A 140,203-nucleotide genomic window follows, 5' to 3' on the forward strand; every position below is an offset into this window, starting at 1 on the left:
ACAGGGATCACAGCCGATGCCTTTTAAAACATGAGCTTGGATGGATTTACTCCTTCTAAGGACCTCAGTCAAGCCCCAGAATAAATCACCAGCTCCAAAATTCTCCAATATTCAATTATTTCCCCCCAGACCATGCAAGCAGCCAAAATCCCTTATTTACTACCTTGGCAGCTTCTCATTATTTCAGATTTAAGCCCCCTCAGCTGATTGCCAGTGAATACAGAGCAATATCCCACACTTGGATCCATGTTGCTGTGGGAGCATCTGAGAGCTGTTAGGGAGCTCTGGGAAGCAGATGGGAAGCAGAGGCTCTGGAAAAGCCTCTCCTTGTTCTTGACCTGTGTCTCTTTCTCACGATCTCATCCCCTGTGTGGGGTGTTTTGGTTGTTCTGAAAATCCCCAAATTTTGAGATCCTGCCCAGGATCTGACTGCCTCGGGTCGATGGTGATTCAGACAAGACACAAGAAGAAAACACAATTATTGCCTGAGCTGTGACCCTGCACAGCTCAGGGGATCAGGCAGGATTAGGATCAGGTTTTCATTACAGACCCAAACCTGCAGTGCTCAGAAGTCCCTGGCCCTGCTCACAGCTGCTCCTCTGGCTCTGAGCCCACAGCTGCTCTCAGGCCCTCGCTGTGGATGTGGTGAGTTTTTGCTGTTTTAATTCCCATCCACTCCACCACGGGCCACATGCAAGTTCAGGGAGGTGCTGGGGTGTGCCCATGTCCCCAAAGCCAGGAGCAGCTCCCCTGGTGGCTGCAGACACCTGAGGCTGCTGGGTACCCTCAGCCTGGTGTTCCCAGCTCCCAACCCTTCCCAGGCACCACTGCTGCTCCGGGGTTAAACCTGGAATTTGAGCTCATTAAAGGGCTGGGGATGAGGGGAGATGGTGACCAGCCAAGTGACACTCAGCTCCTTCATCCACACACAGGAGGACGTGGAAGTCTCAGCTCAGAGCAGGGACAGGCGGGAAACACAGGAAGAATCACAGAACAGGCAGGAATCATGGGAATAGGCAGGAAGCTGTGGCTCTGCCCCACAAATCCAGGAATTCCATGTGTCTGCATGGTGGGAGCGATGGGGTGAGAGCTGGGAGTTCCGGAAGGCATTTGCAGGGTTGCCCACGACAAAGACTCTGGGTCTTGCCATCACCTGGATTCTGAAATTAATTATCCTTTGGAAAGAAATCAATCAATTAGAGAGGAATTCCTGGCTGTGAGGGTGTGGAGGGGCTGGGATGGAATTCCCAGAGAAGCAGTGGCTGCCCCTGGATCCCTGGAACTGTCCAAGGCCAGGTTGGATGGGGCTTGGAGCAGCCTGGGACAGTGGGAGGTGTCCCTGCCCATGGCAGGGGTGGAACTGGATGAGCCTTAGGGTCCCTTCCCACCCAAACCATTCCAGGATCCTCTAATTGCATGATTTTCCAGGAAAGGAACTGTGACACACACTGCCACACTGCATCTATGCCCGCATTTATTTATACTGAACAGCTTTAAAAATACAGAATAAAATAGCTTTATCTACTATTATTCACAACATCTGGTCCAAATATTACATTTTTAAATATTTAGTTGTTTAATGAAGCAATGTTAGGAAAAAAAAAAGGAATAGTAATTAAAAAAAAACTCCGTAAAAGAATTACACATCTTGAAACAAGAACAACAAAAAAATCAAACAAAACACCCCCCCCCAAATAAACTTTTGCTGTTGAACAAAAACGTTTTACAGCCAAAGTCAGTCACGAAAAGTCATGGAAAAACCAAAATTTATCCCCACCGCCTAAGAACAGTCAATAGTTTGTTATGCCAGAGGTTGTTCTGAACAGACAAATACAGGAATTATTTGGACTGGCAGCACGAGGATTGCCTGGGAAGGGCAGAGGCCACTTGAGCTCTCCCTGCCATCCTGGATGTCACTGCACAGCAACAGCCCAGCAGGAATTCCAGGCAGGAATGCTCAGGGTGGCTCCAACACTGATCCCAACTCTCACCCAGCCCTGGGATCTCGTGTCTTCCCCAGGGCCCCAGCACAGCCCCAAGCCTTGCAGGCTCCCTGAAAAACAGAGAAACTGCACCAAGAGGGACTTTGCTGCAAAAAATGAGTGACCCCTCCCACTGCCCCCGCTTCAAAAAGTGAAAGGAAAAGGGAAAAAAAAGCCACTCTTGGTTGAAGAAGGCCACAAAGAAGCAAGGTGAAGGTGGTGCTGGTCTCACACAGGCGTTTCACACGTCAACCCAGTGATTCTGGCAAGCACAGGCTGCTGAGGTGGGGTGGAGGCATCCAAGGGCTCAGCAGACACTGGGAGTCTGCCACCACGAGTGCCTGGAGTGCTGTTTGTACTCAAAATGACAGGATTTCCACACCTTTGGGGTGTAAATGATGGGTCACACTCACTGGTGCTCCTCAGGGCGCCACTGAGGGTTTTTCTCCAATTCTGCCCCAGGAGCCCTGAGGACTCAGCAGAGAGGAAACAACAAAACCCTCCAGTTTTGGATAGGAACACAAACATGGGTAAATAAAGTATACACAACCACTATAGATTCGTCAATGAAGAAATTCTACCATCACATGACATTGTCATGACACTCATACCACTCCCTCCCAGGAAAACCGCTGCCGTTATCCTGAGTGGAAATGTTATTTTCTTAATATATGGAAATAAAATACTGCAATATTCATGTACAAACCAAGTTGTCATATTTCAAGTCAGTATTAAAAGGCAATAAAAGCAAATTTGGGGTTGAAAAGGTTGAGCTTTCTGAGTGAGGTACATAGTGAAGTCCCTCCAATATGACAATGTTAATCAGTCATAGCTGTCAGCTATGAAACCTAAATTTCTATAGGCATAATTTGCAAGTATTTGCTTTAGAAAACATGTTTCAACATGTCAGCCAGAACCCTTAATTTAACCCCCCCCAAAAAATACAAGAGAATATCAATTACAAAAATTTCAAGTTACTATCTTTGTATACACTGATACCATCTCTGATATGACAAAATGAGATTTCTACCATGAATATTTGCCCTTCCCTCTCAAAATTTGGTTGAAACTTTTCATCACCTCTTCACTCAACTCTCAGCTGCCGACTTCCCTGGGTGGTTGGAGTTTGGCTGTTGGAAAGGCAGGGAAGGACAGAGAGGAAAATCCAGAACTGCGTTGGCAGTCAGGTTACACCTGGACGTCCCCAGCACACACAACTCATGTTTAATGCTCCCCAAACCTGCAGCGTCATCCTCTACCACCCCTGCCAGCAGCTTGGCACAGGCACCCAGCTCCCTGAAATTTCACAGCAGCCACTTGAGAAAGTGACCAGGAAAAGGGAAGGTGGGAGAAGGATTTAAGATCCAAAATCCCCCCTGCACTGCACAAACCCGGTGTGAATGCAGACATTACCCCCCCCCAAAGGAAAGCACCGCTCTCCTTCCCCTGGGAGGGCTCCAAGGAGCCCCAGGAAGGGACAGGGAAGCTCCTCTTTCCATGGCTCCTATGCCCAACTCAGCCCAGCCCTTCCTGCACACCCAGGTGTCCTTCCTGAGCCTGGGGCTCACATTTAACCATTCATCCTGTCCCACTGACCAACTGGGATTCAAACTGACCCTAACCTGAGCTGCTTCCCAAGGCCAGGGGCAGCTGGGCGGGGCTGCTCTGCTCTCGGTCAGGGGGAATGGGCAGAAATCACAAAAAGAATTAAATCCAATGGATAATTGGACTGCACATGCTCAGAGAATGCTGCAAGGAAGGAGGGGAGTTCTGCTCCTCGGAGGAAAATAATGCTGGGATTTGCTGCCCTGGGACTCAGAGTGTCTTGGGAATCACCACTGAGAACTCATCCGGGTTTCCCTCAACAGGGTGAGAGACAAACTCTGCTCTCATGCTTTCCTCTCTCTGGAGTCAGCTGGAAATTGAAAACTTTTTCCTTCCTTCCTTAACAGGATAACCAACTTTGGCATTTGACATTATCACAACCCCACAGGTTGTACAGCCACCAGAGGTGGCCTTTGTTTTCCTTTTGAATGGATATTTTTAACCCCACCACATCTGCCACACATCTTTGGCTGCACAGAAAGTTGGGGAATTTGGATGCTTTGTGCCACTGATTCAGAAGTTCCTGCACCCAAACTGTGTGCAGGCAGGCATGGGAATCCAACACCTCGCTACCTGGAGAGGAAACACTGAAAAATGAGCAAAAATTATTTTGTTTCACAGGCAAACCAACCTCATCTACTACACAACGACTCTTCCAACCAGCTCTCGAGTCCAACTGACACCAAGACTGCAAACTACTGAAAGTTCCCCAAAGGAAGCAGGAACAAAGGCATGCTTGGACATGGGAAAAGCGGGATAAAACAGTTTCTGGAAACAGCCATGGCATGCTGAGAACGATATCCACGGAATCATTCCGACTCTACACTACTCGGTACTGATCTGTCAAGCTCTGTCCTTGCCCTCCCCACCCCAACCCATCCATGCTTCAATAACCCAGAACAAATTCCCCTGGGAGTAGACTCAGAGAAAACAGAGTTCCTGTGCTCCTGTCCAGTAGTCAAACTTGGATAAATATGTCAGGGGGTTACAGGAGCTACTGTTATGGTTTTCCAGGAATACAAAACGCAAGCACCGTAGAGCATTACTGGCCTTGAAATTACATTACATGACATTTCCCTGATGAACTCCACAGCTGAAAATGCTTTTGGGGCCACACTGAAGTCTAAAACTAACTTGCAATAGTAAGAACATTAAACAGGAATAAAACTGTTAATCATGAATGCATGATGAGCGTGAACACCCACATAACAGCAGAGCTGAGACTTCCAGGAAAAGAAAAAGATATCTGAGTGGTGCCCTGATTGGACCCAATACCCGTGAACCCACCCAGTGGGTGAGGCTGGCAGGTGCAGTGTCTCTGCTGTCCCAAACCCCCTTCCCAGTGGGAATCAGCCTCTGGAGAAGCCCCACAAGAGGAGAAGAAAGAGCCTTGTGCAGCATCAACAAAACCCCCCCTGCTCAGACCCAAGCCAGGAGTGCTGGCAGCATTTGGAGCACGTGGCTTTCCCTGCAGGGAGCAACTGTTAATTGCTTGGAGCTGCTCAGCTAATTAGCATTTCTGGCCAGGAAAGTGTGTTGGACACAGGCACTGAACCGAAACACTGCCTCCAGACCCTGTCTGAGTTCAGGTTTCCCATCCCTGGAACATCCCAGCCTTGTGTATGCCCATAAGGAAATCCTGGACACTGTGGTGAGCTGGGAGAATCCCAGGTGGGGAAAGCAAATGTTCAAAAATGACAAATGCTGTGAATAAAATAAGTGGCTGCTGCAGCACTGCGCCAGCAAAGCCTGTCATGGTTTTCAAGGGCAAAGTTATTCCAGAAACTTCCTGTGTGAGCACTGGATGTGTCACTGAAATTACAGATAATTCAGAATTAAACTCTCATGATTTGCAGGCATCAGCTGAGCCCCATTTCCAGGATGCTGAGAACATGGAATGTGCAAGTCACTGAGTAGCAGAACAGCATCTATGGGATTTGACATGATCAAAAGGAACTGTTTTTCCTTTTCTCCCCCCCACCCCGCCTTTTTCAAGGTTCAGCTTTCCTGGCGTAACCAACACTGAGGGCTTCAATAAAATCACCGTAAAAACCAAAAGGTTTGCAGCAGCACCTCCACATCTCCACCTAAACCCATTTTAAACCAACAGACTTAGGTACACAGCTCTTTACAACTTCCCAAAATCAGCGGGATCTGTCCCAGAGACACTAGACCTGGCTCCCATCACCCACAGCAGGAAAAGCTTTTTTTTTTTTTTTTTTTTTTTTTTTTTTTTTTTTTTTTTTTTTTTGTTGGTTTTTAATCAGTCTCAGCTCTGGTTCCAGAATTTAAATGCAGATATACAAAACATATATTTTAATGCTTCTCAATCAGCAAGAAACTGCAAATACATCTTTAACTACAACTAGATAATATAATTTCAGCTAAGGCTATACTGTAGCTTCTGAGTCTTCGTCTGAACTCCTGCAGTTACCGCTTTTCCTGAAGCCCTTCCATGTGTATCCCATGAAGGTGGGGCTGATGGGCAGGAAGCTGAAACACCTGTATTTTTTAATGAAGTTCATGCCAAAAGGCAGATCATATGTTTCCATGCCCTCCAGGGATTTGCTTCCCTTACCAACCCCTTTCTTCCATTTCCGTATTCCCCTTTCTTCAGGGCTTCCTAGAAGTCAAAATAAAAGGAGAAGAATATATATATATATATTCACGGCTATCTTTATATGAATACACAGGCCTAAAGCAGAACCTGAAAGAAAAAAAAACCACCAAGGCTCAGCCACCAAGTTCTGGAAAGATCTGGAAAAGATCTTTCAGACTCCTCAAAAAGGGGAAAAACACATTATCTGTTTTATTTTGTAACTGGAAGACAAGGCTAATTTTTCCTTATGAATGGAAACAGGTTTGGATCTCAAACCCAGTTTTAGTCTGTCTCCTGGTGACTGGTTTTGCTTCTATCAGCTCTTTTAGGTGTTTAACAGGATGGAATTTTAACCTGGGAAGGATTCCAGGTGTTCTCAGGGGAAGGGAGGGCAGGTGTAAAGACTCTGCTCCTGGTGTGAAAACAGCCAGCCACAAAAGCAGGAGGGACCTCCTGCTCCTGCTCTGCTGCAAGGAATGCTGCTGTTACCCAGGGAATGCTGCTTTTATCCAGGGAAAGGACAGCTCAGGGCTCACCTGGGATGGTGTTATCCAGGATGAAGGCGACGCAGCCCCCGACAAACATGGCTGTGGTGAGCAGGACATTCAACACCTGATCAATGCCTGCTATTCCTGCAGCAACAGGGAAAAAACCTGCTGGGATTTTTTATCATCCATATCCTGCTGATTTACACCCAGGCCAAGCAGGAACACTTGTTCCTGAGTTCAGTGCGGGATTTGCTCCAAAATGGCTCTGGAAGTCATGTGAGGATTGATGCAAAAGAACCTTCCCCCAGTGCATCACCACGGGACATTGTTCCCCAAAATGCAACTTCAGGAACTCTCAGTTGCTCATAAAAATGTCACAAAACACCATTTTAATTCCTACTGCAGACACAACTAATCTGAACTAAGCAGAAAACCATGAAATAGAAAAGAGAAATGTTTAGATTGTAAAACTGTGGGGACTGAAATAATTCTTTTTATAAATCTTCACTTTTTAAAGGGGCAAGAATTCACAGCCCCAGTTATGGAAGAACATTACATTAACCACATAAAGCTTGAAGGATTTGCTTTTCTAACCACTTACAGCAGGATAGATATGCCCTTAAATCCCGGTCTGAAGGCACAGTGGAAAGAAAAGTCAGTTAATATTTTGCTTAAAAAAACCCCCAAACAAACCCAAAGCAGTGAAATATTTCCTTTGAGTCCATCTCTGGTGTCACACACTGACATGACCACTGCTGAGGGTAACATTTAAACAGAAAACCTTCCCTGTGAACTCCTCAAAGCTACAATTCAATTAAAACAATCTGCAAAGGAATTCACTAAAATCAAAATTCACGCTCAGAACACATCTGAGTCACAAAAAGTTTCAACCCCCAGACAATTCCCCACCTTCCAAACTCTTAACTTGGTGTTTCCCCTTAATCTTTTTAACATCATTTACAGCTCACATTCACCCTTGCAGTTTTTCTTTCGGCCCAGTTGGTAAGTGCCTGCTTCCATTGCTCCACAATGCACCCAGAGAAACAGGACAGTTTCAGCTGTATCCCACTGGAACATTCCCCTGCAGGTCTCAACCTCCCAATGATTTCTCCTCTGAACATACAGAGCTTGTCTGGACCTACAGACTTTACTGTTTGCATCATTTGGGGTTTTTCTCCATAATTTGGGTTTCCTCTTACTGACCCTCTGCATTACTCCGTACCTAGATGAACTTTCCATGTGAGCACAAGGCACGAATGTTGATGTCAAGGAGCAGGAACACGTACCTGTGACCAGGGGGTTCTGTTTGAGATAGCTCGGGAGGACTAGCCCAAAGAAAATGGAAAATCCAAGAACAAAGAGATTCCGAGAAGAATTCAGATCAATGAACTGGAGGTTCGACAGACCCACGGCCGTGATCATCCCTGAACACAAAAAACCCGAAGACCAGCTTTTAGACAAGTCTTTTTCTTCAAAAAAACCCACAGCAAAATCCTTAGAAACAGCAAAGAGGAGCACAAAGCCCCCTTACCAAAGAGGGTGCAGAAGAGAGCCCCCAACACGGGGTCGGGCAGTGATGCGAAGAGAGCGCTGAACTTGCCCACCATGCCCAGCAGCAGCATGAAGGCTGCTCCATACTGAATCACCCTGCGGCTCCCAACCTGCAGGGAAAACAGGACAGGACACTGGGTAAGGTCTGCACTCAGCCCAGCCTCACACCTGGTGTTTTCTTTTGTTTTTCAGTTTTAATTTGAGCTCACTCCTGCACAGGTTTCATTTTGGTGCTAGAGGGCTCAGCAGAGCTCTGCAGCCAAGCTCAGCTTACCTGCCTTGGGGCTGGGGATAGCACCAGGGCAGCCCTAAAACCATCTGGAACTGCCACGATCACCAGGAAATGTGGTGAAACCCAGCCACGAGAGAGAAAGGAAAACAGGCAAACCAAACCAAGGAGAGATGGCAAATGGAAAAAAAAAAATCTGTGTGTTGCTGCCCTTGGACATGGGAATAAATAAACAGTTACCAGGTCACAGGAAGGAGGTACAGGATTTTTAGACTTTAGAATTTAGCAGCTGGTTTTGTGACATTCTCAGAGACCAGGGCTGAATGCAAATCAGGGCTGTGCTAGCACTGAAACCAAGGGCCTGCACTTCCTTCCCAGTTTTATTTTAAGCATTCAAAATTCAAGCAGTCAGTGGTTCTCTGTGGTGCAGGGGTACTGGATAAACCTGAACAGTTGGTACTTTAACACTTTTCTACTGACAGAAGATGTGCTTCAGGGACAACAAAAACTCTTTTACATTAAGATGGTTTCTAGAAAAGCCTTTTGCAGGTCCCCTGGTACAGAGCATCAGGGTTCAAAAAGGAAATATTCATTTGTTCATCATATGTGACTGAGATAAATGAGTGAAATGAGAAACAGCAGATCCAACAGGCCTGAGAGTGGGAAAAGTCCTTTTTTCCCCTACATTCCTCATTGCTGAGCTCCAGGTGAGCTCCTTCCCCTGCAAATAGAACCCCCACACCATGATCTGGAATTACAACAAAATTTAGCTGGCACCTTTCTCTACTTTTTATAAAGATATTCATTTCTGCAGGGCCACTGAGATCTTGCTCTACAATTCTCTTCCTGCCAGAAACAGGCAAATTCTTTGAAAACCTGCTTGATAGTGACATTTATTTATGCAAACAAATTAAGCTCCTCTGGAAAGCTACTGAAAACATCCCAGGCAGCATTTAGCTCAGGCTCTGCATTTATTCCCAGCACACACACTTTCAGTAATTATTTTGGAGTGCATCACATGGTACTTGGTGCCTCCATTTCAGCACCACCATTACGGCAAGAGATGCTTTAGCCCCAGCTAATCGGAGTTAATTGATCTTCCTCTCATCAAGTAAAACACACACTGGCCCAAAGACTTTGCAGCACCTATATCCAGCTGAGTTTAAATTCTGAATGTAATTATGCACCCATTTCAAGGGAGGGAAATGCCCTGGGATTAGCAGGGCCATGCAATACTAAAGATTTCCCCTCCCAAATCAACAGCAGAGCATCTCTGTGCAAATTCTATCTGAAGCTGAAAACCTCTTGAGTTTTGGGGAATGAATGTGCAGGAAAAGGAACAAGAGCAAAGCCTGTTGCAGAGCCACCCAGCTGTGCCACTCTGGGCAGCTCCACTCCCTGCCACAGCTGCCACTTCACCTTTCCACTGTTCCAGCATGAAATGCACTCTCATTTCTGTGGGCTGCTCATAAAAAAAGCACTGTTAATTCATCTCAACCCCCATGAAGTAACAACAGAAAGGGAGCAGAACAGAATAAACCTTTCTTTAAGGAATTTTTCTGACCAAAACTTCTCCTAGGAGATTTCCATCGGCAGCTGGATGGTGACTGGTACAGACAGCAGATGGTGCTGTTAGTGTTGAATTGCAGCCTGAACCCAGCAGAATCATCCTTTGTGCACCAGAAGGAAAGGCTGAGGACAAATATATCATTTATTTGGGATCAGGCCAGGGGGATGAGTTACTGCAAGTGGAGGACAGACATTTTCTATCCTTGTATGAAGGATCTATGGTTCCCACGTTAAACATCCAACAAGATGGAGCTATTTACAACATAAATCACTCTTACCAATGCTACTGCTATTTTTACCAAGGTTAAATGAACAATATGAGGCAGATCTCTCCGCAGCCCAAGGCCTCTCAGCTCATCCAGGCACAAATCCAGCCCCACATGTCAGCAACAAAGAATTCCTCATGCATTCACGCGTTTTGTTGAGCAACTTCACAAGAAATACATTAAACCCCTAAACCCTGAACCCAAACATTTAGGGCACATTTAACTCTGAAATGACCTCGACTGCAGCCCCTGTGCCAATGCAATGTCCCAGTACAGATGTAGATAAAGCCCAAGCACCTCACACTGCATTTTACTGTTTAAGTGAGGCACTAAAAAGTCACTTCCTACTGATGCTTTCAGAGCCAAGACATCCAAAAAGCACCAATTTCTACACAGTTTATGCCTCAGTTTACAGTGTTTATGGCTCAACTCAAACCACTCCAGAGCACTGGAATGCTGCCTGGGTTTTCCAAGAGACAGTTTATGCAGCAGCATCTGCTTTATGTGGATTCTAACTGCCTTTTACTCTGAATAAAAGGATTTTTGAGGTCTTGATGTACAGTAATGCATTTCTCTTACACAAGAGCTAGTACAGACAGTCAGGTACACTCAGAATGATCTGCGAAGTTTTGTCTGCACAGGAATGGAGCAGAATGGTCTCCGGGAAGAAGATTATGAACATAAGGAACACTCAAGCCTCTGAGGGCTCACAGCAAAGCACTTCACCTTTGTGATGCCCAGGACCCCAATGTTAGGGCTGGAAGAGGTGGATCCATTTCCTGTCCCAAACACTCCATCCAGAACACAGGAGAGACCCTCGATGAAAATGCCCCTGTAAATCCCAAACAGAACACAAGAGTCACGCTGGTACAGGCACAAATTCACTGGGAGGGTGTTTCATGGCTGAATGCCACAGGGGCATCTATTCCATCATGGAATTACTGTAATTCATACTTCAAGCTCCAACACACCTGGAAATCACACTGGAGTTTTGTTTCCTGATTCTTAGACCCCACATTCCTAAACTGAGGAAATTACATAAAAAATTCAAACAAAACTTCAGAGCTGCTCTTTGTTTCTAAATTGCATTCCAGGCGATTTTGACAACCCAAATTCCAGAACTAGTTTACAGTTCTATCCTTATGGAAATGGTGCTATTAACTTCCACAGACTCTAGCAGGAATAGGACTGGGATTCAAATGCTCGATCTGTAAAAAAAAAAATAATCCAAGGATCTGGATTTCAGATCCTTGGCCCTTGTGTTTGACCAGGCTGTAACATTTCACTTCAGAGCACTTTCCTGTCTTATCCCAACAGGAAAAAGGGTAAAAACCCAAATAGCCTGAGACACTGGAAGTACTTTTGTTTTGGACAAACCTGTTTATGGCATGGATGGGTGGAGGAGGAGCACAGGACAGCCTGGCACAGGCATAGTAATCCCCGATGGACTCGATGATGCTGGCAACGACAGCACTCAGCATCCCGATCACCCCTGCGGCAGAGATGGTCGGCAGCCCCCACTGGACTGTGAAGAGAAGAAAACTGAAATCTCTCCTGCCCCAGGAAAGAGTCTGGGTATCAAAACAAACAGAAATCTGAAGGAATTGTGGAATGGTTTGAGTTGGGAAGGACTTTTACGATCATTGAGTCCAGCTGTTCCTTTAGCACTGCCCATGCCACCACTGGCCACGTCCCCAAGTGCCACATCCACACTGCTGCTAAACCCCCCCAGGGATGGGGACACCACCCCTGTGCAGGGCTGGGCTGGGCAGCCCTTCAGGGGAAGAAATACTCGCCAATATCCAACCTGAGCCTCCCCTGGCACAGCCTGGGAGGCTGTTCCCTCCCTCCTGCCTCTCCTCCTGTCCCTGTTCTCTGGGATAAGATCCCAAATCCTACCTGGCTGTCCCCTCATGTCAGGGAGTTGTACAGAGACAGAAGGTCCCCCATGGGCTTCCTTTTCTCCAGGCTGAGCCCCTTTTCCAGCTCCCTCAGCCTCTCCTGGGGGCTCCAGCCCCTTCCCCAGCTCTGTTCCCTTCCCTGGGGCTTCAGCCCCTCCATGTCCTTGTCCTGAGGGGCCAGAATTGACTTTAGGATTGAGGTGGGGCCTCCCCAGTGCCCAACACTGCCCTGGGCACTGTTTATTTACCTTTGATGGAAACAACAAACTCTCTTCACTCTAACATAATCTGGCAAGTTTAAGGAGATGAAAGGAGCAAAGGAAAAACCGCCAAACCAACTGCTTTGATCACACTTGGGAAAATCCCAGAGAACCATAAAACCCCACTAAAAAAATTTTCTCCTGTTCAGGAATCAGGAATTTGAGCTACAATTTGTGAGAAAACAATTATGGCTAGTGAGGAAAATGCCACTTAATTATTATTGCTCCAAAAACTCACTTTGGTCACAAGTTTAGTCTACCAAAGAGGATGGCAACAACCAGCTCTGATCACTGCACAAACATCTCCCAGCTCCAAGTTTGTGTAGTAGAGAAAATAAGATTAATTTAAGCCTGTAGAAAAGCCTGGCAGGTTTTCCAGAGCTATTGCCTTGATGCTTTTATCTCTTTGAAATAGATGAGTCTCCTGCAACAAAGGGATCTTCAGTCACACAAGAGTGAACGAACCACACAAACACTAAAGGGCTAATCAGGGTGGAGAAGTTTTCCTCCTCTTCTTTCTCAAAAGCTTCTATTCTTCATCTGCTGCTTTAGAAGTGGTTTCTTTTAAGAACCAAAACATATGGAAAACCACACCGAAGCTGCCTCATTACAATGTGGTGGTATTGCTGATAATTCCTATGATTCTATTCTAGAAGACTATTATTCTCTAATTACCCTGTTAATTTCTGAAGGGTGAACCAGTTGTGCAATCTCATGCCATAAACCCAGCCTTTCACAGCTATAAACTCAGAGGTGGCTAACATAAAAATACATATGAAGCATCCAAAACGTTGTGTAAAGTGTTTGGTGCTGTCCTGTAAATAATTTCATTGCCCTCAGATAAGCAGGGCCTGGCATTCTCTGACTTGCCAGCTCCAGCAGTGCCTTGGCAAGTTGGGGCATTTTTCTGCCAGGAACAGTTGTGCTTGTTCAGGAATGGGTGTGTCTGGGGCACGGAGGTGCAGCAAGCTGAGAGAAACTCCTCACAAAAGTAATTCCTTAGACAATGGGAGTCAGTGACTTCAGCAGAGCTGTAAAAACCTGTCCTTGTCATTGTATAATAACAGGACTGTCAAGGACAGATAAATCAGCCAGTACTTGGATTTCCACATTAAAGGTACAGTCACTTGTTATCAGAAGAGTCATTCAGATAAACACTGCAAACGGCAGTTTCAGACCCTCAGCCTTCCCTGAGTGACACCTTAAGGTATCAACTGAAGAGGGAAAGAAAGAAAAACCATCAGCCCCACCCAGCAAGTAATGAGAGTGGTTTGTGTTAGAATTATGGAATGGTTTGGATTGGAAGGGACCCTCTAGAGTCCCATCCCTGCCATGAGCAGGGACCCCTTTCACTGTCCCAGACTGCTCCAAGCCCTGTCCAGCCTGGCCTGGGACACTCCTAGGGATGGATTATCCACCATCCAAGGGTCATGGAATGCACCACTGACAAGAGAGCAAGCAGAGCCCCTGAAAGAAGAGGAATGACACTCCTGGGTTCCTGAGGAGCAGGGACACTTACAGGGGTAGGGGACCTTGAACCAGGGGGCCACCAGCAGCACGCCCCGGCGTGCGTCTGTGCGTGCGTAGAAGCCGTACTTGGAGCTGTCCGGAGGAAACACATCCGTCACCGTGAAGATGAAGCACAGCAGCCATGACACCAGGATGGCCAGGATGATCTGGGGGAGAAGAGCAGAGAAGCTGATAAATGAACTCTCAGTTCCCATTCAGGATGTGCTGCACAGCTGTGAGTCGGACCAGGCAGCACATCCCACAGCAGATCCATAGGGCGCTTCCCCAGCCCCAAGGAAGGTGCTCTTACAAAATCCTTGGAATCAAAGCAAATCTCTTCTCTCCTTAACAAATGGGGAAGTCTCCAAATGGGCACTTTTAACAAACTGGGGAATTAGTCTTAGTTTTACCACAGGAATAAAGAGCAACTTTTCACGAGGCGCAGGGGAATTGTTTAGGTAAAAGGAGATGATAATGATCTGGTATCAGCAGTTCTGAGGGCTTGGTATAGGCTCTCCTTGTGTACACAAACATCCCTTCTTCTCTGCCCTTCCCTCCCGGGTCTCCATCACTTCAACAGCTCCTCAGCAGAGGCAGACACCAGAGTGGCCACAAAATCAGAATATTTCCTGTGGCCAACAAGCTGTTACGTTTCAAATAAATCCATTTACGCTTTTATCTCACCTTTGTGAGTATTCTATTGTTAAGAAAAATCAAAACCAAGGGAAAAAAAACCCCACTCAAAACAGAAATGATTTTTTTTTGCCTAAGGAAGAACAAGTTCAACGACTTACAGGGAACATCTTGAAAAGCTGCAGTCTGTATGCTGTCCATCCTTTCTTGGATTTATAAATGGGCAAGGGAAATTTGACATTTCTGGCATACTGAGAAAACAACAATACTAGGAAAATAGTCCTGAGAAAAAAAAGGAGGAGGAGGGTGGGACAAGAGAGAAATGTCGTTAGCACCAATATATGATAAAGTCTTCTTAGCACAAATCTCTTCGGACCCTTTGGACCCAGAACAAAACTGCAGATTTTCAATTTAAGCAGAAGACGAGGCAGCAAAATGATTAAAATTATTATTCCTCAAATAGCTAAAGAGAATTTGAATTCTGAAGTGCTGCAAAACTCAGCAGCTGCAAGCAGGTAAAATGAATCAGGAACAGGCCCAGACTGAAGGCAGATTTTCAGTTAAAATTTCTGTGCTGCTCCTTCTTTCCTCCTAAACTCCACCTGTGATCCATGTGCTCTGTAAAGCACAAAACTTGCTGCCAGCAACTGGGAAGAAACAGGAAAACTGGAGGCCTGTATACAGTAATTTTTACATTTCAAAATTTGCATAAAACTCCAAAGCACTTGAGAAATTTCTGTCAGGGAATTTTTTCTGTTTTTCAGAATCCAATTTTTAAAATATGAATTTTTCACTAAATAGCTGCAAATGAAACAGAATGCAGCCGGACCCCCAAGGCTTGCTGCAAGTGCAGTTTATCAGTATTAGATGTCTCAATTATTATGCATTTTCCCCCCCACAATGAAATTGCCAAGCTCCTCTAGATATTGAAAATTAATTTTTACAGCTAAAATAAGCCCCCCTGCACTGAAAAATCAGAAGCCAGGGCACGTTGCTCAATTCTGAATGAGCCAACCCAGCTCTGCTCTAAAAGGGCCTCCCAAAGACTGGAGCTGTCTGAAGAAGCAAAGCTCTACTGAAATCTGAGATTATGTTTTTATCAGCTGACTTGAAAAATAAAAAGAGGATTTTCAGTCTCTCTCCCTGTTCTGCCCCAGATCAGACACAAACCAGTTTTCCTCTCCCTCAGCCTCCAGGAACAAGGAGGGGCATTTACAGCCCTCACTACTCCAAGAGAAAAGCAAAAGGCACATCTTTTCCAGCCAGGAAACCCCAAATCTTCCCCAAAATCCACCACTGGAAGATGGGCTCCACTCCCTTGCACACCAGCCCTGAGGACAGGGAGCTTTGGGTTTTATTTAGTACAGAGTTGTAAAAAAAATATAGTATTCTATTATTGCAAGGAATTTTCTATTGGCTGCATGGCAGAGGGGCTGTGAAAGAGCACCAAATCCTTGAATGCCCCAGGAAAATTTGGATAAACAGGGAAAGCCCAACTCAGGAATAATTCCCCTTTTTACAAATCACAATGCAAAGTGTCTTATGGAATAAAGCACTCACGGAACAAGTCAAGTCAGGAAACTGGGAAATTGGGAATCCTGTCCAACACGGACAAGCGCCTGCAGGTCCCAGAGGCCCCCAGTTATGCCACAGCTGATTCTGCAGGGTCAGGGAGGAATTCAGGACCTTGATCTCATCAGAACAGCCAAGACAATTCCAGGAGCCACATCTCACAAAGCTGGAGTCAGTTTTGAATGCCTCCCCACAGCTATGGAGTTGTTTTCAACAACCTAGTGCACGTTTTTGCATGGCAGAAGGCAGAAATACTTTATTGACTGGGTAATATTTAAATCCCAATCCTGAATTGATTTATTTTTTTTCCATTTGCAAAAATGTCAACTTTAATTACACGTTTCCATGTCCAATTCAAAGATCTGCTTGATTCATTTAACGTTAGTCCCAACTTGCACAGAATTTGTTTTACAGGCAAATAAAACGTTTCTTTGGATCAGCTGCCTAATATAATAGAGTCACAAAAATACTCGTGATGCTAACATCCAAGATAAAAGAGAATTAAAGAGCCCTTTTAATCATAAGCTGCACTTACAGAATACTTTACATGTTCAAAGCACTGTGCAAACAGATTAGTGAGATCACAATCTGATCTCATCAAGGCATTCCTCCTGCTCCCAGAGCCAGCACAGTTGCATGCTGCACATGGAACACAGCAACTGCTTCAGCCCCTAAAATGGGCTTTCCTGCCTTATTTGGCTGCTTACCCACACGGGGAGCTTTTGTCTTCTCTTCGTCTCATTTTCTTCATTTATTCCTTTTCGTTCTTTCATTTCCCTGCTCCCTACAGCTGATGGCACACATCCCAGACCCTGAAATTCCCTCTAAAAGCTTTTTTGTCCCTTTGACAGGAATCTCTCTGCTTATGGCTCAGCCACTGATGGTAAATATTTGTGCCCTCTGTCATCACACAATTGAATTTCTCTTGGGCACAGGTAAGCAAACCAGTACCAATGGTAGAGGGACCAGCATCACCACTGGTATTTAGCTGCTGCTGCAGGAGAGGAAACAGGCAATGCCAGTCCAGAAATACAAATTGTTCACTGTATTTCATCTCTCTGGTGTGTTCCGTTAAATCATTTTTTCTACAGCACTGAACTCCACCCAGCCAATGGCTCCCAGATCAACTCCTGCTTTATAAAATTCTGTTCTCCACACCTCAGTTTTGGTAACTGCCCTTTCCCCTCTCCTCGAGTTTACATTATCATGGAATGGTTTGGGTTAGAAGGAACCTTAAAGCCCATCCAGTTCCATGGAGGAGCCATGGCCAGGGACACCTTCACTATCCCAGGCTGCTCCAAGTCCTGTCCAACCTGGCCTTGGGCACTTCCAGGGATCCAGGGGCAGCCACAGCTGCTCTGGGGCCTCCCCAACCTCCCAGGGAAGGATTTCTTCCCAGGGAAAAGCTTCTTCAGGAAACTCCTCTGAGCTGCTGCTATCCTTATTCCCACATTTCCGCAGCTCTTCCATATTCCTGTTCATGTTGTTTCTTTCTCCACATTGGCAGCACTGAGATGGCTGAGCTGCCTCTGGCTTTTCCCCAGTGCCCTCAATTGTCCCTCCCCAGCAGGAAGCCCAGGGGTACTCACAGCATGGCGATGCCCCAGTGCTTGCCAGCTCGCTCCCCAGCAGCCTGGAATCCTGAGAGGCCGATGAGGGCCACGGTGGGGGTGATGGTCAGGGGGCCGATGTAGTGCAGCAGAGCCCCAGGCAGCCCCAGCAGCCCGATCACCACCTCGATCAGTGAAGACATGATGATGGCACCTTGGATCTGAACACATAACAGAGCAGAGAGGCAGTTCAGTCCCATCTGACAGGCAAAGCCAATTTGTTTTTCTGCTCTGGATTACAAACTGCAGTTAAAAGAATTTAGTGACACAGAAGAACTCAGCAAATTTTTTTTTGTCATAAAACAGCTCATTATGTTTAAGTGACTTATTGCTTTAAGCATAACACTTATGGTTTTCTCCACAAAACTATTACACAACAGACCAGTGGGCCAGTCTGGAAGCTGTGTGGAAAGCACATCACACTGTCAGACAGGAGACCTGGGGTCCAGGCTAACCTTTAAGCTCTCAGATCGAACGGCAAGGGTTGGTGCGCCACGAGGTGATGCTCCTAGCTCCTAGGGGCAGAGTGTGTGCTGCATTGGTCACAAGTGCTCCTTAGAAGCTGGATTAGAGCAGCGTTGTGGTCTCAGGAGACTGTCAGCCCTCTTGGCTGCAGGGCTCTTGGCAGGATGTAGCTATGGTTTGAACATGGGGAAGAGAGAGGGGTTGTTTTTAATTAAGAAAAAGTTGGCAGCCCAAAGCAACGGGATGGGAGATCAATTCCATGACACACGCCTTCATTTGGACTACTCTACCTGCCACCCTGGCGTGGCACAGCCCTCAGCCTGCCCTGCAGGGTACCACGACTTTACAATGCAGTGCTGCCAGTGGAGGAGGAGTTCCAGGCATTTCTCAAGTCTCTTGGGAGAATCGACCTCTTATCACAAGAGTCTCCAACTTAAGACACTTGGGAACAAACCAGATTTCCTAACTGCAGATTCACCTTCCAGGGCCCAGCCCCACTGCACAGGGACAGCAGACAAGAGGCCTGGCAGCAGCTTAACTGCTGCCAGTGAGCACAAATCAAAGTTACAAGAAGAGTTTTCATCTCACTTGAGCATTTCACTGCACGTCTTTTGGAATGTGGTAACTAACTCCTGGTATTTGCTGTCCAGCAATGAATAGGTGGAAAAGATGAAGATTTCCATGAAATGAGTAAAGGGATATATTCAAATGGAGATTGCAGTGAAACAAGAAATTACCAACTTAAAGACAAGAACACACAGATGATCAAGTGAGAAACTTAACTGTAACTGGAGAGAGTGACAGCTAAAGGCAACTCCCACATTACCTCTCGTATCCGGGGGTACCAGATGTGCTCCGTGTGCAGCAGCTCTGCTGTTCCATTTGTAACTGTTGTATCTTGCAGAAGGGAGAAAAAACACAGGGATTTATTCCCCAGCCACTCTGCCACCATTCCACACAAAACAAATCCCTCCTCACGCTGTGTCTGACAAATGAGCCCTGATTCACACAGAGAGCAAGCTCTGCTCCAAATGAAGTGACACCATGATCACCTTCCCCAAGAGCCAACCCCTCACTTCACCCTCTGCTCCAAACTGGGAAAACACCCTGACTTCCAGACAGAAAGGTCAGTTAGGAATTCTCTCCCCACTCCAATGGAGAATAACTCAGCTGCACCCCAGAATCACAAACTCCAGTGCTTGCTGTTCTCCAGCTGAGGTCACTCACTGAGTGAGCTGACCCGTGGCAGCCTTGGAAGGTGAGAGGGTTCAGGAGGAAGATATAGCAAAGCTCTTTTGGAAAATCTGGAGTTGTGGGGAAAATTGCTTTGCCACCTGGGGTTATTGGACAGTTTCTTTCAACAAGCTGGGTATTAATCACATTTTGAATGTGAGTTAACAGGGATGTATGAACACACAAATATAAGAAATTCAATTATTAGAGAATCCAAAGGAACCCTGGGAGGAGTTTCAGTCAGGAGTGAGCAGCCTGATTCCCAGCTGCAGCTATCCACTGTCCACAGTCTTGGTACTGAATAACCACCCCCTACTGAACAGAAAACTGCCAGAGTCATTTCTACCTTCCAATCCAATCCAGTCTAAAGCAAATGTTCCCATCCCAACCAGAATCTTTTCTTTATGAAGTTCAAACCTTCCAGGATGATGACATCAGCAGAGAAAGAGTGAAAAAGAACATCCAAATCTTGTCAAAACCTGTCAGTATGACTTAAACAGGGGAAAACCCTGGTCTGGAGGTGATGCTGTACATTGCTCAAACTCCCTCCTACTCACAACTTCAAAGGATTCAGTTGGACTTGCTATTTCCAAATATTTGGAACATTACGGGAAGGAACATTAACGGAATATAAATGGAACAGAAGAATTACTTTATGCCATATTTACACTTCTTTCATCAACGTTTTTATATTCTAAAAAAATCCCCAGAAATGGAACTCCACAAGGACATTTTTAGGAGTCTTCTTCTGTGGCACAGTACTTGAACACTCTAAAAAGAGTCTTTCTCTATTCCCTGCTCATCACTCCCAGTTTTTCCATCAGAAGCTCTGGCAGCTGCACTCCACATGACCTGGGCCATTTGTCACTTAAACCTGAACAAGGATAAACAACAATTACCTGTGTTATTGCACTTCCACTTCTCCAGAGAGAGAATTGCTCTGGCAGGTGCTAAGAAAGCAAAAGCACTGGCTTGGAACAGGGGTAACCTGGTGGAAAGGGAGAGGAGAGATGGTGACATTCTGTGGGGTTACTGCAGTGGGTGAGCATTGAAACCAGCCTTTACTGAGTTATAAAACTGGGAAATAGGAGGATTTCTCACAAAAAATCCTCCACCCAGTCAGTCAGAGAAATACAAAGACTTCATAGGCCAAAGAGCTAACATCACCTGCCTGAAGTTATCAACCAAGTAACTCCAGGGGCCAGACACTGATGGCAGGCTGTTACTCTGCAGCGCAGGGACATAGATGGACATTGAGCTGGGTGCTGAATGTGCAGCTTTTACCATCCCAGCATAGGGAACAGCTCTCTGAAGGAGCAGCCTGCAGGCTCCATCCCTTCCCTCTCCATGACTCCTAGTACACTCATTTTTAAGTGCATGTGTCAATAACTGCTGGGCTGATGGGAGCAGATTAGATGTTCCAAGTGGCTGCCACCAATAAATACAAACACTACAAGAATTTCAAGATTACATTCTTAGCATTGATGCTAATACTTCCCAAAAGATTTAAAGATCTAAAGAGGATCCACCTGCACCAACTATGGATTTATTGAACTCACCATACATTGTGTAACAAATATCCCAATGTTACTTAATTACAGATACACTTTGAACTATTCTACAAATATTGACATTAATGCACTGCCATGAGATTCCCTTTAACAGGAGATCCCAAGGTGTGACATTGTGAATTGCTATGGGGCTGTTCCACAGCACCTCGAGGGTAGGGCAAACACCAGGGCAGGAAAAAATTGCTCAGGTTCAGGTAAAGATCAGAAAATGCTCAAAGGAGGAGAGATGTGGGGAAAAAATGGTGTACACGGAGCACAGAAAAGATGAAACCAGAGGCATGTTATTAATGGTAGTTGTGAAATTCACAGGCAGAACCTGGAGCAGTTTGGGCCATGGGCAATTTCAAACCCACCAAATGTTAAAAACTCCATTAGAAACTCAAACTTCATTAACTCCATGAGCCATCCAAGGATGGCTGGCTGGACTTAACTCCCACTGAGAGTTCCTTTAAGCACAAATCCCAGCTTTATCTCCGGGAAGTCAGGGCTGGTGGCTCAGGGAATGATTCACCTCATTCTGCCAGGTTCATTAAGCAAAGTTGGTGCCCATGGCAGGACTGCAATACCTGGAACAAGCTGGTACTGCTCCATCCCACCTACACAGCCCCACAGCCTCCCCAGAGGTTTGGTAAACATACACTACAAACACATTCTCCAGTGCTGAGGTCACTGCTGCCAGCTTGGGTTGTTTTGTATCCCGTTAAACACCAGCGCATGGATGGAAAATCACATGTCAGCACGTCCTGCTCAACTTTTACGTAACACAGGTAACAGAGGGAGCTCCCAAAAGGCTCAAAATAGTGTTTTGTTTTTTTTTTCCTAAGCCAGGCAAAAAAAAAGGTAATTCAATATCTTAAAATTTTTTAACAAATTGCTCAAAATCAGTCAACCAAGATCACTCTTTCTCAAGTGACAGCTGCAGTCTGGAACGTGACTTACGGATTTTAAGGCAGCCACTCATTGCTAAAGCACCAAAAGCTTGAAGTACCAAAGCTCATGAGTGGGATATCATTTAAATTTCATGTCTAAATCATCAAGTTGCTCCAGCTTGGCACTGGCCCTTGTGAAAACAAGTTTTTATGCAGTCAAAGGCATCTGGAAATGTCTCATTACATTCACATGTCTCACAGATGTGAGAAAGCTGAGCCAGTGCAGTGATGGGCACAGCACCAGCACTGCCACCCTGGTGTGGATTAAAGCTGTATTTGATGGTCTCAGTGTCACTAATTACCCACTAATGAACCCCTGCCAGAGCCGGGGCTCACTACGTAACACAATGAATAGCTGGAATTCCTAGAACTGGTCTGGGTACCAAACTGACCACAACTCCACCTCATCTAAATCCATCTTTAAGGACCCTTAAACCATGGAATTTGACCTTTCGAAACCTTTATTTGCTGAAATACTTTGCAGTTGACAGACTTGCCAATGAATACTTGCAAATCTCATTGAGAGGCCTGTGCTGCTGTATCCCATTCCCAGCCTTACATAAACCCTCCATCACATGGGGAATAGTTATAAAACATCCAAGCGTGGAAATTTCCTCCTTAAATACAAGTTATTTTAAGACCCAAACACAATTTGGCCTTCAGGGATATAAAAATATAAGTACAGTGCAAGTGGAAGCCACTGAAAAGGGAAAAATCCCAGCAGGGTGGAGGGCAGGGGTGGGATTACACAAGAAAGAACAGAGAATTTCGAAATGATGGCACCATAATTTTGGGCCCCTCCTCTCTGAATGAGCCCCAAATCCCGTTCTAGTAAGTGATAAAAAGCCAAGATTAGTTAGGAGGGAACAAAACCAAAAACAAATATGACAAACTTCCAGACAATGTACATGAGGATTTATGGTTGCAGCACGAAGAGCCAATCAGGCTGGAAATAAGATTATTTACTCTAGGGAGTCTTTACAAAAGAAAAATACATTGGAGAAAGCAAGTTTGCTTTTTCAACGGTTTTTACTCTGTTGTTTTGCCATCAGAGTGACCTTTACATACAAGACGGAGGAGTGAGCTCTTAAGTCCAGTGAGACAAAAAAATATAGGATGTTTTCTTTTTCCAAAGGAGAAAGACCAGCAAGTGAACCAAAGCTAACTCAGATAGCAACCAAAGGGTACACTGGAAAATCTGGAATATCTGGAAATGTTTTAGATGAAAAGCTGACCCACCACAGGTTTGTCTTCTGCACCCTACTGAGACACCTTTGCCACCTAAAGATTCTGGTTCTTAACTAAATCTTTAAAAATGCAGAGGATGTTCAGAATTTTCTAGTGGAAGACAAGATTTCAGCTCACATTGTTCTGAAACTGAACTGAGTGACTCAAGAATCACCTCAGTAACCACCTGAGGGTTAAACATGCACATTTCTTCTGGTTTGGATTTATTCAAGAAGATGCAGAAATAACTCTGCAGCTTTTAGTTATTCCCAAAGTTCAGGTCAGCATGTTAAACATCTGTGCAGTGGCCACTGTGGAGAACAGGTTTTTAAAGATTTATCTTAATTAAATAATATCCTATCCTTGCCAACACTAGATTTATACAAGGCTATATCTTTGTGTGTGTTCCCAACTCCAAGAACGATCATTACCTATAACTCAGAGTAGCTAACAAATAAACCCAAATTATTTCATGGATTGGGAGGAAACAGAGACTCAGTTCAGAGAGTGACAAGTTTCCCTCATCATTTTCCCCAGCCTTTTTAACTTGCCAAGCCCTTCACAAGAACAAGAATGCAATTTGTTGTAGGACTGGTCACAATCACCTAAATATTGCCAAGGATTAAATTCAAGAAATTAATAAAATACCACAGTTAGCTCCTCTTTACCAAGGTATATAAATTTTTCATCTTCTAGGAACACTCCTCCCTCCTCTGTTTTACTGGGTTTCCCTCCCCATCCTCCCCTCTCCTTGCTGTATTTTCTCACCCTTGGGATGTCTTGTGTTATTTCAGATCCACCTTTTTTTGGGAGCAGCTTTCCAAAAGCTTTCCCTAACTACCCTGTAGCTGCTGCTGTTAGTTTTGTATTTCTCCTCTGGAAACCACTCCCACTCCTGGATCCTGGGAAATCCCAAAGGATGCCCAGCCTAGGCCCAGTGTCAATAGACAGCCCCGAGCGCCCCAGGGTCTCACCTGCAGCCGAAGGTGGTCTGCAGCAGGGTGGTGATGCCCACGCAGAAGAAGATGGTCCCGATGAGCTGGCTGGTGGCCCACTGGTCAAAGCCCACGCACATGGCATCGGCCAGCAGGAAGGGCACGGCGATGGTCCCGCTGAAACACGTCAGGTAGTGCTGGGGGCACAGGGGGGGTTAGTGCTGCAGCCAGCACTCAGCAGCTCATTCATTTATTCATAACCAGCTTTTCTGGGGCATCAGCAGCTTTTCTTTCTACTTCTGAATCCCCAGCAAAGCTACCACCCCCCTGAGCTTTCCTCTCAGCATCTCCCCTGTGCTCCTGCTCGCCTGTTGCTCATGATCTCGATGTGGGGGATTTCTGATTCCTGTGGGATCCACCAGAACTGAAACATCTCCACAGCTGCTCTCCTGAGGAGGCATCCAGGTAACTGTGCTGAGAACAACCTCCAAGCCAGAAATAACTCCATTCACACTGGCTCACATCCCCTGGCTCACAAATGAACCTGGAGCACTCACAGAGGAGATCCCAAGGACCAGCAGCTGGACACTCATTAGCTCCTCCTCAACCCAAGCACATCAAAAGCAAAACAAATTTTCACCATACTCCACACACAAGTAAAAGCAGAATTCATACAGAACTGCCTGTGTCCTTGAGGAAAAGGCAGAAATAAAAAGGATGCTTTGGAATGTATTTGCTTGGAGATCTCAATGTCCCTTACAGAGATTACCAAATTCTCTGCATTCTTGTGGGACTGATGTTATTACCACTGGAGAAGGGAAGGAGATGGAACTGGAGCTGCTCTGCTGCCCATAAGAAGTGGCTGAGCTGGAGGAAGGTCCTGCTGCCCACTCCCTGCAGGAAGCACCTGCCTGTGCTCCAAGGGGCCTCCCTGGCAAGCCAGGTCCAGGGTGATATTCTCAAAACTGAAATAACTGCAGTAGCAGCTTAAATATTCAATATTTCAGGTCTAAACCATTCTCTCTCTACATTTTTAACTCCAGAGGTACCCAATATCACTTGTGAAGGCTGCCACTGGAGCCTCTGCTCACTCATTTACTAACAGTAGCCTATAACCTTAAATATTTAAAGTGAATCTCAAAAATGCACAAGCTGAAAACTCAAATCATTCTCAGAACAATGATCTGAGCATGATCAGCTTCAGAAGAAACCTCTTAATACCTTCTTCAAACATGAGAATGGAGCAGGATAAAACTCACACACACAAACACAACAAATGGAGCAGGATAAAACTCACACACACAAACACAACAAACTGGACACAAAATCCTCAACAAGCTTTGGAAGTTACAGAAGAAAAAAAAAAATCTATCTCTGTTTTGGGATATACCTGCAAGCCCAGAAATATGCAGAGGTACCAAGGAGGAACATCTTCAATGGTGTAGATCATGTCAGTCCTCTGGGCATCCAAACTGCCACTGCTGTCTAGGGTCTCTGCCAGGGAGCTCTGGAGGAACAAAGGACACCAGCAGGTTATTGCTGCACACAATAAAGTGAATTTAAACTGTCAAGCAAGTCCTAGACACTCCAAGGCTGGTTCAGCATTCCCAAGCAATGCTGATTTGTGGCAATTTCAAAGCCTTTCACATCTAGCTCCTGAATTTGTACCCAACACATTCCCTTCTGACAGCCATTCCCTGCTTACTTATTTATAATTGCTGATTTATGACAGAACTGATCTGGCAGCCAAAAGATGGCCAAAAATGGATTAATCATGACAAGACTGTTAAAAAACACCACCAACCCCCAAAACCACAAAAAACAAACAAAAAAAGGAAGCAGGAAAAAATTGGAACTAAGAAGAAGACCTAACCCTGGCTGTTTCCAAAGCAGAAGAGCTCTGTCCTTGCATTACAGACCAAAACCACTGGCAAAAATAAATCCTCATTATGATAATTGCTTCCCTGCTTTGCTCTTACCCAATTTCATCTTGGTCAACCACTTTCAGCCAAAGAATTTATAATTTTTCTTCTGCCTCCCCTTTATGCAGTCAGAAAAAACGCTAATTATTATACCCAAATTAATCCCTAACCAATTTCTATCAGTCAGGCAGAATTCCTCCAGGAATTTGAATTCCTCCAGGAATTTAAATTCCCCCAGGAATTTGGGCAAGGCCATGCTGTGCCCTGCCACATGCCCCATCCCAGTGAGCCAATGGACAACTGACCACAACCAACATTCATACATCAACATCCCTGCAGATCTTCCATTAAAACATGGGCCAGCTCTGTAATTTCTCTGTCACAAATAAGTGGAAACCTTTCCCTCCAAACCATCTGGTTTGGAAATTCCTGAGAACAAACCCACAATGCTCCAAAGCCCCAGCACAACAATAAAAGTAGGAGGAAGTATGAGATTTTGTAATTTCAGATTAAGTAACTAAAAAATTACCTTATACAACAACTGCTCTGCCCTAATCCTGCCCAAGACACAGCAAGCCCACGTGAAGCTGCCTCACACAGAGCCTGGGAACTCTGCCAGACTTGTGACTGCCTCAAACGGTCTCTACCTCTCCAAAAATCCCAACACATCCATGGATTACGCTGAGCTAATCTCCATTTGGTGTCACCTGCAAGGTCAGTGAGCCAATCTGACTCCTGGCATTCCCCTCTCACCTCAGCCTTCTTCTGGGAAAACAAATCCACTGAGATAATCCACATTCAGGGAGTGCAAGTGAGCACAGTGCTGTGGGAAGGTCGAGGGTGTTGCAGCAGAAAAGTAAAATATAGAAACCCTCATTTCAGAGAACTCTTTAAAGCACTTTGAGCACTGAGCAATCCTCTCCCCAGGACAGAGGGCCTGCACAGAGCAAGGAGGGGAACTGTCCCTGCCCAGCCCCTCCTGCAGCACCAGTGACAGCTTTTCACTGACTGAAAAAGGAACAAATTCTCTCCTAACCCAATTTTCTAAAAAAGAAGAAACCACATGGAAAAAACTCAGAAATTTGAATCATGGAATTGTTAAGGTTGGAAAAGTCCTTTCAGATCATCAGGTCTGACCACCAACACAGCAGCACCACCACAGTCATCACCAAACCACATCTCCAAGTGCCACATCCACACATTTTCTGAACACCTCTGGGGATGGAGACTCCATCACTGCCCTGGGATGCTCTTTCCAATCCCTGACCACCCCTTCCACAGAAAAAATCCTCCTGATGTCCAACCCAACCCTCCTTTGGCTGGGTTGCAAAGACCTTAAGGCCTGGTACCACCCCTGCCATGGCAGGGACACCTTCCACTGTCCCAGGCTGCTCCAAGCCCTGTCCAACCTGGCCTTGGACACTTGCAGGGATCCAGGGGCAGCCACAGCTTCTCTGGGCAATCCTGGGCCAGGGCCTCCCCACCCTGTTCATTCACTGTGAGCCACAGCAAAGCTTTAACTCAAGAAGATCTGGTTACTCAAAAGCTCACAGTCTCTTTTAGGTGAATTAATCTCCATCATCCACATTTCTGATCACTGGATCAACTGGGAGGGAGAAAAGCACATGTTTGGTAAAACCAGGAACATTTCCATGTCTAGAGATCGCTTATCTAATTGCAAAATTCCACCCAAACACCTTTTGCTCAAGGCTTTTATCAGATTGTGCCTCTCCACTCCAGCCCCAGCATGCTCCAAAAATCAGCCATCAAAGACCTTCAGGTCAACAAAAACCTTCCATTAAATATGAGTGTGATGATGATGGCTGTGGGGATGTGAGACACCTGGGCAGACTGAGCTGGGAGTGCACCAGGCCCAGCCTCCTCTGAAACCCAGCACTGACAGACCTCTGGCTGCTCAGGGGATGTTTTAAATCTGAAATTCAGGAGCGAATTTTGGTGTCTGCACTGGAAAACATTAATTGCATCCCTTGGTGTCATCCTTGCCCCAAAAGAAACAATGGCCTTGAAGGAAGGAGCATCGTGATGAACCAGGAGCTTTGTTCTTGTTTCAATCAGGACATTTGAAAAACTTGGGTCAAGTTGAGGCTTTTCAGAGACAAGGCTTTACTACAAAGCCAGTCTGACTGAACATTTCAGAAGTTCAGATTTACCACAATCCTGATCTCTATTTTACACAAAAGCTCAGATTCACACCATCTCAGCTTGCAGGATTATTACTCAACAGGCCTAGCAAATGAAGAAAAAAGCTGGAAAAATCACAGCTTCCACCATTTCCTGAGTCATGCCCCAAGTGCTGCAACCGAAGTGTGTGACCAGGAATCATGAGGGCAGAACTCCCTGGGGTGATGTGAATCTGCAAGTCAGCATCTCTGAGACAGGAAACCTCACAGTGAAGGGAAGCTGCTGTGAGCAAATAACGAGCTAGGAGAGCAAGAGAGAGTTCTCACCTAGCAGGGAAGCCCCACGTACCTTTTCTGCTATGCCATTCTCTGTAGTGTAGATGGCCATCAGCTCTGTGTCCTCTGTGTCCTGATCACCGCTGGATGTGGCTCCACCATTTATCACAACCTTAAAAACACAACACAAAGAGAAACATGAGGTCTTCTAAAATAAACATTTCCTCTGCAGTCACACCTCATCTGTCACTCAGTTTTCTCCCTTGGTACTTCACATCTGCCTCTGACATTTTGTCAGAAAATATGAGGAACATAACAAGTCATCATTTCTGTATCAGCAGGGCTAGGGACAAAAAGAGACTTGACAGACATCACATAGAGCTCCTTAAAAACATCCCACAGAACTCCTGAAAATCTGGGCAGTGTCAGCTTGGGGCAGGGGGAACCAGGAGCAGACTGACTGGAAGAGTTCTCAAGAGACAACATGTACAACAGAACGATTCAACTGAAAATGTGAGCAAGTAGAAGACAAGCAAATGACTCTCTGCTGCCTCTTACTCTCAGTTGAGCAATTCAGGTGGTCAATACAGGCTGCACAAGAGCCCAGGTGGGCAAGGAGGCTCTGCTGAGGCCCTTCAAGGGCTGTGTTCACATCTGCCCCCTCACAAGAGAGACACTGATGGGCTGGAGCATGTCCAGGGAAGGGAACAGAACTGGGGAAGGGGCTGGAGCCCCCAGGAGTGGCCGAGGGAGATGGGAAAGGGGCTCAGCCTGGAGAAAAGGAGGCTCAGGGGGGACCTTCTGGTTCTGCACAACTCCCCGACAGGAGGGGGCAGCCGGGTAAGATTTGAGATCTTATCCCAGAAAACAGGGACAGGAGGAGAGGGAACAGCCTCAGGCTGTGCCAGGGGAGGCTCAGGCTGGATATTGGAGAGTATTTCTTCACTGAAAGACTGCTGCCCAGGGCTGTGGTGGTGTCCCTGTGCCCAGAACTGTTCAGAACCAGAGCAGATGTGGCACTTCATGATTTAGTGGACGTGGTGGGGGATCAGTCACAGGCTGACAATCCTGGAGATCTTTTCCAACAGTGATTCTGTGACTCCACCCCAGGGATGGTGCCTGCTGCAGGAGGACAGCTCAGTGCTCTGACCTCACAGCGCCTGGGGTGCTGCATGTCCTGGGAACATGGAATAACCACACACAGAAGGACTGGCCGTCTTTATACACAAATATTCAGGGAAGCACAGGTTTGTCACTGACTGCTCATGGAAATGAAGGGTTTGTACAACATAACAGGAACATTATTCCCTGATTCACACTGAGCCTGATTGCAGGCCTGGAATTACTCACAGGCAGGGTGAAGAAAGTGGGGTGTTTGGACTCATCCTCATATTTGCCCTCTGTGGAGCCTCCTGTCTCCACCGATTTGGACGTGGTGTTCTTGCCAATCCCCATCGTTTCCAGCACGTCCAGGACTTGCATGCAGCACCCAGGAGGTGCTTCTGGGACAGGCCAAGAACTAAGGACAGCTCCTTATTCCAACAGCAGCAGCAGCAGCTCAGCTCCAGGAATCACACAGCTCAGTAATCCAGCTGGGACATCAGGGTGTCATTTGCATCAATGGCTCCTAGGAGTGAAGGGAGAAATTGGTATTTTTTTATTCCTTAAAATAGATTTGCAAAAGCACAAGCCCCACAGCCTGGGCTCCCTTTTTTGCTTGTGACTCAACAACTCTCATCATTCCTCCCTGATAATTATCAGTCAAGGTATTTGAAATTCTTTCATACTAGGAATACTCTGATTATTCTCTCATTCTTCTCCTGTGTTTTTCAACCATTAGTAGTAGGTACATTAAAACCTTAGGGTTTTTCCAATCTCACAACCATTTCCACAGAACTTTTTGGGACCAAACTCCAGGCACAGAGCAGGGACAGAACAACTGAACATCCACCACAAATGAGTCTTGGGCTTCTCCAAGGAGGGTAAATTTGCAGAGCCACTTCAGGGTTACCTCTGTATTGCCAAATCCTTTCTTTGCAACAAACTTACTTTGAAATAAAAAGCATCTGGGAAGCTCAGACTGGATGGACAGTGAGGCATGCCTGCCTTTCAGTGAGCCTGTTTCAGAAAGAAACAGCCCTTTCTACTGAACATCCTAACCCAAAATTATCCCCATAATCTCAGCTGTACGAAGAACTTTTACGTATTCAACTCAAGAATGCTGAAGGAACTGTTTGAGCATAAACTCTGTATTTTAATGAGTTTCACTTCTCTTTTGGCACAGGAACAGGAAAGACCAGAGATCTTAGTGGGGCTCTTTTGTTTTCCCCGATGGGTCACTACAGTACAGTTTTCCCACATTTACTCCTTAAATCAGATCAGCCAATCCATTGTCATCCCATATTTTCCATTTCCAAGACAAAAGAACAGGAATTAACATATTTGAACCTAAACTCCCCACAGGACGGCATAGAAAATCCTGCAGCAAACAAAGTTTTGCAACCTGTGCTTATTGAGCTTTAAACAGAGAATGCAGCTGCCAACACCTGCAGGTGAAACCAGGTCAGGTAGAGGTGAAAGTACAGGACAGAACCTGAAAAATGGTCTCTTGAAAGCCACAGAAAGTGGAATTTGCTGCATCCAACCAAGCAGCAGAACCATTCACACTGATGTTACTTCAAAAGCAAGCTAATGATGGGTTCAGTTGAAGCCTAAGGTGGAAACACAGCTCATGGACACTCACAAACACAGGTTTGGATTGGAAAAAAAGAGGCAGAACTTGGGTTTTTCCTTATGTCTCCCTTCCAGATACTGCTCAGGAAATGCTAGTAGCTCCTGTCTACTGTAATTGCAAAAATAACTGAACTTGAGAAAGACTCTTCTGCTGAGGGCAATTCAGGACTGTACTAATATATGAATACTAGTATTTTAGAACCTCTTAATAGCTGTTAAGTTTCCATCTGCTAGAAAATTCTGGTTCCTTGGGTTGAAAGAAATATTATATTTTCAAAGTGATGTAGGTAACTCTTGAAAAGTTACATAAAAAAGACAGTTTGGGCAGTGAGATCCCTTGAAGTATTAATCAAATCAAGATGGGATGGAAGGCACTTTCCGCAAATCAGGGTTAAGATTTGTTTATGAGAGTTAATATTAAGGTAGCATAATTAATTATTTCTAACTAGAAGAATGAAGAAGACTGGTTTGAATACTCACTGTCTTGCTCTGGAAAAAAAACTGTCATTCCCATTTTCACAAATAACCACAGAGCTCCTTTTCAAAGTGCAGCTCAGGGCAGAGAGGAGACAGGTACTGTTAAAGGTTAAAGATTTGGGGGCACTGGCAGGTCTGGACTGGGATTTTTGGAGGGGTTTTTTGTTTGCTTTCATTGTAGAGCAATGAGGGTTTTTGGTGGTTTTTTTTTTCTAGCACACAAGAACAAAGAGAAAAGAATCTGCCTTTTTCTGTCATTGCAGACGTATTTTATTGTCCAAGAAAATCAGAGATGGAGACAGGCGAGGTTTAGTCTGGCAGGTTTATCCACTGGGACTGGGAAGGGCAGCAGGACACCTCCCTAAGCCAGGGCCAATAAATCTGGAGCCAGGGAAGCTGCCAGTCACAGGATCTGCTCTAAGGTGCTCTGGCACCCTAAGCTGCTTAGCTGGCATTAACCAGCATCTCCAGAAAGAGAAGACAAGACTCAGTAATCCTGCTCTGCTGGACACTGCACAACAGCAGGGCCTGTCTTCTCCAGGCTTGGATCACTCTTTGGGAATTCCAGTGTGACAGCAGCAAAGCTTGCCTTGGATCAACTGATTGCTGAGAGCTGACACACTATAGCTAAAATAACAATTCCCAAATTGGCAACTCCCAATTCACAGGCAAAAACCCCCTCATTGCTGCTTTTCCTAAAGGGAGGGTGGGTTTGTGTCAGGAGGGGTTGGTTCAAGAAAAACCAGAACTACCTAGCAATTAAAATTGCATTTAATGGCTCAGATGATCATCAGAGATTTCTGGAATCCTTTGATTCTGCAATCAGGAGCGTCAAAGAGAAGCAGATAAACTCTGCTGCTGCCTAAAACTATCTGGGAGGGATCATTCTTTACCAGCCTCAGTGTCCCACCACATGACTCAGGCATTTTTACAGCCCTCCAGAGCAAATCCAGCTCCTCAGGAGCTGAAAAGTCCTGGAGAAAGAGATAAAAGCCATTTAGCATCAGGCAGGTACACTCAGTACAACCCATCATCTGCAGGCTGGGATCAAATAGAAAGTCTGGAAGTGAAATTTTCCTCAGGACACTGATACAAAGTTCACCTTTCCACACCGAATTACCTAATGTGTACACCTGTGTTTAACACATAAGGCCAAAAGCTGCCAGGGTTTTACAGTGCTGGAGATAAGATTAGAATTTAGACAAAGGGCAGGAGATAGCGCCCGTGCAAAATCAGGAGGAAGAGCCTCCTGGCCAGAGAAAGGCCGCTCTGAACCTTCAGCATCTGCCTCTTCTCCAGAAAAAAGCTCCCTCCAGCCTTGGAGCCATCAGGAGAGGACACAAAGAGGTGGCAGTGTCTGCTCTGACACAACATCACCTTCTCACGCTTCCAGGACCACCCACCACATCTTCCCTTTTGCCAAGGTCGCTGCTATTTCTTTTAAACAAATTAGAATGCATTTCAAAATTCATGGAAAAAAGGTAAAATCCATGAGAGATACAGAGATCTACAATGCAAGACTGTTTAAATGCTCTTTTTCTTCCTGCAAGTCTGCTCTGGAACTTCCACCACAAATAAAAACATCCACTGGAGCACAAAGGTTTTCCTACAGGAAAATCTGCCCCTGTGCCACCACACGCTGCACAAAAAGCTTCCACTTCCTGAGGTACCCAACTGCCTGTGAGTCAGTAAAAAATTGTTTCAAAGCTCACCTTTTAAATAGATCCACGGGTTAACCTGGGCAGGACAGAAGGTGCAGAAAGACATAAAGAGCTTATTGCCATGGGAGGGAAAACTGGCCACAAACCCATAAAGGAGCAGGCAATGGAATACAGACACCTCCCTTCCATGCACTGTTTCCTTTAAAAGCACTGGATATAGTTTTTGGCTGAACCACACCAAAAATATTCTGTAGATCAGATTTGCTGCTATGGCAATTCCTCCATACAGTGCTGAAGGCCTAGTGGAAGGGCCTTCAGCATTAACATTTAAATCCAGAGCTTGGCAAAGTGAAGACTAGGGAAAACAAACCCCATCTGACCTCCAGGCTGTGACATTCCTGAGGAATTGAGTTCTTGGGGCTCTTCCCTTAGTTTGGGTTGATTTGGGTTTTTTTTAAACTTCTCTTAGAAGAGTCAACACTTTGCCAGATGCTGTTGGCCTGGCAGCACCAGGACTGGGCAGCAAGCAGGTCATGCTCAAGACATGGCAATGCTGGGAAGCTCATTTGCAACAAGCAGACCTAGAGATTAACCCTCTGGAGTAAGTCAGGCTCCCCCATGACTTCCAGCCCTGAAAATTACAGTTTTTCCAAAGTGAAACGATCTCCAGCAGCTCTGTGTATTTCCTTATTTGCCAAACTCAAACCAAAAACCTTCTAAAACCACAAAGGTTGAATTCTGACTGGATCCTAAATTTCTCTCAGCTGAGCCGAGCCCACCACCCAGTGACAATCAAAATACTTCAGACTTTCCCTAGCCCTTTAGACAATCCCTGCCCTGGTCCCCTGTGGGCCCTCTCCTCTTCACCCTGTGGAAAATCAGAGACTGGCTTGAATTTGGTGGTCCTTCCCTGGTGCACAAGGGAAGTACTCGTACAGGAAGCACAAGAAGTGTGGTGATAAAAGTAGCTGGAGATGGAACATCCCACGCTTGGGCTTGTCCCATGTCACACCTCCCTGAGGAAGGAGTGGTGGCACTGCCAACCAGCACCTTTCTGGCTGTTACAGATGGCTGAAGAGCCAAAAAAAACCCCTGGCTGTTACACCCACTAAGGAGATTAGAATCAAATTAAGGTCACTGCTTAATTACCATCATCAATTTATTATTTTAATTAGCTGTCGGGCTCATGTGAACAGACCAACTTTCTCCTGCAAGCAGAGATGATGCTCAGCCAGAAGTTGTCCCACTTGAGGTGCCTCTGGAATTTCACCACCTCCCATGCACTTCCAAGTGCTTGGCACCTCTGAAACTTGGGCACGTGATGTGTTTTAACACACACCAAGGCATCCTCTAGGTCTGAGACTGTATTTTAGGCAGCAGACATACAACAGAGACGTGGAAAGGGACTTGGACTCCCTGCGTGCTATTTTCTTGTTACATGTTCCAAGTCTGAGCAGAAGATAAAACCAGTTTTAACTACACTTGCTCTTGTTTAAGGCTGGGGAGCTTACTGTGGGAAGGAAACACCAGACACTGAGGCTAAAGCAAAATTTCAGTTCCTGCAGTGTCACAGCTGTGAAGAATTGAAGCCAGTAACAAAAGCACCATATTTACTTGGTTTGGGGCAAAAAAGTGCTTTTAGGCTAAGCAACTGATCCCTGCTCTCCAGGACAAGTCACAGAAAAACCAAACCACCCCTGGGGGACAGAGCTGCCGTGGGCCAGCCAGGATTCCAATGGGGAGACCCAGAGAAGGGACAGGCAGACACAGGCTGGGATTGGCAGCCGAATACCCAGGGAGCTGCAGAAGGGACAGGACGGAAGCCAACAGATCAGGGAAGTTGTAAAAGGAATTCCCTGCTCAGAACCCTTCACCAAACTGATCAGGGACACAGAGTGCTCCAGCAGTGCAAACGATTAAGGAACATTGTAGAGGCTCCAATTAGACAAAGTTTGCTTACAGAGCACAGCTGTTCTTGGCCAGACACACGATTCCACACAAAAGCAAGGCAATTCCCAGTTAAATACGGAATAGCAGCTTTCTCCAGATCGCCACTGGCTCTAGCTACACCTCACAAAACTTCTGTACTTACTTTGTGCCATTAAGGTATTAAAAACCCAAATCTCATATTTTTGTTATTAGCCATATCAGGTCTGCTGTGCATCAGCTCCAGGCACTGGATTTATCCATGTTCCCACTTTTCTGCCATTTTTAATCCCAGAAGAACCTCAGAATACAGTTCCCCTTTTCCCCTTCCAGCCTGCACAGCTGTCCACACATATTTCACAACTCAAATAGATATTAATTAGTTATTTGTTTCTGAGAACCTGTTAGAAATGAAACAGCACATTACCAAGAGGTTTTCAAATATTAAGGACCAAATTACAAGCCACTCAAAGAGCACCAACTTTACTACTCAGAGGTGTCCAAAGGGGGCTGGATGTTTTCCTAGGAAAAAAGTTCTCTCCAGTTAGAAAATTTCCACAAATATCTCATCACTGAGGTTAAAAAAGCCCAGTAAGTACTTAAAGGATGCAATCAAAGTCCTGTCTGCAGAACCACAACTCCAATTGCTTCACGCTATTACATCCGTGATCTGTGCCTGGATACAAGCACCTCTGAGCTCCCACTCACTGTCCACATATGCAGGGAGTGTCTAAAAGTGCCTTCCAGGGCATTTTCACAATCTGAAAGATGTGAAGAAGGTGCCAAGAATGGACATTTAATTTTCTCTTGCTACTTGTAAAAACCATCCTCTCACTTCAGTCTCAGAGTGAGTTTTTTCTCAGGCTGTTGGGGCAGGCTCTTTGGTCCCAGGAAACTCGTGATTTGTCTTTAGCAGGGGCCTCCCGAGTTCCTTCCCATGAACTGAAGCTGCACTGAAATGCCACCACATCCTAAATGCTCCAGAGATTTCCCTCCTCCACCAAACCACATCCACAACTGAAGAAAAGCAGACTCCAATTTCAACCTAACACCACACAGTTTGTCTTTACCTGCAGCAGAGACAAAAAAAAATGCTGCTAAAACTCCAAATTTCCTAACATTTGAGTTTTAAAAAACTCAAGTTAGGTTTTAAAAAGAGTTGATGGACACTCTTCTCTTTACTTCAAAGCAGCTCTTCAAAGCACAAACATATTCTTTCTTTGGAGACTCTAATGAATTTTTAAGTAGTTGGTATTTTGACTGCCATCCAGAACGGTATTTTACTAACTGACCAACGTTATTAGGGCAAGTCTACACAAAGCTAAGCAGCAAAGTTATGCCGAGCTCAAACCTTCCATGTATTTAAAGCACATTAGCTAAATCTCATTAATTTCCTGTGTGAATGAGCTCGTTGAGAAGGGGACTTAAATCCAGCTGAATGAGATGTTTAATAAAGGATCACACAGCTTTCAAAAACTCCAAGTTTGGTTAGTCAAGTTATTAACTGAGAGCTTAGTTAAGCTGTGATTCTGAACTAGAATAGCTGAAATCTGAGTGTTTTCAGCATCAGTCATCCTGAAGGGTGGTTGATATAAAACACTGCTGGCCAAGCAGTTCCTACTCATCTTTCACCACATTACTCTCATTTTCTTGTTCCAAAAGGCAGCAGTTTTGCCCAAATTCTGTGCAGTGCATTTGCCACTTTCCTGGGAGACTCCACCAGTGGATGTGGATGAGAAAAGGACATGGGAGAAGCTGTGAGATTAAATTCCGAAACAGTGCAAGCAGAAGGTGGGAGATGACAATTTACAGCTCATTATCTGTACACAGAGTAGCACAGACACTGCTGGGCACTGACACCTGCAGAGCTCTCCAGACTTAGGTTAAATAAAAATTAAATCCTGTCTCACTGTTCCTTCACAGTCTGCCCTGGAGCTCAGTACACCTCACACAGTGTATGGCACACAGTAATTTGATTTATAATGCTATGGAGTCCTTACAGTCTCCCTGGAGAGAATTAATAATTTGGGCATTCTGATACCTCCCCGTTATTATGGATATTAATACACAGCTCGTTAAGCTCCTTCGTGGCCCTCAAAGAAACCTGAGCTCATACTGGGTCCTTTCTCAGCCTGCTTTGTACTTGGCCTTGGCACTTTGATGAAAGCTCCCTTCTTTCCAAGACTTTAATCACATTAAAACAAAGGTGGAGTTAGAGACTCATCAGGAAAAATTCCATTTATTAAGTAAATAGAGGTAATGTGCCAGTTTTTCAGCTCTGGATGTGAAGCTCCTTCCCGAAGGCTGAGGCATCCCTGTGGCTCCTTTGGAAAGGAAACAGCTTGAGCCTAGTAATCAATACAAACCCAGCAACTGATCCCACACTTGAAAAGTCTTACACTGAGTTATCTATTAGGCTTGCCTGGAAAGAAACAATTCACTTCCATTTAGCATAACTTATTAGGATTTGGAATTAATAAACTTTCAGAAACTAACCAAGATGCTGTACCTTTGTGCTCAAGCTTTCTTAAAATATTTTTATCACATTATTATCATATAAATTTTTCCCATTTTGAAGACTAAAAGGAGAGCGAAGTTTATGGAGAAACAGAAGAGAGCAAATACTTTTGAAACAGTAAATACCTTTCTACAGTGACAGCAATTTTAAAATGAGAAATTAAGTCCTCAAATCTTTAAGATACGGCAAGTTAGTTATTAACACCTGTAAAGTTTCTTATTTTATAATTCTGACACCAAATCAGTTGAGTTTTTGCAACCACCCCCACCGGGCTGTGAATCCCAAGGCAAACCTGCACCAACCTCTCGGAGGCAGCTCCTGCAGTGCCTCTCCAGCCGGAGCCCGGGGCGGCAGCAGCAGCCTGGAGGATGCAGACATTCATTCCCCAGGAGCACTTTCGTAGTCTTTTTATACTTCCCCATTGTGTAACTGCTCCGTGCCCAATCCCAGCCCATGGTTATACAAGGGCGGGGCAGGAGGCGGCCCTGGACACCCTGGTTTACGCCCCGGTTACTCCATGCCTCCGCCGGGCTTACGCAAAGCAGCCCGGCCCCGGGAGCTTCAGCTCGGCCACAAACTGCAGCTCCACGAGGAGAACACCCAGCCAAGAGCCCTCCGAACACAACTGGCATGAACATCTACATGCCTGGGTGCAGCAGCTGGAATCTGCATGGAGCTTTTCTCCGAGTGTTTTGCCATGAACCTCCCTTGTGCAACTTGCATGGAAATGTTTTTATCAGCAATTGGACAAATTTTTGAAAGGTCCCAGATCTCACAGCTCTTCCCTAAGACAAGGGTCAGTGATCCTCAGCCTCACTGGGAACTGAAACACACCAGGACTCGTGCTGGGCTCAACCACTTCCCCAGTGGAAACCGCTGAGCAACAATGATGGGCATAGGGCAAAGTGAGATGGAAAGGGACGCAGGAGAAGAAGTGAAAGACTCGAAACAAAAACAAAACCAACAAGAATTAAATAAAGGGAACAGGCTGCCCAAGGAAGTGGGCGAGTCCCCGTCCCTGGAGGTGTATAAAAGCCACGGAGATGTGGCATTCATGGTTTAATGGTGGACACGGCAGTGCTGGCTTAATCGTTGAACTTGATCTTAAAGGTCTTATCCAACCAAAACAATTCTAGGATTCTAGAATTGCTTCCCACGGATCTCCTCCTTGCCCCACTCCCTTTTTCTGCGGGAGCATAGCCCCGCCTAAGGCTGCCCTTACACTCCTGAACAATCACTATGTAATTTGTCATATCACAGCCCCTGTCTCAAGCTGCAACTGAGTTACTCATCCCCATCCCTATCCCCCATTTATCTTTTCAAAGGATTAACGAGACACCATCACTCTACAACTTATACTGAAGCCATAACCAGAACAGGCCACCACAGAGCAGCACCCAGTGAGCAGCTTCTGCCTGGATTTACCGGCAGCGACTCCACCCCTTGCACCCAAGGGAGAGCGCGCCCAGACTGTGGAGCTCGAGGGAACAAAGATGAGCTCACCGTACCTGAAATGTCCTTTTTGCACCCTAATGTGTGGAGGCAGAGACAAGCTGCCAGTGCTGTCCAGCCCCCTTGGCTCCATCCAGTTCCCGTGGCTGTCATCCAGCCCCCCCCCCCCCCCCCCCCCCCGCTCTGTCCAGCCCCTCCAGGACCATTCTGCCCCTCCAGGTCCATTCAGCCCCCCTCATTCTGTCCAGCCCCTCCAGGTCCATCTAGCCCCTCCAGGTCCATCCAGCCTCCCAGCTCCAGGAGCCCCGACACCCTCGCAGAGTTGGAATTCGCTGCCTGCTGCTCCGGGTTCGGCGTGTGCTCGCTCCGGCATCAAAGAGCCAAAGCCTGAGCAGGGCACGGTTAATTGAGAGCTGACGCCTGCCCCGTTGCAACGCTCCTTATTCATCCTTTGCTCAGATCCATGGAAGAGACCCAAGGATCTCCACTCCTTTGTGCAGTGTGTGTGCACACAAACCCAAAGGATACTCCAGCATTTAATCCCCACTGCAAAGAGATGTTGAAAAGCTTCCCGTTCGCTCCTTTTCCAATTATTAGATCCTTTCCTCCTTCCTTCTGAATTCCAAATGTTTTCACAAACACAATATCTTAATTTCAACGTAAAGGAATCTTAGAGCCCTTAATACAAACATCACCAAACCTTAAGACCACAAAATACCAACTGCTGTATCCAGACTGGCTAAAGATCACTGATCTGTAACACTTTTAAAGAACGTGCTGGAAGTTGTCTTAGATTCAAGGCATTTGATGTGCTCACAGGGAGATACAGGACTGAGTGATCAACAGCAAGAAGAAAACTTTATGTTTTGAGATAAGTAAGCCACTTCTTTTTCTACTCCAATGTCCAACTGTTGTTTAATCCAACTGTTTTAATAGTTGGATTAAAACAAAGCCAGGGACTCAAATACTTCTTGCCCTGAATATGACAGTTCAAAGTATAATTGAGTTCAGTGCAATTAAAATTCTTAAGTATGCAATCAGAGACTATCTATTTACCTTGCAATTAAAACTAATCGCTCCAAAATTCACCACAGTGAGTGGAGAATTTCAACATTCAAACAATTTATTTCTGATGACTCTGCATTTACACTCAATCTAAATAAACCACCTGCTAATCTGGGTACCTCCACTTCAATCCCAGCTGCCAGGATTGATGTCAGGACAGATCCAAGCATGAGTTGTTGGGTTACAATTCGCTGCAGTGAGCAGGGACTGGAATCACTGTCACACTCCACCGAATGCTAATTCAAAATGTAACTCCACTGGCTCAAGCACTGGAATATTTCAGAGTGCAGCTTCAAGTTCCAAACTGGTGTGGAAGCCAGGTGGGAATGAACAGCCAAGAGCTGTGTGTGGCTGCACTTTACTGTGGGAGGTGAATCACAGCAGAGGATTTATCTCGCTGCGCTTCAGCCCAGGGAGCTTGGTCATCATCACGACATTTGACATAGCCACTCATCATTTTTATTACCTGCTTAATATCTGAAATGCAAACTGGTGGAAGCATTTCTACTGCTTGGAAATGTTACTCCTAGGAGGAGTTCACTTTGATTATTATGAGAAAATGCAATGTTTTGCCTTCTCAGATACTCAGTGTTCAGTCTGAGGATGAACCAACACTTCCAAGTGCTCCGGCCAAATTCTGTTTGCTCTTGGACACACATTGGTAAACTACTGACAACATTCTGAGTTGGAATATTTATTCTGAGGATTTATTCTCTGCACTTCTGCAGCATTCAGGCAAGATAAAATCCTTCTCTGAAGTTCCCTATTCACCCTGCACAGGGGTGACACACAGTGGTTACGTCCCTTCACCAAAATGACAATGCAACCCAGGCACTGCAAACACCTGGTAACCAAACTTCTCCTCTGAAACTTCAGTAAGAACAAGAAAACCAGCCAAAAGCAAGAGTGATGCAGTCACTCAGTGCCAGCAGTGCTCAGGGAGAGGCACAGCTTCCCTAGACATCCTATTTCATCCGGAGGGTGAGGTGGAGGAGGCCTTGTTTCTGACAGCCCAATGAGCCCCCTCACTACATTTTTGTAGCGATCTCCTAATTTAAGTATTCTTCTTCCCAAAGCCACAGCAAATATGTGATCTTTTACATCAGCTTATTTAATCAGCAGCCTCTCATGAACATCCTCCAGAACACACTTAACATAATACAGCAAACACAGAAAATAGCATCACACACAAGCACAATAAATAGATCTACTTCCACCCACAACTGGGAACAGCAGAAAGCCTCAGCTATTAAGTTTGATCTTAGAGTGATGTTTATAAATTCATTGAATTATGAATTCCTTGAAAAAGCACTTACCAGAAGATCTGCTGTAATATGAAAACATCTACTGCTCTTCCCTAATGCTGACTCAAATCGACACTGAGAATTACTGGAATTGCTCTGGAAGCTTCCCAGGTAATTCAGGGAGTGATGCCCAGTCTTGGCCCCTACTGAGTGTCCCCCGTGTACCGGCTGAACCCACAAATCCCTCTCTCCTAGAGAAAGGACACCCTGGGGCAATCCGTGGCCAATGAATCCCACATTTCCAGCTGGACAATGCAATGCTTTGTGGCTAACTTCTGTTCTTAAATTCTTAATTCATCTACAACCTGTATTATCAAGGTGTTTATTAGAACTTTTCCTGCAACGGGGTATTTTTAAATACTTGTAAGAAGAACCCAAGATTTGAGATGTACATCAGAGCAGACACAGAGTTCTGTGTAAAAAAGAAATTTAAAATGGAAGTGCCTTAAAGAATACCTGCGGCTGATTTCTGGGCAAGAAATAAGGAATCATTGTCAAGAAAGAACAACAAAAGAAAAGTGAAGCTAAAGCCCTACACTCCACAGGCACTGATCAAAGCACTTCCAAAATTACTGGAGAAGGAATGTGCTTTTTGGGACGTGTTATTGTATTCATCCTGTCAATAAACTATGTCAGATTCCTTTCCTGGAATATTCCTCCAGATATTCCTGCAATTAAAGGTAAAGCTCAAATCCTTTGTCTTGGAAGAAGAGACAGAAACAAAGCTTGTGCAACAGAGCAGGGTAAGAGGTAGTGAACCTTATGCATCATTACCTTTGAGTACTCCAAGATCACCCTTAACACATCATTACCTTTATGTATTCCCGGAATCCCCACCCCTGAAGCGCCCAAAGCCAGAGCTTGGAGCACCCTGGGACAGTGGGAGATGTGCCTGCCCACGGCAGGGGGTGGCACTGGCCCCCCAACCCAACCCATCCCATGACATTAGAAACATGGTCAAATTCGACACACCAGTTACCAGTTAGTTTGCAACTCATATTTTAGCTTTCTCTCCCTGTTTTTATGACAGCAAATAGTTTCAATAGTTTCTAAACTCTTGAACAGAAAAATCCAGCAGGATGTGCAAAGAACATGAAAAGTCCCCCCTTTAGCTGAAGCTGCTGTTATTTTAATTTTCTAATTTTCTATTTTGCATAGAAGTGCAAAGCACTTCTATGCAAAATAATTTGTTTAGTTTTTCATTCAATATGTCATATGCTTGGACGCCTAAAAATCTCCCTGCATTACACAGTGAGCAGCCAGGCTGAAAACTCCAGCTGCAAGACTAAATGCCTTAAAAAGTGTGGGGAGGAAAAAGCAGATATCCACAGTTTTGGTCAGTGATCCTGGGATCTCGTTCACAGCTCAGTAATTCACAGCCAAACTGCTCCAGCAGCCACAACTCGTCCTCCCACCAATCCCAACCTCCTGCATCTGAAATGAAAAAGCCCTTTTAATCTTCAAAGCATGGCCACAAGTCAATCTCAACTTAGCACACTTTTTAATTTTCTTTTTAATTATCCAGTTGGGAGAGTTATGCCCTTCTTGCTCAGTGACCTTTCACTCCTTCGAGATTACTTCAAAATCTTTCCTGGGAATAATCAGCAAATTTACACCACTTACAGAGGAAACGTTCCAAGGCTCCCGAGGCTGAGGGGCAGAGCCAGTGAGTGTGCAGCAGTCTCTGCTGGGCTGCAGGACAGGATCCTCTGGCTTCAGGATTGCCTGGCCAGAGGAGGAGGAGGTTTGCAGAAGTGCAAACCTGGTATGGCTGCTCCGACCCCTTCCTAGGGTGGGCTGGCACCACACCAGGGTTTGGAGGTCCTGATCTGGAGCTAAACCCAAAGCAGCAGGAGAAGCTTCCTGCTAAAGCTGGTACAAGGCATGGCACAGGCTGAGCATGTCTCAGTGTCACAGAGCAAGAACAGATGCCATTATTCATTATATTAGCAATAATAGAGGCTGATATTCCCACCAATAACTGGTGCCCAGCTGTTTGCCCCAGGAGCTTTGGTCACCAAGCACAGCTCCGTTTCCCACAGCCACCGGGAAAAATTAAATCATTATTGCCATTAATGATATTTAAGCCAAACCAGCACTCCTTACTCCTTGCCCACACACCAAACAACTGTAAGCAGCCCTGGGTTTGATTCCCACACGTTAAGCAAACCAATTATTAATTTATTAATTTCACAAGCCTGGCAGTGTTTCTGTGTTCAGCCAGCCTTGCTGAGTGACTCCCATGCTCCTGTTTCAGGCAGGCTCAGGTGAAAGCAGCTTCTGCCCAGCCACCAGCATTGTCCCCTCAGAAATGTGCATTTCCTGGTCCTTCCACCCTCTGAATCCATGGGGACAGTCCAGGCAGCAGGAGGGGACAGGACCTGCTGGAGCCCAGCTGCCACCTCACCCCTGTGTCAAACACCATGTCACCAGGCAGAGATGGGGAATGTCATTTAGTGCAGTGGCTTTGAAGATTTTCCTCCATGTGTAAGCAGATAATTAAGAATGCATTAAATAGATATTAATGCATTAAATATCCCTGTGAGCAACAGAACTGGTAAAGGTTAAGTGGCTTCTCTAAGTGAAGGGACAGAAATGGAACAGTCAGTTTAACATCCAACTGGCTGCTTGAGAAAAGCACAGCATTATAAATTTTTTATAGTTCATACTACATAGAATAATATTTTAACCAGCTATAGGTTATTGAAGGAAAACTTCTTGGTTCTGGGAAGACTTTTAAAAAAGAACTTTGGCAAAATTTAGTAAAATAAACCTCTAGATCACCTTTAGTAAACCTCTTTGTGGTTTCTGCCAGTAAATCAGTCCTTTTTTTACCAATATACTGTGGGTTTAATACTGTGCCTTAATTGCTGCTTCATCTTCAGGGCTCTTTGGCAGATGTGTTTCAGCACTGCTTTTAATAAAATAATCACACTTATTCTTACTTAATTGGCATCAGATAAATGCAAGACTTCTTAGCTGCTGCTATTTGAAGGAACAGCACTTCAGCACACATTTTGCCCTTTGAATAATTAGGAGAAAAGACCAATGCAGACAGAGCGTACCTAAGTGAGCTCCAAAACTGGGCTAATACTGATCGCAAAACCTTTACTAACAGCCAAGGAGAAGAGCTCAGGCAGCGCTGTGGGTTCAGGCTCGTTTATACTGAGAAATTTAATAGAAGGTTTAATTGACAGCTTTGCTTGGTTCTATTGTGCCTGATTAGGCATCTCCATGAAAAGCATTAGCTGTATTTGATCCCCTCCAAAGCAGAGCAGCTCATTAGCAGGGATGTTTACAGGACCAGCAGCTCTTCCCCTGCTGCAGGAGGAGTTTTCAGATCGTGTTTTTATGAGGAGGATCACAACTCCGAAGGAGCTCAGCCTTCCATCCTTTGCCTTTCTTAGTATTTGCCAACAGGACAGATGGGCAAGGAAAACATCAGACAGGACTACAACAAACCCCCAACACTTGGGTATTAAAAGAACCCAAAATCCTCTCCCTCATCTGTCCTGTTTTGTTTTGTTGTTTTTTTTCCAAAAGCATCTATCAGGAAGCTGAAATAATTACAAGTAACAAGTGTCTAACAGGCTGAATAAATCAGCTGAGAGCCTTGTGAGATTATATTGATAATAATAACTCTGCTCAGCACAACCTCCCAGAATTCCACACACAAAATTAAATGGCACCCATGCAAATACATCCAATATCAGCAAATTACTGGTAATTGTTATTGTTCCCAGAGATGAAAGGACACAGAACAGTATGAGAACACAGCAATTATTTCCTGCACTCTGAGCCTATGAACAGGGACCTGCAGCTCCAATTTCTTTCTTGTCAGTCTCAATCCAAATTGCTCCTTAGGCTTGGTCTTAATACAACAAAATGCTCATCAGGAAACTATAATCTGTCTCCTTTTATCAAAAAACCCAATCTGTTAAAATACGACCAAGCAAATGCTGTTTGCATCAGGAAGACTTAGTTACCTTTCAGAAACAATTAATTCTGCACAAAAAAATGAAAAATGGAAAAAAAATCTGTGCTAACTTGTGAAAAGCTGGTGCTTTAGAGCCTGCAAAAACAAAGACGTGTTTCCTTTCCTTGGGTATGGTGAGGGTCTGGATACAGGATCCTCCACACAAAGGACAAGTAATAAACAGAGCAAAATTAGTTTTTCCTGTCACAAGGATTCAAAGACTTCATAAAAATTGAAGCCTCTCCACAGAAGAGTCCAGTAAGTGCTATTAGCTCTGAGACAGATTCATTTCAAGCAGCACACAAAAGAAAGGGTTGCTAACTTTGCAGTGCAGCATTTTATTTCCCTTCCAAGCTCCTAAATAAAAAGTGAAAGTCATGACACAGAGTCACGTGCCCCTTTTATGAGATCCTCTCCTTGACCTTGAATGCTGCTAAGAACATTTACACACAATTCCCTTGAAAAGCACAACATAGCAGCACGTGAGCTGAGCTTCCAGCTGAAATTCAAGATGCTCCAGGTAAGTGATAACACAAGTAAGGTCAGAAAAATAGGAAACCCTTCAGATGGTGGCTTCTGGGCTAGAAAACAGAGTGCTCAGAAAAGCTGGGCTTGGTGGTCAAAGACTTCCAGCATTTCCTTGCCATTGCTAGCAGCACATCCAGAGACTTCCAACGGGCTGAGAGCCTGAGATAAATTCACATTAACCACTCCAGCACATAAACACAGCCAAGTGCATTAGTGTTTAAGGCGCCTTCCTATTAAAGCTGCACTTTGTTCTGTTAACCTTTACAATCTCACAAGTGGGTAACACCCAGCAAACCACTAAAATCGTCATTATTGCCCTGGGCTGCCATTTCACGGCCATGCAAAACAGGAGTAAAGCCAATTAAAATGCGTCGCTCCATTGAGAGCCCAAACTGCTCAAAGCTCACACCCGAGGTTAATGCCCAGGAATGTCAGCGCACGAGCCCCCCTGGAAATTGTTTTTCACTTACTTTCCCACTACCCTGCATTCCCAAAATGCTTCAGCCAACTGCTAGAATGGCACAAGCCCTACAACAGTTTGATTTAAATATAAATTCAGACAACAAACTGGGAAACATGGAGCCCTTCAAAAATCAAATTCAAAATCAGTTTGGTGACTCACATTTCCAAAGAGTCAAAACCAAAAAATGGTGAGTCAATCCCTCCTTCATCATCGTACTCACTTGAGGCCCATTCTTCAAGTAGTTTTACTCTAAAGTGAGCATAAAGTGGGTGACAAATTTAAACAGGCCCTTTTATCAGGAATGGCACATGCTGGTTTAACCCAAACACACAGAAACCAGGTCAGTTGTTTTCAGAGCTGGGAAAGTTCAGATACTCCCAAGTATTGTGGGACAACTCAGCTTGTCCACCACAACTGGACTTCTCTGCTCCTAAAAATACAACTATCAGACAAAGCTTGTTTCCTCAGGCACTTTGCTGACGCGAGTCCAAGATCAAAACATTCCTGGTTCAGAGGACAGAGATGTTTCAGCCTTCAAAATACGCAGCTAAAATCCAGCCATGCCATCCCCCAAGATGCTTGGGTCACTCTTGGAAACACACATCGATTTATTACTGCTTAGTAACATAGGTTTTGAGGGAAGAATAAAATATTCTGGTTGCCTGAAAGTGTTAAGAAGGAACTTTGGAAACACCCTTTCAGCAAAATAGGATAATGTTTATTCTCTCTTGAAGTTGCTATTTAAAATATTAAAATTAAATAAGTAAGGGCAGACACCTGGATGTTAAGTGCATTCCCTGCCCCCGTCCCCTCCTTAACCAGCACTTGCATCTTCTGGCCTGAGAACTGAGACATGGGGAGATTCAGATAATTGAACTTCTAATTATAAACTCTTTAAAATTCTAGTTTTACAGTTACCTCGAGCCCAGACATTCCTCAGCAAACAATCAAACAGAACTGTGGGATGGGAACACGGAGCATTTCAATCCATTCCCACAACACAGGAGGGAGACACCCAAACCCGGTGCTTTGGGACTCCCTGGGCACAGCCTTGAGGCCAGTTCATCCTTCCCAAAACCATCCGGGAGCTCTCAAAGCCAAACCCTGCCCCGGGCCCACGGCAAAGTCAAGGGAAGAGTCGCAGCTCCCAGGCGAGGGTGACTCACTACTGACGGGACTGATGACAACACTGGGGACCATAAAATCACAACTCAGCTCCTCGTCCCCCTGGAGAAGGCGGTCCAAACCCAGGAGCCGTGTAGGGCATCGCCGGGCACAGGGCGCTCCCACACACGTTCCCAGAGTTCGGAAACAGAAACGGCCGAGATTAATGTGAGTGGAAGGGATGAAATTACAACAGGAGACTTCTGAGCTAAAAGTTCAGTTCTCCCTCCTCCTCTCTCTCCCCAGCAAGTGCCAGTGATGTCTCAACACCCCAACTGCCTTTCCAAGGAAGTAGCTCTGCTCCTTTCCGGGCCAAATTACCACGGCAAGAAATCCCATGTAGATTCACCTCCAATAGAAAAACATTCAGACAGTAAACATTTCCTTCCCACAACCTGAAAACAGCCAAGTATCATCAGACTTCTTTCCTGCCATCAAAGAAACCCTGTCCTGAGACAGCTCATAACAACTAAAAGCATTTGCCCATAAAGCAAATGTGCTCCCAAGTACTGACAGAAATAGACAGTGCACCCCACGAAGCTGGCTGTGTCTGAACACACTTCACCCCCAGGAAGGCTGGAGAACACAGCAAGAACTTTCATTTGTAATGATTTATTTTACTCCTGCCTTTACCACATCAGGATGCTCATCTCTTACTCATCCTGACTGTCAATATTGTCTTCCTGCAGCTTTTAAGTAAAATAACCCCCACTGTAACTGTTGTCAGGCCATGTCATGACCACTGAGGATTCATAAATAACACTTGATATAAATAGATTTTCCAGTAACATATAAACCATCGGCTCCAATGCAAGTAGAAGGGCTGTGTGCAGCCATCTCTCCTGTAAGGATAAACACATAAAGAAGTGTTCAAAAGCAAAATTAATCTATTGAAGAAATGGTCCTACAGAAACTTCTGGCACTTGAGATTTCTTACATGGTTCACACAAACACATTGACAGGAGCAGCTACAGCAGAACAAGATCTTCTCAGGAAGAAATACTTCCCTGGGAGGGTGGGAAGGCCCTGGCACAGGGTGCCCAGAGACGCTGTGGCTGCCCCTGGATCCTTGGAAGAGTCCAAGCCCAGCCTGGATGGGGCTTGGAGCACCCTGGGACAGTGGAAGGTGTCCCGGCTCATGGCAGGGGTGGCACTGGGTGGGCTTTGAGGTCCCTTCCCATCCAAAGCATTCCAGGATTCTATAACCTTCCAAACGGCACCAGTTCGTGGTGGGAACAGATCCAAGGGGTGCCAGCTGCCTTCCCCTACCCTCAGGATCGGGAGAGGTTTAATCGCTGCGGTTCAGACCAGTCAGGAAAGCAGCTTAGCAGCCACTTCTGGAGGAATCCATACCGACAATGCCTGGAGTTTCACTCATTTTCCTTTCAATGGTCCCCAATCAACTTCCACAACACGACAAAGCCATGTCACAGCCCCTCGGGGACACTCTATCAAGCTGAGGAAGCTGGCAGATTTGGCTACACCAGGAATAAACCCCCAAACATACTGACAGAATCAAAGACAAAATCTCAGTTTAATTAAAAAAACAAAACCATTAGAAATAAGAACTGCATACAAATACAGCATTTTTTACAGGTTCTTCTAAACAAATATGGGGGAAATCCACAGTAGAAGCTTTCTGTTAGGAAGAAAACCAATCCTCAAGCTTCCCCTGAAGAAGTCTCCAACTAAGTAATACCAAGAAAATTACCTCTCCACTGGAATTCAACTCCATGTTAGACGACCTCTCGAGACAGAAATTCTCATGTTAGCAAGGTTTAAATACACACAGAGACCACCTAATATGGACTTGGGGAGGTACACTCAGGTTTGCCTGGACTCAGGGAGGGCAGAGAGCACAAAAATTCCCTGAACGGATCTGGCTGCCACAGAAACGCAAGGCTTTGCTGGGCTAACCCCTGACTGAGCTGCCATCCCTCCGGGGGACACTGCCAGAGGGTGAGGGACGAGCTGCTTAAATTGCTCCTATGACCCAAGGAGAGACCCAAATCCTCCCACTGTTTGAGAAGCTGTTTTTCCTTCAATTTGTTTCCAAGCTGAAAATGCTGGGGAAGCAACAGGCCCGTGCTCTGAGAGAACCTGATTCCCATACTGCTCCTTCCATCTGCTGAGAGCCATGTGCTTCCAGAGAGTTCAGCAAAGCTAAGCCTGGCTCAAAACAGGGCTTACAGCCCAATCCCACACTGGGATAGGTCTTAAACCATTCGAATTCAGCTTGTTAAGGCACAGCAGGAGCACAACCCACTCCTGGGAACTCCAGCGAGACCTCCTCTTGTCCCCAGGGCTCTGACAAGACATTTTCAAGTCCTCTTAGCATCTTGACTAAGCCAAAGGCTTGTTTAAATCCATGATAAAAATCTCAGGGCTTGTTAAGCCTCCTTGCTAGCCCAAGGTTGAATTTGTTTCAGTGCATCTCCATGTTAACACTGGTCTAATTTCAAGCTATCTGAATCATGACTGAGAGCTAAGAGTAGGGGTGCAAGAGCTCATCAACTAATCCAATTGTTCTACATATCTACATATCTCAAGGATTATTTTCCAGTTTGCTAACCTGAGCTACTTGTTGCAATAATCCTTCATCTACACTAAAATCACCTGGCAGACCAAGGTGTGTAGTTAAGCCTGGCTCTGGCACTGTGCAGCCCATCAGCTGCTTATCACTCCAGCATTGGTTCTGCTTCTCCACTTCATTTTAGAGCCTGCATCAAACTCCACCTGCCAGGAAAAACACTACCCACTTTTTTTTTTTCTTTTTTTGTAAAGCTTAAACTGGGTAATTTAAAGCCTGCTCAAGCCTGGCAGCACTATGCTGCAGGGAGGACACACAGACATATTAAGCTCCCTGTAAATATAGAGCATTTAGTGTTGCTGAAAATTAAAGCTCAGCAACAAGGAGCCTGGCATTTACCTGCCACTGAACTCACACCCAGAGTCAGCTGCATGTGGGAAATGACAAGGCGGAAAAATTTAACAGGCCAGGTCTTTACCTTGTCTTAAACTCTGGGGATTTCCCTTCCCTGCCAGAATCTTCCACCGTCTCTGCTGCTGCCTTTGGGGTCAGCCCAGCCTGCACTCACCTGACCAGGAGAGCCCCAAACTGCCTCAAGGGCTGCTCTTCCCTGCGTACAAAATGACAACGACGGCTCCAAAATGAAGGGATGGGAATAAAACTGTAAAGCCTCTGCCTCATTCCCGGTTTTCCCGGAAAAAAGGCAAAAGCCACTAATAACAGGAATGTATGATAGCGGTTAGTCCTTATTCTAGGAAACCTAATAGGCTTGCAACAAGCTTTGTTCGGGCATTTTTCTGCGCTACCTACATCAATTCTTTCTACTCAAAATGTACCTTAAAACAAAAGAAAACCACACAAGATTTGGAACGGGGCTTGCAAGTTGAAACCAGAAAATTGTAATATTTAGCGCCTCGATGTGCACTAGAAAAGGAAAAAGAAAAAAAGAGGCCGATAAATAATTTTTAAGGGGGGGTGGAAGCTTTAAAGCGTATCACGAGAACGGGATCAGGGAAGAGCGAGGCCACCCCTTCAGGACCAGGGGAGAATCAACCTGCATTTCTCCATCCCATATGCAAGCTTACGGCTCTGCCACCCATTTTGTTTCAGATTAAAGGGGGGAAAAATTAATTTAAAAAATTACCTCAGCGGCATCGAGAGAAGACCCCTCCCCGGGGATTGATGCTCGCCGGGCAGGTGACCCCGCCGCAGGTGCCACCCTGGGCATCCCCCCGCGCCCCTTCCCCAGCCCTGGAGACGATGCTGAGCCAGAAAACGGCGGCGCGGAGCACAGGGAAGGGTTTATTTAACCCACAAATGCCAAATAAAAGGGAGAGGAGGAGCGGGGAGGTGCGGACGGCGCGGGAGCCGCGCGGCCAAGGTGAACCGCGGCCGGCTGACATGGTGGAGGGCAGCGAGGGGCGAGCCGCGGGTGTGCGGGGCCAGCAGGGAGGTGACAGCGGGCAGGAGGCTGAGGGGCGAGCACTGAGGGGAAAGCGCTGAAAGGAGAGCGCGGGGGAGAGTGCGGCGGGGAAGCGCCACGGGGCTGCTCCCTCAGGGTGGGCGGCCGCGGGAGCAGGACGGGGAGGACGGGCTCACCTGCCATGGCGGGCTGAGGGCGGCAATGGCGCTGGGGGCTGCGGCTCCGCACCCCTCGGTCTCCGCGGTGAGTGCGGCGGGGCCGGGCGGCCCCAGCAGGCAGAGCATGGGGCGGGACGGGGCTCGCTCCGCCCCCGACAAGATGGCGCGCTGGGTCCCGCTCCCTCAGTGCTCGGCCGCCATGGCGGCCTCGGCGCTCGGCGGGGGAAATAGCCTCGTGTTCCCTGAGGGAGAAGCCTCCAACTGCAGGGACGTGTAAACGTTTTATGCATGAAAGACACAAATCTCAGAGTCGCGGGATGGGGCAGGTTGAAGGGACCGCAGTGGGGCATCTGGTCCTATGTCAACGCTCAGGCAGGATCATCCCAGAGCACACGGCACAGGGTTGTGTCCAGACAGTTTTGGAATATCCCCTGTGAAGAACACTCCACAGCCTCTCTGAGCAATGGAGCACTGAACAGGCTCCCCAGGGAATGGTCATGGCCTCAGGGATGGCAGAGCTCCAGGAGTGTTGGGACAAGGCTCTCAAGAACATGGTGGGGTTGTTGGGGTGTCCTGTGCAAGGCCAGTTGGGTCAGTGGTCCTGATGGGTCCCTTCCAACACAGAACATTTTGTTACTCTGTTATTCTGGTTCTAGGAATCAGTACCTGGTCACCGGCAAAGGAAAGTTCTTCCTCATGTTCAGATGGAACTTTGTGGGCATCAGTTTCTGCCCATTGCCTCTCGTCTCATTGCTGGGCCCCAGGGAGCAGAGCCTGCTCCATCTCTGACACCTTGCTGCAGATATTGATGGGTATTGGTGGTTATTGATGAAGTCCCCAAACAAAGCCCCTTGGGACCCTCATCTGGGGGGTCCCTCTGCAGCCTCTGGGAAAATGTGCTCACCTGGTGCCTCCAGACCTGGCCCTCTTGGGGCTTTGCTTTGGGGTTTCTTTTTGGTTGTGTTTGTTTGTTTGTTTAATTACTATCTTTTAGGAAAAATCCAACTTTTACCATAGGAGAGTGAGTTTAGGGGAGAACAAAAGAATCACAGAATCATTTAAGTGGGAAAAGACCTCTGAGGTCAAGCCCAGCCTGTGCCCAGTCACCACCATCCCAACTAGACTGGAGCACTGAGTGTCATATCCAGTCGTTCCTTAAACACCTCCAGGGTTGGTAACTCCACCACCTCTCTGGGCAGCCCATTCCCATGTCTAATCACCCCTTCTGTGAAGAAACTCCTCCTGAGGGCCAACCTAAACCTCCACTATTGTACCAGAGGAGGCTAAGCTGAGTCACCCAAAAGATGACACCTCCACCACATCCGCAACCCTCCCCAGAAAACACCATTTTTCTGAGATTTCCAGTTTTCTGGTGGGGGCCAGGACAAAAGTGACACAAATATGACAAATCCCCCCCGCCCAGCCCACAGAGCTGGATGTTTTCAGGCACTGCTGACATCTGCAGCTCCAGTACCCAGCACTGGACGCTGCCTCTCTCACGTCCCTCTCGGCAACATCCGACATCCATAATGGCTTTGTGCCCTGCCCTTTCCAGAACGTGCAGTTGTCAGACACATCAGCCCGTGGCTCCTTCCCTTGCTCAGGGCTGTTCTGGGCAGCCGGGGCTGAGCCCTCACAGCTGATTCCTGCCCTTTCTCCTTATACTGGCTGTCCTTGAGGAGATATTGACCCATGCTGGGCTTTCTCCCCCAGATCTGCTGATATTTAATTAAGGTACAGCCCCGAGTTGATGAGAAAGTGTTCCCCAGACCACTGGTACTAATTGGACCTTGTTTCACCCAGACCTGCAATTCTCTGTTGATCTTTTGGGTCCTTTCTTCAAACGTTGCTGTTTGCACAGTGGCAACCAGGAATGTTGGCGGGGTGTTTCTTCACCAGCTGTCCAAGCCCTTCCCTCCCGCTCCCCCATAAAGAGCGTTTCATCCGATCCCATTAAAACCTAGGAGCTTACTTTAAGACCAGAGACCCTATGAGGCCTCTGGAACATTTGTGCTTATCCTTGAGCATATTTTTTTTTCCATGTTCACTGCAACACTCCCTTGGTTAAGCTTATAAAAGGTTTTCCAATGAGATATATGGAGAATTATATAAGGCAGGGCTAAGGCACAATACTTGATTATGGATATCAGTCCTTGGCATTGTTCAATACCTGGCCTTATCCCAAATGTAGACACAGACTTCAGTGCAGCTTTTAAACATTAAAAGCCTTTGTTTGTCAGGGTGGGGGAGTGTGGGGCCATGATGGGAGGGACATTTTAGTAATGCCAGATTGATGGAGGCTGCAGCAGTTTTGCTGTTGACAGGAATTTGTACAGGAAGATGGATCATGTGTGCTCAGTGTCTCCAGAGTGCAAGGCCTCCCTATGTTCAGGATAAGGGACAGAGATACGGCGCTGTTTATTTTATTTTTGAGTGTTAAAATTTTCCAACCTGCCCTCCCCAGGTGAAAGACAGAAATACAGAGGGAAAGGCAGAGGGAAATACAAGTAGTACAGTGAGAGAAAACTCATCAGTCAAATTGAAATGTAACAGATGACCTCAGGGTTGTGACAATCCCAAGGACAGGCCAGGGAAGGATGATAAAGGTAGATTTATTGCTCCAAGAATTGAATTTGACACAGCTAGACCCGCGCCCCCCCCCCCCCCCCCCCCCCCCCCCCCCCGCCCCAGAACCATGGGCTCAAACCCAGTAAAGCCTTTTTGAGTCCTTTTTCCTCTTAATTTGATAAATTCCCTTCCAGGTGACCTCTTGTGCTGCAAAGTTTGAGAAAATTCCCTGGCATTTCCTTGTTCAGGAAGTCAGAGCCCATTTTATGCCATCACACTGTCCTACAACAGAAGTAGGAACAATTTTGCTGGGATTGTTGGCATATATAATTTGTGTTATTAAAATGTAGTGAAGAACCCTGATATATTTATCTAAACATTCAACCACTCCCTGCCTGAATCATTCACAGGTCCATAAAAAAGCTGGAAGAATTGGAGCCATGGGATGTGTGCATTCTTCCTGACCATGCACCAGGAGAAATGAGCAGTTATCAATCATATGGTGGGCACACCTTTGAGATCCAGAAGGAGACACATTGCCTTTGTTTTCTCCTCTATCCTTGATCTACATCTTGTCTGGATTACCTGAGCTCCACAAAGCTCACTCAGGGACCTGTCTAATATCAGGGACCTTGCTGCACCCTCATCTCATAACAATCCAAGGAAGCTTTACTGAGGACATTCCTCAGCTTTATCTTGGTTGTTTCTTCATGTTTCTGTGTGGATCACAGGGGAAGGACAGGACTGCAGGTCAGGGTTTTTCCTCAGATGCAGCATGGACGTTACTGGCATAAATTTAAATGCTGAAATGTTTTTGGCTAGCATCTCTTACTCAAAATTTCCATTTTAAATCCAAGTGTTGTCTTGGCTGGGATGTGACTCATTGATCTGAGCACAGGATGTCCAAAAGACCAAATCAAAACTTCATGTCCAGGAATTCATCTAGTGAATGGTATCTTCACTCTTAGCAGGGGAGTGGAATGAAATGATCCCTTCCAATGGACCCAAATCATCCCACGATCCTATAATTGGTTTGGGTCCTGGATCCATAGCTCCTTTCCAATCTTGTTTTCTTGGTGTGTTTTGAGTTTAGTTTTTATAATGTAAAAAAAGAAAATTAAAAAAAAAAAAAAAAAAAAAAAAAAAAAAAAGCCTGCCTTGCATTAATCTTGCAGGAGATTAATACCATTCTGTATGAATCCCACAGATGGAGTCCAGCAATTAAGAATCCAGCACTCCTGGATACGGATAACAGGGATATCTTTCACTGGTTTAGACAAAATAAAAATGAAAGCCCTGCTATTTCAACAGCAGCCTAGGAGGTGAGTGGAAGCTCCACCAAATAAGCCCAAAAAAATTAACACCTCTCCAACAGTGTTTTATTTTTTTTGCTTCTCCCTCTGGAATATGGAATGGTAACTGAGGGGAGGAGCTGGGCAGACCCTGAGTTTCACTCTGTGAGATGAGGAAAGCAAGAGTGAGCAGCACTTGGTTAAAATGCCATCTACACCACTGGTGGGAAACTCCCCCAGCTCCTGACCCACAGGAATTCATCATTATGTCGGGGACACCCATGACTTGCTGTTCCCCCCAGTGTCAGGTAGAAATCAAGTCAGAAAAAATGTATTTCTTTCTCAGAATCGAGATGGGCTCTGCCAGCTGAACTCAACCCCCTGGTTTGTCATCTGCAACATGGAGGCAGGAAGAATTTTTATGAAGTTTAATTAGTGCAAAGTGCTCTCTGTAGCAAAGAGAGCTTTTGGTTCGAGGATCTTGGGCCAAGTACTCAAATTACAGAGGCTCCAGCCAGCGACCCACGCGGTAGAGCTCCTGTTGTGCCTGTGGTATCCGGGGAGGAACAGCAGCAGTCTGAATTCATGTCATCAATAAATCAAGAGGTGAGCAGGAGAAGAGATCTGTGTGGCTGCAGAACTGTTGGGTCCCTGCTGGTCCTCTCACGATGGTTTCCCCTCTGGCAGGTTTTGGAGAGAAGAGACCCTCCTTCAGCTTTGGGATTGCAAAATATTTTTTAAGTGGAGATGAGGTTGTGGGAACCAGGAGAGTACAAACAACCAGGAGAGAACAAACAACGAGAAGAGTGCAAACAACTGAGGACAGTGCAAACAACTCAGGACAGTACAAACAACCCATTTCAGGTCCTTCTGCTTCTCCCTGTAGCGTTGCTCAAGCCATGCTGCCACGAGATATTCATCCCAAGCTGTCAGGAATACAGGGCAGGGACAGTGCTACAGAGTGCTCCCGGTGACACTAACTCAGCTGGACAGCCTGTGCTCTGCAAGAGAAGGCAATTAATTTTCTTGCTGCTGTTCAATCTGGTACTTCAGGCTGTACCAAAGAAATGAGATTTCACTTGCTGAGTCAGGGGCAAAGCCTGTGTTTGACAAGAGGAGGAGGAGATGGACTGAGTCACCTCTCCGAGTTCATCTTCAGGCTGCTTCCTAAAAGCACAGCTCCTGAAATGAGCTGAGAGCCCTTAAATCCTGGGAAGAGTGAGATGAGGGGGCGAGGTAAGCATCCTGCATTTGTCCTGCCTGGTCTGTTCTCCTGCCAGGCTCTCCTTGTCAAAACGCTGAGTCTCTAGAACCACATCTGGCTCCAAGGTGTTGTGACAGCAGCAGAGGCACGGTGGGAGCCTGGGGCTGATGGCTCTCAATGGTTTTGCTCTCCTGGGCACACTCACCTCGGAGTTCTGTTCCATGAGATCTTCTGCCCATTGGATGAACCCTGAGGCATCTGCAGGGATAGTCTCCGAGGGGGAGACAAGTTGGGATATGTCACATTGTGTCACGTTCACATGTGGCCGTTCAAAGCTCTGGGAATGAAGAGCACCTGCTGTGGGCAGATGTGGATAAGCAGAACCAGAGAAGCTCATTCCCACTTTAACTACTTTCAAAATGAGGTGGACGTGGTGCACAAAATAATTTTGAAGTCCTTTAGAGGAATTTTATAGCACAGAATAAAAGAGGTTTTCTTAAGCCACCTGCACTGGGAGTTCAAGTGAAGGTCCTTCACCCTGCATTGCACAGGCATCTGGTGGCTGCTTACTCATCCCTCAGCAGAGAAGTGAGAGCAGAGACACAGTCCCTCCTTTAACCCACTTGCAAGTCATCCACCAAGAACATCCTCAGAAAGGAAAGATGGGCTTGGGTCACTTTTACTCTGTGACTCATTTAATCCCTCATGTGAGCACATAGCAACAAAACTACATGATGACATCATGGTGACACAGACACACCAGCCTCCTCCAGCAAGGGCCAGAAGGCAAAATAAACAAGTGGTGCTGAGGCACAAGTTAGACCATGAACCCTCTACAAAGCAGCTTTTGAAACTGAACTGCCCGAATCCCACTGGGCAGACACCAGGAGCGGTCACTCACACACAGGAAAAGCAGAACTTGTGGAGGCAGAGGGAGAAGTGGGCCCAAAGCAGGGCTCCATGGGCAGGTCCAGCTCTGGCACTGATTGCAGACACCCTGCAGTTCCTCCCTGCCCTGACAGCTGGAGCAAGGCTTGTCATGGGAGTGCAGAGCAGGCAATTATAAAAGCACAGATGCCACAGGGCTGGCCAGGCTCTCTATTTATAGTTCCCTCCCAGCACAGCTCTCCCTCTGTGCTCCTGCTCACAGGTGAAAGCACAGGCCATGCCCTGCAAGGCTCACAGGCCAAGTAAAAACAGAAAGAGGAAGGACTAGCAACCCCTGTTATGATGAGAACCAAGAATCAGAGATGAAAGACAAAAAAGAAATCCACAGAGAGCCTGGAACTATGAACTCCAACTTCTCCCCAGAAAATTGCCCTGTAGTTAGTTAACCCCTTCCCTGCCTGAAGTGCCACCTCTCTGCTATTCTTAATTGGTGCCAAGCAGTGTCACTGAAGTGTTCTGCAAGCTCTGCCCCCTCTTGCCACTGTTGAATGGTTTCCAGCAGAGGTGAGAGAAGGCTGTGGCCCTGCCTCCCCCTCTGCAGTTCCAGGCCTGTGGCCAGGGTGGGAGGCAGCAGCCCAGGACAGCACCCCAGACACTGTCCCCTGCCTCCAGGATGATCCACTCTGGACTGAGCCTCTGCCAGCTCCAAGGGTTTCCAATGGTTCAGGGTGGCAGACGACCATGGGGCCAAGTCAAAGAGTTGCCTTTGTTTCGTGGGGAGGATTAAACCAATGAACTGTTTGTGAGCTGAACTTTGAAGAGTCTTCTCAGTGATCTGAAATGCGGTCATGCAACAAAGAGAGACCTCTATAAATACTCTTTTTGTGCTTGAAGTTGGAGACCATCCACTGGTTTATTTTTAGGTGCACATTTGCACCGGCCCTGTTACAATCCTGCCTCTGTTCTTGTGCAATAAAAGGCAGTGAATCCTCTCTGATTGACCTCCGGTATCCAATACAGAGAAAATAAGGCATTTGTCTGGAAAAGAAACACCCAAAATAGTTGGGAAGAGGTCATGCTGTGATATGGACTGTTAATGTTGAGAGACAAGAAAAATGAGGATTATAGGAGCTGGCAGACTTATTCTAATGACACATTAATGAAAATCGCTAGAAAATTTTATGGTGATGCTAATTAGTATTTGTATGTTTAAGGACCTGAGATCTTTCTGTTTTACACTAAACCAGTGCATGAGAGTAAGAAATAATCCCTGCTGAGGTGAGTTCTCAGTATTCTTTGAGGACTTGTTCTAGATCTAGAGCACTTCCTTTACTACACATGGCTTTAGCTCAGAAACTGATGCTCCTACACCAACCAGCTCATGTTCCCTAAACTCCTCAGAGCCCCTCCTCAGGCTTTGCAACACCCTGATGTAGACAATTATCACTAAATTAATTTTCTGTCTTGCCCCTCCTTGAAGAAGCTGGGGAAAGAGCCCAGAGGACCTAACTGAATGTTTAATTTCTGTCACATCAGCAGGGCCATCTGCACCAGGCATTTCTCACTGATGAGAAGGTTAAAACCTCTCATGACAGGTTAACAGCATGATTTACAGCAACAGCTTAAATAAATGGTTGCAGGCATAAAGAGTAGCAGGCAGCTAATCCTTTAAAGACTTGAGAGCAGCTACTACTTCAGCCCAAGTAAATATTTCAAAACAAAATTAATTAGTGGTGACTAGTGGATTTGCTGCCCTTTGCTTTAACAGCCCAGTATGAAACGGTGATTCCTCCACAGAATTTTTGCTTCAGTGCCAAACCTGCTGTTTCACAGGAGCTGAAAGTCCTCTCAAAGAAGATTCATCACAGTTTTGTTCCTCTCTGTAACTGCAGAGCTGGAGAAGTTCTCATGGATCTGTGCTGCTGTGGGAGGGGATATCCCTTTGTGCTGCCCCAGGGATGTGGACTATAGCATGGCTCAGAATCCAGCCCAAGTACAGTGTGGAGGAAGGAAATGTCACTTCCTGATTCATATCAAAAGAAAGCTCTGTCCATGCTGGCCACAAAATAGAGCTCCCAATAATTCCCTTACTTCTGATTAAAAGCAGTTCCTTAACACCTTCCTAGACACAGGGAAAGCAGGAAGGAAAGGTGTCAGGGTAACAAGTCCTGAACCAGCAAACCATGGTCTGCCTAAGCCCAGATCAGCAAACCAGTCAATTCAATCAATTGGAAACAATAATTTCTAATCAACAATCGAGATTTTCTCCCCATGACCCTTGGCTCCACATCAGAAAAAAAGCCAACTCTCTTGGGAGGCTCTGTCATGGCCTTGCTGGACTGTCTGGACTATTTTTAGTCAAATCCAGCATTCCTGAAAAACCTCAAGCTGCTTTTGTACTCAGGAAGGGGAGAGGAACCACTGTGCATATGCACATCCACATTCCACAAAGGAGTGGGACACAGCGTCTGTCTTGGAGCAGGGAAGCACAGCTGGGTCAGCACAGAGCCTTGGGAAAATGGCAAAAATTGGTACTTTTTATCAGGCTGAGAAGGCTGGGAGGGGGAAACTGAAGGTGTCTGCTCTGATTGAGAGGCCAGAGAGATCCAAGGGCTGGGTGATGTCCCCTACCTGCTGAAGGGATGCAACTCCCGAGGACAGCAACGGGGAGAGGCCAGCTGGGAAGGCAGGATCAGTCACGGAGTCCTGGAGGAGCTTTCAGGGCAGAGATCTTGAGAAGAGCAGGACAAACAGCCCAAGGGAAGGGCCAGGAGAAAGCTCGAGGTGAGGTTCAGGAAGAGGCAGAAGGCGTGAGGAGCCGTTGCATGAATGGGCTGATGTTTGAGACCTTTAAAGACCAGGCACGAGGGGGAGGAGCTCATTCAGAGAAGGGCACAGCACAGATCCCCATCGAAGTTGTACTGTATCATTTCTTCCTGCCCTGAGGGGTTTTTACCAAGCTTTTATGCCACGACAAATCCCTATTTCTGTACAAAGCCTCTCTGTGAAGAGTGGTGCTGAATTTGGCGAATTGCAGGTGACAGAAAGCAAACCTAACCTGGGCTGAGTGTTCCTGCAGGAGTAGCCCCAGGGAAGCAGCAAGAGATGCTGCTGCTCATTTTGCTGTTCACTCACACACTGCACTGGGGTCGTGGCTGTATTTACAGCCCGGGGGTGGGTAGCTTCACATCCTCTCTCTCTGTGTTTCACACAACTTCTACTGAGATGTTTTCTGGACTAAGGTCAGAGCCCTGCTGCCCCGCCCAGCCTCCTCACACCTTTCCCAAACAGGACAATGCCCAGCCAGAGACTGAGAATGCGGTTACCAGTGAGAGGAAATTGAATTTACTGCTGAGCAAACATGAACAGGGAGTTACAAACTCGAGTTTCCGTGGGACCAGTGATGGGCTTTGCTCTTCTCCCCATCCCATGAACTTCCAGCAGCACAAGCACGTGGAGAATCTCAGAGAGAACGAGCAGCAATGCTGCCAGAAACATCTATGGCACAAGTCTGGAGTACTGGCACTTGCCTTCCCAGGATTGGCCTGCAGAGCCTATAGCTGCTTCCCTGCAGCGGGAATGATGTCACTTGGGAATTAATGGTTGGACTGAGTGATGTTAATTAAAGGTTTCTTAACGATTCTATGTCTCTTTCCATGGATATGTGTATGTAAATATGCAAAATCCTCAGTGTGAGAGTCATCGTTGCTGGAGAACTTCAGCCAGACAGGAAGTGAGAGCCTGGGACAGGGTTGTGGCTTCCCCTGGCCTCACAGCTCAGACACCATCTCCAGGCTGGTGAAACTCCTCCCCATTTCTTCACCACTTTGGACAACCTAAAGCACAATTTCTGCCTCTACTTTCAAGGGTTTATGGCACCATTTGCACAATACTTTGGATAATTCTGGCTTTGTTAACTCAAAAAAAAAAAAAAAAAAAAAAAAAAAAAAAAAAAAAAAAAAAAAAAAAAAGAGATTGACTAAAATCTTTGCTTTTATAACAAATACACCAGGAGGATTTCTTGGGCACTGCTTGTAGCTCAGGCCACAGGACTCCAGAATCACATTTCCAAATCTTTTCAGCAACTCCGTGGTGTTAAATTAAGCGGATGATTAATTGTGTAACTACACCCTGCAACAGTAATCGAAGAATGATGATGAGGAGACACGAATCCAAGCACTCATAAACCAAAGAAAAGCCTGGAATCTGGCTGCCTGTTCTTTCTCCAGAGCTTCTGTGCATGGTTAACACCTGTCAGGCTTTGTAAATGCTGACTGTTTTTCACTGAGACAGCTGCCTTGCCCGGAACCGAGGATGCTCCACAAAGGGAGCAGCTATTCAGTGTTAGCCTCATTCATCAGTGCCTCATTTGTTATTCCAGCCCTGCTCTAGAACCACAAACTCCTTCCCAGGCCTTTTCCTATTGCCTTCATAGCCACAGGGAGTCAAGTCAGGGCTCCCCAAAACCTGGATGTCATTTTGAAGAATGAAGTCCTCTGCATCCATGTATTTCCAGTGGTCAGAATTCCCTTTCTCTGTCCTTGAAGTATTTATTTTTTTCCCAATTAGATATTAAAAACCCTGTGGAGAGGACTTTTTCTTCTGGCCATCCCTCACACAGGCCTGCTTATTTATCCACTCTGCTGCCTGAGGACTTTGCTTCTGTCAAAGAAAAGTAAATTTATTAATTCCTTTCCTCCAGGAATGTCAGCGTGTTCTTGGAATCACAGCCATAAAATGCCCTAACTTGGAAGGAACCCACAAGGATCATCCAAGTCTAGTTTCTTCTCCTGTCCCCTGAATTTATCCCGCTTAGGTGACCCCCCTTCTTCACAACTTTCTGCATCTTCTCCCTCCCTCTTTGCTTTTTCCATCTAAACTTCCACTTCCTCTCCCTGTTCTCCAAACCCAAATAAACCCAGGTTCTTGTCCCCTAAGAGAGGCTGATTCATGGTTTGACGTCAGCAGCGCTCTCCTGGCCAGAGCCAGCTGTAATTGACACATTCCAGCTGCTGCCAGCAGCATGTGTCCCTTGATCCCTGTCCCACCCCAGACGCTGGGGCTGCCAGCAGGGAGGGAATGTGCCCAGCTGTGCCTCCAGAGGTGGAAAGGGAGATCCTGAATTCTCAGTTCTTCCTCAGAGTGCAGCGCTGGGATTCACACAGGGGAGTTGAGACAAGTGAGGAAAGAGATGCAGGTTAAAAAAAAGAGTTTGGCTCAGGGTTTGGGTCTAATCTGGAGCACTGAAGGAGGAAAAAAGGCAATTCTAGGAGTATGTTCAGAACAAGGTGTTTGTCCAGCCCTGATCTGTGGATATGTCAATGGGCCTGCTCTGCACTGTCAGTCACTCCTGCCCCTTCCTTCTGGAATGTTCAGCCCACCTGGGGCTCAGGTAACAATTGTGGAGTGCTTTGTGCAGATAGACGCTGCTGGGGCTATTCCCGAGCTGCTGCCTCCCTCACTCCAGCAGTACCTGGGAGCTGCAGGCAACAGCAGCCAAAGCCCAGGACAGTTTTTAGTGCACTCTGACACCTGTGAAGGTGGGAAAGACAAACTTATGGTTAAAAAGAATATAGAACTTTATTAATGTTAAATGCATCTACTTGCATCACTGCTCGTTCTCCAGGACACTCACTGAGACACCTCAGCTCAGGAGACAGCCTGGTTTTACCTCACAGAAGTGAAATCATCACTCTGTTTTCCCTGAATGACACATCAGCAAAGCTGGCAAAGCAATCCAGAGGGGGTTTGTTCAGCACAAACTACACAGAGAACTTCTCTTCACTGGCCTGGGTAGGTCTGCACAGCAAATGATCTACACAAGGACAAAAGGACTCCAAAAGACAGAAAGCTGGAATTCAAATGTCTCCAATACCCGTATTAGTCAAGCCCAAGAGTTCTGGTATTTAGACACTTGAGTCTGGATTCCAATCCTTCTCCCATTATCCATTTGGTTGTTTAAATAACAAGCAAAGTCCAACACCAGTCCTTGTGAAGGATAAGCTTTTGCCAAAAGCAGTGGCACAGGGAGAGCTCACTTGGGAAGGATGTGTTTGTGAGGAAATGAGCTTGGTCAGTCTGACAGGGAGCCGTGGAGCAAGTGCACTGTGTGGAAATCACTTGCAGGAAGTGCTGCTTTCTCCCTTTCATCAGACTTTATTTACTCCAGGCAAGCTCAGGAACCAGTAGTTTGGAAGCATTTCTGATGGACAGAGAGCAAAAGGAGAATTTAACTGTGGTCTGTCTGCAAAGGTAACCCAACAATAACCACAATCTCATGGAAAGCTAAAATAAACTCTAGAAACACTTAGAGAAAAAACAAGTATCTGCTGCTAAAACCAGCTCATCTATTTTTCAAAAATCACAAGGATTGCCTCACCCAGGAAGAATTTCACAGAGTGCGGAATTATGCGACCTTAAGAGGAAATAATACCATAAATCCCAAGTTCTTTGCAATTCCTTTTGGTCAACTCTGGGCTCGAGCCCCCACCCCCCAAACTGGAAAACCTGCAACACCTCAAGCCCAGGAAGCGGAGCTGTGTGAGGAACACACATCAGCTGTGCCCTGGCAGCATCCAGGGGAACTATCAGCTCTGACCAACCTAATTAGAGTGGGATTAATTAAGGGTTCAGTCATCGAAGTCAGGGATGTCATCGTAGGAGTAGCCCCGGTAGCCCTTGGAGGCGTAGTAGGCGATGCGCAGGTGGTAAAAGCCCGGCAGGAACACAAGGATGCCGATGATCAGCACGGGGATGGCCCGGTCGGTCTCCTGCAGGGACAGACAGCCTGGGGCAGTCATCTCTGCATGAGGGGCTCTCCTCCCTCTCAGACCCTGCCTGCTCTAGAGGAAGGCACCCCTGCCCAAGGCAGGGGTTGGAATGAGGTGATCTGTAAGGTCCTTTGAACCAAAACCATCCCATGGTTGTGATCCATCCCCAAGACCTGGCAAGCTGAGAAATAAAAATTCACCTTCCATCAGAAATATCTCAGCTGTCATGAGGCTGAGCCTCTAATCCTGTCCTGGCATCTCCTCCTTGCTGCAGGAAGCCCCCAAGGACCTGCAGGTACCTTGTCCTTCACCACGGACCCCCCTGGATGTGCAGCCAGGGCTGGGAGCTACGATCGTGGCCAAGAATGAGCCCAGAGATCTGTGCCTGGGGTACTGCTGATAGAGCCCAGAGGCTGCTGCTGCCACAGAGATAACACAGAGCTGCCAACCTACCATAAGCCCACAGCACAGGGAGCAGGGGAAGAAGCACCCAGAACTGCAGGAGCAGATCCCCTTCCCATGTATCACAACCAGAGCCAAATGGGGAAGGGCTGCCATGCCCCACACAGTGTCTGGCAGCTCCTCCCTGTCCCTGCACGATCTGCGCGGGCTGAAATCTCTCCAGGATGTGATGTCACCAGGATGTGACATCTCCAGAGATGTGACCTCCCCAGAGACACTCAGCCCTCCTTGGAGATGCCCAGCCCAGCTCTGAGCCTGCTCCAGCCAGACTGACTGCGGGATCCCAGGGAAAGGGGGCTGCCAGCACAGCCAGGCCGTGGTGGAAATCAATTCCCTGCTCACTTCCTGTGGCTCTGAAGTTCTACACTGAACATGATCACAGGATCCTTGAGGCCAGAAAAGAACTTCAAGGTCATCGAGTCCAACCATGACCCAGCACCACCCCCAGGGTCACCACTAACCCATGTCCTTGAGTGCCACACCCTTCATGGGGATGGGGCATGGGATGAGGACTCCACCACTGCAGGTCTGCCAGACCTTTCCCACCCTTTCCATGACAAACCTTTCCTAATTTTGAATTTAAACCTCCCATGGTGGAACTTGAGGCTGTTTCCATCAGGCTCATTGACCTGATGGCCAGTGAGGGCTCAGGGCAGCTCTGAGGACAGTGCAGGACCAGTGCCAGAAGTGTAACTAAACACTCACCCCTTTGCTGATGTACCCTGCCAGCAGCAGGGCTCCAATGATGATGAGGAAGGTCCCAATCATGAACAGCACCACAGCCAGTGCGATGGCCTTGTAGGGGATTTTGGGTGGGCTCTTCTTGAACTGGATGGAAAAACCCAAATATTGAACAGCTGAACTCAGTACAGCTCCGTTCTCATCACAGCACAGATGTGACCCCACAACTAACAGAGGTGACATGGGACAAAGTGCTGCAGCAGCTCTGCTGCCAGGCTCTGTAATGGCCCCTCCAGGAGGAATTCTGCCCATGGAGACCCTGCTGAGCCAGTCTTTACTCCCAGTCTTGTTCCCAGGAAACCTCTTTGGACTTTCCAGAGGCGAAAGGCCAAGGGTTTGGCTCCCACCCAGCTTTGTCCCTCTCTGCTGCAGCTGCTCCCCCGGAGGTGCACGAGAAGCAGCTGCCTGTGGAAGGCCAAGCTGTGGCTGCCCATCCTCGTGGTTTTACAGCTTCCTTCCCCACTTTTTACCTGCAGGTCGATGTATCCATCATCAGTGCTGGAGAGCTTGGAATATTTGACTTTGCTACTGGGAATCCCAGCAGAGAGATTGGTGCGCGACGGCATCATTCCAGGGAGGCCTGGGCATCAGCTACAGCCTGGAAAGCAGGGGGAGGGGCAAAAACGGGAGAGAAAACTGAGTGATGGGAGGCTGAGAGACACAGAACAAAAGTTTCTGAAGAGAAACTCTCGTGTCAAGGCTATGCCACCCAAAGGGCATCTCTGTTCCTTTTCATAAATTAAGACTTTTCCAACAGAGGATCTAAGCATTTCATTTGAAGCCTAAAATACAAAATGGATACAGCTGCAACAATATTTGGAATCAAGGTAGAACCTGTGCTTCAAACCAGATTGAAATTCCAGGGCAGGGCCCAGGGTACAATCCCACTCTCACTCTGCAAGGAGCTCCTGCTGCCAGCACAGAGATGTCCAAGCTCTGGCTGTTTCTGAACGGGACACCAGCAAATAAATCCAAATCAGACCTAAACAAAGCAGCTTTTCAGCCACCAGAAGATTTTGCAAGAGAGCAATTTAGAGGGGGGGAAAAATCAAAACAAAAAGCCAACCCAAACCACTGGAAACTGGAATGAAACAGAGGTGTCCTGGAGACAGCAGGAGTGACTCAGAAGGAGCAGGACAAGGGGATGGAGTGTGAATGGTGAGGTCATGAAACCCGAGGGACAGCCCAGGGTGTGCAGAGCATGGTCCCAGTGCCAGGGGAACACCCTGGGGACAGGGATCAGAGCCAGCTGCTGCCCCTCAGAGCCTTCCAGGGATCCATCCTGCCAACCTCCCCCTGCCACTGCAGAGCTGGGACTGGGCCAGGCACCTCTCCCAGCAGGACACTGACTCCCAGGGGAGAGAGGCAGGGAAGGGCTCCCCACACCTCTCAGCCTCAATAGAGCTTTTATTTTCTGAGAAAGTGTGGAACCAAGGGAACAAAAGCAGATATTCCAGCGATGCCAACAGGAAGGGATAAAAACTCATTTCCACAACACTCTTTAGTATCAGAGGTGATGCATCCACTCAATATTTTGAGTCTCCACTTGAACTGAATGAAGCCCTTTGTCTCCCCATCACTAATTGCTGGCACATTCCCCACCCATCTTCGTTCCTCCTGCTGTAAAATTGACTTTTATAAAATCCCCTGTGATGTGAAATTCCCACCACTGAACCTTTTGTTTGAACTTTGGGCTTTTGTTTTAGTAACAAAAACCAAACACAGACAAAACATTTTCAGCCCCGTGGATAATGGAAACACCTGCAGGGTGGTATTCCCTGCTCCCCACACATCCTTGTTTTTCAGGTCATGACCCAAACACCCCCAGGCTCTCCCACATGCCCGAGGGTAGATGTGCAGGAGGGGAAAGAACCGGAATAAACCAATCTTTCTGGAAGGTGCCAGATTTCCCAACAGATTACCATTTTGCTCTCTTTTCTTACCCACTGCCCCATTATTTACCAGGCTGTTCAGTGGCTTCTTCGGAATTAGTCCCATTCTACACTTGCACAAGTTGCCCTATCCTTCTCAATGGCTCATTTACCAACAACAAAGAAGCTATTGAGGACAAATGTGTATAAAATATAAATATAAAATATTCTCTCAGATCTCAAGTTTAAGGGCCAAGTTCAACTCTACTGAGCTTCACACAAAGTGAGCTCTTCACACAATGGTTCAAGAGCAAGAACCAGCACACTGCTAATACTTTTTGGGAGCCAAATAGATAATCGGGGCCTGAGCAGCTTGGCCAAAACAATTAATGCTGAAATTCAAAATTTCTAATATGGCAGTTGTGCTTTAAACCCCGTGGAGGCACCAGGGCAGCGCCGGGAAACCCAAACACGGCAGCTCCGTCCGGGATCCTGAATCCCCTCAATCACAGCCCCGCATTTCCCCTCAGGATAAATCAGGAGGGGCGGGGATGTCGCTTAGTGAGAGCCGCCACCTCCCGCGGGGACACCCGGAATGGGGTGTCCCGTCCTCGCGCCGCTCCCAAACCCACCCGAAATCCACCCAAAATCCACCCCGAAGCCCCCCGAAGCCCCCGCCCCGCCAGCCCCCGTACCTGCTGCCGGCCCGCCCCATCCCAGCCCTGCCTGTCCTTCCGCGGCCCCGGGAAGTTGATCCCGGTGACGCCGCTTCTCTTCCAGGTCACGGCCGGGGCTGTCCCAGCTTCCCTCTGCCCCGGCACCGCCCCAATCCCCGTGTCCTGCTGCATCCCAGCATCGCCTCACCAGGGGAAAAGAGCCCCCAGGTTATTTAAAGCACTCGCCCTTGGTCCGGGCAAGAGGTCAGAAATTGTTAAAAAAACTTTAGAGCGAAAGATCTTCCTTCACAGATGTTTCCTTCATCATGAAGTAACCCGCAAACCAAGGAAGCTGGAGGATAAATGGGGAAGGATCTAGAGACACGAGACAACTCAACAAGGGAGGCACCTGAACCACAGGAGCAGAAAAATCAGTGTCTAAACCCAGAATCCTGGGATAATTTATTTCGGAAGGGACCTTAAAGCCCATCCAGTGCCGCCTCTACCGTGGGCAGGGACACCTCCCACTGTCCCAGCGTGTCCCGTCGAGCTGGTCTGGGGCTCTGCCGGCCACCCCTAGGAGTGCTGGTCCCGGCGGGAGCCCAGGGCCGGGGCAATGCTGTCCCCAGCCGTGAGCAGGGATTGTCTCTCCGGGCAGCAGCAGCGGGGTTCGTTCGTGGCCAGCACTGCCACCTGGTGACATCCTCTGTCACCTGCCGGGGCTGCCCGGGACAGCTTTTCAGGCAGTTTGTCCCCAGGATTCTCGTGTCTTACCGACCCACGTAAGTACACACCCTCCCCAAAAAATCTACTGAAAATCAGGCAATCGCTTAGGTTGGAAAAAGCCTTGACAGGATCATGAATTCCAACCGTCAGGGCAGCAGCACCACCACAGTCACCACTAACCCCTGTCCCCAAGTGCCACATCCAGGGAACAGACTGGCACCTCTTTCACACCTTGGAGTGATCAAAGCTCGGAGCCTTGAGAAGGGAATCAAAGCACATCAGCACAGTTTCAAAAACATTGATCCACCAACCTACATTTAAACACGACAAAGTCCATGAAATTATATTCTTTATTTCCATTTTCCAAGTTTCAGTCAAAATATTGGCTTCAAAAATAAATGAAGTAAGATCACATAAACTTGTGGGATAATAAAACAGCAATCCTAAGCTACAGCTCCACTGGGGAAGCTCCAGGAAACATCTTGACCCATTAAATATTGCTCTTCTTCTCCAACAGCAGCTGAAAGGAGTAAGAAATTTCACCTTCAGACAGCATCCAAGAGATTGTTGGGAGTACATGAACAGAGTAGAAAAACTCAGGTTCCTATTTCCAATGATACCACGATAGCAAAATAGTGAGTTGAAAAATATTTACAGAGATATCTACAAGACACGGCTACAGTGCTCCCAGGATGCTCCAAGGCTCTGGAATTGCTGCCTCCAAACAGGAGCAGATCCCCCCCCAGTCCTGCTCCAGTTAAGAGCCATCCTGCTGGTCCTCAATCTTTGGGGCCAGGTAGTACTTCAGGTGTCCCATGTCAGCGATCTTGTACTCCACAACTGAGAAACAGAATGAAAAAAAGGGCATTCAGAAGGTTCTACATAAAATCCAGCTTTAAGTTCGAATTCCCCTCAGGCAGAGGCACTGGTACTCACCCAGAGGAACATCTGCAGACATGCTGAGTGTGACCGTGGGGGACAGGGGGGTGGCTTTGGTGAAGAAGTTCAGATACCTCAGGGCGAAGGTCAGCTGGACTGGCTCATTCATCTCTATTGTAACCTGGGGAAGCAGGTTGGGCTCAGGAAAGGCAGCTGCAGGGATTCCAGACCCCTGGGACAGCTCAGGCAAAGGCCACCAGTGCTGCTTCCAGGGTAAGGCTAAAACTGGAGGGATTCAGGGACTCCATGAACCAGAGGGAGACAGGGCCCTGTCTCTGCTCACTGCAGGGCTTGGACTCAGTGACTGCTAAAAGCCCTCTCCAACCCAAACTATTCCCTAATTCTAGGACCCCCCACAGGGCAGAGAATTGGCTTTGCAGGTGATCCCTGCAGTCGCTTCACTCACAGCCTCCTCCTCCTTGTCCACGTTGCTGGTCTGGGACAGTTTGATGTTGCCGTTGCCCAGCTCGCCGTTGGCAGAGAACTTGACGCCGTCCTTGGCGCAGGAGATGACCACGGCGTCACCGATGTGGCTCAGGTCCCGGCAGATGCGTGCAAACTCGGCCGAGGGCATCTTCACCACACAGCTGTACTCCTGCTCCTGAGGGGGACACAGGGACCCCCTGCCAGGGCTGGGCGCTCAAAGGGACACCCACAGTGACACCCTGCCAGCCCTAAGGTACCCACAGTGACACCCAACCAGCACCAGGCTTGTCCAGTGCTCCAAAGGATGTTGTGTTACAGGATCTGATGTGAACTGTGATGTACAAACAGTTGTGGTTCCCCAGAATGTGGGAACCCAGTGGCATTAGAACCTGAGTTGTTACTTACTGGGATTCCCAGCTGCTCCACATCGAGATCCATCAGCTTCATTTCATAATCAGAAACCTTTTCCTGGTCTGGAGAAGCAAAGCACAGTTATACCATGTTTACAACAAGTGACAAACATCGCTTTAACTGCTGCCACTCCCCACTCCCTCCAAGGTACCGCCTCAGTAATGACACAAAGATTTTCCTTTGTCTCCTTAGAGCTGGAACTCTGGGAATGCCCCAACTGCCTTTCACAGGCTGTAAGGGTACAGCCAAGGACATCTGTATGCAGCCTATGAGCTAGGAGTCTACCTCTTACAAAGAAAATATTTATCAAGTTGATGAAGTTTCAGTCTCCAGACTGTTCCAAGAATCAGCTGTCCCCTCCCATTCCTGCAGGATCCATTGCCACTTCCCTCCCTCCTGCATCCCTGGATTTTTGAAGCTGCTTAAACACATCCCAGTAACAAATGAGCTCCCAAATCCAACACTCACTTGGTGTCTCGAACACCAGAGCCAAGGTGTCTGCATTGTCCTCGGCCCGCAGGGTGATGATGTCCTCATTCCCTGCACATTTCAGGATTTTGGACATGCTGGAGGAGAGAAAGGCAGGTGACTCAGGGGGCTGAGAGCTGACAGAGCAGGAGGAGATGGGATATTAAAGTTAACAGGCTCTCCTTTTAACATTGTTGGAAAAGTGAGTGTATGGGAGACTCCGCAGCCTCTCTGGTCAATCTCTTCCAGTGCTTGGTCACCTACGAAGTTTTTCCACATATGTGGGAAGTTCTTCCACATCCCCGTGCATCAGTTCCTGCCTGTTCCTCTTGTCCCACGGCTAGGCCCTTCGGAGCAGAGACTACATTCATCCTCTGACCCCTCCCATGGATATTTATGCACAGGGTTGAGTTTCCCTCTCTCAGCAGCCTCTTCCCGAGGCTGAACAGCCTCAGCTCCCTCAGCCTTTCCTCATAATGGAGATGCTCCAGGCCCCTCATGTTTGTCACCCTCCGCTGGACCCGCTTCAGGAGCTTTGTGCCTCTCCCCTGAGAGCTGAGGAGCCCAGAGCTGGGCACAGCACTCCAGGAGCGCCTCACAGGGCTGAACAGAGGGGTAGGAACGATCACCTCCCTGACCTGCTGGCAGTGCTCATCCTGACGCTCCCGAGAATTCTGTAAGGACTCTCCTAGCGCCAGGACTTTAAAGCTGTCACTCGTTTCCCACAAGAAGGGCCATGGCGGCGGCTCCCCGCCAGCGCTGGCTTTTCCCGCCACTTGGCGCCGGCAGTGACGTCACGGCCGCGACGAGCCCCGCGCGCCCGCGAAAAACGGCGCGAGAGGCGTGAGGGGAACGGGGGGGAGAGAAGGGCTTAGGGAGCTCCGAGCGCCCCCGGGACCCCCCACACCTCCAACGCAACCCCTCGCCCCCAGATCTCCCCTCACACTCCTTTCCCCGGCAGCCCCCGCTCCCCTCAGCGACACAGCCTCCGGGCCTGCTCGGCGGCCCGATGCCAGCACCCGATGAGACCCCGCCGCCGGCTGACCTGGACAGGTTGACGCCCATGGCGATGTTGCGGTCGCAGCGGTACGTGTCGAAGCCCTCCGATCGCAGCGTGAGCTGCACCAGCGAGACGTGCGAGGAGTCCATGCTCTGCAGGCTGATGCCGCTCGAGCCCAGGTCCCAGCAGGCCTCGGTGATGAGGTCCTTGAGGGCCTCCAGCACTCTCTTGAGCACCGAGCCCTGCACCAGCCGCGCCTCGAACATCTTAGCACCACCAGCGGGAGCACCACACAGACAACTAAACGGCGGAATAACTGAGAAGTGAGCGAGGCGGCTCGCCTAGCCCCTTTTATGCACTTTTCTGCCCCGCCCTCCTCCGCGCAGCAGCCAATCACCAGAGCCGCTCTCCTCCTTCTGCTCAACTCTCTCCAAGCTCACATACAGGACCCCGCTGCTCTCCGGCCAATCCCAGCGCCGCTTCTCCCCTTAGTCCCGCCCCTTCGTGCGGCGGAAGCCAATCACCGAGTGGGATACACAAGGCCGCGTCCGCCTCGCTACGCAGCGATGCTTGCAGGGCCCGATCCCTGCAGCGGCGCCGGTGCCGCACACGAGTCTGAGGAAAAAACAGCCATAACACAAACTCGTTTGTCCCTTAAGACAAACTGTCAGGCTTCTCCCAGCGCCCGGGGACCTTCCCGCGCGCCCGTTCGCCCCCTCCCTCAGTGGCACACTCGCGCCACACATCATGGCGCCCCGCATCATCCGGGTACACCTGGGCGCGGCCATGCCTCGGCCCAGGCCCCGCCTCTCGCCCATCCCACACCTCCCATTGGCCGGCGGCGCCGCGCGCGCCCCACCCATCATGGCGCGCGCCCTCATCCGGGCACGCCTGGGCGTGGCCAGCCCCGCGCGAGCCCCGCCCCAACGCCCGGCCCGCGCCGCCCATTGGTCGGCGGCAGTTTTGCCGCTGCCGTGTCGCCCCCTGGCGGCGGCGGTGTGCGGCGCGGTGGGCGCGGGGCTGGCATGAGCGAGGCGCGGCTGCGGCCCGGGCGCGGCCCCGGCGGGGCGCGGGACCCCCAGGACAAGGTGCGGAGCGGCCCCGGAGGGCGTGAGGGGGCTGCGGGCACGGGGGGAACCGGGGAGCACCGCGGGGCGTGGGGCCTGTACGCCGCGGGGTCCCGCCGGCCCGCGATGAGGCCGCTCTGCGGCCCCCGGGCTGCCCCGCGCTCGGGGAATTTGCCCCTCGTTTCGTTTATTCGCTCCTGCAGGAGCACAGCGCGTCCCCGGGGGTGTTTCGAGGAGCGGCCCCGGAGCGCGGAGATCTGGGCGTGAATGCGTCTGTGGGATGGCTCAGGTGGGGGTCACGAACCTTCCCTCAGGGTTGAGTTCGGTGCCTCCCAGCCCATCCCTGGGGAATGACGCGGTGGGGGTTACAAAACCTGCCTTTAAGGAAGAGTTTGGTACCTCCTAAATCATCGCCAGGGAATGAGGTGGGAGTTCCAAACCTTCCCTTAGGGAAGACTTTGGTACCTCTAGGCCATCCTTAGGGCAGGATGTGGGGGTTTCAAACCCCTCGGGTTACCTTAGGGAAGATTTTGGTGCCTCCTAAGTCATGCCCATGGAATGCCCTCCCTGCGACGTCTCTGTAGGAGTTTCATGAGGGTTGAGTTTGCCTTTCTCCGAAGGAAAAAGTTTCCTTTTCACGGCAGAAGAGCCATGGGAAGCAAACCTGGCTGTTTTCCTGTAACGTCTCTTCTGTTCTAGCCCTGAGCCCGGCTGGATGCTCACTGTTGCTCCATGAGTCATTAGTCACCCTTGTCATCTCTGCTCCTGTGCCTCCCCAAAGAGGAAAGGACAAAGAGGAATAAACACTCGGGGAAAACTTTGTAAATAGCATTTGCAGAGTCACAGGGAGCAGAAACTGGAGGGAAGAGCGGTTCTTGCTGGGCTGGTGTTTAATGCACTTACCTTGGGACTGGTCCATCACCCCTCACCATATCATATTGATGTTTTCTCCATTAGTGCACGAAGAGAGCAGTTCAGAGCAACACAAAATCATCAGACAGAATTCTTTTGCAATTTAAATGCCATTTAAATGCAATTTTAATGACAGTTAAACACCTGCTAGAGGCTGTGTGGGCAGGTTTGAGGAAACTTCATGGTTCTGATGTGATCAGGGAGGGATCTGGAACAGAAGGAGCCAGGAGTGGTGGGAATGGGTCACCCTAGTGTGGGTCTGGAGGCTGTGCCTCTCTCACTGGAACTCTCTGACACTGAGGGAAGGAGCTCTTAGATGGCTCTGGTTTTGTGGTGAGTGTGCAGAGGGTGAGACCTTGAGTTGTGTTCATCTCAGCTGGAATTTTTACTCTGCAACAGAAAACTTTCAGGGAGTTTTATATTCCAGAGCTGTGATGGGAGTTGGAAGACTGGCAGGGCTGGTGCTGCTTAACTGGTGCACAACAAACTCACTGGGCCAAGCTGGGATTCGCTTTAGCTCCTTGTGCTGTGCCCCTAAAGAAGGTCAGAGGGCAATCCTGTTATCTCCATGCTGGCATTTTCACGTACAACGAGCCTTCTGAAGGACTCTGATATTTCCTTCGAGCTCCAGTGACCTGGAGTGTCCTCACTAGAGAGAGGGAATGTTGTGCTGCTCCTCGTAAAACAGCTCAGAATTAATTGCAGGAGGAAAAAAAAAAAGAAGTGAAATATGCCCAAGCAGTGAGGAACAGCTCCTCCGAGGTGCTGAATGTGATGTTTCATAATAGAAGGCAGTGATGGGAGCAGAGAATTTCCCAAAACTGCCAAATGCAGCTGCAAGGAGGTTACCTGGTAACTAATTCTTAGTGAAACCCTTGGTGTCTTGCTTTCCACACTCAGTGGCAGGGTTTGATTTCCTGCCCTGAGATCCAGCAGTTGTGTTTTTAGTGCTGGAAAGGCTCGGCAGCAGCAGAACCACTCGTGTGTGGTGTTCCTGGTGGTCTGGGGCTGCTCAGGCTCTGTGCAGGTGCTGCTCGGGGAGGGGACATTCCCATTCCTGCTTTGTCACACTCGGAGCTTTGCCAAAGGGAATAATTCAGCAGCTTTTATGTGACAGGAATCCTGGAGGCTTCTGGAAAGAGCTCTGTGTTGGCAGAAATGCGTTACAATGGGATGCAAACACTAAGATCATGGTGTTTTGTGCTTGTTGCCACTTTCCTGTTTTGGCAAAGGAGGGTGAGAAGCTGGTTGCACTTTCTGCTTCTCTGAGCCTTGCTCGGTGTCCCAGCTCTGATGTGTCCCCCCTGGGCTGCCTCAGGAGATGCTTGTGCCAGAACGGTTTAAAATATTTTTTTGTTAAATCTGCTGTGCAGCACAAAGTCTCTGTCTTGAGGGGAATGAGGCAACATCTGTTTGTTCTGCTCAGTGAGCTCCCTCTGATCTCTGTGGTGAAAAACCAGGGAAGCTTTTCCTGGTGTTACTGGAGCCATTAGCTGAGCCCAAGGGATGCTAATACCTGTTGGTGTCTGTTGATGTTTGAGAGTGGAAAATCATGGAATGGTTTGGGTTGGGAGAGACCTTTAAACTGATCCAGTGCTACCCCCTGCCATGGGCAGGGAAACCTCCCACCATCCCAGCCCTGTCCAGCCTGGCCTTGGACACTTCCAGGGATGGAGCACCACAGCTTTTGTGCCAGGGCCTCACCATGAAACCAGTTCCAGTTTCTTGGTGCCTTACAGGTCCCACCCTCTCCCAGAGATACCTTGGTCTTCACAGACTTGTTCTTTTGTTTGTAGCCTGGCTCATAATCCAAACCCAGAGGTCAGTGCCTTCTCTCTTGTGTTGTTTACAGCCCATGAAATCACATTTTCTCTGCAGCTACCAAAGAAAACAGATATAGCACAAAAGAAAATAGTTTTTCTGTGCCTGCTGGACCCTGAAGGCTTCTGCTGGTTTGGAGGGATTTAATGATAATTTCTCAGTAGCTGTTTGTGCTTTGTGTGACCCCACAGTGAAGACTGAAGGTTTTTTCCATTTCCATCTGCTTGCTGGGACAGTGCATGAGCAGTCTGAAATTGGAGGGGGTTCCCAGATATGTCATGACCTCCTCCAGGGAAGGGGATTCAGGCTTGTGTGGGCTGCAGGTCCCGGCTGGAGAATCCTGTCCCTGTGCAGGAGCACAAGGAGGCTGTGCTTGGCTTTGTGTCCTTCCTGTAGAGTTTTCCATTTCTGGTGGAAAAGGGGTGACAGTGGCCTGCAGGAGGCTGCTTTGCTGGTCGGAGGCCCTGAGCAGACATGGGGAGTGCCAGGGTGAGATGGCTCTGTGCCACCAAGGGTTTGAGGAGGAAAATTCTGGTTCCTTCCAGGCTGGTTTTGCAGTGGCCTGACAACGTGACCTTTATCTGGCTGCATCTGGTTTGTGGGGTACAAAGAGGGAAAGACTGGCATCCAAGCCTCGTGATATCTTATGCTTCCAGGCATTTATTTCTTGTGCTTGCAGGCATTTATTTCTTGTGCTTCCAGGCATTTTGGAAGAATTCCCTGGTGGTCTGACGTGCTCTGAAAAGGCTGAGCCAAGTGAGGGCTGTGCTGTCCCTGCTCAGGAGGGTGGAGCGTGGCTGAGGACAGTGGCCTCGGGTGAGCTGGAATGGGGGCAGCAGCTCCAGTTTTGGCTTTTAGTTTGGGAGAGGTGCTGGACACAGAAATAACAGTGCAGGCACTCTGGAGGTTCAGGCAATTTCAAATCCCATTACTTCCCAGATTCTGGGAGAGCTCCTTCTAGTTGGCAGTTGGTGTTAACATCAGGAGGCTTTTGTAGGACCAAACCCAATAAACTACTGCAGTGATGCCTCTCTTCATCTCATCCATGATAAAGGGAGGCTGAAGTCCAAGTCTGCTTCCAAACCCACTCCAAAAGATTATTTTCTTAATAGCTCTTAATATTATTTTAGGCTGGGATCCAAGCACCAGCTTCCTGATGCAGGACCCTCATTTATTGCTGGTAGAGGTTTTGATTCCCAGCTCTGCTGGCAGAGGACACTCTAGCCTTCCCTGCAGTTCGATGCTTGGCGCTGTATGTGCCTGACAGCTCCTGTGCATCATTAATTGTGGCCACAGGGACTGCGCTAGGTGTGTTCCTAGTGGAAAAGTGACTCTCAAATTTAACTCCTTTGCCAGCATTTCCTTTGGAAGGTGTTTTGGCTTTGCCACTGCTTTTTCACCTGTATTTTTGCTTGTTTGTGGGGATGCCAGGGAAGTGTGATCCCAGGAAGATTTTATCATTTTGAAGGTTGCACACCTTGCTTTCCTTCCCTGTGTGCAGTGCTTGTGTGTGACTTTCAATGCTCACGTCAAACCCCCAGGTTGCTTTTCATGTTACTCAGTCCTTGGCATAGTCCAGAGCTGCTTTCCTTTCCTATCCTTATTTAATGAGTGGGAAATTTGTTTCTGTCTGGTCTGGAGGACTGCTCTGGTTCATGTCCCCCTTTCTGTGACCATTTCCTCCAGGCTGTGTTCTCTGTGTTCCTGCTGCGTCTTGGTGGATCTGGGAGCTTCTTCCTGAGTTCCCTCTTGGTGCCCCAGCGGTTTGTCCTTGCTCCTGGTTGTTTGTTGTTATTATTTATAGTAAGATCAGGATGGCAGAAGTGGTGGATGTTCCCTGTTGCAGGCTGAGGCACTTGGACTGTTCTGTACAGGGAACAGTTCTCTGCTCCTGCTTCCAAGTGTGCTGTCAGTGGTGTCTGGGGGTGACTTCTGTGTATGGAGGGTGCTGAGAAGAGGGAATTTGGGATGATTCCAAGCAGAAAAAATCCCCAGGACCCCTGGAGGTAAAACCCTTAAAATCACTGAATCCCAGACTCGTTTGTGCTGGAAGGGACCTTAAAGCCTGCTGTGGGCATTAGACCAGGGTACTCCAAACCCCATCCAGCCTGGCCTTGCTGACACCTGAGACTTCAGTAAAGCACAGATTTGGGTTCATCAGGTTCACATCTAAACACATTGGTCCAAGTCTGTTCTTTGGTTAGTCCAAATAAACTGGACTGGCAGAGAAATGTGAACAAGATAGTGCAAGGCACCACCTTAGAGTCAGCATATTAAATACCTTGGTAAGGGTTTTTTTTCCCCCTCATTATGTTTTGGAAAAACCTGTACAAACTCCTGAAGAATCGAGGGTCAGAAGCCACTGGCCTTGGCATGATGCAGGCTCTCATTTCAGAGGACAAAAATAGCCTTTTCCTGCAGGAACCTCCCAGTGTGAACGGTTGCTGCAGAGCTGTTTGTTCTCCCCAGCTCTCCCAAACAACAGCAGATTGAAATGTCTGTGCAGGCTCCAGCAGACACATCTCCAGCCTCACTCAGGCACCCAGAGGCTCCTGGGGCTCTGCTCTCCTGTTTCTGTGTCTCTGCAGGGAGGTGCCAGCTCAGAAATGCCATGGCAGCACCAGGATGCCACTCGGACTCAGGAGAACTTCTCCCCAAAACATCTCCATCACATGCTCAGAGGGGAGGCAGGTTCCTTTCCAAACAGCAGGAAATTCTGGGGAAATGCCAGAACCACCCACCGATTTTTGTGCTCCTTTTGTACACATTAGCTGGTGCCTGGTGCCTTTTCCTCCTTGATTTCCTGGAAACAGCAGCCCCTGGAGTGGGTGTTGGGGGTCCCAGCAGAGGGAGAGCTCCTGCTGAGTCCCAGGAATGTGTGACTTCCATGAATCCTGTTTGTGCAGGCTGAGCCTGGCTCCCAGCACATCCCGTGGCTGAGCCAAACCAAGCTGGTGCTCTGGGATCAGGGGATGAATTTTCTCTGCTGTTTCAGCCACTGTGCAAACATTCCTGCTTTTTGTGATGTTGTTATCTGCTAAAGGTCTCCATTTTTAGGCATGTCCTGATTTCTGTGCGTGTTTTCAGCTGGAATATGGTTATTTTGGGATGGGGAAGGGAGTCCTATATCAACATAAATGAAACCTAAGCTTTTTGGTTTTTTCAGACAACAAACCAAGCAGCCAGGTGCCAGCTTGGTAGATGTCTTGGTGGAGGGACATGAGAAACTTGAATTTAAGTGCCCTGCAGGTAATGTCACAGCACAAGACCAGGGTAGAAAACACTTGAAGAAAGATTCCGGTGCTTTTTGGGACCTTCCTACAAACCAAGCCTGGAAGTTTATTTTTCCTTCTGGTGTTAATGATCTCCAGACTTCTCTTGTTTCACCCTCCCAAGCTGTAAACTCCTAGGAGAGAATATCCTGTAGTTTTGGAGTTATGGGATGAATTTTGGCCGTGATGTCACCCTGGTGGATTTGGGGGGCACAGCAGCTCTGGGGGGTGCTGTGGAGGTTAGAGGCAGGAGAGGAATGGAGCAGTTTCCCCAGATGTAAATTAGGGATTAAAGTCCCTTCTGGAAAACACTGAGGTTTTCATTACTGAGGCCGCTGGGTTTGTATTCATCAAATTAATTGTATTTGCTTTGATCCTGCAGATGTGCTCAGAGGTGAGAACACAGGTACAGTTGGTCCCTTTTGTTCCAGCTGTCAGCTCTGTAGCCTGAAAAAGCAACTCTATTTCCCTTTTCAGAATTTATTTTACAATAACATTTTCTGTCACCATTTTTTGTTAAAATCTGGCAGAAAGTCGGAATAAAATAGTGCCCAGCTCCGAGGAAAATACCTAAATAATGGCATTTCTTGAGCTAATCTAATCTGCCAGTGTTGAATACTTAACTGGATATCTGTATTGGGCAGAAGATTTTTGGCAGGGAGAGAGCAGGCTCGTTTCTATGGCAACTGAGATCATGTCGTGGATATTTGTGTAAAAAACCCGGTGCTCACGACTTCCTCTGTGAGAAAACCATTTCAGGGTGAGCACGAATTTCTTACCACCCTCTTGAAGGAGTCGAGTTGTTTAAAGAAAGCTCAGACGAACTCAATTCTCTCTGTATCTTTTCTTCAGGGTGATAAAATATCTGTTAACAAACGTTGCTCAGAGCTGTTGATTTCATAAATAGAAAAAACGAGCAGGTATCTGGATTTTCCCAGCTCTGGTTCAGCTGTCAGGAGAGACAGGCCTTGCAGAGATTTGGGGTTTTACTCTTTCTTCTCATCATGACTTGTGTAGAAATCAAGGAATTAGGATAATTTCCTGTCTTGGTTTTATTCCTGCATCCCTTTTCCCATTATTCTGTAAGAAGACTTCAATACTGAGATGATAAATGGAAGAAGGAGCCCTGGGTTCACCTACAGGGTTGGACAAAAATACCCTTCAGTTGAATAACCCAATATTGGTTAAAAACCCTCACTACTTGTGAGAGCAGTGCCCTGGCACGGTGATCATGGAGGAGATGTGTGGGAGGTGTCCCCAAGGCAGTGTCACAGCTGGGTTCAGTGGCCCACTCCAGGGTGCAGCAGCTCAGGCTTAAACACGTTGTTTAGCACCCACTCAGCTGCTTAAACTGATGATTTGTAGCCTGATGGGGCAATTTGCATAAAAGGTATAAAAATAGTGTCAATTACCGAGTCCTTTCTGTAGCCTATATCTGGTACAATGTCCTATAAAATCTCAGCGGATTCGGGGATCTGAGGAGGGAGAAGAGCTCATTCCCGATTCATGGGGACCTGAGGAGGGAGAAGAGCTCATTCCCCATTCAGGGGAATCTGAGGAGGGAGAAGAGCTCATTCCCGGTGCTGCTCGATTGTTTTAAAAGTGATGATGTTAAATTGTCAGTTATCCCTCGCTTTGCCTGGTGATTTCTTCTATCAGGCTTAAATTGAGCAGGAAAGACACGGCAGGAATTCCTGCATTTCGTGTTGAGCTCTAACAACGTCCCTTTATGGTGACAATAAGCCTCTTGAAGGGCTTCTTTGTGCTCTCTGGGAATAACCTGGCAGTGTTTGTGGAAGCCGTGGGTGTTGTGCTGCTCTACACCTGCTGTTGGCAGTGCCCAGGGTGAAGTGGGGAACAGCTGGCCTGACCCAGTGGAGCTCTGCTCCTGCTCTTGGAGCCTAGAGCTCTTTGCAGGTGAGGTTTGGGTTGGCCTCTCCCTGCAAGTGGTGGTGCAGATGCCCGGGGATGGGGTTTGACATCGATTTACCTGCAAAGTCTGTGGGGTGCAGTCGGTGTAAGGAATCATCGCTGGGATACGGCAGAGATTGGGCACAGCAGGGATGAGGATGTGAGTGATCAGGAAGTGAGAGGGATCAGGCTGTGGCAGGGATCAGGCTGTGGCAGGGATCAGGCTGAGCAGGGATCAGACTTTAGAATGGATCAGGACATCAGCTTGGTTGCACCATCAGATTCCTCAGTCCTTGAACTTTTCTTTCATCACCTCAGCTTTTTCTCCTCTCAGGGGTGGAAGTGAGGAAGGCACAAGTGCTCTTTCCCGTTCTTTTGGTCTCTGAGCACTTTGGGAAGCTTCTGATCCTCCTGGCCCCAAGCAGGAATTACCTGCTTTGCACTTTGGGGAGTAAAACACAGGGATGGTGCTTGAATCCTTCCAGGCTGGTGACCTGTGCGGGGTAAGGGACACCAGGACTGCATGAGAAATGTGCTTGAGGATTTGGAGTTTAGCCTGTACAGAGGAGAAGCTGATTTTGGTCTGGCTGAAGCTATTTCGATTGCTCCCAGGGGAATTTGGCAGAGAATCCTTTTATTCAAGAATGCATTGCAGTGGGAGCAGAGACTGTAGCTAAATACAGAACACAGATTGCCAAAAACCTGACCTGTGCTGTGCTAGAAGATGCCAAATCTGTTGTCTTCAGGGAGTTTTATAATTTCCAGTCTCTGCCTGCTGCCATTTGCAGCTGCCTTATGGATTTTTGTTCCCATCTAAATCGCACTACATCTCTCCGAAATCTGAGGTCCAAAAGGATTTTATGGGTCAGTTAAAGAACACCTGAAAAAACCCAGGCTGCATTTCACTGCCAGCTCCCCAAACCTGTGTGAGGGCGGCAGAGGTGTTGGGTTGAAAGCAAACCCAAACTCTTCCTTCCCAGTGGATGAATGAAAAGGAGGAGCGTGGAGGGAGGTGATGAGGAGGTGACACTGGGTGCTGCTGGTGCATGGCTGGAGATCTGCTCATCCCTGGGAATAATCTCTGACATCACCGAGGTATTTTTAGCTGCCTCCACCTGACAGTGCCTCACTGTCCTTGGCTGATTTCAGATCCTGGCCTGTAGCCATTGACAAGTTCCAGCTGGGAGGGGGGTAATTACCTTTTCCTGCTTTAAATAAGGAGCAGCTCCTGCCTTCCTGCTCTGCTGAACTGTAGATTCCCCCAGCCATGAACTGCACCCAGCAGATTTGGTTGTTTTGGAGCTGCCTGGAAGCCCCAGGGGACGAAGTCTTATTGTTTGCAGAGCTCCCAGCATTTGTCAGCTCAGCTCCCTCTGAGCTTTTTCTTTGCAGGCAAAGTCACTTTTCTGGGAGTTCTCAGAGAACCTGGGGGCTGAAGCCAAGGGCATGGACTCTGCCTTGCCTGGATGCTTTCCAGGGAGTGGTCTTTTCCTTTCTTGCTTCCAGGAGCAGGATGAAGCTGTGCTGCTGAAATGAGGGGCAAAATGTGGAGCTGTGGGTTTGTCCTCTGCTCAGGGGCTGGGCCAGAGTGAAAAGTGCCACTAGGAAGAGCCAGGACTCACCTGTAATCCCCTTCCCAGCCCTGGGCTGGAGCCTTCAGTAACCTGCCTCTCTTGGGTTTATTTACCCCTAAACACAGGACTTTGCTCAGGGTTGAGTGCTGGAGCAGTCCAAGGGGCAGAGAAAACACAGAGTACGTGTCCCTCTGCAGCACCTTGGGTTTCTCCTGTGGCCAGAGGGGATGGTTGAGCCAGGGTGATAAGCCAGGCTTTTCCTTCTCAGCTGCCTGAGGATGGGCTCAGTGTTATTTTTAGTGTCCTCAAGTAGTCAGCACTTCAGAAGTCCGTCTGGGAGCCTTGAGCCTGTTTACTTGGAGGCCTTTCTTCCTGGCTTATTTGGGCAGTGTTACATTCTTTGAGACCTGCCTGGGGATTGGGACCTTGTAAAAATTCCTGCTAACAAGCCCTGGAGCACTTGCTGCTCTTGGAGATGCACATTAATCAACCTCGAGGCATCTATAATTCTGCAGAGGAAACAGGCTCTCTTCTGTGCCTGCTGCTGAGGCTGAGGGACCCTCAAACTCCTCTTGGATGCCACCTAAGACACCTGAGAATGTTTCTCATATGTTTACCCCTGTGTAACAACCAGAATATTTTCTTCTCCTCCCTCTCTGGTGCAGAATCAGAGTGGTGGTAAGTGTTGGAGCCAGCGAGCCTGGCCCAGGTTCCTCCAGAGTGGCTGCTAAAGCTCCTTGGCTCTCTTTGTCCTGCAGGAGTCAGAGTCTGAGAACAAGCTGGATGGAGAGACAGCATCAGACAGCGAGAGCAAATCCGAGTTTGGGGGTTCCTCCCCGGTGCCAACCTCAGATGACACTCCAGAGGTGCTGAACAGGGCCCTCTCCAACCTGTCCTCGAGGTAACACAGCCTGAGCATCCTCCTGTGCCCCTTCAGGGCTCTGCACCTTTCCCGTGGTTCCCCATGGCCCTGGGGGCTGCTGGAAGCTGAAGGAGCAGCCTCTCCCTGCCCCTGAGGCCATGGGAAGCAGCAGGGTCAGGGATTTGGGTGGGAAGGGAGGGGGCAGAGTAGTGCTGGGAGGGTCTTGCTGCTTGCTGGGTCCTGGCAGGTCCAGGCCTGGGTGGAGCAGACCCACAGAGCTCGTGAGTGACTTTGACAGCAAAGGTTGGAGCTGTGGGGGTTTTCAGCCCCTGCTGTAACTGAATTCTGCCAGGATGCTTGAGGAGTTGCACTGATAAGGACAGGATTTGGGAACAAGCCAGGGATATTCTCCACAAACTGCTTGGGAGGAAATTGACTTGTTTATATCACAGGAGAAGGTGTCTTTCCCAAGTGTGCTGTGAGGGTGGGAGAGGCTCCCAGCAGGAAAGCAGTGAGGGTAGCAGTGAGATGCCAGGGGCGATCTCTCCTCATGGAGAACAGTGTAGAAAGGGGGAGTTGTCCCCATTTCATTTGAATTTATCCTGCAGCTTGTCCAAGGTGTGGGAAAGCTGCAGTAGAACAGGAGCAGAGGCTGCCCTGTCCCATCTCAGCGCCCTGCGAGGTGCTCAGCTTTCTGCATTTAGTGAGGCTGAAGTGCAGCTGCTGCAGCCTTTATCAGCACATCAAGGTCTCTCTGCACCACTGAGAGGAAACTTGGGGTTTCCAGGGCTCAGTTTCCTTCCTGTGACACACAGAGAGCAGAAGTACTGTTTGGCTGCTTTGCTGTCTTGTCTTTCTCTGATGTTTTCCTTCTCCGTGGCCCAGATGGAAGAATTGGTGGGTGAGAGGCATCCTCACACTGGCAATGATCACCTTCTTCTTTATCATCATCTACTTGGGCCCCATGGTCTTGATGACAATAGTAAGTGCTCCAGAGAGGTGTCCTGAGCTTCCCTGCAGTGGGGAGAGGTTGCTGGGTAGCTCAGGGCCTCCTGTTCTAGAGATCCTGGATTCCTCTCTCCGTGGAGGAAACCTGGGAGGAATCTGCTGGTCAGTATTTGGCTGCAGTTGGAACACACACAAGGGGTTGTTAGAAACCTTCTGCAGGGGAAGGGGGAGGGAAAAATGACACCCTGAGCATCCTATGTGGAATTGGGAGGGAAAAATGCCATCCTGAGATTCCCACGTGGGACTGGGAGGGAAAAATGCCATGTGGGACTGGGAGGCTCCTGCAGGGCTGTTGGCAGCTGCTAAAGGACCTTGTGCTCTGCACGTGCTTGGTTTTTGTCTCCTCAAGGGAAGAGGTGTTTAACCAACAGGAGTTAAAATGCCTGGATGTCCTTTCTGTGCAGGTGATGTGTGTCCAGATCAAATGTTTCCATGAGATCATCACCATTGGCTACAATGTGTACCATTCCTATGACCTGCCCTGGTTCAGGACGCTCAGCTGGTGAGTGAGGGGCTGCTCCCCATCCCCTGTGTGCACCTGAGCCCTCACCTGGGCACTCAGGGAACACAACAACAGGCCCTGGGCTGACAGTGGCCTGTGCTGGCAGCACTTGTAAAGGAAAATCACAGAATCCCAGCATGGTTTGGTTGTAAAGGACCTTAAAGCTCATGCAGTGCCACCCCTGCCATGGGCAGGGACACCTTCCACTGTCCCAGACTGCTCCAAACCCCAGTGTCCAGCCTGGCCTTTGACACTGCCAGGGATCCAGGGGCAGCCAGAGCTGCTCTGGGAATTGCATTCTAGCTCTTCCCCACCATCACAGGGAGGAATTTCTTCCCAATATCCCATCTAACCCTGCCCTCCTGCAGCTTAAGGCCATTCCCCTTTATGTCCTGTCACCTCTCCTGTTGTGGAGAGGGCAGGACTGGAGCTTTTGGGGCACAGAAACCCCAAAAGTGGGCTCCAAGAAGGGTTTTTTGTGAGGTATGTAATGGGTGGTTTGGGGAATCACAGGGTGTGGGATTTTGGGAGGCACAGGGTGGAGGATTTTGGGGAGCACAGGATGGAGGATTTTGGGAGGCACAGGGTGGGAGGCAGAGGCCAGTTGAGCAGTGCTGCCTAAATAGGCAGAGGCTTTGTCCATCACAGCCACACCCAAACCCCAGCTGTGACCCATCCCAGCATGGGGCTGAGAGCTGCAACCACTCCTGGGAATGAAGGAGACATTTCCAAACTGGAGGAGGCAGTTCTGGCTGGCAGAGGCAAAACCTGTTGGCAGCATCCCAGGGCAGCATGAAGACCTCAGGGATCAGCCACTTCAGGAGCCTTTTAGGGCTCCTGCTGACAAAGTTCCCACCCTCCTCAGGTACTTCCTGCTCTGTGTGAACTACTTCTTCTACGGCGAGACAGTGACAGATTATTTCTTCACCCTGGTGCAGAGGGAGGAGCCCCTGAGGATCCTCAGCAAATACCATCGCTTCATTTCCTTTGCTCTCTACCTAACAGGTGGGCACCACCTTGATTAATGGCTGGGCTGGAGGGAAGAAATCTTCTGCCTGGAGTGCTGTGTCCAGTGCAGGATCTGCAGCAAATCATCTCTGCTCCCCAGGGATGCTGGAAGTTGGCAATTCTTTTTGTAGTAGTGGTGGCAAATCTTTTCCATGAGGTTCTGGAGGAGAAAACTCCATGATCTTCATGGGGCAGCCAGATTGTTCATCTGCCCAAGTGCTGCTTGGTGTGACTTCCAAGCAGTGCTTTTCCCACTGCACAGCACTCCTTTATTCCAGTAAAATCCCCAGAAGCTGTGCAATATAGTGGCCCAAGAGAATTTCTGGCTGTTGAAGGCACATTCTCACCACTGACTTTCCTCCTGTCTCTCCTCAGGTTTCTGCATGTTTGTCTTGAGTCTGGTGAAGAAACACTATCGCCTCCAGTTCTATATGGTGAGGTTAAAAATCCAGGGCCTGGTGAGGTTAAAAATCCAGGGCCTGGTGAGGTTAAAAATCCAGGGCCTAGTGAGGTTAATAATCCAGGGCTAGTGAGGTTAAAATTCATGTTCTGGTGATGTTAAATTCAGGGCCTAGCGAAGTTAAAGTTCAGGGCCTGGTGAAGTTAAATTCAGGTCTTGGTGAGGTTAAATTTGGAGTTGGAAAATTAGTCAGTCAGAAATTCAGCTTAGCTGTTCAGATCTTCCTTCAAGAGTGAGATGTTTATTGGCAGCTGGGAAGTGCCAGGCCAGTGTTGGCCCCACAGTGCCAGAATAACTCAGTACAAGACAGCTTGCGCTGTTTATCTGGCTGGTTGACAAACAATAGATAATAAATGAGCTTTATGAGGGATGAGGTGCCCTGGTACCCTCCTGCTCGAGCTGTTCTGAGGAGTTCAGAGCACCTGAGGTGGGCAGTGGCTCTAGACAGGCTGGACAAGGTGCTCTCCTCTCTTGCAGTTTGGCTGGACCCACGTGACGTTGCTGATTGTTGTTACCCAGTCCCACCTCATCATCCACAACCTGTTTGAAGGAATGATCTGGTGAGTTTGCTCTGCCCCCTGAGCTGCTTTGGTTTCTGCAACCTGAAAAAAACTGTCTTTTCATAGAGTTCCAGACTGGTTTGGGATGGAAGGGGCTTTAGTGCCCATGCCATGGGCACAGACCCCTCCCACAATCCCATATTTCTTCAAGCCGTGTCCAACCTGGCCTGGGACATTTCCAAGGATGGGGAGTCCAGAACCTCTCTGGGCAGCCTGCACCAGGGCCTCACACCATTATAGTAGGAATAAATTCCTAGTATCTTTTTTTTTTAAATCTCAAAACTTGGTTTTGAGTTAAAACTGTTCTCTCACAAAAGCAAATGGCCGAGGAGGAGGTGCTTCTTGTGAGGACCAGCCTGTTCTGAACAGAAGATCAAGTGAGTCCTCAGAGACTTAGGACTTGCTTTGTGCTACTTCACCGTATAGAGAGATGTTATGAAACAGAATTCTGTAAAGTTGCTGTGAGGTGCAGGGACCTTTCAGATGTCTTTGGGGCTGAGTAGGTGCTTTCTGCCACAGCTGCCCAATGGCTGGGAAAGTGCTGCTCCTGTGGTAAAAGCAGCACTGAAAGGCAGGAGCTGCACCCCCTGCAGCTACTGTGCACAGGGGAGGCCCCTCTGGGGGTCCTGCCAGAACCAGCAGGGCCAGGAATTAATTCTGGCCACTTCAGGGTTGTGTGTTCCTCAGTGTGTCACACTAGCCCAGGGTGCTCTGGGATCCTCCTGCTTATGGCTAAAATGCAGGAAATATTTACAGGAGGTCAGGAGGGGCGTGTCCAATACCCTGCTGGGTGTGGCTAAAGAAAACCTGCTGCAAACAGGCCATTCTGGGGACACAACCTACTTTTTAGTCACTGGAGTGACCCCCAGATTCCCCTTGGAGCTTCTCGTGGTTGTTCCTTGTACTGAGCTGGAGGAGGGGATGTTGAGATGGTGGCACTGCAAAGAGCCCTGTGGTGGCAGCTGCTCCCTTAGCCTTGGAGTTGTGTGATGTTGGCAGTTGCCAATGGTTTGACGCTTGTCCCCTGCAGGTTCATTGTCCCCATCTCCTGTGTGATCTGCAATGACATCATGGCTTACATGTTCGGGTTCTTCTTCGGCCGCACGCCACTCATCAAGGTTTGGGACATTTTGAGGGATAAAACGTGAACTTCAGCTCCTTTGGGTCTTAGCCCTGTGCTCCCCCAGCTCCTGCTTTGTGGCCTCTGATGGGTCTGAAGCAAGTCTCCAAATGAAACCCAGTATGCATCCTAGTCTTTGAGGCTATGAAATTATTAAATCATTGATCCATTGAGATTGGAAAGGTGATTGAGTCCAACCATGAATGAACCATTTCATACCAAGGTGTTGGGGTCAAATTCTGACCAAAGCCCTCTTTGTGGGTTGGTGGCACCACTTTGTGTTGCCTCAGCTGTTCAAAAGTGAGGAAGGGCTACAGAGATGTATCAATTATTGTCCCCTTTGCTCTCTCTCTGACAGCTATCCCCAAAGAAGACCTGGGAGGGTTTTATTGGAGGATTTTTTTCTACCGTTCTGTTTGGATTGTTGGTAAGTGACCATCATGGTACTTCCTCCACGGAAGTTTTTCCTCTTTAGGGTCCCAGTGTTCTGTTTAAAAGATGCAGTCAGGCTTGAATCTGTCAGATATTTCACCTTTTCTTGCTGCCCAGAGTTTGAAGTGGTCCCTGGCTGTGTGCAGGCACTGCTGATGGAGCCGAGTGCTGGAGGAAGTTTTTAATCCCTGTTAGACCCTATGATGTGCTCATTACAGTAATTAACCATTTGTCCTCTGCTGCTATTGGATGGTGCTGTGCATCGTTTCAGGGGCTGTGTGGGGAATTCCACACTTCTGGAGTGCTTTGCCCTGTTTTTATGACCCTCTCTGTGGCTGCTGTTGCTGTTCCTCCACCTCAGGGTGCAGCCTCGCTCTTCCTCTGCCTTTAGCCAATTACTGCTGCTCAGGGGGGTAATCTCCTTAATGAAGCTGGGAGTGTGATTCCCTCCTCCCTTATCTCCTTGCACGGCTTTTCCCCTTGCGAAATCCCTGAGGAAAACATGAATCCTGTTTTCCTTCTCTTTTTCCTGGAGCTGTCCTACGTGATGTCCGGGTATCGCTGCTTCACCTGCCCCGTGGAGTTCAACAACGACACCAACAGCTTCACCGTGGACTGCGAGCCCTCGGAGCTGTTCCAGCTGCAGGAGTACAACATCCCCGTGGTGCTGCAGTCTGTGGTGGGCTGGGTACGACCCTCTCTGTCCCCTGGCTCTTATGTAGTGTGGTAGGATCACTAAGGAAAGAGCAGGGCCTTGTTTTGATGTGAAAGAACAAAGGTGCATCCAGAAAAAGGGGGGAGTGCAGCGCTGCCTGTTGTTGATTGAGAGCCCTAAGGAATTATCACAAGTCTGGTGAGACATTAGCTTGCCTGAAAGCCAACTGAGCTGAAGCCTGGGGGACAGAGAAGGAGGGGCAGGCACTGAAAATCCTCCTGTGCTGTTACTCCTGCAGAAGACCGTGCGGATGTACCCCTTCCAAATCCACAGCATCGCCCTCTCCACCTTTGCCTCCCTCATCGGGCCCTTCGGGGGCTTCTTTGCCAGTGGCTTTAAGAGGGCCTTCAAAATCAAGGTGAGGATGGAGAGGGTCATGGAGATTTTGGGAAAGGAAACACAAAGTGGGTGCTGCCACTTGAGGCCGTCCTGCAGCTCTGAGGGAAGGGAGGGGAAGGGAGGTTTGGTCAGTCACAGATAAAATGCTGGAACAGGATCTGGGTTTTTGACCAAAAGGGAAGAGACCTTAAGATTTTAACCGTGATATTCTAAACCCTGCTGTGGTGCAGGTAGAGGAAGGAAGACCCAAGCAGGAAATTTTACAGCCTGAAGTTTCCCTTGATGTCTTGCAGGCTGGTTTCACATATAAACAGCCTGTTCTCAATTAAGATGCCTTGAAAGGCAAGGCAAGGTGGCAGCAGATAAACATTTGCCTTCCCTGACCTTTGAGTAACAGAGCTGAGTTGAGCCTTGCTGCTCCTCAAGCACCAACAGCTTCATAAAGGAGAAACTTCTGGAACCAGGGAGACATGAAACAAAATGTTTCCTTGGTCTGACTTTGCCTTCTGGGAAGAACTGGGGCAGGGGGTGAGCATGGTGTGTGGGGGCACCAAAGCGAGCACAGATCCTGGGAAGGGCTCAGTACCATCCCTCTGCTCTGACAGGACTTTGCCAATACCATCCCGGGGCACGGGGGGATCATGGATCGCTTTGACTGCCAGTACCTGATGGCCACCTTTGTCAACGTGTACATTGCCAGCTTCATCAGGTGGGTGAGCCCTGCTGGGCTAGGGCTTCTTGTCACTTCCAGGGCATGTTGTTACTCCAGGGCTAGGATGAGAGGCACTTGTGCTATCTGACAGATTTAACAGCTGAAAATACAAAGCAGAGGAAACTGGGGCTTGAGGAGGGGAAGGATCTTCAGGAGAGCTGGAAATGCAGCCCTTGCTTCCCGTGGGCTGTTTTATTCCAGTCCCACTGAAATTCCTTCTGGGAATCCTGGACAGGTTTCTAGAGTCAAACAAGCAGGGAAATCTAATTTTGCAGCACTGACAAGCATTCTGCAGCCAAGCACAGAGGAAAGAAGCCTGTGCATAAAGGATGTGCTGAGGGAGCTGAGGAACTGTCTGTGTGTGGCTGCTTTGAATTCTGAGGGGGAGCATCTGCTGATGAGATGCACAATCCTCTTCAGATAGATTGGGTTTGGGGTGTTATTTTGTGTTTACAGTTCAGCCTTCTGTGCCTTTTGAGTCCATTTCCACATCCCAAGAGGAGTTAGGCTCCCAGGGTAGAGCTGGGGAAGGAATGGACAGCACAGCAATCAATCTCAGCCCGTTATTCTGATGGAATTCACTTGAGCCCCATTGCTGATGATGCTTTTGTGTTCCAGAGGCCCTAACCCAAGCAAACTGATCCAGCAGTTCCTGACCCTGAGGCCAGACCAGCAACTCCACATCTTCAACACACTCAAAGCACACCTGGTGGACAGGGGAATTTTGGAGAGCCTGGAGGATGCATAGACAGGAGGTGGTTGGAACAGGACTGAGAACAGACAGGCTTCCTCCACGGAATTCCTGGCTTGCCTGATTTAAGACAATAACAAGGCCTCATTTCACTGTAACTTTTCTTCCTTTCTTGGTAAATGTTTGCATTTGTGGTTTATTTTTTTTAAATAATATATTTATAGAGCTTTGGTTCGAATGGGCAAATCTTGGGTTCGTAGCTGAGAAGGAGTTAAGGCTTGGAAGGACTTGGGTGGAGCAGGAGGGTGTGACTGTCCTGGTGGATTGTTTTGAACCCTCGGGGTGTGTGGGCAGAGATGAGCTTTCCCTGGAAGTGGGTTTGGCAGGGAATGCAGAGCCTGGGGCTATGTTCTCCCCTGGCCCTCCTCTCCAGGGACAACTGGGAGTACACTGGGAATTATCCCAGCAGATCCTTCCTGTGGGAATCTCCTTGCACAAGGAAGAGGATCTTGTACTAACTCAGCCCCATTTCCTCTGCCCAACACCTGCACTGCTCTCACCTGCTGCTTCTGCAGAGCCTCTCACATTCCCTCCCTTCAGGGCTGATGTTTTGGCAAATCAAATTTCTGTAACTAATTAAACCAGAAACAGACTGGGGATGAGGAGTCAAGGAAGTGGCAGTTGTGTGTGGGAATGTGGGAGGTTCAGATTCTTCCAAAACTGATGGAAGTAAGTTTTAAAGAACGTTGAAGCTTCATTGAGCAACTCCTGCCAAGTGAGAAGAACTTTTAAATAACTTGGTTTGTCTTTTCCCCATTAAATAACCTTTAAAAACCACACTTCTTCATTTTTCCAAGGTTGGAAACCCCACACTGGGATATTTGAAGTAACCTGGGGAGCAGTTTCCAGCCAGTTTCATCGCTGGGTGGGCTCCAGCTGCAGCCGGGGGTTTTGTTTTCTTTCAGGGATCATGTCTGTTTGTTACTTGAGTTGTATAAGTCGTGCTGCTGAGTTTTCCACGGTCTGTGTTGCATTTCAGTCTGGGTTCATTTCTCTGCAGGTTTCTGTCCTGCTTCGCTCGCTGAATCTTGTCAGAAATAGTTTGTACTTTATAGCTGCAGGTTTTATCAACGTCCTTTCCTTTATTTTGTCATACTTTTTTATTATTTAAAAATGAGAGCCGTAAAGATTTGAAAACTTTCTTTTTTTTCCTATCAAAGAGTGACAATATCCCCATTTACACCTCATGCGATGTTCCCAAACATGAGATGACTCTAATTTTCCTTCTTTCCATAGTTTGTGCTTGGGAGAGAGAAACTTTACCTTATTTTAGCCTGGGGGGTGAGTGACAGGGAGAGCTCACACAGAGGTACACTGGTGTTTTCAAGCAGTTGCTGCCACAACCCTTTAGCCACAGACCCCTCATGTGAGACATGTACCTGCTGTGAGCTGGCTTGGCATCAACAGAAAATAAACTACCTGAAAATAGCCCAAATTCAGAGCTTTTACTCCATATTCTGATTATGCCACTGCTTTTATTCACCCTGAGTGTGTGTAAATACGCAGCACAGGTCCCAGCCTCTCTCCTACATTTCTGTAGGCCTGTGGTGGGCTCTGCTCTGCCTCCCTGAGCAGGAGCTGAGGTTTGTGCTCCAAATGCAGGTGTTTGATGGAAAGTACAGGGTGCAGAGAAGGCTCTGTTCTTACAAAGTATTTTCAATTGGTACTGGCAAAGTTCTGCACTGAGCCAGTTCAGGGTTGGGTTTGGTGTTCATAAAGATTTTTCCTGGTTGTGGACACTGATCCCTTCCAGCTTGATATTAGGCAGGGGTTTATTTTCTGTCGATGGAACCCATTTTGGTCCAAGCCCCTGATACAGAAACTGCAGAGGAGAATCGAGGTGCTTCCATCTGGCATTCCCCAGGGACAGTATTTGGGCTGTGTTTAATGAGGGTTTGCCTGAGTTCAGTGAGGCAAAGTGAGGCCCCTGCCAGGAACACCCATGGGAGCAGGGTGGGAGTGCCAGGATTTGCTTTGCCCTAGGGGGCTCGACCAGCTGGTGCTGTTCTGGATTTTCCCTGCCCATTGCCAAAATCCCTTGTTGTGGCTGTTGAGTCACAGGCAGAAGTGACAGTGTTGATAAATATTACAAAGCTGTGCTCTGTTCATAGTGAGAAATTTCTTCAGTGGGTCTTTAGTCTTCTGCTTGTCTGCTTTAAACCTTTTGTTCCCCTTCTGTTGTAATCAGTGGAGCAAAGCTTTGCTGCAGGCTCTGGTTTGGGGCAGGTCTGGGCCTTTTCCTGGGGTGTAAATGCTGGATGTGGGCACTGGAGGGCAAAGCAGTTCCACGGAGTAGCTGTGAGAGAAACAGCAGCAGCTCTGCCTGTGGGTGGCTTCCCTGATCAGAAATGCTCTGATCAGCTTTATTCCTCCTTCTTCCCTTCCAAACCTGGGCTGGTCCTCATGGGGGAAACTGCCTGGGAAGGGTTTCCTGCATGAAAGCTCACTAAAGTGAGTGGGAGCAGTGGATGCAGGGAGGAGGAAGGGAGGGTGGTGGGGGTTGTTTGGATTGTTTGCAAGCTGTGCAGCTGAACTCACAGGATCAGGAGTTGGATCCTGGGTTTGGATTGGAGAAGGCCTTAAAATCTTGTTTCACCTCCTTTGCCGTGGGCAGGGAACCTCTCCTCCAGGTCTGATCCTGAGCACTGCTAGGGATGGGAGTTTGTGATTCCCAGAGGAAATATGAAAAGCTGCTGTTCCTGACCTTGGCTATTTCTGAGGGTGGAACTGTTGCCCAGGGACATGCAGCAGCACATGTGGCCCTGCAGGACCCTGGTGATGCTGCAGCTCTTGGGAATTTCAGTGTGGAGGGGACAGAGTGACCCCAGGGATGGTGAGTGAGGAGAGACGGGGGAAGTTCTGCAGCTGCAGGACTCAAGCTCAGCGTAGCACAAAAAAATGGTTCACAGCGGGCTCCAGCAACAGGGAAGCTCCAAAGGGAAGAGCAAAGTAAGAAAGAGGAGGTTGTACCAGCTGGGATTTGTGTGTGTGGGCTGGGAGAAAGGAACAGGAAGGATTTGCCTAGTGTGAAGGTCATAGGCTGGTGTGGGAGCCACCTCTGCACCAGTGCCACGGACCAGGTAGCCAGGGAGGTGGGAGTGGCACTGGGAAGCTGCTGAGGTGTGCTGGGCAGGACACTGGACACCCCCAGGGTTTTTTTTTTTTAGGGGCTGATTAGATTTGGACATGGGTTTGACCCACAGCTGTGCTGGGCCTGTGGACACCTCGGTGGGAATTTGCTTTTCCTGCCTGGTTGTGGCCCAGGTGAAGGTTCCAGGTAGGAGGCAGGGCCAGCCCACGCCTGGGGAAGCACCAGACCTGGGTTCTTCAGCCATGCTGTGGGATCAGCCAGGGTTAAACGGAATTCCCTGGGCTCAGCAGTGCCCTTGAGCTGAGGGGCAGCTCTTGTGTGGCTCGTGGAGCTGGGATCCTGCAGCATCCCGCAGAGCTTGGCTGTTGAATCCCAGTGTCACATTCCAGGGAATGTCCCCTACGTCCCCTGTGTGCAGTGAGACCCCCCAAGGCTGGCTGGGGGGGATCCTGTCCTCTCTTCTTTCCCCCCCTCTGTGGTGGGAGTAGGGCAGAGCTGTGTGTGCCCATCCAGCCCCTCCTGGGGACAGCTCAGTCCCAAACAGCAGCGCATGGAAGCCCCGGGGTGGCAGCTCTGTGCTTCTGTAATCCCTGTGCAATTCCTGATCTCCAGCCCATTCCCACCAGCAGCTTCTTTCTCTGTGTATTGTTCTTTTGATTCCAGTTTTAGCTACACACGTAGAGTTGCCTTTCTTTGACCGAATGTTCAAATGTGAAATATTGTATATTTTAAAGTATTTACCCTATTTATATACTGTATGTTACTGTTAAATAAATATAAATTCCATTATCTGTGGAGGAGTTTGATTCAGTGCTGTGGGATACTCCATGTTTTCCAAACTCACATTCCCTCATTCCTGCCCTGTAGCTCTCATTGCTAAGGGATTTTCTGCAGAGCAGACCTGGCTGCGGCAAGGACACGGGTGGGCAGGACTGGACCTGAACATGTAGAGCGACACTGGCATTCCCTGTGGGATTTGTGGTGACCCTGGGCTCAGATTGTCCAGGCTTATCATGACCAATGATGAGGGAAGTGTTGGCCCTGCTCACTCCTTTTTTACCTGAAGATTTCACTGGATGTTAAAAATCATTGTGAGTTCCCTTTACCATAAGTTATTCCTTCATTTCAGCCCTTTCTCCTGACTTGCCAGGGGTCAGGAGGGCAGAATCCTCTGTTTACCTAGCAAAACGCTATTTTTAGCTCTGGTGTTATTTTGTCTGTTTTTTGACTTATCAGCTAAGCCAAAGCAGCCCCTCAGCTGCCTCTCAGGTCTTCCTGTCACTGCATGGGCACTTGCAGGCGAGTGCAGCCTCCAGCCACAGCAGAGCTCAATGAAACCCTGTGAAGTGACTCCAAACTCAATGGCCACACTCAACAGGGGATTGCTGGGCAGCAATATTTAATATTCAGCAGTATGTGAAGCAATTTGAGAGCTGACCCATCCTTTGGTGGTAAATCTGCCAGAAAAGGGACCCTGGAGTCCTCAGGCAGCCGTGGAGCTGCAGCACCGGGGCTGTGTGTGACAGTGCCAGGCAGAGGTGATGGCACAGCCCCGCCCAGTGCCAGCCCTTCAGCTGGGGCTTCCCTCTGCTTTCCCCCCAGTCTTGTGCCAATTTAATTGGTCAAACATGGAAAAACTGCGGATTCCCAGTGGGAATCCTGGTGCTCACTGTGCTCCAGTCCCAGACAGTGAGCAAGCCCAGGCTGCCTCTCTGTGACCTGCTGTGCATGAGATCCTGAAGGAAGAGGGATGTAAAAACAACTTTATGGGCTGAGATTGGCCTTTTTTATGTCCTTTTGAGGCATGGAAGGTTTGGATGGGATATTGGGATGGAATTGTTCCCTGAGAGGGTGGGGAGGGCCTGGCACAGGGTGCCCAGAGAAGCTGTGGCTGCCCCTGGATCCCTAGAAGTGTCAAAGGCCAGGCTGGACAGGGCAGGAGAGTGGAAGGTGTGGAAAAGGGTGGAGCGGGATCATTCTTCATTCCATGTTTCAGCTCAGGAATGGGGGCTGCCCTGAGGAGTGGCTAAGAAAAATTTCAATCTGGTGATGTCCTTTCCCAAGCCTGGAGGCAGCTGCCAGGTCCCTGAGCAGGAGAGGGCTGGAGCAGCTCTGGGGTGCTCACAGGTGCTGTTTTGGTGTGCCAGGGAGGGCTGAGCTCTGTGCTGTTACCACAGTCTCGGGCTGAAGCACAGTTTTGGGCTCAAACAGAGTTTCCGTTCTGGAGGAGGGGACAGGCCCTCGTGACATCCTGCCTGTGACACGGCTGGGAAAGGGCTCCAGGCTGCCAGAGACAGCCAGGCTGGGGGGGGAAAAGGAGCAAAATGTGAGAGCTCCTTCAGCTGCCTGCAGAGAGTTAAAAATGCTGCTTAATCCAGGGCTAACTCAGGGCCCTCTGCTCAGGGCACAGCAGAAATGGAGCCAATTGAGGAGTTTGGGTCCAGAGCAGGGTTTTGGGTTAATCTCGTCAGTCTGGGTGAATGTCCTGGGCTGCTCTGCTGTGAAATTCCACACTGTCATATTCTCTGGATTTTGGGCAGCAGAATCTGTGACCTGGCTCCAGTCACTGCCCAGAGCAACAAAGTCATTTTTCAGCTGTGATTAACCCAAATTAAACCTAAATTAATTAACCCCAGCAAGCTCCACCCTGACTGTGCTGTGACCAGGCACCCAGTGCAGGCTCCAGCTCCTTCCTTTTCTCAGTTTATGTTACAATACTGAAAAAAATCCCCTTTGGAGGTGGATGGGTGCCTCTTGGGCACAAAGCTGGGCTGGGAATCACAACAGGAACCATCAGCCTCGTCCTTGTTCATCCCGCTGCCGCTGTTCCTGCTTCTGCTCAGGGCAACTTCCCTCTTAACAGGGCCTGGACTTTCCCAGGGTGGGAGAAGATGGGGCTGGAGCCTCCATCAGGCCTCGGGGGGACCCTGCCATGGCTGGGAGGCCACAGCAGTTCCCATCAGTTGTGAGATTTGGTGGAATCCATTTCCTGAGCTGTCACCACTGGCTGGTCGGACACTGTGGAGATGCAAAGCTTTGGGAGAGCAAAACTGCAACTCATTGAGCTCTTCTGCTTTCATCATTGCCTGATTTTAGGGTGCTTATAAAATATGGCTTAAAATTAGTTTAGGTTAAATAAATTCAGGTTAGATATAGGGAAGGAATTGTTCCCTGGGAGAGTGGGCAGGCCCTGGCACAGAGTGCCCGGAGAAGCTGTGGCTGCCCCATGATCCTTGGAAGTGTCCAAGGCCAGGTTGGACAAGGCTTGGAGCAGCCTGGGAGAGTGGAAGGTGTCTCTGGTGCAGCAGGGGTGGCACTGAATGAGCTTTAAAGTCCCTTCCAACCCAGCCTGTTCCATGGCTGCAAGATCCCTTGGTGCTCACTGCTCTGATTTCCATGGCCTTTTCTCCCAGAGCTGCCTCATTTAATCTCAATTTGGCTTTTACCAAATGTAAAAACCTTAAATCAGCTGTGGGGAGATGTGAGCAATTAATAGGAAAAATCAAAGCCCCCGGTGCCATCAGAGGATGCCCCAGGACAAGCACAGACGTCACCCTGAGCTCTGCCCCTGAGCAGAACATTCCCTATAGCCCTGAGCTGGGCTGTTCCTCCTCGGAGTAGCTCTCAGAGCACCAGGAGGACACCCAGAGTTCCTGACACCACTTCCTCAAATGCCCCGAGCGGCGCGTGGGGAGCGGCCCTGGGCTGGGCTGTGTGTCCCTGACAGCCAGGACAGGGGACAAAGAGGGGACCAGCCCGGGCATCACATGAGAGCAGCGCTGGGGAAGCCAGAGCTGTGCAGGAAAGCAAGGCAGGAAAGGACTTTTATGGGGTTTTTCACAGCTGCTCTCAGAGGCAGGAAGCTCGTTGGCAAATCAACCCTCGCTGAGTTGCTGCTCCTTGTGGGGGGATCCCCACGGGACGACCATCAGGGCTTGGATCCAGCCCATCTCCTAAGCAAACTCACCTTGAGGAAAAAACCCAGACCTTCCTGATCTAAAATGTCCCTCAAGCTGCCACGGAACTGGGATTTCAATCTGAAGATGGATGCTACAAAAATAGGTACCGTGAATGTTCGTTTGTGTCCTTGTGTGTCTGCAGTGGTGCCTGGGGTGGATCAGGGGCTGGGGGTGGCTGTGGCCAAGCCCAGCTGAGATTTTAGCTCTGGCCTCAGTGTGGGGACCTGGCCCCCAAGTGCCACTTTTGAGAGAGATCAGATGATTTGCAAATGATTTGTAAGGCGTGATTTGCAAAGTTGTCAGTGAGGGATGCTTGCAGGAGCAGGGGGACAGGAGGACAGGGCTGCTGCCCCCCAAAATCTGGGTTTGGGAGGATTTAAACCACCCAGGCCCATTCTGGTGGCACAAAGCCTGCAGGAGGTGAGGCTCAGGCCAAGGGATGTTGACATGGCCCAGTTTGGAGGAAAGAACCCGGCCCTGGCTCAGGTGTCCCAGCTCCTCTGACATGGTTTTCTCTCAGGGGTGCTGAGGAGCGCTCAGACTCCCAGGGCTGTGGGACAGCCTTGCCCTGGGATTTCCTGACCCACCTCCCACCCCTGCCCAGGCTTTGCAGGGCTCTCAGCCACCCTGGGATCCTTCTCCAGTACAGAAACCACTGGAGAACACCTTTGGGAAGGAGTGCAGGATCCCTGTGTGGGCTCTGAGGACAAAATACCAGAGCCTGAGGGTGGGCCAAGCAGCCAGGGAGGGGATTTAGGGGTGATGATGCTGTGGCCAGGGAGGGGCTGCAGAGCCCAGCCTTGTGCATGCTCTGAGGCCCAGGCCATCCGTGGTCCTGGCACTGGTACCCAAACATGGCCAGGGCCCACACTGGTGCTGGATTTGTCCCTGGAGCAGAGGTCGGACACAGCTGGGCTCTGCCCCACTCTCCCTTCCTGTGCAGGGTTGGCCTGGCTGGACTTTCCTGCAAAGGCAACATGGATTTCTGTCCAAAGCTGCTTTTCAGAGTGGCTGAACCATTCTCTGCACACAAAACTCCAAATGAAGGAATGGAAGCCCCAAATGTAGGGTGAGATCTCGGAAGGCCCAGAAACTCGAGCTGGGCAGAGGCTCAGTGCCATCTCCCACACTCCGGGAGAGGAATCCCCACAGAATTATCACAGAAGCATCCTGGACTCTTGCACTGCTCACTCCTAGGATAATTAATACTTTTTTTGCCCAGAGGCTGTGGAGGAGTGGGTGAAGTCAATCAGCAGCTCAGAAAAAAAGGCCAGGGGAGACACCAAGAGTGCTGGAGAGCAGAGGGTGGAAATGGGACAGAGACTTGAACCTGTGTTGGTACCAGGAATTGCTGTTTTTCAACAAAATTATGTGCTTGTGATGAAATCCCTGGTGCTTTTTGCAGCTTCCAGCTGCTGGATGAGCATGGGTTTGTGCATGTAAGTTTGTGTGTTTGTGTGTGTGCACTGTCTCCAGTGCTGCTGTGACTTCATTTGCAGAAATGTAAAGTCACATTTGCAAATCTTTGCAATATTTGCAAATTGCCACTGCCCTCACTGGCTGCTCCTGGCCTGGGGACACTTCTCCCTTCTCACCCCAGCCCTGGATGTGGCACAGGCAGCATTTGGAAACCCCAGAAAACCACAAAGCTCTTTATTTCAATGAAATAGAAATTCCCTGGTGAGAGCTCTTTTACTGGCTTTTTATTGAAGTTCCCCAGGGCAGGAGCAGGGGGGAGCAAGGGGAGCTCGTGCCCAGGACAATGCTCTGGGCCAGAGGCCAGCATTGGGCACTGTGCTGGGCCCCTCTGCCCTTTCTCCTGCACTTGGGCTCCTGGTTTTGGGGAGAGGGCAACAGGACATGGGCACCTCTCCCTGCTGGAGGTCTTGCAGTGGGAGGAGTGAGGATGTTTTGGAGGAAATGCCCAACCCCAAAGGCCGTTGGTGCAGGAAACGCTTTGGGGGCACCACCAAAGCTCCTTGTGGCTCCTTCCTGCCCTGAGAGGAGCAGGGCTGACCGTGCAGGGATGTGCTGGATAAGGAGACAGTTCCAAGTTCTGCAGCCAGGGCAAAGCTTTGCCCTCATCCCAAATTCAGAGGTGGTCACCACTCCTGAGCTGGGCACAAAACAAACAGAGCTGGACAAGTGGTGAGAGAGGAGACACGGCCTCAGTGGTTCTGATTTTGAGAATGCTGAAAACTTTCCACTGCAGAGCCAAGGGCCCAGGGCAGCTCCCTCCCCTCAACTCTCACATCATGGGCAAGACAAAAATAACAAACTGTTCCTTTGGCCTTCAATGGGCCCAAAGCCCAAGGAGAGCTGCCCCATGCAGAGGAAAAATGGAGCTGTGTGTTCATAAGGGTGCTTGTGGGGGTGCAGGAACATGGCTAAGCCAGGACTAAGCAAGCCCAGGCTACGCCTCAACCCTGGAGCTGATGCTCAGGAAAGGGAACTCCAGGGGATTCCTCTGAACCCAGAGTCCTGACTGGGCTGGGAGAGGCTACAAGGAGGGAAAAAATAAACCTCATTTCCAGCAAGGATGGACAAGCCAAGCTCAAGGCTGAGAGCAGGAGGAGTCCCAGGCAGCAGTGCCCTTTCCCTCAGCAGAGCCCTGAGCTGGGCTGAGGGGCAGGTTGATATTCCCCATAAAAGGTAGCAAACAGTTGCATTTTTCCTAAAACCCCACAATTTCTCCTTGCAAGCCTCGTGCTGCTGGAATATCAGCACTGCTGGGCTGAGCTCTGTGCCCTCCAGGCTCCTCATTCCCAGGGGCTGCTCCAGCCCTGCAGGGTATCCCCCAAAAATCCTCACCCTGAGGACTCAGGGACATGACATGAAGGAATGTGATTTATGGGGTTCTGAACACTTTGCTGAGAACCAGTAATATTTACAAGAGCTGAGGAATGCAGATGCTTTGACAAACAGCAAAGAAGCTGCCAGGGCTGGAGGAGCAATTTGGAAACCCCATTTGGGTTTTCCATCAGGGTAATCCCCACCAGCAGCATTTTTCAGAGGAGCTGGCTGGGAAATCCCTCTGCAATGTCCCTGTTTCCAACCCCATCCTCTTCAGGGCCATCCTGTGGCAGCACACACTGAATATGCAGCATCCTCAGGGTGCTTTGAAGGCTCACTGGGGATTCACAATCCTTTTGGGGGTTTGGGATTCACAATCCTTTTGGGGGTTTGAGATCCACAATCCTTTTGGGGGGTTGGGATTCACAATCCTTTTGGGAAGTGATTTGCAGCCCTGTGGCAGGTTTGTAGTGGGAGATGAGCTTGGAGTGTTCCACAGGACAAAAGCAACACCCCCAGGTGCTCTGGGGGATTTTGGGAGGGGAAGTGGGGACACCCTGAACTGAACCATTGGAGTCCTGGATGCCAAGTGTTTTCCACCTCAGGAAATCACCATGTGCAGACCGCAGTGAGGCCAAATTCCCCTGCAGTCATGGCATTATTTTTGCCTTGCAGCCATAAATGCAAACTCTGCTCAGCTGGGTTGGCTCTGGGGGGCTGCAGTGCCTGGTCCAGAGGCAAAAATCCCATCTGGAAGTGATCCCTGTGAGGCATTTGCTGTTACAGAGGCATCTGGAGATGCCACAGGGCCATGGTACCAGCCCTGGCACCAGTGGGGCCATGCAAACAGGTGACAGGGACACTGCTCTGCCCAGTGCCAAATCCATGCTGCTGTTCTTTCCATCCTTGGAGACTTTCCAGCCCCATAGATGCGAGTTCTGCCTTACTGGGAACACCAGGCTGTCCCAGAGCAAAACTGTGACCTCCAAACCGTTTGGGTCACTCTGCTGTCACTGCTGCTCCGGGGAGGGTGTAAAAACCACACACTCCCATTACAAAAAAAAAAAAAAAAAAACAAAAAAAAAAAAAAAAAAAAAAAAACCGAAACAAACCCAAAAAATAGCGCTAATGATTTTGTTCTCACTTGCAAGACAATTCCTCCCACGCAGGAAAAAGGAAGAACACACTGGCAGCTACTGCAGCCACTTCCTTTGTAAACTGGGGCCAGTTCTCTCGGCAGAGAGAGCCTCTCCCCGTGTCCCTCTGTCCCCATATTGCGTCCCTCTGTTCCCACACCCGGTGTCCCTGTCCCCATATTGTATCCCTCTGTCCCTATATCTGGTGTCCCTTGTCCCTGTCCCCATATTGTGTCCCTCTGTCCCCATATTGTGTCCCTCTGTCCCCATTCCCCGTGTCCCTCTGTCCGCACTCCCCCTGTCCGTCTGTCCCCACTCCCCGTGTCCCTCTGTCCCCATATTGTGTCCGTCTGTCCCCACTCCCCGTGTCCTCCTCTGTTCCCACCCCCGGTGTCCGTCTGTCGCACACCCCGCGGTGTCCCCACGCCGTGTCCGTGTGTCCCACAGCCCGCTCCCGGAGTGTGATGAGCGGGGATCCCGCGGGGGCCGGGCCGGGCTCCCCCCGTGGCCCGGAGCGGCCGCTGAAGCTGGGCTGGCTGAGGAAGCAGCGCTCCATCGTCAAGAACTGGCAGCTGCGCTTCTTCGTGCTCAGGGGACAGCAGCTCCTCTACTACAAGGACGAGGACGACACCAAGCCACAGGTGGGGCGAGGCCGCTGCTCCCGGGCTGGGGGTTTCGGGCCGGGGGAATTGGGGGTGGCCCCCCTGCAGAGGAGAAGTCTCGGGGTGATTTCATTGTGGCCGCCCAGTGCCTGGAGAGAGCTGAAAAGAGAGATGGGGAGAGGCTTTTTACTAGGGTAGTGGCTTCAAACTGCCAGAGGACAGCGATGGGTGGGATATTTGGGAAGGAATTCCTGGCTGGGATGATGGAGAGGGGCTGGGATGGAATTCCCAGAGAAGCTGTGGCTTCTCCTGGATCCCTGGAAGTGCCCAAGGCCAGGCTGGACAGGGCTGGGAGCAGTCTGGGACAGTGGGAGGTGTCCCTGCCATGGCAGGGGTTGGAACGAGATGATCTTTTCCACCCAAACCATTCTGGAATTCTGTAATTCCATGAAATGTTTTGAGATGGGTCTGGGGTTGAGTATTAAAGGAATTTTCCACTTCTGGGCAGCAACAGAGATGAAAGGTCCTGATCAGGAACTTCATTGATGGATTTCAATTCCTCAGATCCCTGCTGTGGGCTGGGTTCCTCTGAGCCCAACAATTGGGGAGCTGGCAAAACCCAGCCGAGTCACCAGCTGGGAGCTGTTCCCATTTCCCTGGAGAAGCAAACCAGGGAGGAGAGCTCAGCTCTGTGTCCAGGACAGCAGGAGCAGCAGTGGGGGCACAGGGGTGGCAGCTCGGACAGAGGCTCTGTCCCTGCTCTCAGTGGGAAAGGCACCTGGCAGGAGGCTTTAGGGGAAATCAGCAGCATTTTCAGCACAGCCTGAGGGTAAGGGTCAGCCCAAGCTGAGGGCTGGACAGATGGCAGGAAAGGGCAGCTGCTTCCTCAGGAGAGGCAGCTGGAAGGGAAGGAAATTCCTCTCTCTCTGGCCAGTGCACTTGTCTGGAAGAAATCAGGTGATTTTCCCCACAATTTTTTTTTCTCCTACCATTTTCTCCATGCTGTAACTCACTTTTAGAGTATCCACCACCTTTTCCCCCTTTCGGAGAAATTCCAGGGAAAAGTCTCATCTGCTCGAAAAGCTGTTCCCGCTACAAAATTTAAAAAAATAAAATTAATTTTTAATAATAATATTTTGGTAACCTCTACAAAGTATTACGAACAGCAAAACTCCTCTAAAGACAAAACACTCCCAAGGGGAAGGTGGTCAGTGGATCCTCAGGGTGGGAGCACCAGGCTGAGCCTGGTGGGATCCAGCTCCCATTTCCAGGGTGATGGAGAGGAGCTGGAAATGGGATGTGGGAACAGAAATTGCTGTGAAAAGCTTTTCATGGCACTTCTGGCAGCATCCAGCCCTGAGGGTCCCAGCAGGGATCCCAGCTGAGCTCGGGGCCTTCCAGGAGGCTGAAATTGTTGAGAAATTTCATTTCTGAGGCATAACCTCATTTCCTCCCCTGAGAGGCCTCCAGGGCTGAGTCACCCCAGCCCCTCCACCAGCCCCCACAGCCTGAGGAAGGAAGGTCCATCAGAAATGGCTGTTTTCCACTTTATTTGTTAATTTCCCATCTATTCTCTCCTTTTTCCCTACTCCTCTCCTGCCAGCTTTGGGCTGGCTTTTGGGTTTAAGTGATGCTGTGTTTCCTGCCCCTGCCCAGCAGAAACAGGATGTTCTGGGGTTTTCCCAAGTCTATTCTCCTTTGTCCTCTTCTTCCACTTCCAACAAGTGTTAAAAGGACATGAGAAGTGAGAAAAAAAATAGGAAAGAGCAAAAGAACCAATTTTCTCCTGAGAATCACTTCACTGGAAAGAAAAAAGGCATTTAAGAAGTGGCCATTATTGCTTGAAAAGTCATTGTAGTGTATCTTTAGGAATATATCTGTATAAAATGATCTCCTGCAAGGTGTTTGAGGGCAGAGCTGGCACTCAGGGGGTTGCTCTGCTCTGTCCTAGGGCTGCCTGTCCCTCCAGGGGAGCACCATCAAGGTGGTGGCCTCTAACCCAGAGGAAGGAGGGAAATTCATCTTTGAAATCATCCCAGGTGAGGATGCCTTGCTTCTTCTCACATGCTTTTGGGCTGGACTGGCCACCCAAAATCACTCAGGCCAGTCTTTTCCCTGTCTTTGTGCTCCACTTCTTTCCAAGGTTCCCAGAGCGCTGTTCCATGGAAAAATTATTTTCTTGCTCTCAACATCCACACCCCAGGGCTGGGGCAGAGGCCTGTGTCCATGCCCGTGTCCCAGGGTGAGAAGAAGCTCTGCCAAGCTGCAGCTGCAGCAGTTTCTGTTCCTTCCTTGCAGATCTCAAAGTGGGAAATGTCAAAGCTCCGCTTCCCCTCCAGCCAGTGGGGCTTTAACGGGGAAATCGGAGCCAGAAGCATTTAACTAAGAAAACAACAAGAATGTGTCTTTTCTCCTTCTTAAATGTGTCATTTTTGCAGGGGTGGCTGGAGAGCAGAACCGGGCAGGGCAGGACTCCTGCTTGCTCATGGCCAGTTCCCAGGCAGAGATGGAGGAGTGGGTGAAATCCATCCAGAGGGCGCTGGGCTCAGCGTCGGGAGGTAAAAAGGGGAGCAGGGACAGCTCCTGCAGGGGGGATCTCCCACTGTCTTGGGACCTGCAGCACTTCTGGGTGAGGGTTTGGCTCAGAAATCCCTGGAAAACAGGGCTCTAACATGTCCCTTGTGACTCCCCTGGAAGCTGCTCTGGGAGCAGCCCCTGGCACTGGGGCTGTTGCAAACAGGGGCAGTGGTGAGGAGAGCCAAGCCTGGATGAACATTTCTGGGCTGGCTTTATCTTCTTCTGTCAACCTCCTGGTGGGCTTTTTGACCCTGAAAATGTTCTTGAGAACAACTCCCATTCAGGGATAAAGCCTTGAAAAAATGTTGTATTTCACCTGCCAATCTCCTGGCTTTCCTTTTCCACTGCCTTTTCTTGCTTAGCCCATCCTTTCTCACCCATTTGCTCTCCAGCCCACCTGGGTCACACCCTCACCTTCCTCACTCAAGCATGGACCTGTGCCAGGGCTTCACCACCCTCCCAGCTGAGAATTCCTTCCCAATGTCCCATCTAAATCTCTCTTCCTTCAGCTTAAAGCCATTCCCTGTGTCCTGTACCTCCACCCTTTGTCCTCAGTCCCTCTTCAGCTCTTCGGAGCCCCTTCAGGCCCTGGAAGGGGCTCCGAGCTCTCCCTAGATCCTTCCCTTCTCCAGGCTGGACACCCTCAGCTCTCCCAGCCTGTTTTTCCTCGGCATCTCTGAGTTTTTCTACCTCCAAACGGGACCAGGCTGTGCCCTGGAGGAGGCAGCATCACCCAGCTGAAACGAGCATTGAGCCAGGAATTCTCAGGGCATTGTCTCAGCTGGCTCTGATATTTAATAATGGCTCTGCCTCTGATCCTTTTTAAACTTAGGAGGCTGTTGGTCTCTTGCAGCTAAATTAAGTGACTTTATATGAAAGAAAATGTAAATTTATAGCAGCACAGAGGACAGCAGAGAGTCAGGGACTATGGAGCTGCATTTTATGTCAAAATACAGGTTAGCAGATCCCAAAACTCCCCAAACTTGAGGTTTTTTGCTTCAGTGTAAACTGGGGCAAGATGAACTCATAGAGGAAGCCCTGCATGGGGGAGGTTGAGGCCAGCTGGGAGCAGCCCCATGGCTCAGGTCCTGTGAACTTGTTGCACACCAAGAAGCAGAATAGCTGCAGAGTGTGAAGAAAACACCAAAAGCATCTCCAAAATCTTGGTGTGGTTTTGCAGGGTTGGCTGCTACTCCCACAGCCCTGGGGAGGTGTCCCCAGAGCAACAAATCTGCAGTGAAATATCAGCTACCAAAGCAGAGAGGCCAAAAAAAGAGATTTGCTCCTGGTGTGCACAGTGACAGGTTTATGGTCATTATTTAAAAGCATGAGCAAGTGACAAATGAAAAAGCCCCAGGAGCAGGCAAGTGCTGACAAACCCTGTGGTTCCAGGTGAGGTTTCCCTGTATTCCCCTGTTCTGGAGGATGCACAGGAATGATTTCAGCCTTCAGAGCATGAGGTGAATGTACCACAGGCACTGCTAGGGCAGGAATGTGGCAGAGGAGCAGGAGACCCTTTTCCCAGAGAATAAATTGGGATTTACTTGCTCTGGCCATGCCCCAGACTCCAAGGAAGAAGAGCTGGGATCCAGGCTCTGCCTTCCCCCCTTCAGGCACTGCTTCTGCTGTGAGTTCAGGAGGAAAATGCCAGTTTCAATGGCAAGGAAGGGCACCAGCCCCTGTGGAGCACAGCTGTCATTGGAACAGGAGAGTTTCAGGAGAGGGGAGGGGAAAGAAAAGCAGCTGGATCAGGAAAAATTCCAGTCAAATCCCCATAAGGATCTTGGTGCTCTCCTGTGCTTTCTACACTCTTCAGCTTTGTGGGATGAACTTCCTTCCCTCCCTGTGCTGTCCCTGTCTCCCTCTGGATCAGCATCCTGCTCCACAGGCTACAACCCCCAGGGCTTGCTTTCAGTCATTTTGAGAACTGTCAGTTATTTGGAGGAGGAACGAGGTTTTGTTTGGCCAATTTTGCCTTGGGAAAAGTTCTGCTTCCTGCAGAAATTTGTTTCTTCAGAGGGGTTTGCAGGGTTCTGGTGCCTGGCAGAGCAGCAGGTCCTGCTGGCCCCGACACCTGGGGCTGGTGAGGTGTCCTTGATGCCTTGAGAGGCCACCTGGAACAGAGGCTAGACAGTGTTAAAGGAATAAAGTGGGTGTTTATTAAAAGGCCTTTAAAGGATAGACCTTGGGCAGTACAAGAGCCCAGCTGAGGCTACATCCAAGATGGACATGACAGGTCATGAGTTTTCACACTTTTGTAAGTTTTGGTCCATTTACACATTGGGGTTAATTGTCTAATTACAGCTTCAGGTAATGAAGTCCCATCCTCCCAAATTGCTCTCCTCAATTCACTGTTGTTGGCACTTTTTGGGCCTGAAGCTGCAATGGTGTCCTTGGGCTGGAAAAGGATTGTTTTCTCTAGCTACTGTGAAAAGAACTTACTAACACTTTATATGAAGTTCAGAGTTATTTACTAATGCAGTACAGAATCTGAAAAATATGAAAGCTGAAAGTTAAGGCCTCATCCTGAGCTGAGCTCTGACCTCATGCCCTGTCCCCAGCGGTGTTCGGGCAGCACCTGGCAGAGACCATGGCCTACGAGCAGAAACTGGGGCAGCACCAGGTGCCCATCCTGGTGCAGAAGTGCACCGAGTTCATCCGGGAGCACGGCATGGATGAGGAGGGAATCTTCCGCCTGCCCGGCCAGGACAACCTGGTCAGACAGCTCCGGGACGCCTTCGACGCGGGGGAGAGGCCCTCGTTCAATAGGTAATGCTGGCTCCCCCTCTCCCACCCCCAAATTCCAGGGCAAAGCAGCTAGTCCCACCCCCCAGAGCCCAGCAGTGCCCTGCAGGAAGGCTGAACCCTCTAGAAGAGCTTGAGGAGGAGAGAGGATTCAGCAGAAACCACAAAAACAGAGTCAGAGAGTGCTGAGATGAGATTCTTGGAAATAAAAGAAAGCACATGGCAGGATTGAAGGGGAGTGTTAGAAAGCTGCTGCTGCAGTCCAGGCATCCAGGGTGCCCAGTAGAGGGTATTGATAAGTCCTACAAAAACACAGCTCTGAAAAAGTCCCTCTGTGTTTATGCATGTTTGTAAAAATAATAGTATTTTACAACCCCAACCAATCCTAAAAGTAACTGACCTGGGGGATTTTTGCTTGAAGTTTATAAGAGTTTAGTGACTTCAAGGTAGGTCAGATTAGAGGCCCTTGATCTTGACAGTGTCCCCTTGACAGGATGTAAATACAAGAGCTGCAAAGCTGCAAACATCTGTCCTGGCAGAAGATTCCCAGTAATTGCTGCTGCACTGGAATCCCGGGGAGGCTCTGCCAGCTCCATGCTGGGGAGGGTGGCTGAGCAGGGGAGGATCTGCATGTGGACCCTTGGGAGCCCAGCGTGGGCTTCGCTTGGAATGGGAGATGGGAGAAAGGTTTTGCTTGGAATGGGAGATGGGAGGAAGGTTTTGCTCTCTTTACCTTGGTTCTCCACCCATTTGAATGCAGTGATAAGAGCCAGGGTGGTGCACCAGAACTGCAGCTCCCACTCATTAAAGAAGGTGGCAGTGCAGGTGTCCAGTGGGTGAAGAAAGGGTTCACAAAGCAGAGCAGGGAGATTGAGACAATCCCTGTATTGTGCCAGGGGCAGCTGCTGTTGGCTTTGGTTCCTGCAGTGCCCAAAGCTGTGCCCAAAGCTGTGCCAGGGTGATGGAGCAGCCAGCACAGGCACTGCCTGCCAGGCTCCAGGATGTCCAAGGGAAGGGCAACTGGGTAAAGCTGAGAGTGTGACTTTGTGCTTCCTCAAAACTCAGCTTTGGGAGGAGGCAGAAGCCCTCTAAGTGGATTTCCTGCTCCCCCAGTGCTGCCCAGGTGTGGACACTGGGACCTGCCACCCTCAAAGTGGAGAAAATCTCCACCAAGCCTTCATTTTCCTGCCAGCCATTTCCTGGCTGTGGATCCCCCCAGGCTGCTTTGGCCTCCTGTTTCCACCTCTGTCTCCACAGAGAGCTCAAACAGAGACAGGACCCGCTGGGTTTGAGTTTCCCTTTGCACGTTGCAGGGACACCGATGTCCACACCGTGGCCTCCCTGTTCAAGCTGTACCTGCGGGAGCTCCCGGAGCCCGTCGTGCCCTGGCTGCAGTATGAGGATTTCCTGCTCTGTGGGCAGGCTCTGGAAGCTGATGAGACCAAGGTAGAAGTGCTTTTGTTTTCTTCCTCTTGGCCTTAAAATCAGTTTCAGTGCCAGAGCATATTCTGAGTTGGAGGTGCCAAGTGCACAGCAGTATTGGCCACTGAGCTTTGAAATCTGGGGAGGGGGAAAAAAGAAGGAAAAAAAAAAAAAAAAAAAGAAAAACTCCCCCAAGTTACTGGGCTTTCCCAACTTGGCCACATGGGTCTGTGAATTTTAAAGCTTAAATTTCTCCTTGGGGTTAAAAGTGTCCTAAATGTTTCTACACAAGACACTTGAGGAGATGAGGCAGGATCAGCTCTTTCCAGAGCTTATCCCACACGTGCTGGGCTGGAAGGGACCCTGCTCCTTCTGTGCCTCCCCCTCCTTGCTGAGCCTTGCAAAACCTCTCCATGTCTCAAAGAGAAATGTAAGTCCAAGGGGAGCAAATTCCAGGAGAATCAGAGTCATGGATTAACTAACTTTGGAAAAGATCCCCAAGATCATCTACCACAACCCAGCACCACCCCCACAGTCACCACTGACCCCATTCCCAAGTGCCACCACACATATTTGGAACACTCCAAGGATGGGAGTGTTCCACTGCCCTGGGACTGGTGGAGTGTCCAGGAGGAGACCTCACACAAGCATGACTGGAGTGACCAAGAGCTGTTCTTGATCCATATGTGCCTGCAAAGCCTCCTGGAGCTGGTTTTTTTTTTACCATTTAGGGCCACCAGGAGCTCCTGAAGCAGCTGTCCCTCCTCTCCAGAGACAACTACAACCTTCTCAGCTACATCTGCAGGTCAGTGCTCTGCTCGAGGCATGGACAGCTCAGGTTTGGTGTTGGGGAGCAGAAATGTCCTCCCAAAGGATGACTCCTCTAGGCAGAACCTTCTTAAGCTGTGCTTTGGTTCCCTTTGAAGCACCAGATCCTGACCTTTGTGGAGGGGAATTTCAGCCCCTGAGGTAAAGCCCCTCACAATGTCTGAGCATGAATCATCACCCTCAAACTCCGTTAAAAATCCCTGAGAATTAAAACCAGGTGTAGTTTTCCTGGACAAAATCCTTGTGTGCCAAAACTTCCAGGTTTCACCCACCTGGGTGGTTTTATTCTGGTTGGAGATTTGATGAGGAGATTCCCTTCCTTTCTGATTTGTTTCTAAGGGGAGCAGCTCCTCACATGGTGGTTTTTATTGTGGTGCCAGTAAGACCCAGCTCCAGTTCAGGTCTAAGGCCAAGTGTTTCTGTCCTTGTGACTGAGAGGAAGAGCTGGAGGATGAATCAGGATTTTTTCACCAGTGAGGCTTTTTGCAATCTTCCACCTCTGATGTGAAATATTTGCTCTGGAATTCTGGCAGGTTTCTCTATGAAATACAACTGAACTCCAGCGTCAACAAGATGAGTGTGGATAACCTGGCAACAGTGATTGGAGTGAACCTCATCAGACCCAGGATAGAGGACCCTGCAGTCATCATGAGAGGTAAAAGGGACTCCTGGAATAACTGGCACAGGAACATATGGCATGCTGAAATCCTGATCTGCATCAACAGCCTTGAAATTAAAGATTTTCTGTGGTAGAACTGAAAACAAGCCAGAAATATGCCTGGGCACAGTGGGTACAGCAGGGCAGAGTCAAGCCATGTCTTTGCTGGGCTGTAAAGGTGTTTATGGTGACAAAACTCCCTCAGGAATTACACTGTATGTTCCTTTCATGGAGTTCAGCAGATTCAGGAATTTGGTGCTGTCATCTCTGTGCTGCTTAGAGCAGGAAGCTGTAAAATCCTTCCTGGGGAAACAGAGGAAACTCAAAGAAATGCGGATACTCATTTACTTTTTACTCATTACATTTACTTTATTTGGCTTTATGATCCCGCTCCTTGTTTTCTGTTCCATCTTCATTTTAGACACCAGACCAAGAAAGACCAAGCAGAAAACCCAAGTGGTGTGAGGGATCCTGTGGCACTGGGTTTGCCCCTGACAATCTCTAATTCCTCCAGGCACACCCCAGGTCCAGAAGGTGATGACTGTGATGATCAGTGACCATGAAAAGCTTTTTCCCCCATCCAAGGATGTGCCTCCCTCCCCACCTGCCCAAAAAACCGAGAGAAAAGCTCCTGTCCCTCGCAGCTCTGTGGGCTGGGGAGCTGCAGAACACCCCACAGCACCCAGAGTCTCCACCCAAATGGTAAGGATGGATCCCCAGGGAAATAATCAAACCTACATGAGTTAAATATGTGGTTAATGGTGGCAGGCTCTGACAGGTCAGTGAGCCATAAAAGCACTTGCTATTTATAGGTTAAAAAGCTGTATCTGTCACCCCTGGAATATTTACATCAGGAAAACGATGTAGATAAACTTTCCACTTTCCTGTGGAAAATCTGCTGTTCTGGGGAATATGAAAGCTCTCAAAGCTTTTTGCCTGAACAGCCGAGCACACAAAACCTTTTCAGCTCAGGCTGGTGAAGGGAAAACATGGAGGACTAAAGGCTTTCCTCTGGAGGAAATTCTGCAAAAATGGTAAATGTGGTGCAGTTCAAAATGATTTTTTATGGAAAAGTGTGGCCATTCCTCCAGCACGTTCAAATGTGCCCTTTGTAAACCCTTCAGTGACAGCAGTGGCTGTGCTTTGTCTGCCCCAGGGCTCTCCCAAAGCTGTGCTCTGTTTTTCAGAGGGATCACCCAAATTCCAGCAGTGCCCCTGGCCCAGCTGCCACCTCAAGCATCCCTGGGGAGGACACTGAGTCTAAAGACATGCTGGGAACGTGGAAAACGCAGTCAAGGAAAAGAACTCAGACTTTACCGACAAAGAAATCCTTCCTGGCAGCAGCTGCTCCGGGGGAGCAGGGCAGCAAGGAGAGGAACAATGTCCTTGCCAGTGACTTTTGGAAAAGCAGCACACGCCCCGTGGGCTCTGATGGACACAAGAGAACATTGTCTCATGATCTTTTTAAGCTGCTCGACCTCCACAGGGCTTCAACCTGTGAGAGTATTCCGCCCTCCCAGGCAGAGAGTGGGGAGGGCAGCGGCTCCAGCCCCAGCCCTGCCAGCAGCATCTCCGAGAAGGAATTCCTGCCCTGCTTCAGTCCCAGCCATGAGCCAAAGGAATCAGCCAGTCTCACCAGCAGCCTTGCTGAGGACCCCAACCCTGAGAAGGAGAGCAGGGAGTTCCTGCAAAGCATGATCCTCAAGCTGGAAAAAGATAAGGAGGCACAGAGAAATGACTACGAGGAGCAAATCAAAAGGTAACTGCAGGGAGCTGCTTTCTGCAGAGTGGGAAATGTGCAGCTCATGTTGTGACAGCAAACATTGCACAGACTATTTACCAGCAATGTTATGCAGTATATTATAGCAGTGATTAATGATAAAATACAGTATTTAACAGGCTGTCTAAAAATCAATGTGCTGTACTGCATGAGCTGTGCTCTCAGCACAGTGGGTGATGTATTATTACAACATCAATACTCCACAGCTCTTATCACATCATTCAATGGCACTGCAATGTTCCTGCCTTCCTTTGCACTGTCATAATTCCTGTTGTTACCATGACATGGGACCATTAGACTCTCCAGAATTCACCAGTAGCTTTATTACACCATTGGTTGTAACCATCAGCCCTACATATTGTTATTTTATTATGATCGTTATCCCATTATCAGTACACACGTATCACATTTATTGATTTATTGCATCAGGTTATGTGACCACTGAAGGGCTCAGGACAGCACTTCTGGCTTGTTTTGCTGAATGGCTCTGAGGTCAGACTCCCTGAGAGCCAAATGATTTCCCAGCCCTTTTCCAATCCAATCCTTTCATGCTCTGTTTCCCTTCACAGTCTCCAGAAGGAAAACTATGAAGCCTGGGCCAAAGTGGTGAGGCTGAACCAGGACATGGAGCAGGAGAAGAAGAAGTGTGGGGAGCTGGAGCTGAGGCTGATGAACGCAGAGCGCTTGCAGGAGGAGCTGGAGAAGAAAACCAAGATGCTCGAGGAAGAGATAAAAAACCTAACTAAACCCATGAGTAAAACTGGTGCCAAAACCAACTAGAAGGAGACACCCAGCTTTTCACAGACACCAAATGCAGCTGTACCAATGCAAGGGAATTGCAGGCTCAGAGCCAAGGATTTGTATTGTCCAGTGTCCTGCTCCTGCCCACAGGCCGAGGGGGAGGAAGGAGACCAGAGCTTAGAGGCTGGTTCATGCTCTGAACCAGAAAATTTCAAAAATATCCTTTAGCTTTTTTGGGTTTGTTTATTTCAACTCTTCTTTCAGCTGCTTAGGTTGCCTGGAGAACAGGCCAACACTTCCTGCTGCTCAGTTAGAATTGCACTCAGAAGTTTGGGTTATGACCACATTGTGCCTTCACAAAAAGAAACCAGAAGTGTCCCTCCTCCAGCTGCCTGCCTCCTTGCTGGAGAAACCCACAGGCAAAACATCCATGGATCCTGGATCTGGGCAGGCAGAGGAGCCCCAGGACCTGGGGAGGCATAACCCTGGAGTGGTGGAGGTGCTCATCAATCCCCAAGTGGTTTGTGCTCTCCTGGGGCAGGATAAGAATCTGAGATGTCCTGCAGCATCACCTGCTGTGCTGTGCCAGCCACCCTCACCATGGCTCCAGATGGAGAATCCCAGTATCACACAAACCTCTTCAGTTCAGGGGCTGTTCAGCTGGTTTGAGTCACTTTCAGCCACAGCTGGGTGTTCCTGAATCCAGCCCGGCTGACAGAGCTTGGAGAGCACTTCCACACACCTGTACCTGGAGCTTTTTGTGCAGGGGGAGTCTATCAGCAACTCCAGCACAGAAATTTTGTGTTTTCCCTGATGGACAGACTTCAAAGGATAACAAATCTGAACTTATTTCCTGCCCCTGCTTTGGTGTTTTGTTTCTGAAGTGTAGAATAGAATTTCCTCAATCAGCTTGTGGAACCCTGGATTTGCACCCCAACGAGGACGTTGGGTCTCTCCCCATCAATGCAACGATCCCCTGGACCCCAAAGTGTCCCCATGGCTGGTTGTGGCCTTTCTGCTTGTCCCCTACCACTGCCAGAGTCCTTCCAAGCAGTACCACGGTGCTGCCACAGCTTTTGGTGGAGGAAAGAAGAAAAACAGGACTCTGGATAATAATTTTCTTCTATAGAAAAGCTTTCATTTATTTATTTGAGGAGGGGGAACAGCCCAGCCTAGAGCCTTGATGGGGACACAAAAGGGAAAACTGCAGAAATCAGTTTTCAAGCAGGACCAAGCATGTGGCTCTGTGCCAGGTGTGGTGACAGGAATCGCAACTCTGAGTTCTGGTTGAGGACTTGGCTTTGGTGAGGCAAAAGTTCAGCTCCAGACAGGCTCTAGAGCTGTGTGACAGGGAAAATGAATTGGGAGGAGAAGGGGACACAGGGGAAAATGGAAATGAGGGGAGGTGGGAGTGGGAAAATGTTACTGGAGAATAAAAGTCAGTGTTGGGTAATAAAGCACTTGCTGCTCTCAGCCTTGCTGGGGGTAGGGAGAACTGTTTTAGCTCTGAAACTGAGCCCAGACTCAGTCTCAGGTCCAGTTTGGTGCATCAAACCTACCTTTGCTCAGCTGTGGATATAAAGTCTGGGAAGGAGAAATTTGTGAAAGCTGAGCTGCATTCAAAAATCCAGCCCCCAAATGGCTCATTTGACCTACAGACCCTGACTCCAGGGGTTTTCCTTTGCACAGAATCCCCAGAGACATCACAGCTCCTCACTGTCCTGCCCACAAACCTTCACACCAAGGAATGGACTGTTCCAGAGGTCTGGTTGGGTCTCCTGCAAAATCCCAGTGCCCTCCCAAGGACCCACAGCCAAGGTCCTCTGCTCTCCCAGGGATCAAGCCTCAGCACAGTGTTTTAAATCTGATTAAAATGTTTCAGATCTCAGTCTTGGCAATGGGAAATCTCAGTGAGGACCATGGAGAAGATTGGGCAATGGGCCTGGACCTGCTGGTGTAGTTCCACAGCTTTGCAGAGGGATGGATGTCATGGAGAAGAGCCCCAAGGAGGGCAGGGTGGCCTCCACCAGGCTCAGCCATCCTCCATGACCACCCAAAGCTCCCCTTCCCACACCTGCAGGTCCCACACACCACAGGAGTTGGGTCCTGAAGTCTCTTTCAGTTTCTTTCTGCTGCAAGTCCAAGTCCCCACCGTGGCACCTGTGACTTCCTGACACAGGCTGAGAGGTTCCAAAGTGTCTGCCATCTTTCGTAGCTGCCATTCATGAGTCTTCTCTGATTTCAGATGACCTTGACAGAGCTGCTTCAGTGTTTATTTAATTTTTTACCTCTGCAAGAAGCTCCTCACCAATCTGAGCGTGAGGCCCAGGAGTCATTAGGATGAAATTTCTCCGTCGGGTTCAGGAGCAGCATCGTGAACATCTGGGCTGGAAATGCCACAGGCTCCTTTCTGCAAAGATCAAAAGTGTGAAGAGGCCAATAATTCCTTCACAGCAGACTGTAATGACGTGCAAAGGCTTGGCTGAGGCTCAGAAATCTCCATGATTAGGACAAGTGCACATTATTTAAAATAAACTGTGCATTCCTCTGCTTCCACGCAGATAGGCAAAACAACCCAACCCCCTGGCTGTGAGGACCGGAGGGACTCCTTTGAAGATATTCCACCCATTAACATTTGCAGGGTTTATAGAGGTCATCTGTGAAAGAGAGACTTTCCAATAGGGGTCAGGTGGGCTGGAAATTCCTGAGAGCCTGGAGGGGAGAGAGACACGGGCACCTTGTGAGCTGGTGCTGCCATTGGGTGCTGTAAGATAATGAAGATTTTTTTTTTTTTTTTTTTTTAATGAGCTCTTTCCAGAGACAGAGAACCATGAACTGCCCATGCCAGACCTGTGAAACTGCATCCTTTTCATCCCTGAGGGGGTGGGTGTCCTCTCTGCTCAGCCCAGAGCCTGTTCTGGATTTTCTGCACTTGCACATCTTCTGCTGGAGACCACACAACATGAGATCCCTGAAAACTGACTGATGCCCAGCCTACATTTCCTCCCTCCGTCTATTTCTGCAGGCAAGCCATGAAGCTTTTTGGGGTGGGAGCAGCAGAGAATCTCTGCTGTTCCTTGGGCAGGGGTTGCAAGGGACCTTATAAACTCGTGGTGGGGGTTTCGTGGCCTTTCAGCTCAGCAGGTTTTGGGCATTGACTCTGGATGCCATGGAGAGTGTGATGCTGCTCCTGTCATATAAAAGCACAACAGGCTGTCTACCACTGAGAAGAAAGATCCTTTCCAGCCCTGTCGTGTAGGCTTGGAAACCTCCAAGACATTTTTCACCCTTTAACCCTCCCACTGCACAGTGAGGACACAAGAGCTTTACCAAGGTGATGACCTTGAGATCAGACTGAGGATTTTCCTCTCCCTTTAAATGTGGCATTGGCTTTCCAAATCAGAGCTGTTAAACCACAGATCCCAATGCATCCAAAACTGTTAAATCATGCAGTGTGGGATGAAAGTAAGATACCTTTTAGGCTGTCCTTTCAGTCCGCTCACTGCATTCTTTGTGCTAGAGCAGGAAGTCTGTTTTGCTCTTCTCAGGTATTTGCTAAATAAATTCATTTAGGAATTCACTCTGTTGAATCCAAGGGTTTGGTAGGCATGAGAGGCAAGAAAAGAAAATTATCCTTCCCACATTATTGTGTTTGGATCCCAAGCGAGTCACGCTTATTGTGACTTTTCCCCTCATATTTATCAAAGTTGTGTTTTTGGCATGATAGGAACTTTCCTTTTTTAGCCTGGCCACTGCACAGAGGAGCACGTTGCTGTGGGAGGCGAGGTGGACGTGTGGGAAGTGTCCAGCCGTGGCTGAGGAGGCCTTGTCCAGACCCCAGGAGCAGTGAGAACATGTTGTTCTCCCTAGCAATTCCAGTGATGCAGTTCATCCATCCGTCCTTTACGTGGGAGCTGAAAGATACCCCCAAACCAGGCTGCTTTTGGGAAGAAATCAATGCCAGACTGGGTGTATGAACAAGTGTTCACCAAGGTGGGGAGGGAAATGTGTCCCAAACACTGGCAGCAGTCCCACTGTCCCACTATCCCTTTGTTTTCGTGTCACCTTGCTGCAGCACTGGGATCTACAAAGCCACAGTGGCCTGCAGGGAAAATAACCTGGAAAAAAGAAGCATCCTGATAATGCCAGAGAACGCTTGGGCAGGAGGAAGCAGCTGGGGTAGCAGGGGCTGAGTTGTCCAAATAAGCTCTTTCTGGAGAAAATCCTCATCTGTTCTAGCCCCAAACCTTGCAAGTTTAGGAAGAAGAGATGTTCAATCAGGCCCTGAGTGCTGGTGAACATGGCACAGAGGCTCCAATCCTTGGACAACCCAAGGATTTTTGCTGCCAAAATCTCCCTGCATAAGGATCCCCACCAAGAGCTCCCTTAGAGCAGGAGTTCCCCCTTTCCTCTGCAAGAGTTTCCTCAGCAGGTAATTCCCATGAACAGGAGTGCCCAGCAATTAATTGGGGATCGGGTTCCTTGATAAATAAGGTTCATAACTTCAAATACAGAGGCAGGGATTTGGGTGTGATTTTCACAGCTGTCGGGGAGAGCAGAGGCCTCAGTGGTGCTGCCACTGCAGGACTCCAGGGTGTGCTCAGCCTTTAGGAAACATCAGAGGATCCACCAAGGTGAATAGCATGCCCAGCAGAAAAGGGAATACCTCTCTCTCCCGATCCCATCATGGGAGGAAGCTTCACAAAAAGCCCTTTTCACACAGAACCCTGTCCCTAAGGCCTCCCTGCATCCTCTGTGTGGCCGAGGGCACTGACGCTCCCAGTGCCATCAGCAGCCGCTGGTGTGCCTTGTGAAAATTTGCTTTATCATGCGTAAAAACACGATGTGATATTTCAGCCCTCTTCACACAATGTCCCGATAACAGGGGCTGGGAACAGGGCAGCGTTCCTGTAATTTCAGCTGGCCCCAGCTTTTGGTGTATCCAGGGAGAAATTTCCCCCAGCCTAGGGGGCAGGGGCCAGGCTTTGACCTCTGGCTAATGACATGAGGATAAGCCTTGGTCTGGCACCTGCATTCTGAGCATGTGAGAGGTAAATCTTTCCTTTCCCTGGCAGTGCTGCCATGTTTCCTTCCTAGTCTCTCTGATAAAGGCTGGCTCAGGCTGCCATCCAGCCGGAGAGGCTCCCCTTGAGCTCCACGTGCTCTGGGTGAGATCCACACTCAACCCCTAGGGCCAGTGGGGGTTTTGAGTCTTTTCAGCAACACCTTTACCCTGTGTGTCCCTTCCTGGAGCTCCAGGGATGGATTTTTAAGAACTGTCAAGTGTTCCCTTCACATGCATCCACATTTCTGATGCCGCTAAAAGTCTGGTGCTCATCTGAAGTGCTGAGAGCTCTATGGAAATGCCTTTCCAAAAGGAGTCAGGAGGTCAGCCAAGCACCCCAAGGACACTTGTTCCCAACACAACAGCTACAGACAGCACTGAGGAGTGAAAGGTCAAAATATCCACTGGAACCTGGAGTGTTGTCACACCCTGGGAAGGGATGTTTCCACTGGGGGACTGGGAACGTGTAGCTCCCTTGCTGTATCCCTCCTATCCAGGGTAAAGAAAGCTCTGTAAAGTGGGAAATGGGGATAAATCACATTTACAGTTTGCAGGAGACATGGGACACATGTTTAGAGACTCATTATCTCCACAGAGCTGGATCTGTCCCCTTGCTGGCAGTGGAAAGGCATTGGTGTGGGGTGAGGGATAGTACAGGGAGGTATGGAAAGGCAGCAGCAGATGAAATTCTTGTCAGCCACCCTACCCATTCCTGCTCACCCAGACCTTGAGCCCCACTGGTGATGGCAAGCAGGATGGCTTTTAAAAATAAAATTGCAGCTGAGCCTTTGCTCTGTTTGTCAGCTGTTGAGAAATCAGAGGCAGGAAGAGCAGTGGGGCAAAGCTCCCTCAAATCCCACCCCAGCCTTGGAGCTTGGGTATGGTTTGCACCCACAGTGATGCCGAGCAGGGCTCAGGCTACTCTTTGCTTCCCCTGCTTGACCTCCCCATCCTTGCTGAGCTTTGGGACCAGAGCAAGGAGCCCAAGCAAGGAGCCCAAGGTCCTGCACCAGGATCCTACACCCTGCAGTGTCTGGGCCAGAGTCTGCACATGAGTGCTCAGCTCAAACCAAACTGATTCCTCTGTCTGTCCCGGTGAAGGTTGGGCCATTGAGGTCGCAGATTTTTGCTTTTCCAAAAAGCACAGAAGTGATGGAGCCTATGAAAATGTCTGCAGGGCACATGTGAAGCAGAGCCAGACCAAGACTGGGGGTCCTGAGTCCCAGCTTACAGTAAATATATTTGTGATAATAACTTGATCACCAGGTTTCACCCTTCCTTTTAGTAACTTTGAGCTGAGGGTTTGGGGCCAGAAGCGTTGACAACATCGGTGCCTGTGGTGAAGACAGTGGTTTCATCCCCTGGGAAGAATGATGGAGGAACGGGATGGTTGTTGGCAGGAGAGCAGCTGGGAGTGGGCAATTCTTAATTCCCAGACGTTTTCTTGTGTCCCAGTGGCTCCCAGTCCCTTGGAGGCTACTGTGCTCCTGTGGGTGTGACTGTAGCAGGGCCTGGCTGAGCCAGCTCTGTCCAGAGGGTGACAGAGCTGGGTTAATGCAGCTCTGGGGAGCTCACTGAGCCCTTGTCTAAATCCTCTGCCTGCCCTGAAGCTCATTAGTGCTGTGCCCTGAGCAGTGTCAGGGCTGGCAAGGGGCAGCCCGGCCAAGTGCGCCCTGCTCCGCTTCCCTGCCATTAACTTCCTGTTTATTATCTCCAACACACTAATTAGGGCCCACAGAGGAAGCACAAGACACACAGTCAATATTATTGGGCCATATTTGCAGCTGGTGTAAATTGTCAATGGGTAAAGAAGAAGAAATCCCAAGGGAAAAGAGGGAGCTTAGTGAGGGAAGTGACTGTGGATGAAAGCAGCTGCTTTCCCTGCCAGAAAATATCAAAATTGGTGCAAAGAACCAAGAAATATTTAGGATTGTAGGTGGTATTTGCATAATGTTGCTATTTTATGTCTGTATCAGCAGCAACAAACTGCTGTAAGTCAAAATGGAATCACTTCAACCCTTTTCAACCTCTGCATCAGCCCATGGGTCTCCAGTGAGTGTGGGCTCACATTCCTGTTTTAACCCATGGGGATTCAGTGCAGACCAAATGTGGAGCACAGTGAGCAAAACATGCTGAACCCAGTCCCAGGAATTGCAGAAATGGTACCAGGGCTCCCTTTCCCTACAGTTCATTTGCTCTGCTTCCAATTCAGAGGTCAGAGGGTCAGAGGTCAGCCTGGAGGCTTCTCTAGGCTGAGCTGGGCATCTAAAATCAGGGAGTAATGGACTGGTTTGTGTTGGAAGGGACTCAAAGCTCATTCAGTGCCACCTCTGCCACACCAGGGACACCTTCCACTGTCCCAGGCTGCTCCAAGCCCTGTCCAACCTGGCCTTGGACACTTCCAAAGATCCAGGGACAGCCACAGCTTCTCTGGGCACTCTGTGTCAGGGCCTCCCCAGCCTCACAAGGAACAATTCCTTCCCTATATCTAACCTAAATTTATTTACCTTAACTAATTTTAGGCCAAATTTTATAAGCACCCTAAAATCAGGCAATGATTAAAGCAGACAGAGCTCAATGAGTGTTGCAGTTTTGCTCTCTCAAAGCTTTGCATCTCCACAGTGTCCGACCAGCCAGTGGTGACAGCTCAGGAAATGGATTCCACCAAATCTCACAACAACTGATGGGAACTGCTCTAATCTCTGGCAGATAAGGAGTTGCTACAGCAAAGCCAACATAAACCTGAGCTCCCTGGCAGGCTGGGCTGTTGTTTAGCTGCTGTTGCTAGCCAGCTACTGTACCTGATTGCAGAGACCACCCTGCGTCTAAACCTTCTCACTTAACTCCACACATACATTTTCAACACCATGTGAAGCTCCCAGCCTGGACAGACTCAGTCACACAAAGCTGAAGGACATTGTTTTGGGAGCTTGAAAGCTGCAGTGAGCATCCCTCAGCCTAAAGTCACCACAGGCACAACTGGCAGTAGCTGCTGCAGAATAGTTATGTTAATATTAAATGAAAACTACTGCGGCTGCCCAGCTAAACTAAAACCAGCATGTTGTCTTCGTTGGTCATCACAGAAAATAAAATATTTGGAGATATAGAAAAAGCCAACACCTTCCTGTTCAAGAAGCATTGCTCTGTGTCACGGAAATCCATTCCTCTCGTATAATTTCCTTTATTCAGTTTTGTTGATTGCTTTTATCCCTCCTATTTCCTGTCTTTACTTAAAAAATACAATCAAAAGTCTTGCTAAGCCCGTGAAATGCTGAGCAGGAGGTGGATAAGTTTGTGCTGGGAACAGAATCACAATGAACATGTCCTCAAGGCCAAAGACACCTGGTTGATTCCTGAGCCATGCCAGGGCTTAGCCCCAAATCTTTTCACACCAGGAAAATCACACCGTTACCCTGCATGGGTCAGTACAGGGGAAAAACCCACAGAATTTCTCCTTTTAATGTCAAAGCAGAGGTTTAGAGTAAGAAAAGTGTCATATTTTGTGGCTGTTTTCTGCTTTCTGTGACACAGCACCTCCTTGGCTGCCCTGCACCCCTGACATTGCCTGGGCTGGAAACACCCAGCTGTAGCCAAAGGCCTGGTCCCAGCAATAATGCCCAACAATAATACACTCCACATCATAAATCTCTTCTTCTAAAGGGTGCTGATAAGAATTTCCATTTTTAGTCGAGGGCAAATGAACCGTTCAGCCTTTATTTTTGCTGCTGCACTTGAAGAGAGAGCAGAAGCTAATTTTTTAACTTTTCTTGTAAATAATGCATTAATGAAGACAGATGGGTCAGCAACATAAACAAAAGCTCTATCTCAAGCTGGTTTTGTTCTGGTTTTGTTTCCCAATATAGTAAGCAAACCACCACCACCCCCGTTCCCATCCTATTAACAGTGTTTGCACTCCAAATGTTGAACTGGGTTATAAGGAAGTTTAAATTAACACTGGGCTGTAGTTTTTCAAATGTTTTAAGCAGATGTTCAAGTGCCATGAAATCTTTCTGGGTTTGGTGGTTTTTTTCCTTTTCCTCCCTAAAATCCCAGTAGATTTTGCAGAGATTTGGCTCAGCGCATGTCACAGAAAATCCTAAATTGCCCCTCTCCCATCGTGGTGTGGGTAACACAGGCACCAAACTGCCTGGGGCTGTCAAAAATCACATGTTCCTTTGGTAATTCTGCACTGCTGCAGGTTCTGGTTTGCTTTGCTCTCTGAGCAGTCTCAGAAGGCCAGTGCAGTAATTTTGGGGAGGAGAAATTTGGAATAGGTTCTGGCAGCTGCTTTGGATGATTTTTCCTAAGTGAGCTCAGTTTTGGGGAGGTTCATGTCATACCTTTAGCTCCAGAGGTACTGCTCGCCTGGCAGGGCACAGAGACCTTGGAAAGAGATGTGTCCATTATACTGAGGAACACATATTTTTCCCCCAAAGATTGGCATTTGAGTACCCCCAAATGGGATGGGCATGAGCCAGCACAGACACTGCCAGGGAGAGAGGGATGCCCTGCTCTCCTGACTGAATGGTTCCTTGACCAGGCGCTCAGACCACCCCAAAGAGCCCAGAGCAAGGGCAGGGCCAGGAAAACCATACTGAGCTGTCAGGTTTGGCACCCAAAAAGTTGGGAATCTATATCCTCAATCAGCTCCATGGGACACCACAGAGGGAGCCTGGACTCCAGGGTCACAGCCCAGGAACGGAAAACGCAGGGAGGCTTTGGGGAGAAATCTATTTGAGGAATTGTAGCCCATGTGCAGAGAGCTCAGAGATATAGATCCTTTAGGGAAACCTCAGCCTTCCAAGTGCTCGGTGAAATCTGCCCTGGGTGCTGAGTGTTGGCTCAGGAGACATAGCTGTCACCGTTCTTGCACAGGCCCAAGAGTGAGGAGGATGTCTTGGAGTTCATGCTCTTCTGGATGTTCTGTGTGTGTGGATTTCAGAGCAGCAATCCAAGACCAAAGCTCTTCCCTCAGCTCCCTCGCTGACCTGCTCTCCAGGCTCTTCCTCTCTAGGATTGTTTGTTTTGCTCCCACCCCTTTGCCTGTTCCTGCCTGTTTAGCCTAAAAGCACTGCCTGGAATTTTATACAGCATCCAGCAAAAAAGGGGCTCCACAGCTGCTCAGAATTTCTTATACATGTTCAACTAGAAACAGATGAAAGCAAAAATTCTACTGATGTTGATGATTTCAGTGAGACAGGGTTGCTTTAGTTGCTTACAATAATTCAGAGATGGATGGATGGGTGGATGGAAAGCCACAATTAAGCCATACTTTCCCAAACCTTTCTTAAATTAAGAATGAATTGAAGATTTAAGTCAAACATTTGCTAATATGTTGAGATAAAATAGATCAGAAATGAAAGGAGAATCTATGCACACCAGAATTTAATGTGACAAATAAAGTCTTTTAGATACAGAAGTCACAGTACTAATGTGGATGGATAGATGGATGGAAGGAAGGAGCATAGAGACAAAGAAAACAAAAACATGCAGTGGAACATTTTTTCCAGGAACTTGGAACATTTTTTTCAGGGACTCAGAACATTTTTTTCAGGGACTCCTGGGACTCCCAGCTTGGCAGCCCTAGCTCTTGTCACACCCTCACCCTGTTATTTGTAAGTGTTGTGTCTATTTGGACAATGGCTTTAAAGCCAAGCACTTCCTATCTTGCAGAAACAGCCTTGATTTGCTACTTGGGGAAAGATCCTTAGTAAATAACTGCCACTCGTTTTTGGGGGGATTTTTTTGTTTGTTTGTTTGTTTGTTACTTTGTTTGGTTTTTATTGTCTGATCTATGTCATTGAACTGCATTAACATCCAAGAAATGCCTTTGCATGGTTATGTTGAAAGTAAGGGCAAAGGGAGGATTTTGCTCATAAAGCAGCTGTGGAGTCCTGACAGACACCCCAGATAAATGAAACACCATTCCCAGGAGTTCTGATCTCAGGTGCAGCTGAAGGATTCAAGAGATGCTCAGTTTTCTCCCAGAATAGCACAATAAGACACAGCTTTACTTCTTTCACCACAAACTCTGGCTGAAATCCTCCTCAATCAGCAGGACAGTCCTCATTTCTTTATAAAGTTACATCAACAGACTGGCTGCTCCCTAAGTCTGAAGGACTACCATCGGTATTTATTGACAATTTTACTGATCTTGTAGAAGTTCACACATGCAGCTGATAAAATGATAAAACACACATTGCCTGTGTTTTCCTATGTACCAGAACACACCACAGACTCTGCTCTGCTCCAGCAAATCTCTGACAGACAGAGACAGAGAGTGAATCTCTGACAGACACAGTGCAGGCCCTGCTCTGCTTTGCAATGTGGTTACTTGAGAATTTACAGTGAGATTTCATATATTTATGGGCGATTGCAGTGGGTTATTTATTGTTTTTAAGGTACAGCTTTCCCTGCAGCCTGTTCAGAGATATTGGTGCTGTCAGGGAAGGACGGGGAGAAAGGCAGGGAGGGCAGATCTCTGCCTCAGGACTGCCTGCAGAAATGAGATGATAAAAGCAAATGTTGGATTATCTCCCTAATGCAGGATTATCGCTCCTAACAAGGTGAATGGCTTGTCTTGGCAAATGGCTTCATAAGAATTGTGGATAGTTTTGAAAGGGTCTGTGTGGTCACACTTCAACCGTTGGCTGCTGCAGCTGATTTCAGCAGAGCAAATGTCACACCTCTCCCAAATTCCTCCAACGTGCCATGAGCCACAGGCTCTGATTGCAGAGTGGCTTGGGGGAAAGGTCTGTCAGGGATGTCAGTCACTCACAGGGTGAGGAATAAAGCAATATCACAGCCCAGTGTGCTGGCCACTATCTGGAGACTGCATAACTCTACAATAAACCACACAGCTGAGCACTTCAAGCTGTGATACCCCTGCAAGAGGAGCTGTAAACTGGACGAGACCATACTCCAGAACTCCACTGAAATCACTGCAGTGAGGGAGCAACTCTGCAAGCGAGGGGGTAACTGAGCCATGTGGAATTCACAAGGGGAGGAAAAAGAAGTCAGCAACCTCATTCTCTGTGCTACACAACTCAACAGAGAGATTCCATGTAAAGTAGGATCAGCAGAAGGTTTTATCCAAGTGGGATTACACACAAGCACAAAAATAAAGCATTCTGTATTCTACATTATATTACAAAGGCAGGCAGTCAATAAATAGGTCAATAAATTATGGGAAGCACAGAAGAGTATGTGTGAAAATGGGTGAAATTTGGTTTAGTTGGTGCATGATAAAATCTTTGGTGTTCATTCCCATGAAGTGTTGGAGAGATTCTTTCAAAGACCCTTATCACTTCCAGGGAAGATAACTTTCCCTTAAAAGTGTAAAACAGATGCAGGGACAGTACAGTAAGCTCTGGTACAGGCTAAAAGAGTCAACATCACTTACACTTTCCCAAGAATCTGACAAATTTGCAGCTTAGTATAAATAAAGTGACGGGTCTATTGTTTCTCAGCTCTGACACCTCCTTATCACCACGTTTTGTTGCAGAAGAGTGGTGGAAACATGGCATGTGACTCCATCTGTAGAGTATGGGGGGAGGAATATCCCTGTGAATTGACAATTCAGCACTTACAGAAAGGGAAGATGCTCGTGTCTCACTGGCATGAAGGTCTTTGCTGTTCTGCCTGGCACTGCTGGGTCCTTCAAATCGGATTATGCAGCTGCATCCCATGGGATTTACTGACTGGGAACAGAGACTGGTTCTCAGCTGGTAGAAATATCAAGAACAATTTTGGTACAATTCCAAGGGTTCAGGAAATTTATTGCACTTTCTTCTGCCACTTAAATCTCTGGCCCTTGAGAGCCAACGCATGGCTACTACAGCAAAGCCAGAGCTGCCTTAGAGTGATTTTGTAATAAACCTGCACAGGGGGAGTTTCTCGCCTTGGCCCAAGCCTGGCACTGCTCCTGGGCCATTTGCTTTCCTAAGAAAATGGGAAAGGGAATGGTGCCCTTCTGCTCCAGATGCCAAATCACCCCTGCTAGTTACCTTTGAATGAAACAGGGAAAGAATGAAGAAAGTATTAAGAAAAAAGGGAAAAAAACACCTTGTTTGTGCCTTAGTGATTCAGGAGCTTGAGAATTACCAGGACATAAGATCTACAGAGATAAATTAAGAAAAAAATGAGCACATAAAGACCTTTATAAAGATATTACAGAACACTGAACAATCTAGGTGTGATTGCCCATCACTCATGTATCTTTAACAGCTCTGAAAAGTCCTGGAGATGCCAATCAACATCGATAAAGTACAAAAATATGCCTTTATTTCCATGAATTTAGATGTGCCCTTTTGGCACCAAGAGCCCTCCCAAACAATCCAGTGATCAGCTCTATGCCCTGACAGGAAGAGAGACTCGGTTGTGATCTGGACAGCGAAGAGCAGCAAGAAGGAAGCAATGGAACAAAATATACAATCCCTACACGATGTGCCCATTCCCTGTGACAGGAAACATACAATTATCTGTACAGGCCTCATTAAATAACCTCATTAAATAGCAAATCCCAAATGTACAAATTTACAGACTGAATCATTAAATACTCTCCCTGTGCCCTCCCCACACGTGTGTTCCCTCCTACTATCTGCAGCCACACTCTGACACCACCATGCCCTCATACTTGAACTTGTAGGTGACCACCCCTGCATCTAAGTAGAGGATGGAGATGGGGTCGAGTTTGGTGGGCACACAGCAGGCCTTCGAGGCTTTCTGGGGGTTTTTTAGGTGCACTAAAGTCTTGACTATGGCGTGTTTGGTTGGCGTGACGTGCTCTGTCAAGGGGTAGGCGCACACCCCGTGGCACTCGTAAGCTTCGTACCCTGCTGGGGCGATGATCCAGGAGTCCCAGCCAATCTCCTTGAAGTCGATGTAGAGTGGAGTCTTTTTGCAGTAGTTGCCTTTGGCGTTCCTCCGGATCCGGGCAGTGGAGTCGTAAATGATGTTGGAGCGCATCTGGAGCAGCGCCTCCTCCCCAGGCTGGTCGTGGAAATTGCCAACCTCCAGGTTCTCCAGGTCCAGGAGCTGCTCATGGTCTATCATCTCATTCAGCTCTTCCTTCTCCTCCTTTTTGTCATTGCTTTGGTCGTCAGAGTACACAACCAACAGGGGCACGTGCTTGGCCTCGGAGTTGATGTCGATATCAAGTTTCCCTTCCCCGTTCTGCTCCTCCCCTTCCCTGCTCTCGATGTGAACTTCTAGCCGGTGCGTGGTCAGCCCTGCCCTGCGCCAGCGCCGGATGGCCTCAGTCACCTCGAAGCTCTCCCACTCACTGCTTGTGCCGTAGATGTGCCTGGAGGCCAGGGCCACCATCTTCCTCTCTTCCCCGGTCCCCACGTGGATGTTCTCCAGCACTTCGAAAATGGTGACCTTCCGGTCAAGCCCTTCATAGAGCCTCTGGTCCCGTTCCACCAGGGTGTAGAGCCTCAGCTCTGCCATGGTGATTTCCTCATGGTGAGGGATGGAAACATTGAACAGGAGCGGGTATTTCCGAGTTCCTGTAATGCCAATAGGGTGGGAATCCAAGTCTGGAAAGGACAAAAATCAAATATTTTAGAAGAATCTATACATCCAGAAACACACAAACTGAGGGTCATCCAGCATGATGGGTTTCACCTGGACAGCTCCATGAAGATGTTTTTCCAGCACTTCCCACAACTGTAGTTGGAAAAAGGGCCGAGGTTATTTTAGATGTGTAAGGGCAACAAGGTTCCAGACATGCTACAGACCTGGATTTAGTGATCCTCCTTCTGTCCCCGGGCTTTCCAGGGACTTCTTTGTCAACTGGAAGGTTTACATATAAAAAATGTGTTGTCTAATACTGACAAAAAAATCACTTCTAGGTTGCTGCACAACAACTATTGAATAAACAAGGGAAAACATTCATTAGTGCAGGAAGGCAGAAAGGCCTGGCACTGGAGCCAACATGAAATGGGCAACATATCACAATCTGCAAACACAAGAAATGTGTGTTCTGTAGTGTTCCTCTGCTCGCAGGAACTCCCTGCTGCTCAAACACCCCTCAGACATGGAAAGGGCCAAGCACTAGGAGAGCTTTGGAAGATGTTTTACATCAGGAAGAGCAGGTGTAACCTGGCAGCCACAGTAATCGCGCCACAGGCCCTGTGGGCTTTGGGTGAGCAATCAGCTGCAATCAGCCAGACCCTCTGGGCACCTTTAGTAATTGAACAGGTGAGAAGGACCATGTCTGGTGTCACCCCGCCTGCCTGTCCCATCTGCACTGCTGGTGCCTACACAGCAACATTCATTTCTTCTCACAGCACGGGATCTGCTCACGAGGTGCGTTTGCTGCCTCCTTGCAATCCAGAAGGCAGATCTGGACACAGAGGCTGTAACTATAATTAATGCAAAGGCAAACTGTTTGTAATTATTCTATTACTCCCTTCATCTCCGTGTTCCCCATTTTTTCTGTATTTGTAGAAAAATTATTCTGATAAAGCCACAAGATCTGGCCATGCTCCACCAGTGCACTTAGGCAAGTCATAAACTTCAGCACATGACTTGTACTGTTTAACTCTATTTAACTCTAGTTTGGAGCCTTTTCATTATTATTATTATTTTTAATCCCTTCACAAATAAAAAAAAAAGTGATGGGGGATTCTGCTTCCATTTCCCTGTCAGTTGGTAAAGGTGGGAGTGGGATCCACTGCGCAGAGCCAGGGTAGGAGCAGACCCTGAGCACCTCTCATACAGCCAGGATGTGACTCTGTTCTTCAGCTGGAAAGTCCATAGCATGCCAGACCTCCTGTTGCTTCCAGTACACCCCTGGGAGAGTTGGGAAGGGAGATTTGGAGTCCGTAGAAAAAGAAAAAAATTCCCTTAAAACTTTATTTCAAGTATTAAGCACTGATTACAGCCCCGATTAACAATTAAAATGTTATGGTCCATGGGTTAAAACAAAGAGCTAATTTCAGCCATGCCACCTGTTATATTTTTATAATAAAGGATTTAATGGATAGTAATGGGTTTATTCCTAGTTTTCAGCAGGCAGGTGAACAAAACAATTCCATGGTCTGTTTCTCTGTCCTTCTCATTGCAAGCATTTAATTTCTCTATCAAAAGAGCTCTTTAGAATGAAAGAGATGGCTCTAAATTATCCAAGCCTTGTGGACACACGAAAAACATGAATTGCACAGTCCTTAAACTGCATGTATTTGTGAAGCTGTGTTCCCATCAGCAGTCTTGTTTTGCATCTTGCTGATTTGGATTGGAAGAGGTGAGAGAAAATCTGAAAAGGCAGAAATTTAAGGTGAGTTTTCTCCATTTGATGCAGAATTTCTGCAATAGGCACAGCAGGACAGCACAGACCTGCCCAGACCACCTGGCAAAGGTCAGTCTGTGCCATTTCAGTGCAGCAAAACTGAATTTTTGCAGGTGGAATGATTTCAGATTTGCATCACTAAAGCACGGGGTGATTTATTCTTTACCCCACTCTACTTGGCAATCTTTGTCCCATTATTTCTTTTTCAAATAGAACAAAATGAGAATAACACCTCCCCCGTGTATGCCTTCACTCCTGCTGCTGAGCAGAGACAGGCACAGCAAGGGGAGCAACTTGCCACCACTGCCTGCGACTGGTTTGCTACCAAGCCACACTGGAGAAAAGGAGAGGTAAGGAAATTTTAAACCACAGTGCAGAGTCTCTTCATTCCAGAAACCCACTGCTGGTAAAGGGTGCCTGGGCCTGGCAGGAGATGGGAGCAGAACAGAGCTTTGGGATTCTCTCCTGGCATCTCATTGCCGTGCAAAACTCAAGTGACTTCCACTCAGCCTCTCCTCACAGTTCATCATTTTCAAACTGCAAATGTTGAGGAAAAAGCAATAATGTCTTTAACTTCACTAATTAAACAAACAGAGGATGAGAGAGGCCCCATGGCAGCTTGAACAACCACATGTGGCCATGGGTAATTGAACATGAATCAAAGCACTTGCATTTGCCACATGGATTAATGGATACTTGGAATTGTTTAGTTGAAAAACATTTTTAGCATTAAACATGTTGGTGTAAAAAGGTATTGGCAAATTATTGAATGTTAGTACTGCAGCCTTATCTCATCCTCATTGAACTGAGGGGAATGTGGAAGGAAAAATAGAGGGGAAAAGAGAGGAAAATGGCGCAAGGGCATTTGCTCAGTTGGTTGGAGCAGGGTGTTAATAATGCCAAAGTTATCTTTGATCCCCGTGTGGGTCATTTACTTGAGAGTTGAATTTGATGACCCTTGTGGGTCCCTTTCAACTCAGAATATTCTGTGATTCTGTGATAATTACGTTTCGTCAGGTTTTGTTTGTTTGTTTTTATTAGGCTATAGTCTGCTACTCTGAAGTAAAACCTATTGGTTATCTAAAATTCCTCTTCACTTATTTTTGTGTATTTTCTGGACTGCACCAAAGGAAGAAAACTTTCCAAATGCCATGGGGATCAGCAGTGAGAAGGCATTAACAGAATGCTGTACTTGGTTAAGCTCATAATTTTAAAATATCACACTTGAAAATACACTTTGAACAGTGTGGAAAAATGAGTCTTGCCTTAATTTCAAATATTACTTACGATATCCATTTTAAAAAAATCATTCAGCTGATTACACATGATGTGTGTCACTACGGGGATAAAGAAATTGATGCACTGAAATGACATTTGATGCTGTCCCAATGTTAAAGATACATCTTCCCCCCAAGCCCTACAGTCTCCAGAGCAAAGGACAAGGACTCTCTCACCAGAGTGGGCTCTGGGAAGCCCTGCCACAGCTGCTGATTTCCAAGGCCATCCTCACCAAAAGGCCTTTTCCCCAGCACACTTCATGCTCTGTACTTGGTCAGGACATTTCACACTGGCTCTTAAGACGCTCCTTTCTATCCACTTCTCCCAGAGATGAGCAGCTCTTACCTTCATTTTTGAAGCTCCTGATGATGTTTGCAGAAGGCATTGATGTCCTGTCTGTGGCAAACCTGTTGTAGAGCTCTAGCATGTACTCTGGTGGGTCCACCTTGGCCGGCTCATGCAGAGGGATGTCAGAGAGGTTCAATGTCTTCAAAAACTCATTTTTCATGTTCTGGAGCAGCGTGTTGAAATCAACCCCATCTTGCTCAGAGAGTATCTCATCAAAAAGAGGCACGTCTTCCTCGAGGGAAGAGTGCTCCAAGCTCAGGATGGGACTGCAGGCTGCAAGGTGAACCAGGAGGGAGAGAACAGCCCACAGCTGGAGGACAACAGAATCCATGGCTTTGCCTGAGCCTCCAACCACGCTCAATGAGCTCTGGCTCCCGTGTGGGCTCGGTGGCGGTTTTATCCGCTGGGTTGCGCGCAGCTTGTGTCACAGAGGGATGACAAGTTTGGAAACTCTTGTCTTGAAACTTGTGATCTGTCCTGTCTGTCTGCCCCTTCCCCCTCCCCAAAACCAGGTCTCAGTAATTGGATCTCGCTCTCCTCTATGGCAGCCTTGCCTCTCTTATCTCGGCCAGTGGAAGCTGCTCACCAGATTTGTTGCTATCTCACCATCCCCTCTCCCTTAATGAGCGTTTTGTAAACATTCTGTGCGGGACTCTCAGAGATAGGACAAGTTTCTCCTCCGAGAAGAACTGCCCTTCCTTTCTCCCTCCCGGTAGCTGACTTTGCCTGCTGTATGTGAGCCGTTTCCATCCATGCAGATTTCAGGCAAACGTGTAAATTCCATAGAGCCTCTCTCCAAATGCACTAATTTCACACCCTTTTCAAAACTATTTTAGAGTCAGGTCTTTATGTTAAACTTAAAAAGGAATTTCTTTGGGAAAAATTCCTTCTTCTGTACCTGTGCACTGCAAAGCCCAGGAGAAGAGCTCTTGGTGCAACCACAGAACAGAGTCACCAGGGCCTGGATGCAGAGGAGAAGAGCTCAGGGTGAGCAACAAGAATCAAATCCTCCAAGGAGCAGGGAGTTGGACTTGGTGATCCTCCTGGGTCACTTCCAACTTGAGGTATTCCATGATTTCATGGCTGCAGTATTTGCAAACGATTCAGAAAATCTTTATTTCATTTATCTTTCATATATGACTTGGCAAATCATGGTTATAGTTGATTTAGTAATAGCACTGCTAAATAAAAAAATACTGAAAAAACACAAAGGCCAACAGGTGACTCTGATTTCAGGTTCTCATCAATTCAAACATCTCAGGGATACAGTGTGGAGAATACAGAAATGACTTTGCAAAGAGATGCTAAAATTAATGATGATTTTTGCATTAGTATGCAAATTTCAACAAAATGTGAGCAGTGTGCAGGCAAAAATTGGTCTGGTTCATAGATAACATTGTCCACTTAAATCTCCCTGTTCTCCACAGACTTTCTGAAGTGCTCTTGTTTTGGCAGTGTGGCCAGAGCTCAGCGCCTGTCCCTGAGGGGTTCAGCATTCAAGATAAAGAGGTATTTCTGCTTGTGTTGCAGAGATTTTCCTTGCAAGCACAAAGAATTTTACCCAAGGACTAAACCACTGACCTGCTGGGTTTTCTGGACTCTGCTTTTTGTCTAAGCACGTCCATTGATTTGCTGCCCCATCTCTGCAATTTTCTTCCTTTGTTGTTTGCCCAAATCTATCACAAACAACCACAACAATGAGAACCATGCTCAAGTCATGCCTGTTGTAAATTAATCCTCTATGTTTTTAATTAAATATCAGTATTTTTGTGAAAATCATGTGCAGTGTGGCTGTCACGGAGCCAGACACTGACATGGCATTTTAACCTCATTTTATTCAACTTTTCTTCTTCTGAACATGGGAAACCTGGTGCTAGAGAAAAGTGTGCTATCAAGGTCCCTGTTATTGCTATACCACATTAGAAATAGATATTTGAGCTTAGCAAGATTAATTTAGACTTCACTGTGGAGTTCATGACTATCTATAAATCCTCTACAGCCTTATCAAAGGCTGATCTGTGGATATTGTGGCTTTCCAAGAGTTGAGCACAGAAATCTTGGAGAAATCTTGGAGCAGTTTGGGTCACTTCTGTTAATTAAGAGAAAACTGCAGTCTTCTTTTTGTTGATGATTCATCACCAAATTAAGATCTTTACTTCCACAGGAAGTGGGGTTAACATTAAAACCCCTGAGAATTGGCTTAGCCTTAACCCTTTGATGCAGCACAGCAGTGAGTCCTGTAAAGGAAAGTCTTTGGGGCTGCTTTTTACAACCAGTGATGCAGGACATTTGTCATGAGGGTGATAATGCCTCCAGAGCATTTCCTTTTTTAATGCTTCAATATTCACTATATATATACATACATATATATATATATATATATAAAATATATATAATATATATATATACACACACACAGATATTACTCAATTAAAGAGATAAGCACATTGTAAGAGCTGCTGCTTGCTGCACTGGGACCTATGGAACTCCTTTCAAAGGAATGGGGGTTTTCTGTGAGATTCAGGGCTGAAGGTTTTGAATTTAAAAGGATTTGTTCAGCATTTGTGTCACTCTGAATTTTTTATTTGAGTTTTCCCTCTCACTATGAACACATTAAGTATTTTGGGGTCTGCAACTGGCCCTTGATCAGAGAATGAGTGAAATTCTCTCTGTTACTCTCTTGATGCAGATGAGCAGCTCCAGAGCCAGAGGAGCTTTTCTAGGTTTGCTCCCCTTTTCTGTGAACTACGGCTCAGCCCTGGATCTCTGAGTGCCAACACTGAACAGCATCGTTTCAGCTCCTCTGGGTGTACTGGGAGCAGCACAGGGGCTGGGCTGGGACCTCCCTGAGCCCTGCTCAGCCCAGACACATTTGTTCTGAACTTGTCATTTCCCATCCTGCAGGTATTACTGTATAAAGCAAAAACCAGTCATGAGCACAGAGATCTGACATCCATTTCCTCACTCACAAGTGTCATCTTGCCTCAGTGGCTCATTAGGAACACAATTCCTGCTCAAACATTCCAAGTGTTTTCGCTTTTCCTCTCTGGGTTTGATAAGTCCTTGAACAACAGCAGAATGCAGGGGCTATACCCAAAGCAGCTTGTGCTGAGTTTCCTGACTTATTCCATGTAGACCCTGCTGGGGGATTGCCAGACAAGGGATACCCAGAGAGCACATCTGATATAAAAGCAGCTTCCTGTTTCCTTAGGCTGCAGGCTGATGATTTTAACACACTGATAATGATTTTTTCTGAATTGATTTGTGTAACAGAAGGACTTTATTTCATGTCATTGAAATGGTGCATCCTTTATTTCCCCCATATGCACTGCAATTTACATACACAATGAGTATCCTAGAAAGAAATAGCTTTCAAAAATCAATGCTAACTAGATCACCTGAGGTAGCTGGAGAGGAATAAGCATCACAGTTCAACCATAATTCAATCTGTAGCATCAACAATGACCCCATTTCATCAGCAGTAGGTGGTTCATTGGGCAGCCTGGGTTACAGAAAGGCCACAGAAAGGTTTCCTGGCTGTCACTCTGAACACTCTGGTGTTCATCCCTCAGTTAATTGGCAGTTGTGTGTGGGAACACGAGGCTGCTGTGAGCCCAGGGCTCTGCACTGACCCTGGTGGTGCTGCGGCACTGCACTCCCAGAGCACCAGGTGATCCCTCCTCACCTTCCTGCTGGACCTGCTGGTGGTGGAGAGGCACCATGGGCTGGACAGGATCCCTTCCTCTGCCATAGGAAGAACTGGAGGAGAAAATCAGCCCAGAGAGCAGAGAGACCCTTCCTGCCCCCAGTGCTCAGCAGAGAGGGCAGGAATAGCTGAGGCTCTCCAGCCGCTCCTGGGAACCCCTCCCTTGTCCAGAGGGTCTATCCTGACGATTGTGGGGCTCTGAAGTAGACTCTAGTCTTGGGCACCTCACAGCTTCCTCCCAGCTGATGGCTCCAGACGCAGCAGAAGAGCTGGGTGAGAGCAGGTATGTGGGGACAGGAATGTGGGGGCAGGAGCAGTGCTGAAGGCTGGGAAGTGAGGCAGGGCTGTCCCAAGTGCCAAGGTCAGGATACATGAGATCCAGAGGGTGTGATGCTCCTCTGGGCAAGAAGCAATATGAAGTGTTTTTGAAGCATCCTCACCCGTCTTTAGCCTGTTTTTTGGGATGGACGAACACCTGCCCTCAGCCAGAGGCTGGGAGCAGCCTTGGAGGGAGAACCTTTCCCAGGAAAAGGGGATCAATGTTTGTTTGAGTGGCCTGGGCTTTCTAGGCATAAATAATTCCCCAGGGGATAAAAAGTCTGCCAGTCATACAGTGTCACATCTAATTTCCCCACCTGTAAACTAAGGTGGGTTTTGGTTCAGCAGTCCATACCTTAAAAATTTCATTATGACTGTTAAATTAGATTGTTACTGCATAGTAGGCTTCTTTTAAAATGTCAAAAAATGTTTTTCTGGTCCTTTTTTTTTTTTTTTTTTTTTTTTTTTTCCCAGGCATTTTGGATCAAGGCTGCTCCCTAGTCAGGGACCTCCATGAGGTCACACCCCTCCAGGGAAGCAGGAGAGGGATGCAAACGTGCTGTAGCAACCACTGCATTTGTAGCAACCACTGTGATTTGAGATTTTCCAAAATACAGGGATGGAATTATTGCAAAAATGCCCCACAACGGTTCCTGTCAGGAGATAGCTGTGGCATGAGGTAACTGCTGGGTGTGAGATGGGAGATAAAGAGAAGTGTGACACTGACAGTGTGATGAGCTTGCAATGGAATAACTAAAATTAGTTTCCATTCCTGCATCTGCCCAAGTCCTTATTCCCGTATGCCTTGGTTCATGGCTGCTCTGGATTCCCTGTCCATAAATGGGCTCTTCCCAGGGGCTCTATTCCCATTTCAGATGTCACTGGAAAATTAAAGGATGGTATTTACTGAAAGGGTGTCGGGGGAGAAACGTGGCAGTGCATTGCAGCCTGTGTGATCAAGAAAAAAAATCAGGGAGAAAAAGGAAAGAGAGAAGGCTGGGCAGCCACAAGAACCGGGAATTCCTCAAACCAAGAGGCAGCAGCTCCTTCTGACCCAGGGAATTCCTCAACCTGTGTGACACCAGCTCCTCCTGACCTGGAGCACCCTGGCTTTGTGTGGGGAGCCCAGGGCTCATCTCCCTCATCCATTCCCAGGCAAGTGAGGAGGATGGGGATCCCAAGAACCAGCAGGGCACACAAATTACCTGCACTGCCACTGAAAATTCCCTTTACTCCCTCCTTCAATCCTGCTGAGGTGGCAGAAGCTCCAGCCCCAGGAAGGGGTCCCATTCAAGTGCATTTGCTCCAGAGCAACCTGGGCTGGTCTGTGGCCAGTGGCCACGTGGCAGCACAGGGAAATGAAGAGAAGCTGGGAATTCCATGCCATTGCGAAGCCTGAGGAACTGAAATAGAAAGAAAAGAGCTGGAAAGAGCTGGATGTGGTCTTGCTGTCAGAGTCCTGCCAGTCACGTGCAGCAAAGGCCCCACGAGCTCCCAGCTCCGGTGTTCTCACTCCTCCAGGAGATATTTGGAGGAGCTGCCACTTCCATGACTGGGCTTTGCACTCAGCTGGGAAATCTGTAGCACCCAGCAAGTTCACTGCCCAGCCCTGCAGTTGGAGAGAGATTCCCAGGAAATTCTAAGATCTTTTCATGAGACAGTCACAGTCCCGCATTGAATCTGTTTTTTTTTTCCCCTGCTCAGTCTCAAAATGAACAAACACAGGCAACAGAAATACGCACATAATTCAAGGGGCTGGAAGTTATTTGCTTATATCATTTAGGGGATGAGAAATGTCTCAAAATCTCTTGATTTTTCTCTCCTCCTGTGAGCTTGATACATGCCTTGGTAAATATGGATGCAGTCTCTAATAATATTAAAAATTAATACCTTTTATGGTCACACAATTTATTAATTCAGTCCTCAAATAATTCAAACCTGGTGAGACATGGTCAAAAAGAAATCAGTTCCCATTTGTTATCTTCACAAAGAAAGAGAAAGCAGTGCTAATGAACAGAGAGGAGCCACTGTTTAATCCCAGGGGTTTGGACTCTGCAGGCTTCTTATCACACTCCCTTCACAGAACAGTTTGACAGAAAAAGGTCAAGAGAAAGTTTTAATTCTACATTTTTGAAATTTTTTCTCTCATCACACAGTTATTTTGTAGTGCTTTGGTATTCATGTGGGTGTTAAACTTCAGGAAACTCTCTGAGTAGCTCCAGTGACACTGACAAAAAAAAGATTGCAGAAAAAAACCTTTCAGAAACCTCCTAGACTTGTCTTCTTTCCTTGTCAGCTCCATGTCTAAGCAGGCTTTTTGAGGGGTATGATTCTTTTCCTTAATAAGAGCTCCATTTAAAAACTCTCACAGACCTAAATGAACAAAGTTACTGGGAATAATCACTAAATTTTGTCCTTGGGTTTGAGAATGAGGAGTCCTGATCTTCAACAATGGGGGAAAAAACCCGACTCTGGTCAGCAGAAATTATTTTGTTGATAATTTTGATTAATAACATGAAATTATTTAACTGACAACTTGAGTGCTAAGCAGAGATGGAATATTTTCTGGCATTGTTAGCTGATATCTCAGCATGAGATATTAATGACTAAGTCAACAGCTTGTAATCACATCAGCAAAACATGAGGAAAAATTAGACAAGCATGTCTAATATTTGCTCTGTTTATTTAATGTTAGGGTTGGAATCAGAAAGGGAAAGCAAATTGTACATAACAATAGAGAAGATTGATGCATTAAAAATACCTTTTAAAGTTTAGCCTTAAAAATTAAAAGATGAAAATGTATTATGTTCTATTTTCTGTAACTCAGTGACTGGAATCATACTGGGTAAACAAAAGTTGTTACCAGCCTCTCTCTGCCTTGATTGCCATGAAACCAAGTATCAAATTTTGTCTTTTCCAGCCTTTTGTTTAAGGGAAACTGTCTCAAACACCTCACTAATTTTGACTTCAATTGCAGCAAAATTTACAAATATGTTCTGTTCCCTTTGGTCTGGCTTCTGGAACTGTGTTGTCTGGGATACACAGAGTAGCATTGGTCAGGGGTCTGGCCAGAGCTCACAGGGCAGCTGCTGAATGCTCCTCACCTGGAAAATCTTACCTCTATCCAAGACAATAAACTGAAGCACTGAATGCTCTCCAAATTTCATGAGCACATCAAAATGTCTTGGGTTTTTTGTCTTTTTTTTTGTTGTTGTTGTTTTTCTTTTCTTTTCTTTTCTTTTCTTTTCTTTTCTTTTCTTTTCTTTTCTTTTCTTTTCTTTTCTTTTCTTTTTCTTGGCAGCTTTTGAAAAACAGTTCACAAGAGGCAAAGCAAATGAAGGTCTAGTGACAGCAGCTCCGCAGATGTCTTTACAGGCAGGAAATTATTTCATGGATCCATGGCCTGGTTTGTGAGGAGCTGTCACAGCAGCCTGATTCAATGCCCACATCAGTTCTCATTCCATACCAGCAAATACAAACTGATTTTTTAAAGATGTTTTCTTCTCTTTCAGCATTGCTACAAAAGGATTGACTTTATGCTACATCTGCTTTTCTACCCAACCAAAAATAGCAACCTGAAGTCTCCATTAAGTACGTCTAAATCACCATCCTCTCTTGACACATACCCTTAGAAAACTAAATAAAGTGGGAACTACCAAGTTATCTGTGTCTGGTTGCCTCTTAGTGAACTACAGAAAAGGGCAGAGAAAAGGACTCGCAGGAGTGTGAGAGACACTAAAGCCAGCAGAGGATGTGGCCATGGGGAATGGGGGGACTGGCAGGACTTGCCTGGAAGGAGCACAGATATGGCTGCAGAGCTCCAGCCAGGCTTCCACCCCCCTCTGCCCTTGGTCCCCTCCAAAAAAACCAAATGAAACAAGAGTCAAGAGCACAGAACCCATCTGTGAGTTCTCCATGTCCAAGGACAGAGCCTGGCAGAGCAGGACTGGGCAGGAGCAGGGGCAGAGGAGCTGCTTGGGTTTCTCTTGGTGGCACCAGGGTGGTGATAAGAGTGAGATAAGGGGTGCTGGAGCTGCTCCCTTTACCTGTGCTCATGGTCAGTGTGGGACTGGCCTTTGTCACACTGAGCCTCCATCTGCTGCTGGGGCCCTTTCTGAGAGGGAAAGGATTTCACTCATTCATGTTAGAGTTTGTGAGCCTTTGCTACTTGTGTTTCTGGAGCCCTTGGGAATATTTGATTGATAAACTTCATGCAAAGGCAATGCCTCATTATATAATAGAATATATAAAAATATATGCTTTGTATCCTAACTCGGTTTTTACTGTTGGTTGACAGGATTAAATCTATTTTATTTTTGAGCTGTGGCTCAAAGTCGGTGTTTTTACCAGCCCAATGACAGCACGTCTCACCAACCTGTGTCCCGATTGCCGTCAGAAAACCCCGACTCCCGAGGCTGGTGTAACCATTTGCCATCTAGTGGACAATGAAAATCTCACTCCGCGGTTGGCTCGAGTAGAAAGAAATAAGTACACCATGATTGGGTTGCATTGGTTGCATTCCTTGGAAATCTGGCCTGGCCCATTGGCCAAGACATTAACTTAT

At 48.1% G+C, this 140,203-nt stretch overlaps 6 protein-coding genes across 10 annotated transcripts; 2 read left to right on the forward strand and 4 right to left on the reverse strand.

Moving 5' to 3' along the window:
- Nucleotides 1-1,457: 1,457 nt before the first annotated feature.
- Nucleotides 1,458-51,987, reverse strand: SLC23A2 (solute carrier family 23 member 2). 3 transcript variants are annotated; one of them, XM_083880592.1, is made up of 16 exons: nt 51,870-51,987; nt 29,824-30,100; nt 28,547-28,645; nt 25,525-25,641; nt 24,174-24,331; nt 20,372-20,460; nt 19,066-19,136; nt 17,754-17,935; nt 14,754-14,874; nt 13,970-14,126; nt 11,667-11,814; nt 11,016-11,121; nt 8,206-8,335; nt 7,961-8,098; nt 6,723-6,818; nt 1,458-6,210 (listed from the first exon to the last, which is right to left on the reverse strand). In XM_083880592.1, the coding sequence occupies exons 2-16, from the start codon at nt 29,953-29,955 to the stop codon at nt 5,978-5,980; spliced, it is 1,977 nt and encodes a 658-aa protein (XP_083736718.1). In that variant the 5' UTR covers nt 29,956-30,100; nt 51,870-51,987; the 3' UTR covers nt 1,458-5,977. The 3 variants fall into 3 exon arrangements, with proteins under 3 accessions (XP_083736718.1, XP_083736720.1, XP_083736719.1); XM_083880594.1 differs by lacking the exon at nt 51,870-51,987 and adding an exon at nt 45,657-45,761; XM_083880593.1 differs by lacking the exon at nt 51,870-51,987 and adding an exon at nt 38,091-38,195.
- Nucleotides 51,988-60,553: 8,566 nt separating this feature from the next.
- On the reverse strand, nt 60,554-68,438 carry TMEM230 (transmembrane protein 230). 2 transcript variants are annotated; one of them, XM_083880596.1, is made up of 5 exons: nt 68,343-68,438; nt 66,247-66,374; nt 65,741-65,863; nt 64,406-64,573; nt 60,554-64,005 (listed from the first exon to the last, which is right to left on the reverse strand). In XM_083880596.1, exons 2-4 carry the CDS (start codon nt 66,343-66,345, stop codon nt 64,433-64,435), a joined length of 363 nt encoding a protein of 120 aa, XP_083736722.1. In that variant the 5' UTR covers nt 66,346-66,374; nt 68,343-68,438; the 3' UTR covers nt 60,554-64,005; nt 64,406-64,432. The 2 variants fall into 2 exon arrangements, with proteins under 2 accessions (XP_083736722.1, XP_083736721.1); XM_083880595.1 differs by having other exon boundaries at nt 60,558-64,573.
- A 931-nt stretch (nt 68,439-69,369) lies between these two features.
- PCNA (proliferating cell nuclear antigen) lies at nt 69,370-72,688 on the reverse strand. Its single transcript, XM_083880555.1, has 6 exons — nt 72,319-72,688; nt 71,274-71,371; nt 70,800-70,867; nt 70,375-70,569; nt 69,966-70,089; nt 69,370-69,869 (listed from the first exon to the last, which is right to left on the reverse strand). The coding sequence occupies exons 1-6, from the start codon at nt 72,537-72,539 to the stop codon at nt 69,787-69,789; spliced, it is 789 nt and encodes a 262-aa protein (XP_083736681.1). The 5' UTR covers nt 72,540-72,688; the 3' UTR covers nt 69,370-69,786.
- A 596-nt stretch (nt 72,689-73,284) lies between these two features.
- On the forward strand, nt 73,285-95,179 carry CDS2 (CDP-diacylglycerol synthase 2). Of its 2 annotated transcripts, none has more exons than XM_083880455.1 (13): nt 73,285-73,361; nt 83,589-83,731; nt 84,578-84,674; nt 85,105-85,202; nt 86,068-86,207; nt 86,586-86,644; nt 87,148-87,230; nt 88,261-88,348; nt 88,709-88,777; nt 89,318-89,470; nt 89,736-89,855; nt 90,442-90,545; nt 91,167-95,179. In XM_083880455.1, exons 1-13 carry the CDS (start codon nt 73,299-73,301, stop codon nt 91,294-91,296), a joined length of 1,347 nt encoding a protein of 448 aa, XP_083736581.1. In that variant the 5' UTR covers nt 73,285-73,298; the 3' UTR covers nt 91,297-95,179. The 2 variants fall into 2 exon arrangements, with proteins under 2 accessions (XP_083736581.1, XP_083736582.1); XM_083880456.1 differs by lacking the exon at nt 73,285-73,361 and adding an exon at nt 76,794-76,889.
- A 3,030-nt stretch (nt 95,180-98,209) lies between these two features.
- ARHGAP25 (Rho GTPase activating protein 25) lies at nt 98,210-117,174 on the forward strand. The gene is made up of 11 exons (XM_083880480.1): nt 98,210-98,452; nt 102,726-102,919; nt 104,832-104,919; nt 105,319-105,438; nt 108,019-108,226; nt 109,516-109,648; nt 110,356-110,429; nt 110,986-111,107; nt 111,625-111,812; nt 112,298-112,869; nt 113,460-117,174. Exons 1-11 carry the CDS (start codon nt 98,392-98,394, stop codon nt 113,668-113,670), a joined length of 1,971 nt encoding a protein of 656 aa, XP_083736606.1. The 5' UTR covers nt 98,210-98,391; the 3' UTR covers nt 113,671-117,174.
- A 10,117-nt stretch (nt 117,175-127,291) lies between these two features.
- On the reverse strand, nt 127,292-131,946 carry BMP10 (bone morphogenetic protein 10; the record flags this gene model as incomplete). The annotated part of the gene is made up of 2 exons (XM_083880556.1): nt 127,292-128,235; nt 131,613-131,946. The coding sequence occupies 2 exons, from the start codon at nt 131,944-131,946 to the stop codon at nt 127,292-127,294; spliced, it is 1,278 nt and encodes a 425-aa protein (XP_083736682.1).
- Nucleotides 131,947-140,203: the final 8,257 nt, after the last annotated feature.

The sequence above is a fragment of the Zosterops lateralis genome, assembly GCF_965231275.1.
Source record: "Zosterops lateralis genome assembly, chromosome: 30".
Lineage (NCBI taxonomy): Eukaryota > Metazoa > Chordata > Aves > Passeriformes > Zosteropidae > Zosterops > Zosterops lateralis.

Bases quoted from the DNA above. Each gene is read 5' to 3' on its own strand.
- TMEM230 (XM_083880596.1), bottom strand. From the start codon at position 66,345: ATGATGCCGTCGCGCACCAATCTCTCTGCTGGGATTCCCAGTAGCAAA. The intron at 65,864-66,246 runs GTAAAAAGTGGG...TTTTCCATCCAG, and splicing joins ATGGATACATCGACCTGCAG to TTCAAGAAGAGCCCACCCAA. The intron at 64,574-65,740 runs GTGAGTGTTTAG...CTGTCCCTGCAG, and splicing joins CAGGGTACATCAGCAAAGGG to GAGACCGACCGGGCCATCCC.
- ARHGAP25 (XM_083880480.1), top strand. From the start codon at position 98,392: ATGTCCCTCAAGCTGCCACGGAACTGGGATTTCAATCTGAAGATGGAT. The intron at 102,920-104,831 runs GTGGGGCGAGGC...GCTCTGTCCTAG, and splicing joins AGGACGACACCAAGCCACAG to GGCTGCCTGTCCCTCCAGGG. The intron at 109,649-110,355 runs GTAGAAGTGCTT...TTTACCATTTAG, and splicing joins TGGAAGCTGATGAGACCAAG to GGCCACCAGGAGCTCCTGAA.
- SLC23A2 (XM_083880592.1), bottom strand. From the start codon at position 29,955: ATGCAAGTCCTGGACGTGCTGGAAACGATGGGGATTGGCAAGAACACC. The intron at 14,875-17,753 runs GTGAGTACCCCT...TTTTTTTCTCAG, and splicing joins CACTGGGGCATCGCCATGCT to GACTATTTTCCTAGTATTGT. The intron at 14,127-14,753 runs GTAAGTCGTTGA...CTTCTCCCCCAG, and splicing joins AGCTTTTCAAGATGTTCCCT to ATCATCCTGGCCATCCTGGT.
- CDS2 (XM_083880455.1), top strand. From the start codon at position 73,299: ATGAGCGAGGCGCGGCTGCGGCCCGGGCGCGGCCCCGGCGGGGCGCGG. The intron at 73,362-83,588 runs GTGCGGAGCGGC...TTTGTCCTGCAG, and splicing joins CGCGGGACCCCCAGGACAAG to GAGTCAGAGTCTGAGAACAA. The intron at 88,778-89,317 runs GTAAGTGACCAT...TTTTTCCTGGAG, and splicing joins CCGTTCTGTTTGGATTGTTG to CTGTCCTACGTGATGTCCGG.
- PCNA (XM_083880555.1), bottom strand. From the start codon at position 72,539: ATGTTCGAGGCGCGGCTGGTGCAGGGCTCGGTGCTCAAGAGAGTGCTG. The intron at 70,868-71,273 runs GTGAGTGTTGGA...TTGCTTCTCCAG, and splicing joins TCTGGTGTTCGAGACACCAA to ACCAGGAAAAGGTTTCTGAT. The intron at 70,090-70,374 runs GTGAGTGAAGCG...CTGCTTCCCCAG, and splicing joins TGGACAAGGAGGAGGAGGCT to GTTACAATAGAGATGAATGA.